Here is a 107,621-nt window from a genome sequence, read left to right on the forward strand (position 1 = left end):
TAAAAATCAAAAGAATAAGTGCTGAAGTTGAAATCTTAATAAATAAAAGGATAACTCTAAAAACTTGAGTGATGAGTGTGATTTTCGAGGGAGGAGAGAGGAAAAAAGAAAGAAAGCATCCCCGATGACAAACTACCATACTACCAACACCATGTGTCGCCCTAAGAGGAAAAAGACGTCATGACGATTCCAATGACATGAAGGAAGAAATTTTTTTGCCATCGAAAGACGCTGCATGCGCTGCCTAAAGACTACAGGCGCTTCCAACACGCTAGCGCGTGTGTTGCACTCACCAACATATTTTGGTTTTTTATTATATTTTTTATTTATTAAAATATTAAATTACCCTTTAGCCAACAAAATTATAACTAAAAGTTGAAAATACAAAAAAACCCCAGAATTTTAAAAATATTACTTTAAAAGGTACTTTAGTCATTTTACTACGCTTTAGAAATAAAAAAAGGACCAAGTTATCCCTAATCAATATAATAATAACTAATAAGTTTATTGAAAAGGCTAAACTACACCTACTAGCTAGTTTAATGTTTTATGTGATAAGGAAAAAAATTGTCATTACACTATTCCAGTAAACAACAATTTTCTTAAGTTAACGGGGGTAGATGACCAATTCTATGAAAAACAAATAGACTAAATTGCAGTTTATATATTTTCTTTTCATAAGTTAATAGGGGTAGACAACCAATTTTATGGAAAAAAAATTAGACAACGCGCGATCCACCTTAATAGATGACATGTCGTCTAGAACTCCTCAGATTTTGACAACTATGGCAGCCAAAAAAATAGGGTTCCTGTTTTTTTACCAAAAAATCTATTTTCAACTAGTTTTGACTAAAAACACCTAGAAAACACCATAGAAACCTTGTCAAGCTAGTCCATGACTTCCCAAAAATACAAAACCCGCCAAAACTCAAAATCAACCTGAAACCAAAACTATTTTCGAGCACAAATTTGTTTTTTTATGTGATTCCAAGGGGGGAAAAAACAACACATAATTTGAACCCTTCCTCTTCATATAAACCATTTGACATAAAAATCGATCTTTTTGGTGGTCGAAATCATTGTCAATAGCAACTTTTTATCTCTATGTTGGAATTCAGTGAGCTCTTCTCTCTCTTCCATAAAAAAAACTGAATAGAAGAATCGGTTACCTAATAGCTAAAAAAGATGAAGGATTAAAATAAACTTTGCAAACAAATGTCAAAGATACCACCTATTTTACTTATTCTTTTCACTTCAATTCTCTATCTTTCAATTCAACTCTCACAAAAAAAAAAAAAAAAATACAATTGATGCTAACTTGGATTAAAAAATAGTCAATTGTGCAAAAAAAAAAAAACTTTCCCTCCTCCCATTGAAACAAAAAAACATTGTTAGTGCATCGACGTTGTGTTCTTGCATAGCTAGGCTTTGTGTTTCGTTTTTATTGCACCAAAAAAAGTACTTAAAACAAGAGCACCATCTACCATACTTTTTTTCAAATGGTGGAAAAATAAAAGCACTGAGTGATGCCTTGAAAATTACAGTAGGAAGGTTTTACAAAAAAATAATAATTTAAATTATGGTAAATACAAAGAAAAGATTTAAAAGTACATTCAATGGCTTGTTGATTAGAAGAATTTCCATTGAAATGGAGGGTTATTTAATTTTTTGTAATAAATTCTATATTAAAAATAGAAAGTGAAAGTTGATCAGGAAATTTAATTAATTCTTATAATGCGCTAAAGGCACTCGGTAACTAAAAGGAAATCATTATTGTTGTTTTTTTTTTTTTCCCGCACAATCAATGGTATTAAACGCACTCTGCCACTCTCAATATATTTCCCAATAGTGGATGAGTTTAGTAAGGCTTGGAGAATTTTTGCTCCAATTATTTTATGATAATTCATTTGAACAAGTGCATTTATTTACATGAGAATTATAGTTCATATTTGAACAAGTGCATTTATATATATATAATCAAATCCCTTTCACTTTTGAGAAGAAAAGGAAGAAACTACAATAAAAAAGAAAAAAGAAAAACCTTCATAATTATTATTGAATAAAATAAAAACTCAACTTACTTATTTTCAAGAAGTAATCATTTTTGGTTCAGTTTACTTTTTTTTAAAAAAAACCAATCAAACCGAATTAAAAAAAAAAAACTAAAACTAGTTCAAATCGACCGGTTTTGATTTGGTTTTTTAAAACAAAACCGGTTCAAACCGGTTTGACTCGGTTTTTTTGGTCTGGCTCAGTTTTTTAGCACAATCATTATTGTTTTTCAGGCTTATAAAACTGATATCAAACCGAATTAGTTGATTTTTTTAAAATTTTAATCGATTTAATCAGTTTTTTTCACAGTTCAATTTTTTCAATTATTTTTATTTTAATTTTCTTGATTTAATATTTTTTTAATTTTTTTCTCAACCCCTAGTATTTCCTTTCCATTGCTGGATAAGTTCGGAAGCGGGTGTGAGGCACCATTGTGGCTGCTCTGTTTCCATGAGCGGAGAGAAACGGTGAACAAATAAACAAAAAGCATTTACCAGCTAATGGAAAAATCACCACCTTGCCCATTATTCATTAAAATATATAAAAAATAAAGGCTCACCATCACTAACACTCGAGCAAATGGACCACTTGTCCACAATTCTCGAGGGGCAATTAGCGCATAAAACAAGTAATGATGATGATAGACTGAATTAGCGCATATATATCGGTGGAGTTGTATCTTTATATCTCTCTTGAATTATATATTTAATTAGATTTTGCATGAGAATGCTTCATCAATTAGACTGAATTATTATATGTCCCCTCCATATCTTTATAGATTGCATTAATTTCTCAGAAGGTGAAGAAAAAAAATAAAAATGAGAGTGACTTGCACATAAATGTTAAGATGTAAGAGCTTGATTGAAATGTTACTTGTATATTTTTAATAATATATCTTTTCATTTACAAAAAAAAAAACAATTTTTGATTAAGTGTGCTTAGAACGTGGTTTTTTCAAAAGTTTGATTTGTTTTTGCTAATTTCTTTTTTAATATTCTTTAGATTATTTTAATGCATCGCTGTTAAAATAATTTTTAAAAAATAAAAAAATTATTATTTTAAAATAAAAAATATTTTAAACAACAATCACTCCTATATTTTTAAATAATAATTAAGTAGAAGAGGTACTATACTCAAAATAAATCATTTTCTTATACCTGCCGCCCTAGTAATTGAATCATAAATAATTCATAATAGCATGCAGAGCATACCTACTTATTTTTTTAATCTGATTTATGAAAGTATAAGGACCTGATTTCTCCAAGGCTTTAGGCACCACAAGTGCAGAACCCCTGTAGTATACTTCCAGAAGCAAATGAACCCTCCCTAGGGCAAAACCTGGCCAATATAGTTGAAGCTTAAAACAGAGAATTTGATTAATTCCCCCTTTAAAATGCACAGTTTCTAGTAAACTGTATCACATTTCCGAATTTGTTAAATTTTACATTTCCTAAATATTCTTGCTGCATGGCTGCCTGCTTTGGTTTGTGAGCTTTTTGACTGGGTTTATGGTAACAAGAGCACCTTAATTAGGGTTGTAATAACCTTAATTAGGGTTATCTGGAGCATATGCTGCCAAAGTAGCAGAAAGTAGATCAAGTAAGTACTCCATGATTGAAGAAGATGTGGTTCCATGCAATCTGTTTTGACGCGTTGACGGAGGTTGGTGGGGATATTTCCTACTGAAACTTGTAATACTTGACAGCTTTGCAGCAAGATCCATCGGCAAAGGTAGTGATTTTATTTGGTATTCTTGTGCAGTTCCTCCTTTTATCCTCAGCCCTCCCTACGATTTTCAACGGAAAGATTGCCCTCCAATCCCCTCCGTCGAAGCCACTCCGACGAGGAAAGTAGCACTGAGGGCCAGGTTCAACCAGTGCCCTCTCGTCAAACTAAAGTGGGGTTGGTACAAAAAGGAAGAAGAAGGAATTCCAGAGTGGGTTTGGTACAGAAAGGCAATTGAACCAGTGAGAAGATTCGGGCCGCCAGCCCCTTCGTCAAACCCTTAAAGCACCATTGCATAGAGCTTGTTCTCAATTTCCGGGAAGAATTGTTTTTCAATTGAGGTGGGCCTCAGTTCAATTCTCTCAAGAATAGATGGGTTCAATATATAAACTCCAGCGTTGATTTTGTTATCCTTGAAAAAAAATAAAGAAAACACAGCACTTGTGAGCAGGGGATCAGTGAATTCTCCTTCTCAGGTAGATAATAACTAGTTAGATGATCCGCGTGATACTAAGTATGAATTTGTTTTGCAAAAAAATTATCAACAAAAATTAAGATTTAAAAGTGTTAGGTTTTTCTGCAAAGTTATATTTAAGAGTCTTGAGTTTTTCTGTAAAGTTTTACTCTCTGACCTAAGAGTAATATTTATAATATTAATAATAATATTAAACTTGCATGACCCAAGTTTAAGTAGGTTTGACTGCAATACCAGACCCAATAGCATTTGATGTAGGTCTGGCCGCAAGGTCGTGTCATAAAAGTATAATAATTAAATATATTAATTAAAAAGAAAAAAACAAAGAAAAAAAAATAATAAGAAAAAAGAAAAAAAATCTGAATCAATTGGGTTAATTTGCCAAATCAGGTTAACCCATCAAACCTAAGATTCATGTCATGAAAGTGTGATAACTAAATAGAAAAAAAATTTAATATTAATGAACTAATTTTTTTTAAAAAAAAGATTAATTAAAAAGAAAAAAGTAAAGAGAAAAATACCTATAGAAAGGAAAAAAATAATGAAGAAAAAAAAAAATATGAATCAATTGGGTTAAACTATCAAATCTGGGATTTGTGTCATGAAAGCCTGATAATTAAACAAAAAAAATTTAATATTAAAAAACTATAGCAAAAAAATAAAAATAAAGGTATAAGCTTTTTTATTGTAGATTGCACTATGTTATTCAAAGCAAAAGGCTTAAAAAGAAAAGGAAAAAGGAAAAAAAAAAAAAACAAAGGCATACGCCATGAGTTATTTTTTTTTCATGCATAAAAAATATCAAAAAATGCTAAGATCTAAGAATATTAGGTCTTTCTGCAAAGATATGCCCAAAAGTCTTGGATCTAGCTATAACGCTTGATCCAAGAATACTATTTATAATATTAATAATAACATTAAACTTACACTACTTAAGTTTAAGTGAGTCTGGCTGCAACATTGGACCTTAGAGCATTGAATGTGGGTCTGGCTATAAGTTCGTGTCATAAAAGTGTGATAATTGAATAAATTAATTAAAAAAATAATAATAAAGAAAAAGAAAAAAATCTGAATTAACTGGGTTAACCCTTCAAATCAGGTTAACCCGTCAAACCTGAGATTCGTGTCATGAAAGTTTGATAACTAAAAAGAAAAAAAAAATTGACGGGTTCACCCAAAATAACTGGGTTAACCCATCACACAAAGTTAACCCGTCAAGTCCGGGATACATGTCATGAAAGTCTGATAATTAAATATAAAGAAATTTAACATTAATAAACTAAACTAAATGAAAAAAATTAATTAAAATGAAAAAAAAATCTGGGTTAACTCATCAAATCAGGCTAACCCATCAAACCCAGGATCAAACAAAAAAATTCATTAAAAACAATTTAGCGTTTGATTTAATTATTAGTATATGTTATAATATAATATATTAAAGATGGGGAAAATAAATAGCATGGGAAAGCTAAGTAATTTTCCCATATCTCTTAGAGTATTAATTAATAATTATTGTTAGATCTCGATTCAAGTTGTTTAATTACCACGTAAGTTCTGTTGCCGTACACATTTTAGTCTGCTCTGCCTTTTGACGGTCTGTGAGAATTGAATGACCCATGCAGAAGATGATTTGAATGTTATGAACTTTAGACAGCAAGAGGTTGCATAACAGGAATAAAATGGAGAGCAAAAGACGAAGAAAAATAGCGGGGAAAAAGCTAGTGTATTTGGTGAAGGAAATCTGAAAAACGAGCAGTGTTTTTATGAGTTTGAGATGCCCATTTGAATATCCCGCTCAGGATCAACTTTGAATGCAAGATCAACCAGTTATGTTCTTTAACTAATTGCACATCCATAAAGCTGAAACAGTTGCATCAAATACTTGAAAAAGGAGGCAGATATTATATCATTTTCGGGAAAGAAGTGTAATAAAAGTGTATTTTGAGATGGCTGCAACATAAACAAACTGTCTGCTTGCGAACTCTCTCTGTGTGTTTGTGTGTGTGACTATGATGTCCAAGAAGCCAAAAGTACAGAGGTGATGGTCTGGAAGAGGAGTCCTACGGCGTTCCTATGAGCAAATTGCAAGTAGGGTGTCATAGCAAGGGCTTTGAGATCTCACAGTAATTGGCCTGAGCTATTTATGATTTAGAAGTTTATAAGAATTGCAGGTTTTAGTTATTTTGACATGGTAATTCATCTTTTCTAGTGGTTTCTACATATTTTTTTTAATCTTCCACTTGCCTCTCGTCTTAGCCATCATCATGTCTATGTGGTGTCTAAATCCCTTCGATTTTATCCACAGGAGCCCATTGCTTTTATGTTTGAATTTTTTTATATGATTTTCACTTTGGGAACAGGTAATGTGTGCTTAATTCCGTCAAGAGAAGAAAGAATTAATCCAGGCATTACACAAGGACAGAAAGATGTCTGATCTTCCCAGGATAACTCAGGTACTGTAATAAAAACTTCTTTCTGTTTCCAATATTTTCTGTATATATTTTCCTGTCAGATTTAGCTTTTCTTTATCTCCTTGAGCACCTTCTCAGTGTTAAAAAAACATTTCAATCCAATAACTTAAACTATTAGATGAGATTTTAGAATATGATTTATATTATTTTCTGACACACTTCTTCAAGTAAAAGCTTTTTGAGCTTGAAACTTGCACAAACCTATTTTACCTTGTGCATAATTTTTTTTATTAAATAAATAGGGATAGTGAGATTCGAACTCGTGACCGCTTGATCATCAAAGTTCTGATACCATATCAAAAAACTATCTTAACTTAATAGATTAAGCTATTAGATGAAATTCCAGAATATGATTTATATTAATCTCTAACATCAAGGCATTATTTCTCCTTTATGCAGCCTACACTCATAATCTGGGGAGAACATGACCAGGTTTTCCCACTGGAATTGGCACACAGACTAGAAAGGTAATTCTTAACAACTTATTCTGCCCAGTGTCCTTTTCAAGCTTCGATTTCTATCTAATAGGAAAGAACATAAAAGCATCTACTTTTGAAACAAGCTTTGGAACCTACTGTACCTCCTACCCTTCCTGATATGCTCATCTTTTCAGCAGCCAATTGGGATTTTGGTAATTAGTAATTGCGTGAGTTGATGCAAGAATAAGTTAATGATTCTTCTTCTTCTTCTTCTTCTTCTTCTTCTACCTGCGCAGGCATGTCGGTGATAATAATAAAGAATGTGGGTCATGCACTCAATGCAGAGGGGCCCAAGGAGCTCTACAGGCACCTTAAAGTCTTTCTTCATTGACAATCTTCCTTCATCAAAGCAAGCAAGCCATGCCAACAGCCGTAAGGCAGATTGAATTATCTGCCAAGAATGGTGAGGAGAATTCAGGACTTTCTGATTCTCCATTTAGACTACAACTTGCGTGTGCTATAGACATTTCGAAGCTTAGAAAGGTGCTCATTTGATTATTGAGAGTTGAGAAAGTTAGATCAACGCAAGAAATACGAGCTCTGATCCCCTCATCGCCGTGGAAATTGGTTAGGTTACCCTGGAAATCTGTTTCCTTGTAAGGTGACCCCAACAAAAAGCTTGCATGGCAAGAGCTGGAGAGATTTTTCGGTGGTTCCTTAGTACTTTCGTCTTGGTGGCAGCCTCTTGGAACCTCCTCTGTATCTCTGTTTCTTCTTGTATAGTCAATAAAGAATATTATATAATTAAAGTTAATCCAATGAAAGCTGAAGTGCCCTTTTCCTGCACCACCATAAGTATGGATGTTGAACTCATAGTCCTTTGCTCTGCTTCAAATCAAAACCTTTTGGAAGTTGTTTGAATGGTGAGGAAATTGTGTAAAATTGCAATTTGAGTGAGTTGAAAAAGAGTGAAAGCACATTTTATTAGAAAGAAAACATGGTTGATGAAAACAACTAGAAGAGGAATTTAGAAACCACAACCATCGCTATGAACATACAGGTCTAGCTAATGTACATGGAAAGTGTAATATTCATAAATGAATTAGATTCCAGGCCTTCCCATCTTTATTCCTTTACTATTTCTCTCGAATTTGACAAATACGACCTACTTTTGATCTCTTTTCAACTTTCCATTGCCAAAACAAATGTCTTCGTTAATTAGAATGAGACCTCAGATCACTGCACAAAGAACAGTCTCTCACTTAACTGTAAGCTGTTCTCTTTCTCAAGCTGCTCCAACGAAAACTAGACCACCCAGAAACCCCATCCACAGCTTCCCTGCAAAATCAGTGAGCAATAAATTGAGATTCACACTAAGAATCTACATACAGACAAAAGATGCATTTATAATTAGCACTTTGGCTATTGCCCACTTTCACAGACAAGGGCTTGAATCTGAGTGCTTAACCTGGGATAGAAAAAGTAAAACATATCGAGTCCTTGACCCTGCGTTGCAGGATTACACTGGATTACACATTAGTACACAATCAGTGCTCTAGGCTTCAGCTTTGCATTTTCTTTTTCTGGTTTACAATAAAATTACGTCTTCGAACTTTTACTTTTGCAAATTTGTCCTTTTTTCCTACGAGAAAGGATGCCCCTTTATGCTCCATGACAAATAACATTTGGCATATTCCTCTCCATTAAGTGAAAAAAAGAAGAAAGTCGGTTTGCAAAACCATTGTCTACCAATTTCATGCATGTAAAAGTATCTGATCCTTATCTATCCGTCAGTAGCACTTTAGCAGATTATAGACCCATGATAATTCAGCAAAAGAAAAAAAGGAAAAGATCGAAACTTAACGGCTAATTAAGGTTGATAATATCTCAAATCTTGAAAGGAGAAACGTAGGGATTAAAAATAAAAGAAATTACGACTTACTGGAGGGTAAAGAAACTGAGTTCCATGTCAGTTCAGGTTGATTCTGCAGACTGCGGGTATTGCAATCCATAGTGGTGTTGATTGTATCACTGCACACGCACACAAAGGAATTGACAGGAGGTGCATAACCACACACACCACCACTAATCTCACAAGTGTTGCACTTATTATCTATGTAATAATCATCCAAAGCTCCACCTCTGCTCTTCAATTCCACCCCATATTGCCACTGGGAAGGGTCGGTAGGGTGGTCCTGAAGGGACACTACTGAAGCAAACCCCATGCAATTCAACTTTTGGAGATCAAGCTCACCTTTGCTATTAAAATTAGCGGGAGAATACACACAACACGTGTTTGTAGGTGGAAAAAGAGGCAAGCCGAGGCCAATCACAGATGGACAGGTGTAAATCGACGCACAGAGATAAGAGGAGGTGTCACAAACAGGCGAGCCCTTGATGTTAAGAGATGAAGTTGGGGGTGTGCATGAGAGGAGAAGGAAAGTTGATGAGCCAAGCTGGAATGGACTTGCCCAATCCAGGCCTAAGTTTGGGGATTGTTGCATGGAGTTGCATGTGGACATGTGTGGTGGGGTGATGATAAAGGTGGAGGTGGTGTAGGATATGGAAGTGATAGGATAAGAACCTGTGTGAGTTGTGAGGAGGAGCTGGTCTCCCTCAGGTGAACATGCTATGTAAGGATGGAACCTGGGGGAGCCGCAGCCGTGGCCACTGCCAAAGGGGTACTTGACCTGTATGGAGCCACATGTGGTGCGGCATGGTAGGTCCAGGGCTAATGTTTGCCATAGTATGAATTGGGTGACATAACAGAAGAGAAGGATGATGATGATGTTGAAGGATGGAAGATCTTCCATGGACAATTTGATGTGTCGGTGAGGGGAAAGATCAGACAGGGGAAGGGAAGAGGAAATAAGGCGTTCTTATATAGTTTAGAGGGTTTTTTTTGTATCTTCTGTTATTGACATAAACACTTGTGTCCTTTCATGTGATGTAGATGTGTTCATGGATATTTTAGGGCATTTAAGCCAATTCAATCCCGGTTGGTTGTTTTGAAAGCACTAATTGCCTTTATGCTATGCTTGATTTAAAGGTTTAATTCAGAACATTTTGATTTCCGAGGTGGAAAACAAACTTTTCTTCACAAGTTCTGTTCTTGGTATACATGGATAGGATCCTGATGCCTAAAGCACAAAACAGGTTGCTACATGTAAATCTTAAATATTTAACATATGATTTTTGGGAATATCTAAAATTAAAATGAAAAACAAAAACTAAAATTGCTTAGTGTTTCTTTGTACAATGTGAGAGGATTCACATAGTGTTTCCTATTATTATTATTATTTGGTTTTGATTTATGATTTTTTTTTTCTAATTTTATCCTTAAATGTTGTGCTTACTGGGATAATTTTGTGATAATTTGCTTCAATTAACTTCTTATGTGCTTCTTGCGGTCTCAAAAAGATTTACAATGTTAAGTTGATGCTCAATTTCACATAACTACTTAAAAATAATTAAAGCTTTGGGGGTCAAATCAAAAACTTAAACAAAAATGTCTTGATGAGAATCAACTAATTATATCAAAGAATCCATTAGAAGTGCCAATTAAATCAATTACAAGATTAATCATCAAAAAGCTTAAAAAGACATTTAATAAATTTATTTAGGGTATTTGAGTCAAGTCAAGCCTTTTGACTTTAATAAGGAATGACGAGGCTTTAATTAATGTGATTTATGCAAGAGTTTGACAAACTTTAGTTGATTTTAGGCTTTAATTTTCTCATTGCACAACCTTATACTAAACAAGCATAACTTTCAATCTAATTATTGGATCGAGCTGAATTTTTTTCAAAAGTTTTCAAAGAATTTTTTTATATAGAATTAAAATTTCATAGCAATTAGATATCCTAAAGACTTTGTGATAATGTTCAAAAGCTACTGTATAGTAATTGAATTACTTTCATAATTGGTTTAGGATTATTTTTTTTCTGTTTAGTTTAATACTTTTTAATTTTTTTTCCAATCTTTTTTATGGTTTTTTACCTAGTATAAATATTGTTCTTTAGCTTGTAGTTATGTATTTTTATAGACTTTGATATCATAATAATATTTTATGTGTGAGAGTTTGTTCATACTTTATGTTCTTCATCGAATTTTTCTTGAACTTATCAAAAATCAATTGTTTTTATAGCATTTTTCTTATACTTCCAGTTCATGATTCATTATACTTATAGGGTTGGGGTCTTTTTCATCCAATAACTTAGGTGTCTTATTTCACGTAATCATTAAGTCAATTTTTTTTTATATCATAATTTGATTTTATCTTTCTTAGGTTATTCTTGCTTTTTGGCATATGGGTTTAAGGGTTATTATCTTCTAGATTTACATTAGTTGGTATCAGAGCAAGACTCTAAATTTAGGTTTTATTTATCTATTTATCCTTAAACTTTATGTGTTATTTATTTGTTGTTTTTCACTCTTCATTATCGTATATATTATTGTTTTTTTTATTTCACTCGCGTTCTTGTTTTGTTGTTATTTTTGTTTTTCTTGATTATTTATATCTTGAGAATCTTTGGTTAGACATTAAAAAACCATGATTTTTACTGTTTATGATTAGTTCCTTAAAAAACTAAAAAGAAGAGCACAAGAGGTAAAATGAAAAAATATGAGCATATTAACATGAAAAGTCATAATTGAGTGAAGCACAATAAAAGTGACATCTTATTAAGTGTAAACACATGAAGGAGTGTGTGGTGATATATTTTGTTACTACTAACATGAAATTTTAGATTTCAATGATGTTTTACAAAGACGGACCATCACCTACAAAAATAAAAAAGGAAAACTTGTTCTTCATGCTATGGGTTATGCAACAAAACTTGTTCCTCATGTTACGGGTTATGCAACAGAAAATGTGAGCATAAAAATCACAAAGCTGAAGGGTTAATAATTTACTAACAAGGGATAAAATTGAAAAAAAATTAATTTAAAAAAAAAACGAGTCAATCCATATTAATTCGACTAACTTATGACCCGAGATATGAGACATGAATATATATAAAAAAAAGAAAAGCAAATTAAGAAACTCAAGGCCTAATAAATTAATGTCAAATGATAAAAATGAATAAAAAACAATTTTAAAAAGGATTTAAAAAAAGACCGAACTTAAACTAGGCAAACACAAAAAAATTACAAAGCAAAATTCTCAATTATAAAAAAAATAAAAATTAAACCAATAAAGACCAAATCTTGTACAAAAAATAATTGAAAGAAACTGACTAGTGATTAAATTAAAAAATAAAATAAATGAGGAAAGGGATAAAAAAAGAGCAATAAAAAATAAAAACCAAAATTAGAAACAAAATGAAATTCTAAAGGACAAAATAAAAAATAAATGTAAATGATAAAAAAATAAAAAGCAATCAAAAGAATGAAAACCAGATTGAATACAAAAATTAAATGAAATTAAATGGTGATGGATGAAATTGAAAATATTATTTTAAGAAACATTAATATCAAAACAAATAGAAATCAAAAGAATAAGAATCAGATTCAAAACAAATAATAACCAGAGAACACAGTTGAATTTTCAAAGGCTTGACACGAATACCAAGGCTCAAGAGCGAGAAAAAGAAGGGGACGTGAAAAAAAACCATTACTGTCGAACCACTACCAACCTGACCAAACACGTCACTTTAACAGTTGCGCAGCTACCTTAGATGTTAGATGAGATGAGGATTAACAGTTTTTTGCCGCTAGAATACTTCCCATGCTCCTCTAGAATGGCACAAGGGACGATGAGTTGTAGGCACATGTGTAGCACACACAAACTTTTTTTTTATTATTATTGATTTATTAATATTTTAATAATATAAATTACTAAACAAACCCTAAGAGCATTCGAATATTAGATTAAAAAAAACCATGTTGCAAAGAAAAAATCACCCTCCCAAGCTAGCCTTAGGTTTTTTAAGTTAAAGGTTAAATATATCATTTTACTATACAAAAATGTGTTAAGATAACAAAAACTCTCTTTACAAGGTTAATATCTTTGAGCTTTTAATGATACCAATGCTATTTAATTATATAAATAAATGGGAAAAGATAAAAAAAACCCCTAGATAAAAGACTAATTTTTTTTAGCTTTTAAAGTATCTTAGTATTTTCACTGTTCATTAAAAAAAAACAATAAGCAACTAAATTATTTCAATTGACAAATAACATTTGAATTCCTGAAAAAAAAATGAATTTAACCTGCCTGCTATCAAGACAATTGTTAAGTATACTGAAGTATAAAATGATTTTGAATCCGTTTCTAGGAAAACACAATAATTATTTTTTTGTTGTAATTATTTTGGAAGAGTACAAAATAGGACAAGTGAACAAAAGGAACTTAGACAATATCAAGGAAAAGAATCTAAGGCATAAGATGAACCGAACAGTATTGAACGGCAGATAAGTAGGTTACAAATAGACAACTGTGAGGCAAAATCACCTAATGAGAAACCTCTAGGCTCTAGCCTCATCCTCCTTCCACTTGCTGCCTTCTCCTCTTGCCTGCCACCACCAACACCATCTATCTCTTCCCCTCTCTCTGCGAAAGAGGCAACTAACAGGCAAGCCACTGTTACTTTAAAAGAGAGGAGGAGAAGAAGAAGAATACACAAAGCAGGTTCCTTTTATACAGGTTACTTTGCTTTCTCCTTAACTGCCCTAATTTTGCACCACTTTCAATATATAGTCAGAAAGATAAAGTTTGAATTTTTCATGGTTATGTTTTCTCATCTTGGTGTTTTTGTTATTGAATATAGGCCATTTTTGTTATTGGGTCACTGGAAGCTTTGTTATTTTACATGAATACCAATTGCAAATTGCTTCCTTTTGTTGGGATTGAAACCCTAGTTATAGAAGTGATTTCGTGTTGTTTGGTTGACATTTTGAATGTTTTAACTGTATTTGAAAGCTAAAAGTTGCATTCTTGGTTTTGGGAAGCATAGAGAAGTTCTTCCAAAATGTTGGCAGCCACAAAAGAAGTTACTTTTAGGTATAGAATAGAGCCCCATAAACAATTGTTTTTAAAAGAAGTTACCTTTTCTTTTGCTAATTGGCCATCGTCTTGAAGTCTTACATTGCTAGTGAAATTGTATGACACTCCCTTATGTGGGCCTGTGATGGAACTGTTAAAACATTAAAGTTTTAGCAGGAGTGTCAACTAAAAGTCGTGTGAAACTCATGCTTTTGTTGGCGAAACTTCTCCAGTGATTTTCTAGTGTGTCTTAATGGTTTTCATTCAAATTTTGGTTCAAGCATTGGTCAATAGGTTCTCTGCAAAGTTCTATGCTGATGACATGGAAACCCGTGACTTGGACTTGGTTTCACTTCCAACAATGGGTTTGTGATTATGTGTTTGTTCCTAGTAAATCTGCAAATGACAGCTCTTGCCTTATATATATTAATTGGTTATTTGTGTCCTTCGAAAAAATATGAGCAGAAGCCTTTTGTAACAATTATTTAGTGTGTAGATTTGTATATGGTAAATGGTGCAATTAATTTACTATGGATTATGATGTATATGGAAAAATAAAAGTTTTATAATTTTTTCAGCTTGGAGAGGGGCATTGGTTTTAAACTAGAACTTAAGATCTTTTCTGTTGCTGAAATCTATTTAGATGGCCATCATACCTTGTGGAAGTACATCAATTGCTCAATGGGGTGTTCGCCCTCAGTTTATGATAAGATCCTATATGCCAAATAGGATGTCGACGGCTCGATATGGGTGAGCATATCTATTTAATCTCTCTCTCTCTCTCACACACACACACACAGAAAAAAAGTTAGTTTTTCTTTTCTTTATGTATATTTGTTGGTCCCTTTGGGCCACTGCAACTTATTATTTACTGCCTGGGACAAGTCATGCTTGCTCTCACACATACAAAAACACTAGGTCATGCCGGCTCTTGAATCAATGAGAGAACACCTTGTTTTATAGAGATACATTCAGATTACTGGAAGTAATAGTACTAAATTTGCTAGTTTGGTAGTGGTCAGGCATAATAGTAAGCACCATAGCAGGTCCTTGATTGTAGACAGCAAATTCTGCTGACATGCTCTGTTATGAAATTCTTACCTTTTTGGACTGATAAGATAATGAGATGAAGTTTTTAGCTCTCTTCTTAATTCAAGGGTATTTGAGGAGTCCTGATAATCTAAGATCATGAATGGTCCTTCACACCCATAAGTCTTCCACAAATGCAAAAAAATTCATGTCCAAATAGAGTGAATTTGTCAGTGATGGTTCTTTTGCTAAGTGGACTGTGAAACAATTAAGTTTGGTGCTCCCCGAAGGCACTGGAGGTTAACATTTGATTTATCTAAAGATGAAATTAGATGCTCTTTCACTTGGTATGGGTCCAAGCATCAGGTTCTTTTCTACTTGCTGTGAGCCATATAACTGAAAGTTGTATTAAGTTTTTTTTTTTTTTATCCTTGATCAGTTTCTTTTAAAATTAGTCATTTGGTTGTTGAAGGAGTTCAATATTTTTGGCTTTAAAATTGCATAGCAGCAATTTATTATTATTGCTACCATAATTTTTGTGTCATGTGTTACCTTATATTTTATTAGCATCTTGCAGCACTGCATTTTGATTTGATCATGTCCTAAAAATGTTCTTAAATTGTATAGATAGATAGATAATTGACTGTATTTAAAACCACCATGCAGTATTAACAACAAGATGAGCTACTTGGCGGCACCAAGCTCAAGCTTATTTTCACGGGATTCCTTCCCTGTGTTATCTTATACAGGAACTTCTCAAACTTCAAATGGCCATAGGGGAGCACGGTTTGTAGTCAGAGCGGATAGTGTGAGTGTAAAATATAGTTTTATTTTCTCTCATTGATGATAATGGAGGCAGTATTGACTGCCTTGTTATTTGATTATTTGGTTTTTAAATGTTTGTTTGACTTAGAACTTGTAACATTTTCTCATTTGCAGGATTTCTATTCTGTACTTGGAGTATCAAAGAATGCGAGTAAATCTGAAATTAAAAGTGGTATGTACTCGGTATACCTACTATTCTTTGTTAATTGAAGCCTAATCTCATTCTGGCAATGTCATTTTTGTGTAGAAGGCCTAATGGAACAGAAAAGGTTTTAAGTGGCAAGCAATTTCAATAATATTTTGCATGCCCCATCTTCTGAACTTTATTAATATTGCCTCTGCCATTCAATTTTTAGTTCTCTACTTGTCTCATTTTATGCTCTTGAGTAATATGCTTGTTTGGTTGTACCACATCCTAATTCTTGTGCCTACTGAAGCACGATAGAGGATAAATACCTTCCTCTCTATCTGGCATTTGGCAGAATTACTATTCTTGGAGTAATGTTGGTATGGTTTTTAGTAAGTGTACAAGTGCTAATCTTATATGACAATCTAAGAGTGAGAATACTATAGCCCCATAAATTTTGTAGAACTTTCTACCATTTTACCTATGGATTGTGTAGTGTACACTGAAAAGTAATAATCCTAATACTGCTGCGAGCTTCTTTATGAAGCCTTTCATTACTGTAAAATGTATTTGTGCACATCAATGAAAGTTGTTAAAAGAGAGCATTAGGTACTCTAGCATAAAATTATTGTCTGACATCCAATATGTAGAGCAGCAGGTTTGATGTTGCTGCTTCAAATTGTCAGGTGGTGGGCTAATGCTAGAGCTAGGTTCTGATTTCATGGGTCTTCTAGGATGATGAAGGAATTTAGGTCTTCAAATTGTTGTAAAAAGATCCAGCTCTTGCAACTGATTTGTTGTTGCAAATTGAGAACTTGGGTACAGGAATTTTTGTACAGTGGCTGGAGTTAGAGGTGGTTGTTCCAATAGGGGTTATTAGGTGGTTAACTTTTTAGAAAGAATATAGTGGGAGGTTGTGATAAGGCAAGAAGCACTGCACCATGCACTGAGCTTATCATCTGTGCATGTTGACTGTAGATAACTTGTCTAAATTAGTGCAGCCATAACTGGGACAAGACATGAAATCAGTAGCTAGGCTTTTCAAAGTATATTGGATCTTCATGAGTAATCTTTTTTTTAGGTCATAAGCACGCTTCAAAGATTGTAAATACTTGTTTCTATGTGCTGCAAGCCAATTGCAGGATGGCCAGAATTATTGAAAAGAACAATGTTGAAATTGGCTGGAAATAGTTAAGAAACAAAGATAGAGCGGTTAGGGATGTAAGCCTGAAAATATGAGCAATCACATATAAGGTCCTGGTGATGTAATCCTTAAATAATTTATGCATCAGAGTCTATGTCCTATAAATCTGAACTACCAAAATACTCTTTATTTCTGAAATTGATTTGTTAATCTAAACAAAGATATAAAGAAGGCTCAACATTAACTAAAAAAGATTATGCTGTGAGCATCCAGTTTCAAATTTATGTCATAGTAATGCAGCCATACACTTAATTGTTTTTCAAGCTGAATTTTTTGAGCTTTCCTTGTCGTTTATGATTTGTGCTTTTTGGAGAGTTTTTTGTACAATTGCAATGACTTGATAATCTTAATTGCCTAGCTGTGCACTGGAGGAACAAAAACTGCTTTTTATCTATCTTTGGTACTCTGATTTCTAGGTTACATGTTTCATTTTTTTCTCTCAAAGCCCTTAGGCAGAGAACAATTAAATGCACTGTCCTGTCCATGGTGCCCATGAAATAAGTTTGCATTTGTGTTTTTGTGCACGCTGTGAATTGTTTCTGGTGGATTTTATTGTTATCTTATTTGGAGTTGGTATGCTATAATGCTATTCTGTCATGATTTATGGAACTGCTATACCATCATGTGTAACTGAATAGGTTGAATCTTAGATGATTGTTATCCTAAAAAAAAATCCGGATCTGTATGAAGTAATGAAATTAAGAACTGTAATGGACTGGTTTTGATCTAAAGCTTCTTCACAAATTAAAGATCTTCTCGAGTAGGACCATTTATGGAATTTCTGCAAGGGCTGGGTTTATCTACATTAATTGATAAGGTTGCCGTGTTGTCTTGAAAGAGCAATTCTAGGTGATCCAATTTGTTTCAAGATTGAACTTGTATGCTTGCCACAAATCAAACTGTATTCAGTTATTAATGTTTGGCATAGCTATATTCATCTTCTATTAAAAAAGTTCTGACTTTTTTTTTGTTTCAATTCCCGATGCTTTCCAGCTTATCGAAAACTTGCTAGGAGTTACCATCCAGATGTGAACAAGTAAGTTTATCTTTTATGTGAGCATGACTGCTCCCCTCCTTCTGCTCAATCATCTTGTTTTCTTTGTCTTGTGACTTTGTTTATGGGAACTATGTACCATTTGGACTAGATTTAGGTGCTTGCCTTTTCCTTCTTTTAGAGACTGCCTCATATGGGCAAGCCTTCAGAGAAGGCATGGACAGACTTCCTAGGATGTGTGAGTTAAGATGTGCTCAATTGTTGGGCCATGCATGCCAATTGATTAGGGGAAGAACCCTGCATTGGAATCATGGACCAAATCAAGGACCGCATGGATCTGCTATTATTGAAATTGGCTATTTAAATGATGATGGCAATTTGGAATCTAATTGTTTATGGATTTTAAGAATTGTCTATACAGTAATTTAATGTACAAGTGTCTTACTGCTCAAGCCACGTTTTAGAATTGGCTCAAACACATTTGAAAACTGGAGAAATCATGTGTGCTCTTAAGTGAAAAGTCGAGCATCCCCACCAGTATGAAGGGAACAAATGAAATTTACTTTATATCCTCCTTACATCATTTGTAAAACCAGCAATCAGTGTGACAACTGTATTTTGTAGGCTACTAAAATAGGAAGCCTCTCACCCATTTGAACCTTGAGCACCATTTCAAGGCAGCAGCTCTCTCTTTTTTCCTATTAAATGCTGCCTTTTAAGCTCTCTCTCCTTATATGATGAAGTCAATATGAACAATTCTCAATGTGTGTGGATCTAGAATTGTATGAATTTTGGTGATTGGTGTTTCATATTGAATATGCTCTAGAACTCGGAAGGATTTTGATTTCTTTAGTTGCAAGGCTGGCTCCAAATCCCAATAGTCTATTAATCCTGCTTAGAGGATTTTAATATCAAAGATGGAAGTTAATTTCAAATTCATAACAATCTATAAATTCTGAATAGAGGATCTTTACTGACTATGATCCTCGTTCCATGTTGTTAGCAAAGAATAGATGCATTATAGTGTTCTGTTCCATCCTTATATAGCGCAAAGGCAACCAATTTTGGGGTCTTACAATTATTTATTCTAAGTTTTGTCTTAACCTGAACAAATTTAATTCCCAGACCTGTTTGATAATATTGCATTTTTGTGCTGCAGAGAACCTGATGCAGAACAGAAGTTTAAGGAAATTAGCAATGCGTATGAGGTGAAAGCTCAGTTTTATTGTCTATGATTTGAATTGTGATGATTTTGTATTCCATGGTCTGTAGTAATTGATCTGAGAATAAACTTGACTTGCAGGTATTATCAGATGATGAGAAGCGATCTTTATATGACAAGTATGGAGAGGCTGGACTTAAAGGTGCTGGCATGGGCATGGGGGTAAGTTACTAATGTCAATGATGAAAAAATCATTTGTTTTAAAGTTGAGAACTTGTCCATATACTTGCCTCACCCTCCACTTTATCATACCAGGATTTCAGCAATCCTTTTGATTTGTTTGAGTCACTATTTGAGGGCATGGGCGGCATGGGAGGCATGGGAGGCAGAGCTTCCCGGAATAGAGCAGTTGATGGCCAGGATGAATATTACAATCTAGTCTTAACTTTTAAGGAAGCAGTTTTTGGGGTTGAAAAAGAAATTGAGATAACCCGACTAGAGAGCTGTGGAACTTGTGATGGTTCAGGTGCCAAGGCTGGGACGAAGCCATCTAAATGTAGTACATGTGGTGGGCAAGGCCAGGTTGTTTCATCAGCGAGGACTCCCTTAGGTGTTTTCCAGCAGGTGATGACATGCTCTTTATGTAGTGGGAGTGGGGAAACATTTAGCCCATGCAACACTTGTTCTGGGGATGGACGGGTAAGGAGGACGAAACGTATCAGTCTGAAAGTTCCTGCTGGTGTGGACTATGGTAGCCGTTTGAGGGTGCGATCCGAAGGTAATGCTGGAAGGAGAGGTGGATCTCCTGGTGACCTCTTTGTTATTATTGAAGTCATGCCAGACCCTGTGCTAAAACGTGATGACACCAACATCTTATACACATGCAAGGTGTCATACATAGATGCCATTTTGGGCACCACAATTAAGGTGCCGACAGTGGATGGCATGGTGGATTTAAAGATCCCAGCTGGAGCTCAGCCAAACACCACACTTGTAATGGCCAAGAAAGGAGTCCCTGTGCTAAACAAAAGCAACATGAGGGGTGATCAGTTGGTTCGCGTACAAGTTGAAATTCCAAAAAGATTGAGCAGTGAAGAGAGAAAGCTTATCGAGGAGCTTGCAGATCTAAGCAAGGGCAAAGCAGCAACCAGTAGAAGATAGTTGCCAAGACACCGCGTTCCGTTTACAATATGTAGCTGGCCCCGTCACACCTGATTCTCCTTTTTGTTGGTGTAAAATCTTGAGAACCATGTTAGATGTTTGAAAGGGAGTTGAGCAGTTCTTCACTATTTGAACTGCGGGAGGGGTAAACAAGTGTTTGGAGTGGTAGATATGAACTGTATCTTCAAACGAAGGAGCAGATGAAAAATTGGAGGCTTACTGCTTCGATTTTATTCTCTCATTATGTTTTATTTTTGAACATGTAGTTTACTTGCATAGTAATTATTCTTTGGGATGATGGCTAAAATACGTGCAACCTTTTGTATTTGTATTTCGACTTGTAAGGGCAAAAACTACCTCAGGATAAGTTCATCAGTTCAGCACTTCAGCTTCTGTTTAAGTACTTCAATTCCTCTGTGCCCTTTTTGTTTCTCACATTAAATGAAGATAGGTAAACTATCCTAAACTTTGGACAAGTCTTCATAGATTTGGAGAGATTCACGTCTCAAATCTTGAGATGTCTTTGCACACATAGACTTTGCTTCTGGTAGGGCTTGAACTGATGACCTTGAAAGATGGAGCGAGGAGATGGGTTTTTTTTTTTTCCTAGTTTGAGTAGAAATATGTATAGTATTTCAAGAGTACTTGTCATTTTGTATTCCATTCATTTATAATAAGCCAATATATAGATTGATAATTATTTGTTAACTTTTATATGATTTTCATTTCTATTTTTATGTATTATTTTTATTATTTAAATGAAATCAATTTTGATGTAAATTGCCAATCATTACATATATCTCAATTTCAATTGATAAAATAATGGAGATATGTCCTTAACTTAGAGATTTTGTTAATTAAAAAAATAAATCTTATGAGATGAAATCACATCTCTATGTCAAATATTCATAGGCTCTTAAACGAAGACATAATTTTGGAGAAATTCTTCCATAACCATGTACATCAATCTCACGGTTCTTGAACCATTACAAGAGGCATGGCTCGACCTCAAGATAACTCGGATGTCATGACTCTTGAGACCTTTTTTCTCCATTATCAGGAGTTGTCAAGTTTTTATCAAGCTTCTCTTCGAGTGATTGTACTTCTATGGTTCTTCTAAATTTTTGCAGTCCAAAGTTTCCCTTATATTCGTCATTTATTGTGTCTTAAATTTACTTATAGTAATTGATCAATCCATATAATATGCATCTAAACAAAAATCCTTCAAAAACACACTTCATAGGCTTGGTAGCCCGAGCCTAATATATAGTAAGGACCCAGGAAAAATAGGCTCAAACATGGTAGCCCGAGTTTAATACTCGCAAGATAATTTTTTAGGGACCCCACATAAATCATTCAGTATTTTATACTAATATAAAACATATTATTTTAAATATAATACAACTCAAAGTATTATAAAGGTGAAATTACACTTCAACTTCTTATCTTCACAAAAGACAAGATTCATGAGTTATAAATATATTTATAAATATTTCAAGTCAAAGGTTTACAATCTTTTTTTAAAAATATTTTCAGTATATATATTTTTAGATTTTATCTCTCTAAAATATCATTGCATTCTCTCTCTATAAAGTTATTGACTTTATTATCGAAGAGTCCTCAAGTTTATAAAAGGAAACATTTTATAGATATTAACCACCAACCACACGACTTACTAGACACCATCTGCTACTAGCTACAATAATTATCAGTCACTTGACTTAATAGACACTACTTGCTATTACCACAAGTACCGATCACTTAACTTATCAAGCATTACTTGCTCCCAGTTATCAAAAAGACTTTTTATATTAAGTCACCAAATACCTTGACTATAGAGAATGTATCATATTATTTAAATTAAATGATTAACCAATTATCCAACAGATTAACATTATTTCTGAGCAACTTAGATTTTAAGACTCATCAGTAATACATATAAAATTATTCCTATCATCTTAATATTTATATGTTAGATAAATCAAATATTTAGATTTCATAAACACAATTCTTTTTTTTTTTTGTTAACCGTGGATGTTCGAATCAGTTTACACTCATCTCGATTAATCTCCTAAAACCCTGAAATTAACAACCATAAAAACTTCCAGTAATCTTAAGATTTGTAGTACTCGACTTTTGAGGAGCAAATTTCAGGACCTAACTAATTAAGCTACATCTCTCAAGATTCATAAACACAATTCTTTACCAAAAAAAAAAAAAAAGGAGGAGCATAATGTGTATATTATAAGCTATAAAGTACATGTTTTAATGCACAATAAAAAATACATACAAATTACGTTGCATTTGTAGATATATTCACAAATAACTTCAATTTATTACATCAAATAAGTTTATGAATTATTTATTTAATTCTTGATAGATTACAAATATATCTAAGTGTAGTGGTTTTTAGACAATAAAAAAGTAGAAATCATTTTTTTTTTAATTTCAATCCAACATTTATAATCTGGAGTTGGCCATTATAAAGGAAAATAAAGGAAAAGGTGTTGAATTTGGATCGAGGTTGAACCGTCCATGATGGATAAGCTAAGTCCACAACCAATATACAAAGAATAACATAAAATATTTTTTCATTTTTTTGGTATTTTTTATTTGTTGAAAATAAAAATAAACTTTTCATAAAAAGGAAAAAGAAATACATCAAGATTACAAGAAAATCAAAAGTAATCTTAGTATTATATACTTGGAATAATCTAAGACAGAATATTAATTTTACTTTATTTAAAATAAAAATTATCATAAATTAACAAAAGAAATTTATATTATATTATTAATAAAAATGAAATTTAAGATACTAACGAAATATGAGAATATATATAAAAAAAGTGTATGTATGTATATATATATATATATATATATATATTGTTCATGTTTTTTTGTTTCATTTGAAAAAACAGAGAAAAATTGTATAAAAAAACTGTAGAGAATCTCTAAAATATATTTTTTAAACTTGGTATATAGTTAAAAAAACTAATTTATTAGTTCTTTAATGAGATAAATATTATATTCGAAGAGTAATTAGTTGAGTTTTTCTCTTTCTAAGTATTGCTCTGTATGAAAAATGTCTAAAAAGTTTTGCACGTTGGTTTTGGAAAAGAAACTAATTGTAAGAATTGATGGCGAGTGATTATTTTTTATTTGATTTGATTTTTATAAAAAATAAATAATTAAATTGAAATATATTTTTTTAAGAAGCTGAATCAACTGGTTTTGGTTTGGTTTGTTTTGTTTTATAAAAAAAAAACCTGGTTCAAATCGGTTAGACTTGGTTTTTTTATTTTAGCTCGATTTTTTTTTTCTGGTTTGACTTGGTTTTTTTTCTGGTTTTTTCAGTTTGATTTCGGTTTTTTTCGATTTTAAATTTATAAAACCAAACCGGTCAATTTTTTTAAAATTTTAATCAATTTTTTTCATAATATTTTTTTAATTTTCTTAATTTAATTAATTTTTGGATTTTTTTTTTTCACCACTGTAATTTACAGACAGAAAATGAGAAGCTCTGTCAGCTCCCTGAAAAATTCTTTACACGTGTTCAAGGCATCTACGTGTCTTTCCTTTGTGATTGCTCATGGACCCCTATGCACGTGAAAGAGCAAAATCCTGAGGTTTTCCACAAACTCTACGGTTTGGAGTAACGTAAATTTCTTGTTAGTGTATTTTTTTTAAAAAAATATATTAAAATAATATTAATTTTATTTTTAAAAAATTAATTTTAATATTAACACATCAAAATAATTTAAAAATATAAAAAATAATTATTTTTCATGCAAAAGCAAATTATCAACAAGTAAAGGTCATTCACAAATCTTCAGATGTTTCTCAACACATGCCTCAAAAGACCTGACCGTTATCATTAACAGACTCAAAACTAAAAACACAAATCAAAAGCTGTTGTTCTGGTTCCTATACAATGCCATAATGGTGGCGTGTGAATAACACGCGCCCAATAAGAATAGGGTGTGAAAAAGCCATCGTTCCCGTCAGTTCTACATTTGTGTCTTAAGCATATCATGCAGATGCAAAGGAATAGAGGAATATTAAGTAATACTCTAAAAGTAGCTTTTCCACGCTTTTCACTTTCTTTATTTTTAATATATTTACTTATTAATATATTGTATTATTATAATTATAATTATAATTATAATTATAATTATAATTATTATTATTATTATTATTATATTATATAACTGTTTTTTTCTTCTTTTTTTGTTTTTTAATGAATTTTTTTTATTTGATTTAATTTGTTAATGTTAAATTTTTTTTATTTAGTTATCAAATTTTCATGATATGAATCCTAGGTTTGATGGGTTAACCTGATTTGACGAGTTAACCTGAATTTTTTTTTAATTAATTTTTTTCATTTAGTATAGTTTGTTAAAGTTAAATTTCTTTCTATTTAATTATCAGACTTTCATGACATGTATCCTAGGCTATACGGGTTAACTTGGTTTGATGGGTTAACCCAGTTAGTTCTGGGTAAACCCGTTAATTTTTTTTTATTTAGTTATCAAATTTTCATAACGCGAATCCTAGGTTTTACAGGATAACCTGGTTTAAAGGGTTAACCCAATTAATTCAAATTTCTTTTTCTTTTTCTTCATTAGTTTTTTTCTTCTTGTTGATTTTTTTTCTTTGTTTTTTTAGTTAATCTATTTAATTATCACATTTTTATAACACGATCTTATAATCAAACTCACATCCAATATTCTTGGGTCCAGTGTTGTAGTCAGACTCACTTAAACTTGAGTGATGCAAGTTTAATGTTATTATTAATATTATAAATATTACTCTTAGATCAGGCGTTGTAGCCAAACCCAAGTTTCTTGAGAATAGCTTTGCAGAAAAACTCAAGATTTTTAAATCTTAGTTTTTTATATGTAAAAAAAATAACCCCCGGCATCGCGCGGGTCATATAACTAGTATATATATAACCATCGTTATAAGAATATAATTTAAATTCTTTTAATGACTTGGAAAAACTTTTTGAATAATTACAGGTACCAAAGCAAAAGAAACTAAAAGAGTTGTTTTTTTTGTTAACAAGTTGTCCAGTCAAAATAATTGGGTCACAGCACGATTTCAAGATAGAACAACAAGTTATGTGGTCAAAACAATTAGGCCGTAACTCAACTCAAGATAAGACAATAATATCCATCCTTAACCGATTAGGACACAACTTGATTTTAAAAATAAATAATTTGTTGTCCCATCAAACTTATTGGGCCGAAGCCTAACCCCAAGTTCAGACAACTTCTTATCCGGTTAAATCAATTAGGTTGTAGCCCAACTCCAAAACTGGATTGTTTGTTGTTCTCTCACGACTGTCTATTAGATAGATATTTTGGGTCTGACTCAACCGAGCATGTGATCTGATAACTCATTGGCTCAAAACAATCAATATAGATTATTGATAAAACACTTAGATAAAAGGCAAGAAAGAAGGAAAGCTATCACACCAATAGATGTTTATGTTCACTGCTATGACTATGGGTATATTTGAGATTATAATAATGATGTAGTTTAAAATATTTTTTATTTAAAAAATATATTAAAATATATATATTTTTTATTTTTTTAAAATTATTTTTAAAATCAGCATATCAAAACGATCTTAAAACATTTTTTAAAAAATATTTTAATAAAAAAATCAAAATTTTTGAAAACACGGTTCTCAAATACACCCTTGTGGTGTCACCTAACATCGTTAAGCTACCCATTTTAGAAGTAACTAAATACATTGTATGAGTGTTTCCATGAGCTAAATAAATGTTTTTAATATAAAAGAAGTGATAGGTTTAAAAAAATCAATCTCCAAGTTATTAGTTAAATTGATAATTTAAATATTTATAAAAAAACCAAAAGCAACAAATAAATCGACTAAAAGAAATAATGAAAAAAAAAGAACCACATCTGAGCCTATTTCGATTATCAATCAACTCAATGCTAACCTATTAAAAAAAAAAAAATCAAGAAAAAATAGAGAGTCAAACTTCAAAAAACACTAGCTTAAAAAAAAAAAAGGAAAAAAACAAGGCATACCTCCTGAATCTAGTCTAGTCAAAAACATTTTACAACTTATTAAATTATAGACCCGAGTTCAATAAAAAAAAAGTTTAAATATCAAGAAGTTTAATTTTGAAGGATGAAATTATTGAAAAAATTATTAATAAAAAAAAATTTAAAAGAAAAAATATGATAGGAAAAACCAAAAAATTATGAAGAAAAAATTATTTAAAAGAAATAAAATTACAATTGAAAAATTTACGACCAAACTTGAAAGATTAAGAAAATCACAAAATTAAAATTAAAAATTATTTATAATAAGATGAATTCATATTTATCAATTAAACATTTTAAATAACCATACATTCATTACGTTTTAAACATCTATTCAGATATTTATTATTTAAATATTATCTATTACTTAATATAAAATAAAAAGGCAAATACATGTATACATATTTTAAATCATCAAATTATAAATATTATATTCATATATACAGACACACGTGTGTGTGTATTAGATTTCGGATTTAATTAGATAATATTTATACTTCATTAATTATTTGTTAAATGAAATAGTTTTTAAAAAGAATTATCCATTTTATTTATATAATATTCACCCCGCTTGTATTAAATTGTGAATTGTACTATATACTGGCATCATCCACCCTTAGCAGTTAGCTCTATTCAATCTGATAAACGGGAAACAACAACTACCTGTCTTTTCACCCTCACACAAGTCTCTAGCACGCGATTTAAATTTCATTTCAACCCCTCTTTAACTGTATCCCTTCATTCCAATTTCTTTTTTTTTTTTTTGGAAAAAGCACATAGAAAAATTTAACTATTTATTTATTTTAAATTTCTTATCTTTTAGATTTTTTTTGATGCACACACATATAATTTTTTTTTTTTTAAAAATTAATATATTTTTAAATAAAAAATATTTTAAAAAATAATTATTATTAATATAATATCAAATAAACCCTAACTCTGATGTTAGTACAGGTGTAGCAAATAAGAAAACAAATTTGCTTACTTTTAAATAAGTTAAATATCCTTTGGATAACACTATAGTTACACACCTAAAAAACATTATACTAACAATTTTGTTCCTTTAACTAGAAAAAATTAACACCAGTATTTAAAAGTATTGAAGTCTTTTTACATGATTAATTAACCATTATCAAATTAATCATGAACAAATAAGATTTTTTTTCATTTCAATTATACAGTGAAACAACTAAAATATCATTAGAAGCCAAAAAAAAAAATTAAACTAGCATCGAATGGTATTTTTGTATTTGCACAAAGGCTTTTTTTACTTTTTTTCTCTCTCCTCCTCAAAAGTTATAGTTGGACCTTATTTGTTGTTGGTATTTTAACTTCCTTCCTTATTCTTTTTTTTTTTAAAAAATTATTTTGTTCTTGGTCTTTTTATAGAAGTTTTATTTATTTTCAATTTCATCATTCCATTTCAATCTGCTATATATTATCTTTTTCAATTTGATCCTCATTATTTTGATTTCTAATTTTTTTTGGTCCTTTTATAAAAGTTTTATTGGTTTTTAATCTCATCATTTAACCTAAATTGATGGTATCATGTTTTTCAATTTGATCGTCATTATTTTTATTTATATATTTTTTTGGTCTTTTTATAAAAAAGTTATTATTATTTTCAATTTAACCCTTCAATCAAAAATCTGTTTTTATTTTTATATCAATCTTGAACATTCTTTTTATTTTTTGGGTGCTTTTACTATATTGACTTTTCTTTTCAATTATGATCCTCATTCTTTAATTGCTATTTAAAAAAAATTCTTTTGTATAATAATAATTATTTTTTTCAATTTCATCCTTTAATATTTGATTGATTTGGGATTGAACATCATGGTCTTTCTAGATAGAGTTAAAAATAAGTCAACTATATAAACAATTTATATCTAAAGTTAAAAATAAGTCAACTATATAAACAATTAAGATTTACTCATGATATTTTTTTTTTCAAACTCTAGATTCCAAAAGCATTCTAAGTAACTTGGTATATATATATATATATATATATATATATATATATATATATATATATATATATTAACAACATATGATAGACACATCATGAATGAGGCAGCCCACCCCTAAACAAACAAGAAAATAACAACTTAGAAAGTCACGAGAACATTAATTATGCCATTATACCCCTTTAATCAGAGATTTCTTGTCATGGCTGACAAAATTTGCGTAATGCATTCTATCTTTAAACTATATATTTACGAATCAATTCAATTTTTCCAAAATTTTTTTTCTAGAGATTGAAAAGACATCTAATAGTCAGATTAAAAAAAATGGCTTTTTGATATTGGTTTTGTTAATGAGCACATTGGTTTTTACTTTTTAAAATATCTTTTAAAAGAAATTAATTTTTTTATATTTTAAATTAATTTATTTGATATTTTCAGATTATTTTGATATATTGATGCTAAAAATAAATTTTAAAAAATAATAATAAAATATTATTTTAATACACTTTAAAATAAAAAATATTATAAAAACTAAACACAACTACAATATTACACATGCACTTGAAAAAAACTTGTTCACATTTGAAATCTCAGTTGTTAAACTGGGTTTAGAGTTGAGTTTGAAGAGAGGTTTCAAGTTTATATTTTATATATTGAAATAATATTTTTCTATTTTCTTAAAATTTATATTTTATATCATTACATTAAAATGATTTAAAAATTTAAGATATAGTGGAAGGTGATAGCTTTACTTCAAGCAAAAAATAGAAAAGAAATCCCAAAATATTATTTTCAAAAATCGAAAAATATACTGAACAATGCTCTCGTTTAATGCAGTTGAATACGCTTTTGCCCCTTGTTATCACCATGCAGACACAGAGAGAAAAAAAAGGAAAAATGCATGAAGTGTTGGCCGGCAAAGGAATCTTAAAATGACGAAGGACAAACTATTATCAGATTAATTTAAGCTAACCCCTCTATATAAATAGCACAAAAACCATCTTCATTTCTACAAAAACCATAGTTATACAAGCATGGGTTCTTTCAACAACAAACCCCATGCAGTCCTCCTTCCCTACCCATCACAGGGCCATGTTAATCCCTTGATGCAGTTAGCCAGACTTCTGCATTCAAAAGGTTTCCACGTAACTTTTGTCAACACTGAGTTCAATCATAGACGCTTAGTCCGGTCTAATGGGCCAGAGTTTTTTAAGGGCTTGCTGGATTTTACGTTCGAAACCATACCTGACGGATTGCCCCCTTCCGACCGGGATGCTACCCAAGATATTTGGGCCCTGAGTGATTCTGTCAGGAAAAAATTGCTTGGATCCGTTCAGAGAGCTATTAGCTAAGTTGAATTCATCACCTGAGTTGCCTTCTGTTACTTGCGTGATCTCTGACGGGCTAATGAGCTTCGCAATTGAAGCTGCGGAAGAATTGGGCATCCCTGAGATTCAGCTCTGGACTGCCTCAGCTATTGGTCTGATGGGATTTTTGCAGTTTGAAGAACTTGTGGAGAGAGGCATTGTTCCGTTTAAAGGTTCACTTTACTCCTTCAAAGCACTGTTCTTGCGTCTTCTTTTTCTCTTCTCTTGTTTTCTAGTGGACTTTATGTTTGTTATCAGAAAACAACGTATGGCATTGTCTTGACTGGCCAAAATCTGCTGAAATATTTGGGAAGGATCTTGATACCAGTATCATATTGTTCTTAGGTTTACCAGGATTCCAATGCTGTCGAAGTATGGTTTTTTTTGTTTTTTTTCCCTTTTTTTATTAGTTGCGTCATGGAGTGCACTCCCTTTTTCTAACCTCTTTTGCGCAAGCAAAATCCCAACAACTATTCACATTTTGTTCTGTTCGACGTAAAGTATTATATGGCTCAGCATCCTTGACTTCCCCTCGTGTGACAGGATTTCTTTGTTAATGTCTTTCAGGTGAAAACTTCATTAATGATGGAACCCTTGACATGCCTCTTGGTTGGATCCCTGGTGTAAAAAACATTCGCCTCAAGGACATGCCAACCTTGATCCGAACCACTGACCCAGACGACGTAATGTTGAATTTCATGAGTGATGAAGCACAAAATTGCTTGAAAGCTTCTGCTATTATCTTCAACACATTTGATGAGATCGAACACGTGGTGCTAGAAGCAATTGCCACCAAGTTTCCTCGCATTTATACTATAGGCCCGCTTTCTTTGCTCGAAAGGAACATGCCTACAACAGAAGCAAAGTCACTTAGGTCTAACTTATGGAAGGAAGACTTGAAATGCTTTGAATGGCTTGATAAACAAGAGCCAAAATCAGTGCTGTATGTGAATTATGGTAGCATAACAGTCATGACAGACCAGCAGTTCGAAGAATTTGCGTGGGGGCTGGCAAACAGCAATCATCCATTTTTATGGATAGTTAGGCCTGACGTGGTGATGGGAAATCCTGGATTCTTACCGAAAGAATATCACGAGGAGATCAAGAATAGAGGGTTCCTAGCACCCTGGTGTCCTCAGGATGAAGTACTTTCTCATCCATCAATTGGAGCTTTCTTGACACACGGTGGATGGAATTCTACCTTAGAGAGTATATCTAGTGGTGTACCTATGCTTTGCTGGCCTTTCTTCGACGAACAGCCGATGAATTGCCGGTACTTGTGCACCGTTTGGGGCATTGGTATGGAGATTAACCATCATGTAAAGCGCGAGGAAGTTGAAGCCATTGTTAAGCAAATGATGGAAGGGGAGAAAGGGAAGCGGATGAAAAACAATGCTTTGCAGTGGAAGAAGAAAGCTGAAGCTGCAGCCAGTATTGGAGGCTCATCATACAATAATTTCAATAAATTCATAAGTGAGGTGCTGCATTTTAAAGGAAATATTCCCTGATCTTAAGGAATTAAATCTATCTCACATCTCTGTGGAATCCATCCCGTTGATTTATTCCACAAGAACGAGAGAGAGAAGTCGTTGTACTATAATTAGCTATATCTGTGCGTTATGGGAATTAATAAAACCAGCCGTGGATTGTATTGTATTGGTTTTCGTTCTTTTGGTAGCAAGTACTATTCTATTCTTGTATTAATTATTTTGGGTGAAAAAAATAGAATATGTGACCTGTTATTCAAATTCAGAAGCAAGGCACCTCTAGCCAAATCATACAGGTCCACAAAGCCCATAATGTCAACCATTTTCGACGGTTCTAAAATCATATTTGTCAGCACAAAATCAATCTCTAATCACTTCTCTCAATGTCTTCACACTATAGGTTATCCGTCTCTTTCCATTATATAGACAAATACTATAAAGAGTTAAAAGCTTCTCTCTCTAAGTTCACATTTTGTCTTATTCCAAGAAAAGAAATCCATCATCACAAGCTTTATATGATAAATTCATGCAAAAGTCCTTAGGAAAACAATTAGGGGCAAACTAGAATTTATCCTTAAATTACCATGTATTGTGACGCATTAACATAGTCAATTTAATTTAGAGGACATGACATCACGCCAATTGGAATCAGTGAGTGCTTCAATGACACCCGTAGGTTTCAATTAAGGAGGATAGAAGAGGGTGTCTAGTGACTACGAAAGATTTTTTTAGCTTATAGATCTTGTCATAACCCAATTCTGGGTTATTTCCCAAAAATCAATTTCTTTCTTCAAAATAAAAATCAAAAAATAAAATAAAGGCTAGCAACGTGGAGAGAGCAGACTGGGAAATAAAGCTGCAATTTTTAGAGGAATTTCAAGGCCTAATTGTACCCTATTATGCCCAAGAATAGAAAAATGCAAATTCGAAGGTAAAATTAAACGATTATTGGACGAATTTGCATAAAAATTAAGTCCAATGACATAATTAAATTTTTAATGGGCCAATTTGATTTAATCATGGGCCAAATTAAATTTTAATTATGTTTAAGAATTAATTTAGGTCTAATTGAAGGATTTAATTAAGTGCAAGGACTTAATTATACTTTAAGTGGGTCAAATTAATTTTATTTGGGGCTTAATTGGTGAAAAATTAAATTTGGGAGCCTGATTTAGGCTTAATTAAGAAGATTGGAATTTTAAGAGACCAAATTTAATTTTTACCAAGTGAATTGATTGAAATTAGGGGCCAAAATTGCATTAAATCAAAGGTTTAGGGTCAATTAGGGGTTCCATTGAACTAATTTGAAAGAACGCGGACTAAATTGAAAAACGAAAAAAAAAAAAACAACAAAAAAAAAAAAAAAAAAAAAAAAAAAACAACTCGGCTGGTTACTGTTCACCTTCTTCCCCGCAAAGCTGCCCGAGTGGCAGACTTCCAGGCGCATTTTCTACCTCGTTTGTTCCCCAAATCCGACAAAGCGTGCACCACCATGTCCACCTGCAATCCCTCTATCTCGTAGAGTGGTCCGGTCGGGTCTAACAACTCGAAAACGGCTCCGTTTATTGGCCCAAAGTGGCACCCTCGGGCAGTCTGCAGCCTTGGATGGCCAAATTTGACAGTTCGAGGTGCACTCTTTGGACCAACGGCTTGGATTCCTCGAGTCGAATCAAGGGCTGAGACTTTTTCCCCGTTGAAGAGAAGATTACCCTCTCTCCAGCCCTATAAATAGGAGCCAATTTCGTGCTCAGGGGGAGGAGAAAATTGAACGCAAAGTTGGCCGAAAACCAGTATTTCCTGCCCAGTTCCTGCAACCAGCCCTTTCTCTTCTTTCTCTCTCCACCGTGGCTTCAGCCACTACCACCATCATCACCTCTTCTCTTCTGTCATCTCCACCGTGAGCAGACCACCCCTTCATTCTTCTCCCAGCTGGTCTTTTCCATCAGCAGCAGCATCCCTCCTCAGCCACAGCAACAGCTCCAGCCGTGAGCTTTTCCTTCTCCTCTCTAGGACCCGTTTTCTCCTTCTTGCAGCGGCGACCAGAACCAGCAACCGGCAGCAGCAGCACCAAGCTCTCCACCAACGCTGCCACCAGCTTCAGGAAGACTACCTAGACCACCTCCAACCTCACGCCAGGCCAGTGACAGCAGCTTCTTTTTCTCCGCAAGGTTGCCTCCTGCTTTTGCTCTGCCACTGCAACGGTGAAGTTGCATGCAGAACGTGAACCTACTGTTCACGTTCTGCAATTAATATATAATATTATATTATATACTTTTTAAAAAACAAAAAAAAAAAAAAAAAAAAAATCAAAAATCATTTTTAAAAAAAAAATTGTAATTTTCTCAAATATTTTTCTACCAAGTTTTGTTTAATATTGGGTTGTATACTTACATTGTAAGATACAAGTCCGGTATTAAAATACCCGGTTTTCTCCGAAAGAAAAAAATATATAAAAAAGAAGAAAAAAAATATTTCATTGTATACGGCAAAAATCCTAAAATTTTTCAAAGCATATTCTTTGTAAAAACAAAAAATTGCATCTTTTTCATGTTTTTTTAAATGGATATCGTAACCAGATTATGATTGCCCATTAGGATTTGGCCAAAATGTCAAAAACCTTTTTTCAACCTTTTTTCTTGGGATCCAGATGTAGACTTTAATATTTGTGGGGTGTAAAATTACGCGATAATGTACATCCTCGGGTATTAAAGATACAAGGTGTAAATAAAAGCAATTTTAAAATTAAGACTTTAGAATGGTTAGGATTTAACCGAATAAGGTAGAGACTTCCTCACGAGGGGAGATCTGCCTTGAACCTTAGAAAAGACCAGCGAATAGAAACCCGACCTAGAAAAACAATCAAACAATAATGCAGCTTGCCTTAGGTAGGGTGCACTGGGGGTGATGCGTCTTCCCCTTGCACAACCAGTCCCTTACTCAGACTCCCGCAGACCTTAGGTTCCTAGTGACCATAACACTAGGTGGCGACTCCCAACAAAACAAATCAACGCAACAACAATGAGAGACAAATCGCCAGCCGATGCGCGCGCGTATTTTTCGACGTGCGACAGATCTCATTCATGGATTACGTAGTCATTCTGTGGGTTCGCACTTCTATATGTTCAGAAATAGCAGGTTCATGCTCTTCTAATGGATAAATTTGGCCTAAAATCAAGGTAGAAGAAAAGGAAGTACTTTCTTGGCAGGAAAGCGGTTCAGGAGATGACCCGTTCATGGATGATGGCGAGATGAAAGCACCCAATTCTAGAGATTCTGTAGGTCTAAGAGGAGGCAAGAGGACGCGTGGCAATTAGATTAGTATAGCCGAGAGTTAAACATCTTTTGGGTATTGAGCTCAAGAAAGAGATATACGTTTTGGGAGAGTGAGTAACCCATGGATATGCATGATTAGGCCCTAGGCTTAAGTTTATGTTTATTATAAGGCCTAGTTACTGGATAGCATAGGCAACCAAATTGCTTGAGTTTAAGGTAATTTCGAATTTGTTTGAATAATTTTTCAAACAAAGATTTATTATTCAAAGTCGAAGTGGGCATTCGATTTATAAGGTAGGTAGCGATTTAAAACACATATGGCCAGTATGAGAGAGGCATGTGAGCATCCGTGAGTAAGGTGAGGTCAATCTTAACAAGATAGCGATGTCGTCTTTTAGACATATCATTTTGTTAGGAAGTATGGGGAGCAACTGTGTAATGACTAATCCCATGAACTGAAAGGTAGGATCTGAGGCTAATATATTCCCCACCATTGTCGAAATAAAGACTTTTTATTTTTATGCTAAACTTATTTTCCATAAGATTTCAAAATTGCAGAATTTTTTTTTTTAACATTTAATTTTTTAGTCATAGGATAGAGCCAAATGTATTTGGTATAGTGGTCACCAAAATAATATAATATTTTGAGTCATTAATACCATTTTCATGAGATGGGCCCCAAACATTCATGTAAATCAATCCCATGAAAGCAGTGCTAATGAGACTATGAGTATTAAAAGGTTGACAATGAGCTTTGTTTTGAGAACATGAATAACAAAGAGATAAATGTTCATTTTTATTGGTAGGTAAAGAAAAAAAATGAATTAAATGATGGACCAATTTTGACAATGGATGACCAAGTCTTTTGTGCTATCCATTAGTGGTAGTACATTCATTAACATAAAAAACGATATTTTTGGAGTTTGGTGGTAGATGCTCTAGAAATAAGTACATTCTTTCTTCACATTCACCTTTGAGTGGTGTCATCCCTGTGATCCAATTCTTCACTAAAAAATAAATAGCATGAAATTCAAGGTAAACATTATTATGCTTGGTAAAATGATTAATGAAAATAAGAATTGTTTTGAATTATGAGAACACAAGGGGTATTATGTAAATGAAAGACATGTTTAGATGATTCAAAAGATAATAAATCGATATGAGACACAGGCAAACCTGATCCATCACCAATGACCACCTCATCAGTACCAGCATATTTAGAATTAATCAACATATTAGAAAGATTAGTGTTTATATTATGAGATGTCGTTAAGTCAACTAGCCACTTTTGATTTTTTTTCCTTTGAAGGATGCTAATGAATTCAACTGAAGATATTTTTGGTTGTACGGCCACTAGATCACACAATTAGCACTCGGGCTTATATTTCCTGTTGCAGGGTCAATTTTTGTTGTGCCCATTATTGCTGCAAATCTTGTGAATGAAGACTTAGGGCTTTGGTTTATGTTGTACAGGGTCACCTCCTTGCTGATAGGAGTAATTAGCAGTGGGAACAAATGTTGCCGCCGATTGATTATCCATGCTTTATTTTTCCACTCCGAAGCCTTTTGCCTAATTGGCTTCCACCCGCAATGTGTTAGGAAAACGCTGACAACTGATTAACGTGCAAGAACTTGATAACAATCCTCTGCAATCAGATTGCAGAATCACCCATCACTACACCAGGAATGATTATCCATGAAAACGGCTGTTTTCTATTTGCCAAGCCCCAAGCAAATTCTTTCAAGTGTATGCATGTCATCATTGTCACACTTCCATAATTTATGTGCACGACAGAATTAATCTCTCTTTTATCAAGCCAATCAAGACAGTTCGAATCTTCTTTCTATAAACTTGAACCAAGTGACTTGGATTTACTTTCAGCTGGGATATGCTTTGCAAGCAAGGGAAGAGGACCTATTGCATAAATGTTAGGGGACTTGGTAGCAATTACAGCCTCTAAAGTTCAATTAATTTTCTGCTTCTGATCCCATAAAATCAAACATTATTTCATTGTTTCAGGTTCTGATAAAGGTTAGCATGTCGATTAGTCGGTGTTACTCCGACCAGGGATCCGATCAACAGGTGTATCGCCATCTTGGATAGCAGAAAATAGCTGAAGCAAGAAAAGTAGAGAACTACACACGTTTGAATGAAATGATCCCTCTTCTCGCGAGTTCACCGAGATGTAAATATCCCACGAAGCTACAAGCTGAGGCTGACCAAAACTGAACTTGGGGAGTGTTAAAACTCTTCTGCAGCTTTTATGCAAAAGCTCACGATTCCAGCAGAGATTATGGAAGTGCAGGAAGCACTTTAGATGATGAATTCAACTTCATAAGTAGCTCTTTAAATGGGGCCAAACAATTTTTCCTTGTTGAATCACACAAGGATGGAACATCTTGTGCTGCATCAAAATCAGATGGTGGCAAAGGCAAACCATCTGGTATGGTGTCAACCAGAAAACAGGCAGGCCTTTAGTAGAATCTGGTCCTCTGGACCTGATTAATCGCCAATGGTTGAACTCAGTGTTAACAAAGGTTATGTGAAAGCCTCTCGAGTGTAAAAGCTTTGCTAAGTGCATCAGAGGGGTAACAAGGCCTTCCCAAATTTTGAAAAAGAAGGGAAAGATTCACAATCAAATTAGCACCACATGCATAGACATTATCTATGGATGGATAATGTAAAATTCAATGATGTCGTGTCGTAGAAAATAATTTGAGTATTCTTGAGTATGATAATTTGTTTGTTCTTGAGTTTTTTGCACAACCAGATGCTATAGACTTGTTGAGAAGAAAATGATCCCCCCAGCAATAGAGTTCTTGTGCAGCTGTGTGCGCGAGAGAGAGTTTGACCTGTATCACATCTTGCAATCAAATTTCCTTTCATCTTTACAATTAACGTGAATGAGTAATTAAATACTCGACTATTTGTTGATGTTTCGATTATTTCCTACCATCATACATTGTTTTGTTTTTGGAATAGACCAAAGGGTTGATTTGAACAAAAATACAATACAATGGTTGATAGGAACCTTTTGAATAGTGATTTGCGGTATACAACCAACGCTTTGTGTAAACTCTACGGGTTCTGAATATTTCAATCAAGCAAAATGCTGAATTTCCTAGCTAGCTGGCAGCAACAACATTTTGAAACAACAACTCCAAGTCTTTTAATCTGCACAGTTGATGAGAACCAAATACTGGATTCGATATCAACGAGAAGAAATGAGCAAAAAGGTCCACTGTATGCCATAACAATTAAATACGCATCATACCTCACATTACTCAAATCAGGGTAAATTGCTATTGCATCTTTGAAATCCTGAAATGAATGAGAAGTTGACGTATTTGTTGTAACCCATTTTTGGGTCCCCGCAAAAAAACAAATAATAATAAAAAAAACAAACAAATAAATAGCCAAAGGAGGTTAGAAAAATAACAAAGGGGGGAAGCGCTCAGAAAATGGTCAGAAAATTGGTCCAGGAGGTTAAAAATACAAAGATTGGATTTTTGGCAGTATATTCTTGAAGGATGAGAGCCCTATTTAGAAGGAAAATTTGAATTTTGAGGAAAAAGCCTAAATTTGGAGGTTTATGGACATGATTGGATTTTTAATGGGATTTTTAGGGGTTTGGATTGCGAGAAAAATTGATTTTTAAATCAATTTGGGCTTTAATTAGAAAAAATTTAAGTTCTGGGGCCAAAATATATTTTTTAGAAATTTATTAGGCCAAATCAGGGGCTTAATTGCATGAATTTTGAAGTTTAAGGGCCAATTAGGGGCTTAATTGCGAAAATCCGAAACCAGGGACCAATTTGGAAAAGGCGCGAATATAGAGGGAGCTGTATTGAATCGATTCAGGGGCCTAATTGAAGAAATTAGAAGTTTATTGATCAATTAGGGGCTGAATTGCATAAATCAAAGGCCAAGGACCAAAGTGAAAAACGCGGCCAACTATGGGGGCAGGGACCGAAATTGGCAGGGACGCAATGGAAAAGAAAAAGATGATTGAGGGCTGATTTGGAATTTGGCGCGTTCTGGCGCCATTTTTAAATGAAACGGCGCGTTTTATCCAAAACGACGCTGTTTCATACTTTAAAAAAAAAGAAAAAAAAGAAAGGCTAAACGGTGCCGTTTTGAACAACACTGTTCCCCTTTCTTCCCCGCCTAACATACAACAGTAAAGAAGGAAAAAGAATGTATAATTAATGGTGTTGGTCCCTCCAGCCCACCGACCGAAGACATTGGCCGACCACCTACCGCACCGCCGAAACTGAGGGAGGCACGCCTGGACAGCCGCGCCCGACCAGCCGCCGCATGACCCCACGATGAAAAAAAAAAAAAAAAACACATGCTCACGGGCTATAAATGGAGGAAGAACAGCAGCACGCATCATGGAGGGAGGACAGAAAAGAGAAAAAAAACAGAGGGGAGGGCTGGCAGTATTGTTGAAAGAAAACCGTGAGGGAGAGAGAGAACTAAGCTTTTTGAAGAGGGACCGAAAGGGAGAAGAAAAAGCTGAGAACAACGTGAGAGAGGGGTTGTAGAAAAGAGGAGGGAAACTGAAGAAGAAGACAGAGGAAGAAAGGGAAAACCAGCCACTGAAACAGAGAAGAGAAAGGGAAGGGACAAGAAAGGAGTACTGGAGAAGAAGAGCAACAGCAGCTGCCACCGCCATCCTGCACCATCGACACTGCCACCGCCACAGCAGAACCGAAGAGGAAGAAGAGGAGCAGAACAGAGAGAGGGAATAACGGAGAAAAAACTGACCCAAGGTGACGGTGAACAGAAACAAAGGAGAGAAAGAAAGAGGACAGCAGCCGACTACTACACCGCCTCTGCCGCCTCCGCTGCCGCCAGCGTCGCCACCGTTCCAAGTAACTTTCTCCACTGCCATTTTTTTTTTGCTTCGGCTTCGGCTTCATCTGCATGCAGAATGTTTACGTTCTGCACCAGATGAAGATTAATTAGCTAGACAGCACAGTAACTGGCTAATTAATTCACGGTTACTGTGTGCACAGTAACCCCGGTTACTATACACGCTAATTAATTTTCTGGTTACTGTGCGCACAGTAACCCCGGTTACTATGTGCACAGTAACCAGCCCATGCATTTTGGGCCAGGTTCGGCCCAACCCATGTATTTGGGCCTGACCCGGCCCATTTCAAAAAAAAAAATCAAAAATATTTGTTTCAGCATTTTATAATTTTTCCGCGTAATTTTATGTCATTTTGATTAATATTGGGTGATATTTGTTTTTATGTTGTTAAAAAATACAAAAATCTGATTTTCAAATACCCGGTTTTCGTCAAAAACTTCCACAAAAATACAATAAAAATAAAAAGAGAAAAAATGTTTTTGTGCATACGGCCAAGTGTCTCAAAGCTAAAAAATTCATATTGTATTTTTCATACACAAAAAAAAAAAATGTATTTTATCATGCATTTTGGCTTTAATAACCAGTTTATTAAAGTCAAGAGAATATTGGCCAATATTTCAAAAACAACAAAAATTTTATTTTTTGGACAATAAAACCTGGGGTATGACATTACACGTAATGCATATTCCGGATATTTAATTTTTATTTTTTAGACAATAAAACCTGGGGTATGACATTACACGTAATGCATATTCCGGATATTTAATTCTTTTTTTTTTAGACAATAAAACCTGGGGTATGACATTACACGTAATGCGTATTCCGTATATTTAATTCTTTTTTTGTTTGGGACAATAGAACCCGGGGTATGACATTACATGTAATGCATATCCTGGACAATAGGAAACCACCACGTGACTTAGATTTTATTAGACAAAACAATGCAGCCTACCTTAGGTAGGGCGTAGTTGGGGTGCTAACACCTTCCCTTTACGCAACCAGTCTCCGTACCTCATCTCTGAGACCAGTTAAGGTTCCTAGTAACCAGAATACTAGGTGGCGACTCCCAGTCCATTTTTTAGCTTAGAGACAAAGAACTCCTTGTCTCACCATTTTTTCCACGCCAAATAGACACACCACACCATCATGAAGGGTTGGTAGTGGACGATCGCCGCGCCGCCGCACACGTGCGACAGAATGGCGACTCCACTGGGGACCTTGTGGACTAAGCATTGTTTTGTCTAGTTTTTTTTTTTTTGTTGGATTTATGTGTTTTATTTTTTTATTTGCTCATATGCTTTAAATTTGTACATATTTGTTCATGCATTATAGATTGTGTCATGCATCATTTATATGAGAGTTTGTACTGAAAAACTTTAAGTTAAGTGGGGGACTAGCAGCTTACCTTACGACTTTTAGTCAAGGTTTAAGTTTGTGTAAACCCCAACTCTTCGTTGAGTGCTTAGACTGGTAATGGTTGGTACACGTGCCATCTCGTTGCCTACAAGCCCCCATATTGCCTCCACGAGGGCGATCACTGGGACAGCAAGAGACCCTTTTTTAGAGACTGAATAGCCAACCTACCCTTGTCAAGCATAAACGTGTTTTGCATAAAACATAATCCTAACCATAAAGCATCCGATTTTCAGATCTTTTAACAAAAAAAAAAACGATAAGATGGCTATCATTACCAAATTTACTACTGTGGAATATGGGCAGAACTCTGAATTGTCACAATTATCAGAGGGAGATTGCTCTAGAGTTGATGCAAGGAAGCTTCCAGTAGTTAAAGACCTGAATTACGTAGCATGTGAGAAGAGAATATTGGTCCATAGCCAGAACATCGATGAGACGGCATTTTCCGGAAAATATGGGCGATTGCTAGAAATTGCAAAGATAGAAGTATTGAACCCAGCAATCAAAGCCTTGATAAACTTTTGGGATCCCGATTACAGATGTTTTTCCTTTGGAAATGTGGATTTGTGTCCCACTATAGAGGAGTATGGAATGTTGACAGAGTTTCCCAAACATCTGCACAGGGTTTATTTTCCTTTGAGAAATGACAAGGTGATTCCTGAGTTGTCAAAGTTGCTGAAGATTCCACATTTGAGCAGATTTTTAGAAAAGAATGGCAGCGGCTTAAAATGGAAATCTCTAGAGGTTGAACTAGAAAAGAAGAAGGAACAATATGGGTCCATGCTAGAAAGAGACAGGTTAATCGCTTTGGGAATATATGGTCTCGTGTTATTTCCAAGCTTAAAAGGGGTTATAAGTCTAGAAGCTGCTGCTGCATTTGTGGAATATGAAAATACTCATATCAACCCTACAACCGCCATATTGGCTGAGACCTTTTTGACCCTCAACCATTTTAGGAAGACGGGGAAAGGCGTAGCGAGATGTTGTATTCAGTTTATTATACATCTGGATGGTAAGCCATGTTGAAACAAAGAAGCCGATCTTTAATAATTTTTGGTGGTTTAACCAAAAACCCTTGAAGATAGTGGAGAAAGAAGAATGGGGAAACCTAGGTGATCAAGGTTGGATGAAAAAACTGCAAGAGTTACCTAATAGCAACTTTAATTGGAAGGCCCCTTGGGTTAAGTCGGTTGATGTCATAGTAAGTTGTGGACAAAAATGTTGGGTACCTTTAATTGGGATTACAGGTTATGTCAGCTATGCTCCGGCTCTGGTGATAAGACAATTGGGCGGCATACAACACATCCCAAGAACTGTGGGACTTGCTGAATTTTTCGGGTTTTTTAAGGATCAATCCGTGCGAGAAGTGCTCGAGACTATTAAACAAGATTGGAGCCATTTGACTGTAATTCAAAAGGAGTCTGAAAGGATGAGAGACCCTAGCTCAAGTGAAGGATATGAAAAGTGGAGGAATGTGACCCCAGCTGCCGCTCCTAAAAAGCCATGTTCTGAAGATAGGCCTTCGCAAATTATAGATGGGTCGTTGAAAAGGAAAAAGGTCAGCAATGAGGAAGACCTTATGAAGCAATTAGAAAGGCTCCAAATAGAATTGAAAAAAAGTAAGGGAGATAGGAAGGAGACAAAATAAGAGTGGGTCTAAATGAACAACTTGAATCTAGAGATGCGAAGATAGTGATGTTGGAGCTGCAGTTGAGCAAAGCAAAGGATGTAATAGAAGAGTCCGAGAAAGAAAGAGGAAGACTAATTTTGGATTCGATGCAAAACAGCTCTGAATTGGAAGCATTGAAAGCCGACTTCAACGACTATCAAGAGAATGTTGGGTTCAATCAGGACAGATTCTTGCATGTTCAAGCAGAGTTGTTAGACCAAAATGAGAGGTATGATGAGTTAAACAAGAAATATGTGATGATGGAAAGTAGGCTAGTTGAGCTGCAAGAGTTTGAAAGAAAGGGGAAAGAAGAGGAGCTTGATAAGGCAGATTTGGTAGCTAAGAAAAATGAAATTAGGATGTTGAAGGTGAAGTTTGACAAAGAACGAGAACTGGTAAAGCAGTTGACTGAAAGGTTGAAAGCTTCAGAAAAACATAAAGAACAGATCGACACCAACAACAATACATTGAATCGGAACAACATGTTGCTTATGGAGAAGATGGCCAAAGTAGACGAGCAAATGGATGAAGCTGCTATTCATGCACGGATCATTAGAGCCAATGCTCGAAGGGTGGGGAGAGACATCTTTCGTTATCGATAAAGCTTGGCTGAGACAGATGCATTCTTAGAAAAAATTGAGAATCGAGGCCTTGCTTTCCTACCAGTGGCTAGAGATATGGATGAAGATGAAGATTGATGTATTTTGTTCCTTTTTGTTTATCCTCTTTCAAGAGATTGTATTAGCCAATATTATGAATGAAAAAGGGGCCTTGACCTATCTTTTTATGGAAGAAAATCTCCTATAGAGTAAGGATAAGCCTACCAAAGCAGCAACATGAGCAAAACTACTCCTGATAATAAATGTGACAAAAAGAGTCCATGCCCATTACACAAGAAGAAATGCCGGCCATCCATCGATTTTTTTTGAAAAAAGCAAACTCATTACATATGCATCATGCATTGTTCTTTACCATACATTCATTACATTTTTCCAGTTCTAGATCGTGAAACATAGGTCCCCCTTCCAAAGTCCACCACACTAGGCTAAGATCAAGAATGGAGAATGAAGAGAGGGCCATCCTAGAATCCCGCTACCAAAGTGAATTGGAATCCGTAAGGAATGAAGTTGCTCGAATGACCAGTCTGCTTGAACAGCTTTTAAGAGCCAAGAACGGGGAGGGAACGTCTACCCAACCACTTATAGGAGCACCACCAGCTCATGCCCCGGGGTTATCTCAGAACTTGGGGGCAGATTCAGTAACGGGGCAGCACTTTGCACCTGCCATTCCCATTCAGCCCCCTCAAGCTCACATCATTGTAGATTTAACCGCAGATGGGCCTTCCGATAATAGGTCCACTGGTTTTATGAACGATGACAAGATATCAGCTTTGGAAGAAAGGTTGAGAGCAGTCGAAGGAAATGACTGGTTTGACCCCATGCGAGCATCTGAAGTATGCTTGGTACCAAACATCACGGTACCAAAAGACTTTAGGATACCGGAGTTCATAAGGTACACTGGGTTGGAATGCCCAAACACTCACCTTCGATCGTATTGCAATAAGATGGCTGGGGTAATTCATGACGATAAGCTGCTGATCTACTTTTTCCAAGACAGCCTCTCAGGCTCCGCACTAAGTTGGTACATGAGGCTGGATAATGCCAGGATTAAGAAATGGAAAGATTTAGTGGAGGCTTTCCTTAAGCAATACAAGTTCAATTTGGAAATTGCTCCAGATCAAACAAGCCTTATGTCAATGGAAAAGAGAAGCCAGGAGTCAGTAAGGGCTTATGCGCAAAGATGAAGAGACGAGGCCACACATGTGCAACCCCCTTTGATAGAAACGGAGATGGTGACTTTGTTCGCCAATACATTTAAGGCACCCTACTATGAGCATTTAATGGGTAGCTCATCTCAACATTTCTATGATGCTGTACGTGTGGCAGAAAGAATAGAGCAAGGAATTAAGGCTGGGCGCATAGCGGAGCCTTTAGAGAAGAAAGGTTTTATGGGAAGGAAAAGAGAAGGTGACGTCAACAATTTGGAAGGCGGGTACAAAGGCAAAAAAGTGAATCACCAAAACCCACAAATGCCTACCCATCACATAAACCTTACCAAACCTTTTAACCCCAATCATCAATCAAACAACCAAAACAACCACCAAAGGCCATTTATAAGATACACTTCAGAACAGTTACCTCCATTACCCATGCCATTAAAAGACTTGTATGCTAAATTGTTGAGCATTGGACAGATAGCTCCGGTCCTTCTACCGCCAATCCAACCACCCTTTCCTATATGGTATAAACCCGAACTAACTTGCGAATACCATGCCGGCAATCCAGGGCATGGAATTGAAACCTGCTACGCCTTTAAAAGGAGATTGTTAGAGCTTATTAAAAGGGGGTGGGTATCCTTCGAAGACATGCCCAGCATCAATTCAAATCCATTACCTAATCATGCCGCAAGTAATAGTGGAGTGGGTATGATAGAGGTTGGGAATCAAAGCAAGGTGTTAAAGGTATCCATGAAGGGGTTATATGATATGTTGTTAAAGTCAGGATTTCTCGAGATAAATGTTGAGGGCCATTTGGAGGGATGTGACTATTGTGGTTTCCATGGGACAGAGGGACATCATATTGAAGACTGTACCGAGTTTCGCGAGAAGGTTGCGAAAATGATGACGTTGGGAGAATTGAGGATCGAACCCATGGAAGACAGTCGTGGGGTGAGTATGTTGGAGGGTCAAGATAAGCTGTCCAGAGTATGTAGGGTCCAACCAACGGCTAATGGACCACCAAAATTAATCTTGGCTAAACCTTCCTACACCAAAGGAAACCATAATGCCATGCCTTATAATTATGGTTTTGCTGCCAACATTCAAGCCCCTCTTCCTTTGTTCCAAACTGAAATCAGTGGGTTAACTCGGAGTGGCCGGTGCTTCACTCCCGAAGAGTTGAGGAAGGCAAAAGGCAAGGAAGTGGTAGATCTTGACAAAGCAACAGAAGTTAATAAGCCAGTAACCGAAGAGGAGTCAAATGAATTTTTGAAGTTGATAAAACATAGTGAATACTGCATAGTGGATCAACTAAAAAAGACTCCGGCTAGGATCTCCCTTATGTCTTTGATACTCAGCTCTGAGCCACATCGGAACGCTTTGCAAAAAGTTTTGAATGAGGCGTATGTACCCCAAGACATTGCACAGAAAACCATGGAGCATTTGGTGGGGAGAATCCACGCAACTAATTACCTCTACTTCACGTCTGATGAGCTTGATGCTGAAGGTACCAGACACAACAAGCCTTTATACATTACTGTTAGGTGCAAAGACTGCCTAATAGGGAAGGTGCTCGTCGATAATGGCTCGGCTCTTAATGTGTTGCCAAAGCATATTTTGAAGGAAATGCCGATCGATGCATCTCATATAAAGCCAAGTACCATGGTGGTCAGAGCATATGACGGCTCACCTCGACCAGTAATGGGGATTTTAGAAGTGGAGCTATATGTGGGGCCGCAAATGTTCTTAATAACATTTCAAGTTATGGATATCCACCCTTCCTATAGTATGTTGTTAGGGAGACCTTGGATCCATGCGGCTGGGGCGGTAACTTCATCATTACACCAATGCTTGAAGTATATCATGAACGGGATGCTGGTGACTGTCAAAGTTGAGGAAACAATCTCCATGATAAAGAATGTAGCCATACCTTTCATTGAAGTGGAAGATTGTAAGGATGATAATATCCATACTTTTGAGATTGTAAATATTGACTGGGTACCTGAAAATACAGTACTAAAAAAGCCAAAGATCTCAGAAGCAGCAAGGATGGCAGCTCATTGTTTCTTGGAACGTGGGATCCCCTTTCTGTGTAATCTTATAACTAAGGTACCAAAATGGGCTAACCTGACAAAGATGAATTGTGCTGATCAAAGATTTGGGCTAGGATATAAACCTACAAAAGAGGATCATCGATGGGCTGCTAGTCGGAGAAGGGAAAGAAGAATGGCTAGGATTGAAGGGAGAGAGCCTAAAGAAGAAAAGCTTGAAATCCCTCCCCTTAGAGTGACATTCCCAAAAGTTGCATATATAATGCAACCCGATAAAGGAGCAGAAAGCCTTGGTCAACAACTATCAAATATGAACATAAACACTTTGGAGGAGGATGAAGGGGAAGGAGATGACATGAAGACGGTAGCGGGAGGAAAGGATGAGGCACTGCCACAACTGACTATCCACACCCTGGAAGAAGTCTCTGCTAAAACCTTCATTCGAAAGCTAGCCGATGGCGAGAAGTTTCAAAACTGGGTGACTCAAGAAGCCCCAGTGGTGTTTAAAATGTAAACCAACTTTGTCTGCTTTAACATGCTTTTGTCATTGCTTTTGTTTGCTTTATTTTCCCTAGTTGACAATCAAGGCTCATGATGTCAATTAGATTTTGCCGTTGTCTTTGAGCCCATCTTTTGTTTGAAGTAATGAGATCATGCATTTTCCAAATTTGTCCCTTTATCTGTGCATTTACACCAAACACTTTCCGCTTTCAGGAACCCTGAAAGCGGATCTTCCCCAACATCACATACACTTAGCATCGAGAATGAATGGCCAAACTTTAACGAACATGTTATCACCATGGAAGGAGAAGAATGGGATGAAAGCAATGTTAAAGAATTTACAAAGTTAGTAGAGCAACATGAACAAACCTGGGAACCAGCTGCGGAAGAACTAGAAACCATAAACGTGGGTAATGATCAGATTAAAAAAGAATTGAAAATAAGGACCTTAATCACTCCTGAGGAAAGAATAAAAATAAAGGCCCTCTTACAAGAATATGTAGATGTTTTCGCTTGGTCCTACGAGGATATGCCTGGTTTGGATAGAAATATCGTCGTGCATAAGATACCGCTGGAGGAAGGTTGCAAGCCAGTCAAGCAGAAGTTGAGGAGAGCTCACCCGGATGTTTGGATCAAAGTTAAGACAGAACTCGAGAAACAATGGAATGCAGGCTTTCTGGAAGTAGTCAAGTATCCACAATGGGTATCCAACATTGTTGTCGTACCAAAGAAGGAGGGAAAGATTAGAGTATGTGTGGATTTCCAAAATTTGAATAAAGCTAGCCCCAAGGATGATTTTCCGTTGCCACATATAGATGTTTTGGTGGACAATGCTGCACGTAGTTCCACATATTCCTTTATGGATGGTTTCTCGGGATACAACCAGATAAAGATGGCTCTAGAAGATAAGGCAAAAACGACTTTTGTTACACCATGGGGAACCTTTTGCTACAAGGTTATGCCGTTTGGTTTGAAGAATGCAGGAGCCACTTATCAGAGAGCCATGGTGACTTTATTCCATGATATGATACATAAGGAAATTGGGGTGTATGTAGATGATATGATTGCCAAATCCAAGAGGGAAGACGACCATGTAAAGGTTTTGAGGAAGTTATTCGAGCGTTTGAGAAAATATGAACTGAAGCTCAACCCTGCCAAATGTTCGTTTGGAGTTAAGTCAGGGAAGTTGCTCGGATTCGTAGTAAGTGATAAAGGTATAGAGGTGGATCCTGATAAGGTGAAAGCCATCCAATCCATGCCATCCCCAAAGACGGAGAAGGAGGTGAGAGGATTCTTGGGAAGATTGAACTATATTGCCAGATTTATAGCTCAGCTAACCACAACGTGTGAACCTGTCTTTCGGCTATTGAGGAAAAAGAATCCTGGGATTTGGAATGAGGAGTGCGAGGAGGCATTCAATAAAATCAAGCAATACTTACAAAATCCGCCTTTGCTTGTTCCTCCTGTATCAGGAAGGCCTTTAATACTGTATTTGACAGTAACTGAAACAGCTATGGGGTGTGTATTGGGTCAGCATGATGAAACTGGAAGGAAAGAGAGGGCCATTTATTACCTTAGTAAGAAGTTCACCGAATGTGAGTCTAGATACACGGTGATAGAGAAACTCTGTTGTGCATTGGTATGGGCGACAAAAAGATTGCGACATTACATGTTGTACCACACCACTTTGTTGATTTCAAAGGTGGATCCACTAAGGTACATCTGTGACAAGCCCTATCTCTCAAGTTGAATTGCCAGGTGGCAAGTTCTGTTGTCAGAATATGACATAGTTTATACAACAAGGAAAGCCGTGAAAGGAAGCGCCATTGCAGACCACTTGGCTGATAATGCGGTGGAAGATTATGAGCCATTAGATTTTGATTTCCCTGATGAAAATGTATTATCAGTAGTGGGAGAAGAGAAGACAGATTGGTGGACCATGTTTTTTGACGGAGCAGTAAATGTTTATGGTAATGGGGCCGGTGCGGTGATCATCTCTCCTGACCAGAAACAATATCCAGTTTCAGTTAAATTGTGTTTTGAATGTACCAATAATACTGCAGAATATGAGGCTTGTATCTTGGGTTTAGAAGCTGCATTAGAGTTGAAGATCAGAAAGATAGATGTATATGGGGACTCAATGTTGATTATCTGTCAGGTGAAAGGAGAGTGGCAAACAAAGGAAGAAAAGTTGAGGCCATACCAGGAATATTTATCCACACTGTCAGAAGAATTCGAAGAGATAAGGTTCACCCATCTAGGAAGAGAAGGGAACCATTTTGCGGATGCTTTGGCCACGTTAGCTGCTATGGCAACAATGGATCTCGGGCATAAGGTACATCCCGTACACATAGACATCAGAAATAACCCAGCTCATTGCTACTCAGTTGAAGGAGAGGTAGATGGAAAGCCTTGGTACTACGATATCAAGAATTTGTTGCAAAATCAGGAATATCCAGTAGGAGCTTCGAAGATGGATAAGAAAACCCTAAGAAGGCTGGCCATGGATTTCTACCTGGACGGAGAGATTCTGTATAAAAGATCATTTGATGGAACTTTGCTAAGGTGTTTGAATGAGACAGATGCTAAAAATGCTTTACGGGAGGTGCATGAAGGGATTTGTTCAACTCATGCTAACGGGCATATGGTAGCAAGGAAGATACAAAGGGCCGGTTACTTCTGGATGACATTAGAAAAAGACTGCATCGACTATGTCAGGAAATGTCACAAGTGTCAGGTACATAGTGATAAGGTCAATGCACCTCCAACCCCTCTGATTAACCTAACATCTCCTTGGCCATTTGCGATGTGGGGAATTGATGTGATTGGACCAGTTAACCCAAAAGCCAGCAATGGGCATAGATTCATCCTCGTAGCTATTGACTACTTCACGAAATGGGTAGAAGCCAGTTCGTATGCTCATGTAACACAGAAAATGGTGAAGAAGTTTATAGAAAAAGATTTGATTTGTCGTTATGGTCCACCAGAAAAGATAGTGACCGATAATGCACAGAATTTCAATAGCAAAATGATCGTGGAGCTTTGCACCAAGTGGAAAATCAAGCATTCAAATTCCTCACCATATAGGCCCAAGATGAATGGTGCCGTGGAAGCAGCCAACAAGAACATCAAGAAAATTATTCAGAAGATGGTAATCACTTACAAGGATTGGCATGAGATGTTGCCGTTCGCTCTCCATGCATATCGCACTGCCGTAAGGACCTCGACAGGAACTACTCTGTATGCTCTGGTATATGGAATGGAGGCGGTGATGCCTTTGGAAGTAGAAATACCTTCGTTGAGGGTTTTAATGGATTCAGGATTAGAAGAAGCTGAATGGGCCAAAGTAAGATATGAACAGTTAAACCTGATCAGTGAAAAGAGGTTGGCTGCAATCTGTCATCACCAACTTTACCAGAAGAGGATGGCCAAGGCATATGACAAGAAGGTCCGACCTCGCATATTCCAGGAAGGAGATCTAGTGCTAAAGAAACTATTAGCTTTACCAGGAGAAGATCGAAGCAAATGGGCCCCAAATTATGAAGGTCCCTATATAGTGAAGAAGGCTTTCTCAGGAGGAGCTTTGAAGTTGTCTAGAATGGATGGAGAAGATCTAGCCAGACCTGTGAATTCTGATTCTGTAAAGAGATATTATGTCTAATGTGTTCAGCTTTCTCCTAAAATTAATAAAGCAAGTTTGGCCATGATTTCTTTGTGTAAAGAACCCTTTTTTTCATTGCATGGATCTCACAATGCGTAATTTGTTTCTCTCCAAAAAAATCTCTCGAAAGAATCGGTTTTGTGCATGATTACAAGGAATATATCATAAAACGCTCAAAAATGAAATTTAAGCTCTTCCTAGTAAAAAGGTGACTGAACCAAGCAAACCCTAAAGCTAACCATATGATGAAACCCTGCCCCTGATAGCATGTTTCCTTCCAAGATAAGAACAAGGTTTATCAATCCTAATAATGTGCGTTTTGAAATGAGGAAAGGCCATCTTTGTCATCCTTTCACTTTCTAAAAATTTTATCCTTTGTAGTCCCCATTTGAGCCGGATTGAGTTTCTTCTTTATAAAAACCCGACTTAGACCACACCCTACACTGGGGGCAATAAGAGATCTTTTGTTAAGGATGAAAACAATGGTGAGAAAAAAAAAAGAGAAAAAGAAAGGGGTTGACAAAACACAAAAAAAGGAGAGAAAGAAACGAGGACTTAGATATTTGAAAGTTAGAACCCCACAATTAGGGGCAATCCCATGAAAAGAAAAAGAAAAAAGATGGTGGTTTGATAATGCTTGAAGACCAAGAGGAGGATCCTTAAGCAGGCTTCTCCAAATGCAACCTATGAGTCAGTTTCAAAAAAAGAGTGGTCTTAAGTCCTTAAACCCTCAAACACTGTTGAGCCTTAAAGCGTCCTTTTCTTTCATATCCCATAGACATAACCTACATCACAAGCATTCAGAAGTCCTTTCTAATCAAGTGCACATAATTTGGGTTAATAAACGTTGGTCTCATATCTCACAGGATTTGACAAATGAGTGATAATCCGTTTTTAGGAAACATTTCCCTTTTCTACACGATTTCTTCACATAGATACAGATACTTAAAGCTTAAACAGAAGGCCACTTTGGATAAAAGCCTTGGCTTAAAGACAAACCGCAGTCCAGAAACCAAAATAGGATTTGCTTAAAAGAGTTTTTGATGCATATTTTAAAGGTTCCGGTTGTCATGTACAAATTCAAGTCTTTTGAAGGATTTTTTGGAAAAGATTTTGTTGCGTGTTGGAACGAAAACCAAAAAGCCTTTAATTCGAGAAAAACAAATTAAAGCACTGATAAGAGCATGTAAGAAGCAGCGACAAAGCATGCATTTTAGAAAAAGGGTCACCTAATGACAAGGTTGGGGATCTTCTTCCCTGGGATGAGATGGAAAGAAGAGACTTGATGAGAAAGGAATCCAGCATGCCATTGCGAGCACATGAACAAGGTCGTATCAAGAGAGAGTGTCAGAAATTGAAGGAAGTGAGGGGACCTATGTTTCCAAAACAGGTAAGGATGCATGCATGGCATCCAACCACAAAGCATTGCATCAAACATTTTTGTTGACTTGGTAAAAAAAAAAAAATCCTCAATAATCCAGCAAGATTAGGGTCAAAGAAAGAATTGTTGATTTGGAGAAACAACAAAGATTCATGGTTTTGACCCTGGAATGGGAAGAAGATGAGATAAACTCTAACATTAGGGAAATCTCAAAGGAATAGGAAGATCAATCAAGAAGAATTTTCAATTCAAACCTTATCATCTTGAAGAAGGAACATATTTATGGTTAAAGGAGATTGCCAGAAGGAATCGCAGGATTAACCACAACAGGATTTTGGTTCTGGTTGAAGGGGATCAGCGAAGGGATCTCAGTTCAGCCCAACCACACACACCTTGGTTATGGTTAAAGGGGATCGACGAAGAGATCTCAGTTTAATCTAATTGGAAAGGATTTGATTTTGGTTCCGGTTGAAGGGGATCGGCGAAGGGATCTCAGTTCAGCCCCACCCTACACACACCTTGGTTATGGTTAAAGGGGATCGACGAAGAGATCTCAGTTTAACCTAATTGGAAAGGATTTGATTTTGGTTCTGGTTGAAGGGGATCAACGAAAGGATCTCAGTTCAGCCCAACCACACACACCTTGGTTATGGTTAAAGGGGATCGGCGAAGAGATCTCAGTTTAACCTAATTGGAAAGGATTTGATTTTGGTTCCGGTTGAAGGGGATCGGCGAAGGGATCTCAGTTCAGCCCAACCCTACACACACCTTGGTTATGGTTAAAGGGGATCGACAAAGAGATCTCAGTTTAACCTAATTGGAAAGGATTTGATTTTGGTTCTGGTTGAAGGGGATCGGCGAAGGGATCTCGGTTCAGCCCAACCACACAGGATTTTGGTTCTGGTTGAAGGGGATCAGCGAAAGGATCTCAGTTCAGCCCAACCACACAGACCTTGGTTATGGTTAAAGGGGATCGGCGAAGGGATCTCAGTTTAACCTAATTGGAAAGGATTTTGGTTCTGGTTGAAGGGGATCAGCGAAAGGATCTCAGTTCAGCCCAACCACACAGACCTTGGTTATGGTTAAAGGGGATCGGCGAAGAGATCTCAGTTTAACCTAATTGGAAAGGATTTGATTTTGGTTCCGGTTGAAGGGGATCGGCGAAGGGATCTCAGTTCAGCCCAACCCTACACACACCTTGGTTATGGTTAAAGAGGATCGACAAAGAGATCTCAGTTTAACCTAATTGGAAAGGATTTGATTTTGGTTCTGGTTGAAAGGGATCGGCGAAAGGATCTCAGTTCAGCCCAACCACACAAGATTTTGGTTCTGGTTGAAGGGGATCAGCGAAAGGATCTCAGTTCAGCCCAACCACACAGACCTTGGTTATGGTTAAAGGGGATCAGCGAAGGGATCTCAGTTTAACCTAATTGGAAAGGATTTTGGTTCTGGTTGAAGGGGATCAGCGAAAGGATCTCAGTTCAGCCCAACCACACAGACCTTGGTTATGGTTAAAGGGGATCGACGAAGAGATCTCAGTTTAACCTAATTGGAAAGGATTTGATTTTGGTTCTGGTTAAAGGGGATCAGCGAAAGGATCTCAGTTCAGCCCAACCACACAGACCTTGGTTATGGTTAAAAGGGATCGGCGAAGAGCTCTCAGTTTAACCTGATTGGAAAGGATTTTTTCGGTTCTGGTTGAAGGGGACGGCGAAGGGATCTCAGTTTAGCCTAGCCACACAAAGATTTTAGTTCTGGTTGGAGAGAATTGCTATAAATGAAGGGTTTCGGATCAACCAAGTTATGAGAAGATCAGTTTCGGAAGTTTACTTTTGTTTATCTTTACAAAACTTACTTTGCAAAGTCCTTGCTTCGTAAGCATTGTAAAGAGGGGGCATATGTTGTAACCTATTTTTGGGTCCCCGCAAAAAAACAAATAATAAAAAAAAAACAAATAAATAAATAGCCAAAGGAGGTTAGAAAAATAACAAAGGGGGGAAGCGCTCAGAAAATGGTCAGAAAATTGGTCCAGGAGGTTAAAAATACAAAGATTGGATTTTTGGCAGTATATTCTTGAAGGATGAGAGCCCTATTTAGAAGGAAAATTTGAATTTTGAGGAAAAAGCCTAAATTTGGAGGTTTATGGACATGATTGGATTTTTAATGGGATTTTTAGGGGTTTGGATTGCGAGAAAAATTGATTTTTAAATCAATTTGGGCTTTAATTAGAAAAAATTTAAGTTCTGGGGCCAAAATATATTTTTTAGAAATTTATTAGGCCAAATCAGGGGCTTAATTGCATGAATTTTGAAGTTTAAGGGCCAATTAGGGGCTTAATTGCGAAAATCCGAAACCAGGGACCAATTTGGAAAAGGCGCGAATATAGAGGGAGCTGTATTGAATCGATTCAGGGGCCTAATTGAAGAAATTAGAAGTTTATTGATCAATTAAGGGCTGAATTGCATAAATCAAAGGCCAAGGACCAAAGTGAAAAACGCGGCCAACTATGGGGGCAGGGACCGAAATTGGCAGGGACGCAATGGAAAAGAAAAAGATGATTGAGGGCTGATTTGGAATTTGGCGCGTTCTGGCGCCATTTTTAAATGAAACGGCACGTTTTATCCAAAACGACGCTGTTTCATACTTTAAAAAAAAAGAAAAAAAAGAAAGGCTAAACGGTGCCGTTTTGAACAACACTGTTCCCCTTTCTTCCCCGCCTAACATACAGCAGTAAAGAAGGAAAAAGAATGTATAATTAATGGTGTTGGTCCCTCCAGCCCACCGACCGAAGACATTGGCCGACCACCTACCGCACCGCCGAAACTGAGGGAGGCACGCCTGGACAGCCGCGCCCGACCAGCCGCCGCATGACCCCACGATGAAAAAAAAAAAAAAAAAACACATGCTCACGGGCTATAAATGGAGGAAGAACAGCAGCACGCATCATGGAGGGAGGACAGAAAAGAGAAAAAAACAAAGGGGAGGGCTGGCAGTATTGTTGAAAGAAAACCGTGAGGGAGAGAGAGAACTAAGCTTTTTGAAGAGGGACCGAAAGGGAGAAGAAAAAGCTGAGAACAACGTGAGAGAGGGGTTGTAGAAAAGAGGAGGGAAACTGAAGAAGAAGACAGAGGAAGAAAGGGAAAACCAGCCACTGAAACAGAGAAGAGAAAGGGAAGGGACAAGAAAGGAGTACTGGAGAAGAAGAGCAACAGCAGCTGCCACCGCCATCCTGCACCATCGACACTGCCACCGCCACAGCAGAACCGAAGAGGAAGAAGAGGAGCAGAACAGAGAGAGGGAATAACGGAGAAAAAACTGACCCAAGGTGACGGTGAACAGAAACAAAGGAGAGAAAGAAAGAGGACAGCAGCCGACTACTACACCGCCTCCGCTGCCGCCAGCGTCGCCACCGTTCCAGGTAACTTTCTCCACTGCCATTTTTTTTTTTTGCTTCGGCTTCGGCTTCATCTGCATGCAGAATGTTTACGTTCTGCACCAGATGAAGATTAATTAGCTAGTTACTGTGCTGTGCACAGTAACTGGCTAATTAATTCACGGTTACTGTGTGCACAGTAACCCTGGTTACTATACACGCTAATTAATTTTCTGGTTACTGTGCGCACAGTAACCCGGTTACTATGGGCACAGTAACCAGCCCATGCATTTTGGGCCAGGTTCGGCCCAACCCATGTATTTGGGCCTGACCCGGCCCATTTCAAAAAAAAAATCAAAAATATTTGTTTCAGCATTTTATAATTTTTCCGCGTAATTTTTATGTCATTTTGATTAATATTGGGTGATATTTGTTTTTATGTTGTTAAAAAATACAAAAATCTGATTTTCAAATACCCGGTTTTCGTCAAAAACTTCCACAAAAATACAAAAAAAATAAAAATAAAAAGAGAAAATGTTTTTGTGCATACGGCCAAGTGTCTCAAAGCTAAAAAATTCATATTGTATTTTTCATACACAAAAAAAAAAAAAAATATTTTATCATGCATTTTGGCTTTAATAACCAGTTTATTAAAGTCAAGAGAATATTGGCCAATATTTCAAAAACAACAAAAATTTTATTTTTTGGACAATAAAACCTGGGGTATGACATTACACGTAATGCATATTCCGGATATTTAATTTTTATTTTTTAGACAATAAAACCTGGGGTATGACATTACACGTAATGCATATTCCGGATATTTAATTCTTTTTTTTTTTTTTTGGACAATAAAACTTGGGGTATGACATTACACGTAATGCATATTCCGGATATTTAATTCTTTTTTTTTTTTGGACAATAAAACCTGGGGTATGACATTACACGTAATGCGTATTCCGTATATTTAATTCTTTTTTTGTTTGGACAATAGAACCCGGGGTATGACATTACATGTAATGCATATCCTGGACAATAGGAAACCACCACGTGACTTAGATTTTATTAGACAAAACAATGCAGCCTACCTTAGGTAGGGCGTAGTTGGGGTGCTAACACCTTCCCTTTACGCAACCAGTCTCCGTACCCCATCTCTGAGACCAGTTAGGGTTCCTAGTAACCAGAATACTAGGTGGCGACTCCCAGTCCATTTTTTAGCTTAGAGACAAAGAACTCCTTGTCTCACCATTTTTTCCACGCCAAATAGACACACCACACCATCATGAAGGGTTGGTAGTGGACGATCGCCGCGCCGCCGCACACGTGCGACAGTATTAATTATCAATTGCAAGCAAGTAGGAATGTACCTGACAGTATTTCTCCTTTTCCTTTTCAGGATAGCTACAGAGGAGGGAAACAACTAACCTGATCAGCTGTTGAAGGAGTGTAGGTGATAACACATGACATTCCAGCTGTTGTTGCGACCTGAACGTGAAAATTTTAGTTTCTTTCAGCGTTTGATTTTTCTATATTTAATTTTCTCAATTATTTCTTTCAACGGGAGTGTTGCATGCTAATGTCAGAATGTCAGAACACAATTGTCATGTGTATAAACTAGTGATAAAGCAGTCTATCATTTGCATGACTAACTCAGTAATATTTTATTATTTTTGTGAAACAATATGATTTTCCACCAAAGAAAAAAAATGTGTAGCTATCTTTGACTCGAATCAAAATATCTTGGTTTGAAGTCAATCAAATCTTAGAATTTAGATATCTACCTGTAGACCAATGACACTATCCTCCACCACCAAACAATCCCTCTCTGACACACCAAGCCTCTGCAAGAAATAAAGTTTCAGAATAAATCCTGATAGAGTCCAAGTAGATTAAAAGACGACATGGCTACAAGGATAAGCTAAATTTCTCAGTACACCTGATTTATGATTCATGTCATGTTAACTACCTTGGAAGCTGTCACATAAATTGATGGATCTGGCTTCTTTTCCTTGACATCATCACCTGCATGTAAAAAAAACAAAAGAACACTATACGGATCATAATATATATATAAACAGAAAGTGAAAATGGTAAACACTTGAAAAAACAGAAACAACCTAATAAGTGACTTATTTAACTGAAACCAGACAAGGCAGAATGAAAGCAACATGTTCACTTAAATAAAAAAATATCCCTCATGCACCAATTCACCATATCTCATAAAAAAATGAAGAGTTTAATTTAACGGAAAGTTTCCAAACACAAAAAAATAATAATAATAATTCACTTGCAAGAAATAACAGTAAATTAAACCAAAGTGATACCATCTAATGTTCAATAAGCCTTGCACATCCCATGACTAAGGACATTAGACATGCCAAATTTTAAAGTTGTCGATTATTGACGTACCTGCAAGAAATCAATCAAGGCCTTGAAACCGCTCCTATAACAAGGAAGAAACAAGAAATGAAAGAATAGAAGTGGTTGAAGCATGAAAACAAGGACACTTTTTAATTGTATGGTGGTGGAAAATGATAGTGGATCTACCATTCCGATAAGCTTCTCAAGATAGAGTATAACTGAACTTTTAGTTGCTGCAGAGCAAACAACCAGCTTTTTTCCCAATAATTTTGGAGAAATTCTTCCATAACCATGTACATCAATCTCACGGTTCTTGAACCATTACAAGAGGCATGGCTCGACCTCAAGATAACTCGGATGTCATGGCTCTTGAGACCTTTTTTCTCCATTATCAGGAGTTGTCAAGTTTTTATCAAGCTTCTCTTCGAGTGATTGTACTTCTATGGTTCTTCTAAATTTTTGCAGTCCAAAGTTTCCCTTATATTCGTCATTTATTGTGTCTTAAATTTACTTAGAGTAATTGATCAATCCATATAAAATGCATCTAAAAACAAAATTCTTCAAAAAAACACTCCATAGGTTGGTAGCCCAAGCCTAATATATAAAAGGGTCCAAGAAAAATAGGCTCAAACATGATAGCCCAAATTCAATACTAACAAGATAATTTTTTAAGGACCCCACATGAATCGTTTAGTATTATATACAAATATAAAATATGTTATTTTACATATAATACAACTCAAAGTGTTATAAAGATGAAATTACACTTCAACCTCTTATTTCCACAAAAGACAAGATTCATGAGTTATAAATATATTATAAATATTCAAGTCAAAGGTTTATAATCTTTTTTTAAAAATATTTTTTAATATATATATTTTCAGATTTTACCTCTCTAAAATATTATTGCATTCTCTCTCTTTGCAGAGTTATTAACTTTATTATTGGAGAGTCCCCAAGTTTATAAAAGGAAACCTTTTAAAGATATTAACCACCAATCAAATGACTTACTAGACACCATCTGCTACTAGATACAACAGTTATTAGTCACCTAACTTAATATATATTATTTTCTATTACCACAATTACCGATCACCTAACTTATCAAGCATTACTTGCTCCTAGTTATCAAAATGACTTTTCATATTAAGTCATCAAATATCTTGACTATAGAGAATATATCATATTATTTAAATTAAAAAATTAACCAATTATCCAACAGATTAACATTATTTCTGAGCAACTTAGATTTTGAGACTCATCAGTAATACATATAAAGTTATTCCTATCATCTTAATATTTATATGTTAGATAAATCAAATATTTAGATTTCATAAACACAATTTTTTTTATTTTTTTTGTTAGCCGTGGGTGTTCAAGTCAGCTTACACTCACCTCGACTAATCCCCTGTGACCTTGAAGTTAACAACCATAAAAGCCTTTAGTGGCCTTGAGGTTTGTAAGACTCAAACTGGTGACTTTTGGGGAGCAAACTCCATGACTTAATTAATTGAGCTACATCCTTCAAGATTCATAAACACAATTCTTAACCCAAAAAAAAAAAAAGGAGGAGCATAATGTGTATATTATAAGCTATAAAGTACATGTTTTAATACACAATAAAAAATACATACAAATTACATTGCATTTCTAGATATATTCACAAATAACTTCAATTTATTACATCAAATAAGTTTATGAATTATTTTTTTAATTCTTGATTGATTACAAATATATCCAAGTGTAGTGGTTTTTAGACAAGAAAAAATTAGAAATCATTTTTTTTTAATTTCAATCCAATATTTATAATCTGGAGTTGGCCATTATAAAGGAAAATAAAGGAAAAGGTGTTGAATTTGGATCGAGGTTGAACCGTCCATGATGGATAAGATAAGTCCACAACCAATATACAAAGAATATGCGTTCAATAACATAAAATATTTTTTCTTTTTTTTGGTATTTTTTATTTGTTGAAAATAAAAATAAACTTTTCATAAAAAAGAAAAAGAAATACATCAAGATTACAAGAAAATCAAAAGTAATCTTAGTATTTTATACTTGGAATAATCTAAGACAGAATATTAATTTTACTTTATTTAATATAAAAATTATCATAAATTAACAAAAGAAATTTATATTATATTATTAATAAAAATGAAATTTAAGATACTAACTAAATATGAGAATATATGTAAAAAAGTGTATGTATGTAAAATAAAAAAAAATATTGTTCATGTTTTTTTGTTTCATTTGAAAAACAGAGAAAAATTGTATAAAAAAACTGTAGAGAATCTCTAAAATATATTTTTTAAACTTGGTATATAGTTAAAAAAACTAATTTATTAGTTCTTTAATGAGATAAATATTATATTCGAAGAGTAATTAGTTGAGTTTTTCTCTTTCTAAGTATTGCTCTGTATGAAAAATGTCTCCGAAAGTTTTGCACGTTGATTTTGATTTTGGAAAAGAAACTAATTGTGAGAATTGATTATGGGTGATTGTTTTTTTTTGTTCAGTTTAGTTTTTATAAAAAAATAAATAATTAAATTAAAATATTATTTTAAAAAAAATTAAAATTGGTTTAAATCGACTGGTTTTGGTTCAGTTATGTTTGTTTTTAGGATAAAAACTGGTTCAAACTGGTTTGACTTGGTTTTTTCCCGGTTTGACTCGATTTTTTTCGGTTTGAGTTTGGTTTTTTCAGTTTTAAATTTATAAAACCGAACTGATTATTTTTTTTTTAAATTTTAATCAATTTAATCGAGTTTTTTCATGATTTATTTTTTTCAGTTATCTTTTCTAATTTTCTTGATTTAATTAATTTTTAAATTTTTTTCAAACCACTATAATTTACGGACAGAAAATGAGAAGCTCTGTCAGCTCCCTGAAAATTTCTTTACACGTGTTCAGGGCATCTACGTGTCTTTCCTCTGTGATTGCTCATTGACCCCTATGCACGTCAAAGAGCAAAATCCTGAGGTTTTCCACAAACTCTACGGTTTGGAGTAAGGTAAATTTCTTGTTAGTGTATTTTTTAAAAATATATATTAAAAAATTAATATTTATTTTATTTTTAAAAAATTAATTTTAATATTAACACATTAAAATGATTTAAAATATAAAAAAATAATTATTTTTCATGCAAAAACAAATTATCAACAAGTAAAGGTCATTCACAAATGTTCAGGTGTTTCTCAACACATGCCTCAGAAGGTCCGACCATTATCATTAATAGACTCAAAACTAATAAAACCACAAATCCGAAGTCGTTGTTCTGGTTCCTATACAACGCCAGAATGTGGTGTGTGAACAACACGCGCCCAATAAGAATGGGGTGTGAAAAAGCCATCGTTCCCGTCAATTATACATTTGTGTCCTAAGCATATCATGCAGATGCAGAGGAATATTAAGTAATATTCTAAAAGGCTTTCCCACCCTTTTCACTTTCTTTATCTTTAATATAATCACTTATTAATATAATATCATTATCGTTATCATTATTATTATATAACTGTTTCTTTCTCTTTTTTTTGTTTTTATTTTTTTTAATGAATTTTTTTTATTTGATTTAATTTGTTAATGTTAAATTTTTTTATTTAGTTATCAGATTTTCATGATACGGATCCTGGATTTAATGGGTTAACCTGATTTGACGAGTTAACCTGGATTTTTTTTAATTAATTTTTTTCATTTAGTATAGTTTGTTAAAGTTAAATTTCTTTCTATTTAATTATCAGACTTTTATGACACGTATCTTAGGCTATACGGGTTAACTTGGTTTGATGGGTTAACCCAGTTAATTCTGGGTAAACCCGTTAATTTTTTTTTTATTTAGTTATCAAATTTTCATGACGCGAATCCTAGGTTTTACGGGATAACCTGGTTTAAAGGGTTAACCCAATTAATTCAAATTTCTTTTTCTTTTTCTTCATTAGTTTTTTTCTTCTTGTTGATTTTTTTTTTGTTTTTTTAATTAATCTATTTAATTATCATACTTTTATTACACGACTTTATGGCTAGATGCACATCCAATATTCTTGGATCCAGTGTTATAGTCAAGCTCACTTAAACATGGGTGATGCAAGTTTAATGTTATTATTAATATTATAAATATTACTCTTAGATCAGGCGTTGCAGCCAAACCAAGATTTTTGGAAATAGCTTTGCAAAAAAACCCAAAACTTTTAAATCTTAGTTTTTTTTTATGCAAAAAAAATGACCCGCAGTATCGCGCGAGTCATATAACTAGTATATATATAACCATCGTTATAAGAATATAATTTAAATTCTTTTAATGACTTGGAAAAACTTTTTGAATAATTACAGGTACCAAAGCAAAAGAAACTAAAAGAGTTTTTTTTTCTTGTTAACAAGTTGTTCGGTCAAAATAATTGGGTCACAGCCCAATTTCAAGACAAAACAACAAGTTATGTGGTCAAAACAATTAGGCCGTAACCCAACTCAAGATAAGATAGTAATATCCATCCTTAACCGATTAGGACACAACTTGATTTTAAAAACAAATAATTTGTTATCCCGTCAAACCTATTGGGCCGAAGCCTAACCCCAAGTTCAAACAACTTCTTAACCGGTCAAATCAATTAGGTTGTAGCCCAACTCCAAAACTAGATTATTTGTTGTTCTCTCACGACTGTCTACTAGATAGATATTTTGGGTCTGACTCAACCGAGCATGTGATCTGATAACTCATTGGCTCAAAACAATCAATATAGATTATTGATAAAACACTTAGATAAAAGGCAAGAAAGAAGGAAAGCTATCACACCAATAGATGTTTATGTTCACTACTACGACTATGGGTATATTTGAGATTATAATAATGATGTAGTTTAAAATATTTTTTATTTAAAAATATATTAAAATAATTTTTTTTTATTTTTTAAAAATTATTTTTAAAATCAGCATATCAAAACGATCTTAAAACATTTTATAAACAATATTTTAATAAAAAAAAATCAAAATTTTTGAAAACACGGTTCTCAAATACACCCTTATGGTATCGCCTAACATCGTTAAGCTACCCATTTTAGAAGTAACTAAATACATTGTATGAGTGTTTCCATGAGCTAAATAAATTTTTGTAATATAAAATAAGTGATAGGTTTAAAAAAATCAATCTCCAAGTTATTAGTTAAATTGATAATTTAAATATTTATAAAAAAAACTGAAAGCAATAAATAAATCGACTAAAAGAAACAATGACAAAAAAAAAAAGAATTACTCCCGAGCCTATTTTGATTATCAATCAACTCAATACTAATCTAATTAAAAAAAATCAAGAAAAAATAGAGAGTCAAACTTCAAAAAAACAAAAGACACCAGCTTAAAACAAATGAAAAAAACAAGGCATATTTCCTAAACCTAGTACAATCAAAAAAAATTTACAACTTGTTAAATTATAGATTCGAGTTCAATAAAAAATTTTTTAAATATCAACAAGTTTAATTTTGAAGGATGAAATTGTTGAAAAAACTATTAATAGAAAAAAGTTTAAAAGAAAAAATATGATAGGAAAAACCAAAAAAATATGAAGAAAAAATTATTTAAAAGAAATAAAATTACAATTGAAAAATTTACGACCAAACTTGAAAGATTAAGAAAATCACAAAATTAAAATTAAAATTTATTTATAATAAGATGAATTCATATTTATCAATTAAACATTTTAAATAACCATACATTCATTACGTTTTAAATATCTATTCAGATATTTATTATTTAAATATTATCTATTACTTAATATAAAATAAAAAGGCATATACATGTATACATATTTTAAATCATCAAATTATAAATATTATATTCATATATACAGACACACGGGTGTGTGTGTATTAGATTTCAGATTTAATTAGATAATATTTATACTTCATTAATTATTTGTTAAATGAAATAATTTTTAAAAAGAATTATCCGTTTTATTTATATAATATTCACCCCGCCCGTACTAAATTGTGAATTGTACTATGTACAGGCATCATCCACCCTTAGCAGTTAGCTCTATTCAAACTGATAAACGGTAAACAACAACTACCTGTCTTTTCACACTCACACAAGTGTCTAGCACGCGATTTAAATTTCATTTCAACCCTTCTTTAACTGTATCCCTTCATTCCAATATCATTTTTTTTTTTTTTTTTGGAAAAGCACATAGAAAAATTTAACTATTTATTTATTTTAAATTTCTTATCTTTTATATTTTTTTTTGATACACACACATATAATTTTAAAAAAAATATAAAAAAAATATTTTAATATATTTTTAAATAAAAAATATTTTAAAAAATAATAATTATTATTATAATATCAAATAAACCCTAACTCTGATGTTAGTACAGGTGTAGCAAATAAGAAAAAAAATTTGCTTACTTTTAAATAAGTTAAATATCCTTTGGATAACACTATAGTTACACACCTAAAAAACATTATACTAACAATTTTGTTCCTTTAACTAGAAAAATTAACACCAGTATTTAAAAGTATTAAAGTCTTTTCACATGATTAATTAACCATTATCAAATTAATCATGGACAAATAAGATTTTTTTTCATTTCAATTATACAGTGAAACAACTAAAATATCATTAAAAGCCAAAAAAATAAAATTAAACTAGCGTCGAATGGTATTTTTGTATTTGCACAAAGGCTTTTTTTTATTTTTTTTCTCTCTCCTCCTCAAAAGTTATAGTTGGACCTTATTTGTTGTTGGTATTTTAACTTCCTTCCTTATTCTTTTTTTTAAAAAAAAATATTTTGTTCTTGGTTTTTTTATAGAAGTTTTATTTATTTTCAATTTCATCATTCCATTTCAATCTGCTATATATTATCTTTTTCAATTTGATCCTCATTATTTTGATTTCTAATTTTTTTTGGTCCTTTTATAAAATTTTTATTGGTTTTTAATCTCATCATTTAACCTAAATTGATGGTATCATATTTTTCAATTTGATCGTCATTATTTTTATTTATATATTTTTTTGGTCTTTTTATAAAAAATTTATTATTATTTTCAATTTAACCCTTCAATCAAAAATCTGTTTTTATTTTTATATCAATCTTGAACATTCTTTTTATTTTTTGGGTGCTTTTACTATATTGACTTTTCTTTTCAATTATGATCCTCATTCTTTAATTGCTATTTTAAAAAAATTCTTTTGTATAATAATAATTATTTTTTTCAATTTCATCCTTTAATATTTGATTGATTTGGGATTGAACATCATGGTCTTTCTAGATAGAGTTAAAAATAAGTCAACTATATAAACAATTTATATCTAAAGTTAAAAATAAGTCAACTATATAAACAATTAAGATTTACTCATGATATTTTTTTTTTTCAAACTCTAGATTCCAAAAGCATTCTAAGTAACTTAGTAATATATATATATATATATTAACACCAGATGATAGACACATCATGAATGAGGCAACCCACCCCTAAACAAACAAGAAAATAACAACTTAGAAAGTCACCGAGAACATTAATTATGCCATTATACCCCTTTAATCAGAGATTTCTTGTCATGGCTGACAAAATCTGCGTAATGCGTTCTATCTTTAAACTATATATTTACGAATCAATTCAATTTTTCCAAAATTTTTTTTCTAGAGATTGAAAAGACATCTAATAGTCAGATTAAAAAAAATGGCTTTTTGATATTGGTTTTGTTAATGAGCACATTGGTTTTTACTTTTTAAAATATCTTTTAAAAGAAATTAATTTTTTTTATTTTTGTATATTTTAAATTAATTTATTTGATATTTTCATATTATTTTGATATATTGATGCTAAAAATAAATTTTAAAAAATAATAATAAAATATTATTTTAATACACTTTAAAATAAAAAATATTATAAAAACTAACCACAACTACAATATTACACATGCACTTGAAAAAAAACTTGATTTCACAGTTGTTAAACTGGGTTTAGAGTTGAGTTTGAAGAGAGGTTTCAAGTTTATATTTTATATATTGAAATAATATTTTTCTATTTTCTTAAAATTTATATTTTATATCATTATTACATTAAAATGATTTAAAAATTTTAAATATAGTGGAAGGTGATAGCTTTACTTCAAGCAAAAAATAGAAAAGAAATCCCAAAATATTATTTTCAAAAATCGAAAAATATACTGAACAATGCTCTCGTTTAATGCAGTTGAATACGCTTTTGCCCCTTGTTATCACCATGCAGACACAGAGAGAAAAAAAAGGAAAAATGCATGAAGTGTTGGCCGGCAAAGGAATCTTAAAATGACGAAGGACAAACTATTATCAGATTAATTTAAGCTAACCCCTCTATATAAATAGCACAAAAACCATCTTCATTTCTACAAAAACCATAGTTATACAAGCATGGGTTCTTTCAACAACAAACCCCATGCAGTCCTCCTTCCCTACCCATCACAGGGCCATGTTAATCCCTTGATGCAGTTAGCCAGACTTCTGCATTCAAAAGGTTTCCACGTAACTTTTGTCAACACTGAGTTCAATCATAGACGCTTAGTCCGGTCTAATGGGCCAGAGTTTTTTAAGGGCTTGCTGGATTTTACGTTCGAAACCATACCTGACGGATTGCCCCCTTCCGACCGGGATGCTACCCAAGATATTTGGGCCCTGAGTGATTCTGTCAGGAAAAATTGCTTGGATCCGTTCAGAGAGCTATTAGCTAAGTTGAATTCATCACCTGAGTTGCCTTCTGTTACTTGCGTGATCTCTGACGGGCTAATGAGCTTCGCAATTGAAGCTGCGGAAGAATTGGGCATCCCTGAGATTCAACTCTGGACTGCCTCAGCTATTGGTCTGATGGGATTTTTGCAGTTTGAAGAACTTGTGGAGAGAGGCATTGTTCCGTTTAAAGGTTCACTTTACTCCTTCAAAGCACTGTTCTTGCGTCTTCTTTTTCTCTTCTCTTGTTTTCTAGTGGACTTTATGTTTGTTATCAGAAAACAACGTATGGCATTGTCTTGACTGGCCAAAATCTGCTGAAATATTTGGGAAGGATCTTGATACCAGTATCATATTGTTCTTAGGTTTACCAGGATTCCAATGCTGTCGAAGTATGGTTTTTTTTGTTTTTTTCCCTTTTTTTATTAGTTGCGTCATGGAGTGCACTCCCTTTTTCTAACCTCTTTTGCGCAAGCAAAATCCCAACAACTATTCACATTTTGTTCTGTTCGACGTAAAGTATTATATGGCTCAGCATCCTTGACTTCCCCTCGTGTGACAGGATTTCTTTGTTAATGTCTTTCAGGTGAAAACTTCATTAATGATGGAACCCTTGACATGCCTCTTGGTTGGATCCCTGGTGTAAAAAACATTCGCCTCAAGGACATGCCAACCTTGATCCGAACCACTGACCCAGACGACGTAATGTTGAATTTCATGAGTGATGAAGCACAGAATTGCTTGAAAGCTTCTGCTATTATCTTCAACACATTTGATGAGATCGAACACGTGGTGCTAGAAGCAATTGCCACCAAGTTTCCTCGCATTTATACTATAGGCCCGCTTTCTTTGCTCGAAAGGAACATGCCTACAACAGAAGCAAAGTCACTTAGGTCTAACTTATGGAAGGAAGACTTGAAATGCTTTGAATGGCTTGATAAACAAGAGCCAAAATCAGTGCTGTATGTGAATTATGGTAGCATAACAGTCATGACAGACCAACAGTTCGAAGAATTTGCGTGGGGGCTGGCAAACAGCAATCATCCATTTTTATGGATAGTTAGGCCTGACGTGGTGATGGGAAATCCTGGATTCTTACCGAAAGAATATCACGAGGAGATCAAGAATAGAGGGTTCCTAGCACCCTGGTGTCCTCAGGATGAAGTACTTTCTCATCCATCAATTGGAGCTTTCTTGACACACGGTGGATGGAATTCTACCTTAGAGAGTATATCTAGTGGTGTACCTATGCTTTGCTGGCCTTTCTTCGACGAACAGCCGATGAATTGCCGGTACTTGTGCACCGTTTGGGGCATTGGTATGGAGATTAACCATCATGTAAAGCGCGAGGAAGTTGAAGCCATTGTTAAGCAAATGATGGAAGGGGAGAAAGGGAAGCGGATGAAAAACAATGCTTTGCAGTGGAAGAAGAAAGCTGAAGCTGCAGCCAGTATTGGAGGCTCATCATACAATAATTTCAATAAATTCATAAGTGAGGTGCTGCATTTTAAAGGAAATATTCCCTGATCTTAAGGAATTAAATCTATCTCACATCTCTGTGGAATCCATCCCGTTGATTTATTCCACAAGAACGAGAGAGAGAAGTCGTTGTACTATAATTAGCTATATCTGTGCGTTATGGGAATTAATAAAACCAGCCGTGGATTGTATTGTATTGGTTTTCGTTCTTTTGGTAGCAAGTACTATTCTATTCTTGTATTAATTATTTTGGGTGAAAAAAATAGAATATGTGACCTGTTATTCAAATTCAGAAGCAAGGCACCTCTAGCCAAATCATACAGGTCCACAAAGCCCATAATGTCAACCATTTTCGACGGTTCTAAAATCATATTTGTCAGCACAAAATCAATCTCTAATCACTTCTCTCAATGTCTTCACACTATAGGTTATCCGTCTCTTTCCATTATATAGACAAATACTATAAAGAGTTAAAAGCTTCTCTCTCTAAGTTCACATTTTGTCTTATTCCAAGAAAAGAAATCCATCATCTCAAGCTTTATATGATAAATTCATGCAAAAGTCCTTAGGAAAACAATTAGGGGCAAACTAGAATTTATCCTTAAATTACCATGTATTGTGACGCATTAACATAGTCAATTTAATTTAGAGGACATGACATCACGCCATTTGGAATCAGTGAGTGCTTCAATGACACTCGTAGGTTTCAATTAAGGAGGATAGAAGAGGGTGTTTAGTGACTACGAATGATTTTTTTAGCTTATAGATCTCATTCATGGATTACGTAGTCATTCTGTGGGTTCGCACTTCTATATGTTCAAAAATAACAGGTTCATGCTCTTCTAATGGATAAATTTGGCCTAAAATCAAGGTAGAAGAAAAGGAAGTACTTTCTTGGCAGGGAAGCGGTTTAGGAGATGACCCGTTCATGGATGATGGCGAGATGAAAGCACCCAATTCTAGAGATTCTGTAGGTCTAAGAGGAGGCAAGAGGACGTGTGGCAATTAGATTAGTATAGCCGAGAGTTAAACATCTTTTGGGTATTGAGCTCAAGAAAGAGATATACGTTTTGGGAGAGTGAGTAACCCATGGATATGCATGATTAGGCCCTAGGCTTAAGTTTATGTTTATTATAAGGCCTAGTTACTGGATAGCACAGGCAACCAAATTGCTTGAGTTTAAGGTAATTTCGAATTTGTTTGAATAATTTTTCAAACAAAGATTTATTATTCAAAGTCGAAGTGGGCATTCGATTTATAAGGTAGGTAGCGATTTAAAACACATATGGCCAGTATGAGAGAGGCATGTGAGCATCCGTGAGTAAGGTGAGGTCAATCTTAACAAGATAGCGATGTCGTCTTTTAGACATATCATTTTGTTAGGAAGTATGGGGAGCAACTGTGTAATGACTAATCCCATGAACTGAAAGGTAGGATCTGAGGCTAATATATTCCCCACCATTGTCGAAATAAAGACTTTTTATTTTTATGCTAAACTTATTTTCCATAAGATTTCAAAATTGCAGAATTTTTTTTTTTTAACATTTAATTTTTTAGTCATAGGATAGAGCCAAATGTATTTGGTATAGTGGTCACCAAAATAATATAATATTTTGAGTCATTAATACCATTTTCATGAGATGGGCCCCAAACATTCATGTAAATCAATCCCATGAAAGCAGTGCTAATGAGACTATGAGTATTAAAAGGTTGACAATGAGCTTTGTTTTGAGAACATGAATAACAAAGAGATAAATGTTCATTTTTATTGGTAGGTAAAGAAAAAAAATGAATTAAATGATGAACCAATTTTGACAATGGATGACCAAGTCTTTTGTGCTATCCATTAGTGGTAGTACATTCATTAACATAAAAAACGATATTTTTGGAGTTTGGTGGTAGATGCTCTAGAAATAGGTACATTCTTTCTTCACATTCACCTTTGAGTGGTGTCGTCCCTGTGATCCAATTCTTCACTAAAAAATAAATAGCATGAAATTCAAGGTAAACATTATTATGCTTGGTAAAATGATTAATGAAAATAAGAATTGTTTTGAATTATGAGAACACAAGGGGTATTATGTAAATGAAAGACATGTTTAGATGATTCAAAAGATAATAAATCGATATGAGACACAGGCAAACCTGATCCATCACCAATGACCACCTCATCAGTACCAGCATATTTAGAATTAATCAACATATTAGAAAGATTAGTGTTTATATTATGAGATGTCGTTAAGTCAACTAGCCACTTTTGATTTTTTTTTTCCTTTGAAGGATGCTAATGAATTCAACTGAAGATATTTTTGGTTGTACGGCCACTAGATCACACAATTAGCACTCGGGCTTATATTTCCTGTTGCAGGGTCAATTTTTGTTGTGCCCATTATTGCTGCAAGTCTTGTGAATGAAGACTTAGGGCTTTGATTTATGTTGTACAGGGTCACCTCCTTGCTGATAGGAGTAATTAGCAGTGGGAACAAATGTTGCCGCCGATTGATTATCCATGCTTTATTTTTCCACTCCGAAGCCTTTTGCCTAATTGGCTTCCACCCGCAATGTGTTAGGAAAACGCTGACAACTGATTGACGTGCAAGAACTTGATAACAATCCTCTGCAATCAGATTGCAGAATCACCCATCACTACACCAGGAATGATTATCCATGAAAACGGATGTTTTCTATTTGCCAAGCCCCAAGCAAATTCTTTCAAGTGTATGCATGTCATCATTGTCACACTTCCATAATTTATGTGCACGACAGAATTAATCTCTCTTTTATCAAGCCAATCAAGACAGTTCGAATCTTCTTTCTATAAACTTGAACCAAGTGACTTGGATTTACTTTCAGCTGGGATATGCTTTGCAAGCAAGGGAAGAGGACCTATTGCATAAATGTTAGGGGACTTGGTAGCAATTACAACCTCTAAAGTTCAATTAATTTTCTGCTTCTGATCCCATAAAATCAAACATTATTTCATTGTTTCAGGTTCTGATAAAGGTCAGCATGTCGATTAGTCGGTGTTACTCCGACCAGGGATCCGATCAACAGGTGTATCGCCATCTTGGATAGCAGAAAATAGCTGAAGCAAGAAAAGTAGAGAACTACACACGTTTGAATGAAATGATCCCTCTTCTCGCGAGTTCACTGATATGTAAATATCCCACGAAGCTACAAGCTGAGGCTGACCAAAACTGAACATGGGGAGTGTTAAAACTCTTCTACAGCTTTTATGCAAAAGCTCACGATTCTAGCAGAGATTATGGAAGTACAGGAAGCACTTTAGATTATGAATTCAACTTCGTAAGTAGCTCTTTAAATGGGGCCAAACAATTTTTCCTTGTTGAATCACACAAGGATGGAACATCTTGTGCTGCATCAAAATCAGATGGTGGCAAAGGCAAACCATCTGGTATGGTGTCAACCAGAAAACAGGCAGGCCTTTAATAGAATCTGGTCCTCCGGACCTGATTAATCGCCTATGGTTGAACTCAATGTTAACAAAGGTTATGTGAAAGCCTCTCGAGTATAAAAGCTTTGCTAAGTGCATCAGAGGGGTAACAAGACCTTCCCAAATTTTGAAAAAGAAGGGAAAGATTCACAATCGATTTAGCACCACATGCATAGACATTATCTATGGATGGATAATGTAAAATTCAATGATGTCATATCGTAGAAAATAATTTGAGTGTTCTTGAGTATGATAATTTGTTTGTTCTTGAGTTTTTTGCACAACCAGATGCTATAGACTTGTTGAGAAGAAAATGATCCCCCCAGCAATAGAGTTCTTGTGAAGCTGTGCGCGCGAGAGAGAGTATGACCTGTATCACATCTTGCAATCAAATTTCCTTTCATCTTTACAATTAACGTGAATGAGTAATTAAATACTCGACTATTTGTTGATGTTTCGATTATTTCCTACCATCATACACTGTTTTGTATTTGGAATAGACCAAAGGGTTGATTTGAACAAAAATACAATACAATGGTTGATAGGAACCTTTTGAATAGTGATTTGCGGTATACAGCCAACGCGTTGTGTAAACTCTACGGGTTCTGAATATTTCAATCAAGCAAAATGCTGAATTTCCTAGCTAGCTGGCAGCAACAACATTTTGAAGCAACAACTCCAAGTCTTTTAATCTGCACAGTTGATGAGAACCAAATACTGGATTCGATATCAACGAGAAGAAAGGGGCAAAAAGGTCCACTGTATGCCATACCAATTAAATACGCATCATACCTCACATTACTCAAATCAGGGTAAATTGCTATTGCATCTTTGAAATCCTGAAATGAATGAGAAGTTGACGTATTAATTATCAATTGCAAGCAAGTAGCAATGTACTTGACAGTATTTCTCCTTTTCCTTTTCAGGACAGCTACAGAGGAGGGAAACAACTAACCTGATCAGCTGTTGAAGGAGTGTAGGTGATAACACATGACATTCCAGCTGTTGTTGCCGCCTGAACGTGAAAATTTTAGTTTCTTTTAGCGTTTGATTTTTCTATATTTAATTTTCTCATTTATTTCTTTCAACGGGAATGTTGCATGCTAATGTACTTATTTAAGCTTCAAATGAGCAATGGTCGAACAGAATGTCAGAACACAATTGTCATGTGTATAAACTAGTGATAAAGCAGTCTATCATTTGCATGACTAACTCAGTAATATTTTATTATTTTTGTGAAACAATATGATTTTCCACCAAAGAAAAAAAATGTGTAGCTATCTTTGACTCGAATCAAAATATCTTGGTTTGAAGTCAATCAAATCTTAGAATTTAGATATCTACCTGTAGACCAATGACACTATCCTCTACCACCAAACAATCCCTCTCTGACACACCAAGCCTCTGCAAGAAATAAAGTTTCAGAATAAATCCTGATAGAGTCCAAGTAGATTAAAAGACGACATGGCTACATGGATAAGCTAAATTTCTCAGTACACCTGATTTATGATTCATGTCATGTTAACTACCTTGGAAGCTGTCACATAAATTGATGGATCTGGCTTCTTTTCCTTGACATCATCGCCTGCATGTAAAAAAACAAAAGAACACTATATGCATCATAATATATATATATATATATATATATAACAGAAAATGAAAGTGGTAAACACTTGAAAAAACAGAAACAACCTAATAAGTGACTTATTTAACTGAAACCAGACAAGGCAGAATGAAAGCAACATGTTCACTTAAATAAAAAAAATATCCCTCATGCACCAATTCACCATATCTCATAAAAAAATGAAGAGTTTAATTTAACGGAAAGTTTCCAAACACAAAAAAATAATAATAATAATTCACTTGCAAGAAATAACAGTAAATTAAACCAAAGTGATACCATCTAATGTTCAATAAGCCTTGCATATCCCATGACTAAGGACATTAGACATGCCAAATTTTAAAGTTGTCGATTATTGACGTACCTGCAAGAAAGCAATCAAGGCCTTGAAACCGCTCCTATAACAAGGAAGAAACAAGAAATGAAAGAATAGAAGTGGTTGAAGCATAAAAACAAGGACACTTTTTAATTGTATGGTGGTGGACAATATTAGAGGACCTACCATTCCGATAAGGTTCTCAAGACAGAGTATAACTGAACTTTTAGTTGCTGCAGAGCAAACAGCTAGCTTTTTTCCCTAAAAAAGAAAGTAGTAAAAGAATTCAATCACAGCATACAACACCAAGGAACATTATAGAATTCCTTAAAACCAGTAAAATCATGATAGAAAGAAAAAAAAAAGCATAAAAGAGAAACAAATAGAACAAACTATAGTTCACAAAACACAACTGAGATGTTCTTATCAGAACCCATTTTCGTTACGAATGAAGAGATACATATCGAATGAGTTAACTCAATGAAGTTTGATAGAAAAAAGCATGTCGCATGACAAGCTATTACATTTCTCAAAATGGTAAAAATGTTAACTTACAGCAGCCTTAGCCTCATCCATCAACCTCAAAACCCCAGGCCTAGGCTCCACCTGATGAAAAGGATAATGTAATCCATAACATCATCATCCCAACAACAAAAGATTAATAAAAAGAAGAAGAAGAAATGGCTCCTTACAGTTCCAGATTTGATTATTTCTTTGTACCTTTCAGTTTTCCAATCCTGTAACGTTTTACAAAATTTCACTTGTAAGAGAAACTTAAAACAAAAGAATCTAAGCATTAATTAAGACCTGAAGAGTATCAATCAGCTTAGCACGGCTCTCATCATCCTCCGGTGGCTTCTCAAATAGGTTGGAAGACGGCCATCCATGCTCCTTAAAATACCTAATCATCAAAACCAAATTATTTATTTATTTTGTTGAATCTGGTAATAATAGTAGTAGTAGTAATGAAAAAACATAAAGAGAAGAATACCATCGCATCTTAGGTTTGCCACCACCGATACGATTCTGGAGCACATCATAGAAATCGGGAGACCAATTGAGAGGGAGAGAAGAAGAGCAGATAACATTGAAGTGAGCGAAAGCGTCATTATAAGCTTGGCGATGGAGGTGTTCAGATTCTAAAATAACTCCATCGCAGTCAAATATTAGAGCTTCAAGAGAAGCTGAAGCGGCAGAAGAAGAGACGATGTTGAGGTGACGAGAAGGAGGAGAGTAATGTTGTCGTTGTCGTTGTCGTTGTTTTATAGCGGTGGTTTTGAGGTGGTAAGGGAAGAGAGTAGGGGATTGAGAGAAAGAGAGGAAGTTGGAGTGAGAGATTAGCAGAGAAGAAGCCATGAGCAGCGAGTGACTGGCTCACTGGTCCGTCTCTGTGTCTGTGTGTGTGTGGAGGAAGGTGTTTGTTTTCTTGGGATGTGAAAGTGGCGGTCTTAGAGGCTTTGGCTTCTTTTTTCTTTTGTTTTTTTCGTGTGGCTGTGCTTTTGAGAACGCTTGCGAACGCGGCTACCGCGCGTTATCAAGATTTTTGAATTTGTTTTTTTTTTAAATAAATTAATTGTTTAACGTAAGGCTGGCCCAAAATTAAAAACCCGGTCTAAAACAATATGTGGAATTATTTTAGCCTTTTTTTACAATTTTATCATCCCAAGATATGTTGGAATTGTTTTATATGTTGGGATTTATTTGTCTTTTGTATGCTCCGACATATGCAAAGCATGTAAGAAAATTTTGACATTGAATAGAGATTAATACTATGAAATGGAATTTTAGCTTGTAGTTTTAAAAAATTAAAATGAAAATGACCAAAAATAAACAAAAAAAAAATAGAGCCTTTTCCATTTTAAATTTTCCAAAGGAGCAAGAAAACCATAATTTAGTCCCTAAAATCTTAATTTATCTATATTTAGTCCCTTTGGTTTTAGAGTTTTATATTTCATTCTAAACTTTTTTTTCTTTTTTTAAAGTCCAGTTTTTAAGTATTGAGAGAGCAAAGAGAAAGTCTTCAAAAAATTTAAAAAAAAAAAAAAAAAAAAAAAAAAGAGAAGAGAGGAAAGTCAATTGAGAATAAAATATTTATTTATTATTATAAATTTTATATATAACTTTCTCAAATTAATTATTCTTTTATTTTTTACTTCAATAATACAAATTATGATAAATTTTTATTTAAAAAACAATATTTATAATTTTAAAAAATGTTTTCATAAAACATGAATAAAGAAAAACACTTTTTGTTGGAAAAGACAATTTTTCCCTTATGAAAATTTATTGTAGTTGCTTTTTATATATGAATAAGAAAGAAAAATTTACTAACAATATATATTTGTTTCTCAAATATCTATTTTAAGTGCCACAATTAAATAAAAATAGATTTAAAAAACTGCCCCAACATCAAGCGGATAACAAGCTAGTATATACAATAACACCACCTCATAACTCATAATCCTGCAAATGAACACAAATAATTACAGTACCCCTAATGTTATTGTAACTAGCTGCTTCAGTTTTTCATCAACCTTGCAAGAGAATTTTCCAACAGAGGAAAAGAAGAATTTTCCAGGACCAAAAACCATGAATCTGTTACATGGTGCGTGGACAGTTTGTGCTGCGTCAGTTCAAAAGAAGCCTTTTGCTCACAGTCATGCAACTCTACAACATTGCTACAAGGTTGTGCCTCCACCATCTGACATAAGAGATGCAGCGGCGGCGGCGGCAGTAGGAACAACCCCTGTTGAAACACCTGGTTTTGACAAGTGCAGAAGCCTGCAAAATAAACACCAAAAGTTTCTGAAGAATTAGAGCTCGTCATCGACAAAATTCAAAAGAAAAATCCTTTCTACACCAACTATGAGGAATGCTAGTCTAGGAAGTTTCCAATTGCACACCGACAACCCTTGCTATGGGGTGAACATATAGGAAACTGTCCAGAAGGGATTGCAACTATTCATGTAAGGGTTCATAAAGCTTACGGTGCAAGATATTCGCAGAAAGACGACACTGCAGCAGCAACTTCGGAATAATTTTCAGACGTTGCAGGAGCTGTTACTTCTACCACCTGTATACCAAGGGTTACTGGCACAGTATCATCAATGGCATGTAGTTTTAGCATCTTATTAATAGAAGACACTGTGACAGTTATCCAAGCACCCCTTTTGAAATGGAAGGCAGATCCGACTCTTAGCAACTCATGGTCTAATTTGTAGCCAAGTGCATAAAACAATCGAAGCACATTCTTGCTTGCTTTGCTTTCAACCATATTCCTAACCAGAACTGAGATTTGCTCAGCACCAGCACCCCTCAGCGCACCCCCAACATGTTTGACCGTCCTATGGCATAAAAGAGACTATAAACACAGAAAGCAAGAAGCACACATACATCTCAAAAAATAATGAAAACAACTACAAATCTCAACCATCTGGAAAAAAATCACTTATCTTACCAGGGTTCAGGATGCTCAAGATTACACAACAGTCGAACCTCTGAAGTCACATGCCCTGAGAAAAAGAGCACAAATTTCCATGTTAGCATGTAAGATTCTGTAGATATCTACTTATAGAAAAAAAACTCCAAGACAAGTCCTGATATTTGATATATATTATGTTTCTGGGTCGACGCTATTGATATGTTTTCAGCTAACTATTAACTATAGAAAGATGATTTAAACTATACAAAGAATTGAATATAGCAAACTTGAGATAATGATGCTGAGGGAAAAGGTTTTAATATCTTTACTCAAGCACTTAAGAATTTGTAAGCACCACCCCTGCCAAAAATGTGAGCTTACCAAGGTTTGGACCACTTTTAAGGAATAATTCATGGACCCGTAGGTGTTCTTTATGAACACCACATAGACCTTGAAGAAGAATCTCAAGGGCCTCTACATGCTGCAACATAAAACAAAACAAAAAAATAATTAAGAACGGGTTCAAATATTTAAATTATAAATCAAACATTATGCATGTGTGCCTTCTATTTATAACAAAAAAACTAATCTTTAAGGAATATATGTAACAACCATCTAAATGGAAAAGCTTAAGAGACAACTTGACAGTGCTGAGATTTTCAAGTAAGAAAGTAAATGTACAAAAATCTCTACCAAGTCTACAATGTAAAAACACCAAAGATAGGTAACATGATAATGCTCAGATTTCAATTGCAAATACAGAAAACAAAATTTTCCAAACAGAGGAACAAAAAATATAAATTGGTGTAGAATGATGGATCAGAGTCCTGGCCTGGAATCTCCAAGAGAGATTGCTCAGTTTATTCAGCGTCAATCATTTGGGGAAATAATCAGAAATTCCATCTCTAACATATGGAACCGACTTCTATTTTTAGGAAGTTAAACGGAGCCTCTTATAACTCAGACAAAGCACGAAAATAAACAATATCAAGTAAATTATCCCAAAAAAGGATTGAGAAAACCAAAGACCGACTAGATAAATTTAAATAAATGTAAAATAATGGATCAGATTTGTGGCTTGCAATCTCCAAAGAGAAGATCGCTTGGTTTATTCAGCATCGATCATTTGGGGAACTAATAATCATCTCCATCTCTCTAACATGTAGAACAGAGTATCTTCTCAGTAAAAAAAAAAAAAAAAGCATGCTGAGTAATCATTGATATTAAAAGAAAGAACATGTAGCAAATACTGAACTAAAACCATTATGCATTAAATAAAATAAAAAACAAAACCCAGCATAGACACTTTATGAACTTAAATAGATGCAAAAAAATGGATCAGATTCATGGCTTGGATTCTCTGAAAAGAGAAAGATCACACAGTTTATTCAGCATTGATCATTTGGGGAAATAATCATTACTTCCATCTCTAGCATTCAGCGTCTACATCTCACCTTGGTAAAGAAAATAAAAATATTTGTACCAATTATTAACAGCAGAAGGATTAATATGCAGCCATTATTGAAATGATTATCTGGTAAAAAACAGACACATAAACATTTACAAATTAAATGGATGTAAGACTCCCTTGTCCTTAAAGAACACATACCTGTGTCTCTATAATTCCCTGTACCACACACTCCATCGTTACTCCCTTTATTTCATGTCAAAAACATTTCCTGCATAGAAATTCTCAACTTTAAACGAGAACCCAATTGCAATATGACAATGTAGAAACAAAAAATATCAAAAACAGGGGGGGGGGGGTTGTCGTCAAGGAGATGAATGGAATGGAATGGATTATTAAATCGGACTCGTCATCTTTTCTTTAATCATCACATGGAAAACCCAGATCACCATACTTGCAAAACAAAACTTTGAAAAAACAAAGATAAAAAGAATAAAGATGGTACAGAAAAGTTTGGAGGCTTGGCCGGTTACCTTGCGGGACGGAGATTAGTTCTGAAAGCTAAAGGGCAGCCTCTTTGAAGGTGGGAGAGAGGGGTGGTTTCGGGTTTTTCTTTCGCAGTCAGAAAACAGACTAACGATGATAACCCGACCCAGTTTTCTACATAAGTGGACTGGGTTCATCGAAGCTAGGCTTTGGCAACCCTGGCTTGTAGACCCACAGGCCCGCAACCTATTTGGCCCAACAAGAAAAGAGCGCCTTGCCGCCTTTACCGATTCTTTTCCTTTTATGGCTCGAAAAGAAAAGTAAAAAGCTCTTACCGTGTGAGATTGTGGCTCAAATAAAGATTAATTAAAATTTAATTTTTTTTATTTTTAAATTGTTTTAGTATACTAATATAAAAAAATATATTTTAATATATTTCTAAATAAAAATACAGACCTTCCTTGCTACTCAAAAGCTGCATATAACACCCACAGTCCTGAGTTGCAGGTCACGGTGTCCGGACTTGCTAGTGGTAAGTTTATATTTCTCTTAAGCTAGCTGAAAAATGACATTAAGGCTACAGAGAGATGTTGACCAGGTTAAATTGATGACCTTGAAGACTTGGAAAAGCCATTGATCTTGGAGGAGAAAACTGTTGTGATCAGTGACAGTGATGAAACTATGCAAGAACAGGAGATTGCTGGATTTGCTGGGATTGTTCTGAATTGATGTGTAAATTGCAGGGCTTTCTTGAGCAAAAACTGGAACAAGAGGCGTTCAGTATTTTTAATGGACAAATCTGAAAGACGAAAGCTTATAATGGTCAATATCTGCTTAAAAAATTCTAATTACCTTTCAAATATTAATTCAGTGGGACAACTTTTACTGGCTAACAAATACGCCTTTTGTTCATGACGACCTCAGCAACCGGGACGCTTCTAGGCTCTTTCTTTGCAGGAGCTTCTTTCTTTCTCGGGGTAAATCACTAATTTTATTTTTCTAGCTCAATGCATATTTTGTTCTTCCTGTTAGCGTTCAAAGGTCTGAATTTGTTTTCATGATCTTTGTGATTCAGGGGCATGGCTTGTTGCTTGAGTGAGTACTGGTATTAGCTGTCTCAGGAGAGTGCTGGTACATTTCCTACTATATTACTGGTAAAATTTAACAGTTTCTTCTCATTTTCCCTACGAAATCAGATTTATGTATCAGCATTTTCAATTGGAACGGTTGCAGTTCCCTCAGTGATCGTGTCATAGGTAGCGAGGAAATTTTTAATCTAGTCTTAGTATATCAATCGGACTAAGAGTTAACTCCAAGCCATGGAAATCCAAGTTTTTTTATATCTTAAGACTTTTTCCTGTGGCAGATTTTCTCAGTTAACATAACGGGGATTGCTGGGAGCTTGATGGTGCTACTGAACTGATGGATGCTTAGGCAGTTTCTTTTACGTTCAACTTTCTCAAGGGCTAGAGTTCCTCTGGTAAGTTAAAAACTTCTCAAGTCAGGCACAAACAGAAGCTGTATATTTTGCATTGCCCTGATGCAGCTAGCTTGATGGATATAGTGATGGTTTTCACTTTTCAGGCATATTCTTTGTGCACTCGGGATTCTCAATGCTGACAGTCCTATACGTAGCAAGATTTGTACGGGAAATTCAGAAAAGCATCTCAATTCATACAGTAGAAAGTTTTGAAGGTTGCAAGGATACTTTCAGGAGATTCTTTGAAATTGCTATGTGATTTCGGCTCAATCGCAATCCCTATTCGGAAGTGAAGAGGCCAGATTCTCAAAGGATTCTTTGAAAAGTATAAATTCATAGTTAAGAAAAACTTCATGGCAAGCCTAATGTCAGCCTGCTAAATGATATGAAAAGGACGAGGCCATGCACAAATTTCTTATCAAGAATGTCTCCTTCCTTCCAAGACGAGAGAGTCTTCGTTAGAAATTCAACCATGCAAGAGACAGAATGGTGTGACAGATCATTATGTGCTCGCCGGGGTCAAACGCAGGTACACTCTAGATAGGCTCAATCTGACATCCCCAAAGCCATTGACGGAAACAAACCCAAATGCAGAAAAAATGGAACAACCAAAGAAACAAAGGCAAACTCAAATGGTTAAACAGAAAGTCTGAGCTTGTCGACAAGTTAATTGCAGTTTTTACACTTGCTAAACGTTAACTCTTCTAGCCGGGACCCCAGATAATAGAGCCAAAAGGACTCGATAATACAAGTCTTTTACACAGTATGGAAGTTTCAATATGTACAATTAATGCTGACAACGTCACGTGTCTAAAGAATCCCAGGAAGCTCCTTTAATCACAATTTCAAAACAGATTAGGGAGAAAAATTACGATTATCATGATCGACATTTTGATTCATCTCTAATTAATTAGTTAGCTTAAAGGATTGTAAAAATGGTCACCACAGCGACATTTCCAACCCAGTGGCTTATAATTTGAGTACCTGTTATTACCTGCAGGATATGGGTCAAAAAAGGGATCGATGATGCTGTTTTTGGTTGAAACCGGCTGCGCTGGTCGGTTTGGATTTGGCAGAGTAGGCACTTGAACTGCCATGCAAGGGTGGCAACCATTGCATTTGTTGTGGCAACTTGGTGGGGTTGACCCTAACCTTGCCTTCTCCTCAAATGCTGCACCCTACTCGTGAAATTAAAACCTCAGTTAACTCGCACCATCAAGACAAACGAAACCATAAACTAGAGAGAGAGGGAGGGAGGGAGAGTTGTGATTTGAGTTGAGTTGAGTTGAGGCTTACCTCATGAGAAGCAATTGGAGTTTGCAGGTCGTGTTGAGCAAAACAAAAGACCGTAGAGAGCAGAAAATGTAACAAAACAGTGGCACTGAACAGAAAACATGGGTGATAAGAACCCATTATAGTCTTGAAATAAGGCTTTTCATGTTTCATGACCAAGAAGCAGTAGCCATGGCAACAAAACCGCTAGCAAAGATGTTAAGACCCAGCTGGCAGTTCGTTTCTTGAAACAGATCTCCCTGCCCACCACAATAATAAGCAGCTAAAGAAACAAAGGAGGGAGCTAATCTGGTTAGTTTTTGTTAATGGACATGAGTAATGAGAGTGGAGGGGGAGGAGTTGATGAATTAAATGGCGGAGTTAAGTGGTGGTTGGAGGAGGTAGAGAAAGATAGAGTACATCGTGATTGCTGCGAGAGTGCTGGCAGGGAGTGAAAGGAACAACACAGGAGAGGAAAACAAATTGGGAGAATCCACATCAGAAGTGAAGGGCCCTTCGCTTAAATTCCACTTTTAAATTAACGTATAGTTTTGGTTTCAGATCTCGGAATTTGGGGTTTGACTGCGATTGATTTGCACCTATGAATAGTAATCCTCGAAGAGAGGAAGATTTTTTCTTCTTTCTTGTGTCTCGGGCATGAAAAATGGAGAGCGTTTATTTGTCTCAAGTTGGTGTTTGCTTGTCCAGAATGAGGGTCCATGGGATCTTTGTGCATGATATGTTCTTTTGTCCTTAATCTGATAAAAATCAACCTCACAGTTTGAGAGAGTGTTTGGCTATGCATTTCAACCTGTGTTTCGTCAAATTTTGAAATGTTTTTTTTTTGCTAAAATTGAGTGTGGTTTATACTTTTTAGATCGTTTTGATGTGCTGATGTTAAAAATAATTTTTTAAAAATAAAAAAAATCATTGGCATGTATTTCGGCACGAAAAGCTATTTGAAAAGCAACCGCTACCACACTGCCAAATACACTCTTAGAATTTTTAGCAAGTGAGCTTGTAGCTCTAATATTAAGTACCGAGTTAATTAGAATAAAAGGATATTTTTTATTCGAACATGCAAACAGTATTAGACTTTCTAGAAGAGAAAATTAGACTTTAAATATGTTTAGTAGTGTGGTAGCGGTTACTTTTCAAATAATTTTTCGTACTAAAATGCATACCAAAGATGTTTTTTTATTTTTTTAAAATTATTTTTGATATCAGCACATCAAAACAATCTTAAGAGTACAAGCCGTATTAAATTTTAACAAAACACAAAGTTTTGAATTTTAACACTACCTTTGTTCTTTAGACCAGCCAAAAAAAACAAAAGAAGAAGAAGAAGAAGAAAACAAGAGAAAGAAAAAGGCATTAACAACTGTGTTTAAGAGTGTGATTATTATTATTTTTTATACTTTGTCCTTTAGACTAGCCAAAAAAACAAAAACAAAACAACAAAATGAGAGACAGAAAAAGGTCGAGTGTGTTTAAAAGTGTAGTTATTGTTATTTTTTAAAATATTTTTTACTCAGAAAAATATATTAATAATATTTTTTTAAAATAATTTTTAAGATTAACACATCAAAATAATTAAAAAATATCAAAAACATATTAATTTAAAATATTTTAAAAAAAATTTAAATTTTTTTAAAAATACTTTTGAAATGTAGTGTTAAATACGCTCATAATAGTAGACATTGGAAATTAATCAAATATAACATAAAGGTAATAAAAATACCTTAAAAAATAACATGAAATAAACTCTCTGCAACATCTGTTGGAGTCATTGGCGTAAAATTGCAGTGAGACAGACACCAAATTTTCCCTGTTTAAGCTTACATGAAGTCCAGAGCTTATAAGTGGCTGGGGAACAGAGATCATTCAAGTCATTATGATCTTTTTCTGCAAGTATATAATTTTTCTTGCCCAACTTATATATATGAAACTCTTATCTTCTTTAAATTGGAACCTACATTGGTTAGAAATGAAGAAAGTGGCTGGACAAATGAAGAAGATCCATGACCAAATAGATTAACCTTCTGCGTCCAGGAGAAGTCAATCCTTGTGTTGATTCTGTTGAACACCCTCAGGCATGCATCTAATGCAGGGCAATAAATAACAAGAATTAAAGTAAAAAAAAAAATTAGAAAAAAAAAAGAAGCTAAAGAAGAGAAGAAAAGAGATTGAAGATATGCAAAATCTGTAAATTTTCATTAATCATCAAAAGTCTCTTAACATTTAGAAAAGTATAGTATTAATACTAAAATCCTAACTAAAATAAGTGATTAGGCTTATGGCTCACTAAATAAAATACCCAACAATAATTAAATCAAGCCCAATAAATAAAGCCAAATTAATAAAACTCATCTAAAAGTTTATATAAATTAAATCCAAAACATAAATTAAAATCTAATTTCTCAATTGTTTGGGCTATTCTTCATTGTCTATAATCATTCACATATATAAATAATATTTCAGGTTCGGTATCCTATCAGTATCGAACTGCAATTGGCTTGAACAAGTGGTTATGAAGATAGAATCATCCATACATTTAGTTAATTGTCGCATGCAGAAGTTGAGAAAATCTGAGGAATTTTGGACTGCAAAAGATCATATAATTCCTCATTAAATGGCGATGCTCAAGTACAATAACTAGCTAGCATCGCTATACATGCTGAAATGTACAAGAATATAGATTATGACAAATCACCATTGCTGTAGTTTTATAATGAGATACGTACAGTAATGAAATATACTGTAACACAACTCACGAGTTAAGATTTTATAAGAAGAGGTGAAGGATGCAAGTATTGCAAAAAAAATGGTGTCTGACCTAATACATGAAACCTAAAAAAGAAAATAAAAGGAGTGAATCATGTCAGTGTTAAGTAGAAGTACAGAGGAGCTAACATGCCATGCAGAAAAAAGGAATCCGTGAAGTAGAAGGGTATTCTGTGCCTTCTTCCATCTTTTTCCTGACTTGTTGCTGTGATTTTACAGATACACAGAAGCAAGAGTCAAGCTGCTGGCGATGGACAGACCTTCATATGGATAGAGATGGAGACAGTGGCAAGTGAGTTGCCCAACGCGGACCGCACACGTTCCAAAAATGGGTAGAGAGAAGAAAGTTAAAAAAGGGTTTCCGGTGAAGATCAAAAGGAGCTTTTTCTTGGACAGTTTTCATTAATTACATAATGCAGTCGAGCAAAAACATGATTCTCACTGATGAAATGAAAAGGCCAAACACCACTTTGTAACTTCCGTATGAGGATCTTGTCTGCTTAATTTCTTAGCATAAAATCTTAATTACATGCTAACAATAAGCCAATAATATGGCAAAAGTCATAGTTGGATTGTACGTTTTTATGATTCAGAAGTAACTATCGGTTTATTACAATCCTAACTTATGATTCGAGAATCGATTACTCCTACGTTAACATAAAAATAGTATATAATCTTGCTGGCACTTAATAAATAACAAGAATCAAGCAATGCCTTGTTGCAAATTGGTTTCTGATTTGTTTGCAACGTAAAAAAATAATACTCAAACGCTACAAGGTATTTTAAAGAATAAAAAAAAATCCATAACATGACATTATAAGAAAAAAAAAAACTATTGATTACAAGTTCTTAGAAATCAAAATATAGAAATATGAAATAAAAAAAAAAATCAATGAAAACAATATTAAAAAAACAAAATACTAACAAAATCAATTGAGGGAGAATTGATTTAGAGTAAAACTATTAAGAACCTAGGTTGGCCATGTTTCAATTAACAAGGGGCAAATTCAGACAAAACTCTTTGATTTTTTTCTTTTTTTTAAAATGGTATTATTTTAACTTTTTTTTATAAAACAAAACGATTTGGTTGATTAAAGTTAACTCAAGGAAATCCACTCGACCCATGACCCGCTAATTATCCTTGATTGACTCCCGAGTAGAGCCTAGAAACTAAAGGAAAAACAATGAGAATTAAAAGAATAAGGACCTCATTTGAAAAAAAAAACAATTGAGAGGATAAACTAAAATTTTTAACTGAAGAGAAAAAATAAAAAATATATATATCAAATTAAAAATTGAATCTGAAAAAAAAAAAACTACAAATCAAGAGAATAGGGATCAAGTTAGAAAAAAAATCAAGATTATGGATTTAAGAATGATATTGAAAACTAATCAAATTTTAATATCATCAAATATTGAATTGAATGACAAAATTAAAAAAATCAATTTCTTTTTCAATTTAGTCCCTAATTATTTTATTTCATTTATTTTTTATATTAGATTTAGTTTTTATTGTTTTGATTTGTTTTTTAATTTTTTCATAACCGTAAATTCTACTTTATGATTTTTTTTAAGTTTGTCTTTCTTGATTTAATTTCGGTCTCATGACCTAAGTCGCTGATTTTGAATATTAGCACATTTTAAGTTCAGTTTTTTTTTTGTGCTTTATTATTTTTTTTCAATTTTATCATTTGATATTGGGTTATTTGGCTTTGAGCTTCATTATTTGTTCCACTTTTTTTTTTAATGAGTTTATCTTGATCTCATATCTCGGGTAGCAAATTAGTTGAGTTAATCTAGGTCGACTTGAGTTTTTTTTCTTTATGTTTTTTATGAAATTGATTTTTTTTTCTAGTTTCAATCTTTAAAATTAAATTATTTTCCCTTGAGCTTTGTGACTTTTTTACTTGTCTTTTTGTGGGGTTATCTCGAGTATGGGTGAGTCAAGTTAACTTGGTTTTTTTTTCAACTTTTTTTTTTATTAAACTTTGGTTTTTGTTGCTGACTCCTTTTAAAAAAATTGATTCTTTTTTTATCATGATCTTATATCACAGGTGGTGGGTAAGTAAATTTAGCAAGTTGACCCAAGTTTTTCTTTTTGACATCACTTTTTTGAAATTGATTTTTTCTTCTAATTCTATCCTTTGACATTGAGTTATTGGACCTTGACTCTTGTGATTTTTTTTTCACTTTCCTTTCTGTGGGGTTATTTTGATTTCATATCTCAGGTTATTTGTTAATCAAGTAAACCTGAGTTAACTTGGATTTTCATCGATTGCACATCTTTTTTTTTCATTATGTAAAATTTGACCTGACTTTGCGGCATAGTGTGAATCACCTATCTAGTAAAAAGTTAAAATGAAAGGATGATTTTTAACGATAGTCCACAATACAAATATTATGCACACATTTATAGTGCACTATGTACTACCGATGAAGAATTATTTTTTTATATATATTTTTGCACTGATCTTGAGAAAAAAAAAAAAAAGGAGAAGAGGGGGAAGAGATGGTGGCTAGAGCCATGTTGAGAGTCCAACGCCAACACACACCATCCAGGAAGGAAAAACTAGACAAGATGATTTTAGCAACACCAAAAAAGTTTACCATCTAGTCATGGAGGAGGTTGCATGCATAACCTCAACCTCGACAGCCTCATCATATGACGGCGCGTGCAATAAAAGTGCTGGACATTTTCTTTTTTATTTTCATCCTTGATTGTTTCATGCTTTCATTTTAGTTACAAATTTAAGAATTTTTTCTTCTAATTTGGTCCTCGATTTTTTAATAACTCTTCAATTTAATCCTAAATTTCATAATTTTTAATTTTTTTTCTTTTTTAACCCTCCCAATTCTTTTATGCCATTTCACTTTAGTAACAGATTTAAGGTTTTTTTTTTCTTTTGATTTGGTCCCTAACTTTTTTATAACATTTTAATTTAATCCTAAATTTCATCTAGCTCATGCCAATTAAGGCTTAATCAAGAAGAAAATAAGGGATAAGAAAAGAAAGAAACATGTTACCCAAATAGGTTACCTAATTGGGATCATGTTCATGACCTGAGTTGTGAATTTCACAAGTTAACCCAAGTTAGCTAGGGTTGATACAATATAGCATTTTAAAAAAAAAAACTCATTCGTAATTGATTTATAACTCTTTAATTTAGTTTCATATTCAATCCAGCCCAAAAGGAATTAAGACCTGGTTAGAAAACAAGGGGTGAGAAAAGAAAGAGACATTGCCTAACTAGGTTGCCTAACCCAGGCCAATTAAGACCCATTCAAGGTCTAATTAACTAGGGAAAAAATAAGAAAAGGAAAAAAAAACAAAAACAAATTGTTCAATCAAGTTAACCCATTGTGGTTATATTCATTATCCGAGTGATAAATTTCACAAATTAACTTAAACCCATATATTATGTCTTTGTTTTTTTTTTCCTTACAATTTAATATTTGAATGGTCTATTATTTAACATTTAACCCTGACAGGATTAGGCAAAGGTAATAACGGTGTGAATTTTCTTTTCTAACCAGATCATTAATCAATTTGCTCTTGACGCAATGATTTATTTATTTATTAATGTACACAACGCGGACCGCACACGTTCCAAAAATGGGTAGAGAGCAGAAAGTTAAAAAAGGGTTTCCGGTGAAGATCAAAAGGAGCTTTTTCTTGGACAGTTTTCATTAATTACATATTGCAGTCGAGCAAAAACATGATTCTCGCTGATGAAATGAAAAGGCCAAACACCACTTTGTAACTTCCGTATGAGGATCTTGTCTGCTTAATTTCTTAGCATATATAAAATCTTAATTACATGCTAACAATAAGCCAATAATATGGCAAAAGTCATAGTTGGATTGTACGTTTTTATGATTCAGAAGTAACTATCGGTTTATTAATTACAATCCTAACTTATGATTCGAGAATCGATTACTCCTACGTTAAACATAAAAATAGTATATAATCTTGCTGGAATTAATAAATAACAAGAATGAAGCAATGCCTTGTTGCAAATTGGTTTCTGATTTGTTTGCAACGTAAAAAAATAATACTCAAACGCTACAAGGTATTTTAAAGAATATAAAAAAATCCATAACATGACATTATAAAAAAATAAAAAATAAAAAATAAAAACTATTGATTACAAGTCCTTAGAAATCAAAATATAGAAATACGAAATAAAAAATAAATAAATGAAAACAATATTAAAAAAACAAAATCAATTGTGATTTTTTTTTTTTACTTTTCTTTTTGTGAGGTTATTTTGATTTCATATCTCAGGTTATCTATTAATCAAGTAAACCTGAGTTAATTTGGATTTTCATCGATTGCACATCTTTGTTTTTTGTTAAGTAAAATTTGACCTGACTCGTGGCATAGTGCAAATCCCCTATCTAGTAAAAAGTTAAAATGAAAGGATGATTTTTAACGGTAGTCCACAATACAAATATTATGCACACATTTACAGTGCACTATGTACTACCGATGAAGAATTATTTATATATATATATTTTTGCACTGATCTTGAGAAAAAAAAGAGAAGAAGAGGGGGAAGAGATGGTGGCTAAAGCCATGTTGAGAGTCCAGCGCCAACACGCACCGCACCATCCAGGAAGGAAAAACTAGACGAGATGATTTTAGCAACACCAAAAAAGTTCACCATCTAGTCATGGAGGAGGTTGCATGCGTAACCTCAACCTCGGCAGCCTCATCATATGACGGCGCATGCAATAAAAGTGCTGGACATTTTCTTTTTTATTTTCACCCTTGATTGTTTCATGCTTTCATTTTAGTTACAAATTTAAGAATTTTTTTTCTTTTGATTTGGTCCTTATTTTTTAATAACTCTTCAATTTAATCCTAAATTTCATAATTTTTAATTTTTTTTCTTTTTTAACCCTCCCAATTCTTTTATGCCATTTCACTTTAGTAACAGATTTAAGGTTTTTTTCTTTTGATTTGGTCCCTAACTTTTTGATAACATTTTAATTTAATCCTAAATTTTATCCAGCTCATGCCAATTAAGGCTTAATCAAGAAGAAAATAAGGGATAATAAAAGAAAGAGACATGTTACCCAAATAGGTTACCTAATTGGGATCATGTCCATGACCTGAGTTGTGAATTTCACAAGTTAACCCAAGTTAGCTAGGGTTGATACAATATAACATTTAAAAAAAAAAAAACTCATTCGTAATTGATTTATAACTCTTTAATTTAGTTTCATATTCAATCCAGCCCAAGGGCAATTAAGACCTAGTTAGAAAACAAGGGGTGAGAAAAGAAAGATACGTTGCCTAACCCAGACCAATTAAGACCCATTCAAGGTCTAATTAACTAGGGAAAAAATAAGAGAAGGAAAAAAAAAACAAATTGTTCAATCAAGTTAACGGATTGTGGTTATATTCATTATCCGAGTGATAAATTTCACAAATTAACTTAAACCCATATATTATGTCTTTGTTTTTATTTTTTTTCCTTACAATTTAATATTTGAATGGTCTATTATTTAACATTTAACCCTGACAGGATTAGGCAGAGGTAATAACGGTGTGAATTTTCTTTTCTAACCAGATCATTAATCAATTTGCTCTTGACGCAATGATTTATTTATTTATTAATGTACACAATAATCAATTGATTTAATCTACTAAACTTGTCAGATTCTTAATCTTTATTTTAAATATTTCATCGGGAAAAACGACACTAACAATTCTTTGTTATAGTAATTGATTTGTGAGATGGAATATTGGGGCTCCCGAGCCTTGTGCACATATAACCCAGGTCCCTCCCTCCTCGATCTGTATGCATTGACGTGAAACATCTCTGGAAGTCCTCCTGAAGATGATAGGATGAGTTATTTATTTTTGTATTTTAAAAATATTTTTTTAATTTTTTATTTTCAATTAATAATTTTTAGTATTTTTAAATTATTTTGATATATTGATATTAAAAATATTTTTTAAAAAATAAAAAATATATTATTTTAATATATTTTTAAATAAAAAATAATTTAAAAAATAATTTCATAAAAATAGTATTTCTTGTCCCTCAAAAAAAGACAAAGAGGATACGAGTTACTCTTGTCTTGTCTGGAAAGCTATGACTGCGCATGAACCAGCTACAGCTTACTCTTGCCTAGCTATTGCTCCACAGCCATAGCCCATGGGCACTTCACCCGTGCCCTACAAACACCCTAGTTCACTTCTTGTTCTTTTTCTTTTTTTTCAAAGTAGAATAGAAAAAAAAGAAGAAAATAACACCTTTGAGAATTTATTTAGAAAAATAATATAGTTTAATATGTTATAAATAACATCTATGATTCTTAAAAAAAAAACGTAGTAAATATAATTTTTATCACAGTTTAATAAATAAATAAATAACTTTTTTTATCACAATTATGTTAAAAATAATATTTACTTTATTTTTAAAAGATAATATTTTCAAAATAAATAATATTAGCCTTAATCTCAAGTTGTGATAAATATAATATTTATTTAAATTTAAAAAAAGATGGTGATTGTGGATAGATGATGAATAGTGCACCTAATAGTGAATATAAAAGATATAATGTTTAAATTCTTGTGCAAGGAGAAATTAGATTAGAAAAAAAAATTTTAATTTTATTTAAAAATTTAATAATTATAATATTAAAAACAAATATTATTTGACATAATAGATACACTTTATTCTGTAATATCTAAATCAAAACATTATTGATAAATAAATATTAATTATATAAAAAAAATTATCATTAAAAGATTAAGTCAAATACTTATAATTTTTTTAATATTTAAGAGATAATGACAAGTTACTAGATATAAATTTCTTAAAAAATATAAATTCATAGAACTTCTAAACAATTTTATATTTATTGTTTTTGTTGTATTTCGTAAACTTAACATTTTATATCCTTAAAAAAAAAAAAAATGACCACCACTTAATTTAAATACAGACTACGAATGAATTGATAAGAAAACAAAGAAATTTAGCATTTATAGATCAACGGATATACTTCCGTTAGAAATCCCGAGATGGATAGAAATTCCATATGCTCATCATTGACCAAGAAAATACATTTACCCTAATTACATACAACTAACCAAACAACAGGCTACATGTTACTCGGTAACTAGCCATCTAATAGAGAACCGGACATAAAGGACTGGCAGAATTGATTAATCAGTGTTTCGCATGAAAATTCGTGACAGAAATTTGTTCATGATCTTGACAATATCTGACGAAAAATGGTTAAATTCTTTTAAGTTGTATCCTGGAAAGAAGATAAGGAATAATATGAAATATATATATAAAAAGTGTAAAATCACGAACAGATATGTACCTTTTCCCCTCTTAACTGCTACAGGAGAAGATTCAGAACTCCATAGCCATGGGATTTCAAATGAATTGCTCTTATTGCATATTCAAGAAAAAAACTTTGATATTTCAATCAGAAAACTCCCCAGCAAAGTACTTAAACATGTAAATGCTCATAGATCCATCCTATAAGTTATAGTGCTACAATGAATGGCCATATTTTTGCAGAAAGGACAGCCATGGATGAACACAAGCCAGTATGGATAGAGTTAATTTAAGCAAAAATGCACCAGATGATAGCAAGTACTGCAGAGTGCAGACTGGTTCATGACTGCAGGACAGAGCTGTCCTTCCAAAGCCCAATACTCTTTCTCCTAAGCTTAACTCTTCGATGATCTTAGTAGAGGAAGCAAAATAGCTCATATTCACATTCAAGGTTCGCCTCATTTCCCCAGACGTAGAAGACAACAACAGTAACTCTCTGTCAAAAGCCATGACGTTGAAGCTGCCGACAGCAACCTAAATGGATCGTTTTTCAACACATTGAAAGAAGTGAAAATCAATAATAATAATAAAAACAGTAACAAGGTTTTAACTTACTGTCTCTTGAAAACTTCAGTTGTTCTTGTTGCCATGCGAAATTCTCCTGTCACAACTCCAACACTAGTTCAATGATTTTAAAAAGTATTTTGAAGATATATTAAAAAATATATATTTTTTATTTTTAATATTAACCTATCAAATTAATTTTTAAAAAATAAACTTTTAAAAATTCAAACAAAACCTTAATACATATTTGATATCTGAATAGCAATTATTTTTTTAAAGTACTTTTCACTCTAAAATATTTTTAAAAGTAATTTTTTATTTTTTAAAATTTATTTAGACACATTAAAATAATTAAAAAAATGTATAAAAAATTAATTTTAAATAAAAAAAATCAAAATTCCTAGAAACACATCAGCAGCGCTCATAAACGCTTCCTTGATAGTTTGCATGCCAATTATCTTTTCGTTCAAGCAATCCATCTACATTGAAAAATCCATTAGTTATCAAGTAAAAACAATTGAGAATAATGGAAAAAAAACCTGAACCGCATAGCTGCAATTCTGAATTTCTAACTTGATAAATGGGACTTCCAATAAATGAAAGCATAGGTAAATACTTTTATTAGCATGGGAAACAAGCAAGATTTGAGATTGTCAAGCCAGAAGAGAAGGTCTAGCAGAAGTGCAGTAGCAAGAGCAGCAGCAGAGATGGCAACTGTCATTGTAACGAGCTTTGCATTCAATCCTTGTATAAAAGAAGATTGTACAGAAGCTTGAGGGAGGCAATAAGAAAATTACAGCTTGATGCATAATTGCATTCTCTCTTTCTCTCTCTAATTCTTCTCTTTCTCTCTTCTTTCTATTCTTCTTATAGTTTCTTTCTTAAACCTGTATCAAAGCTTGAGGTTCACGGCCATTTGAAGATTTGCATCAACTGGAAGTAAACAGTGTTGGAATACAAAGTTGAAGGTTTTGGAAGAACAGATACAAAAACTTCATTGGAAATAGCTCAACCAGGGAATGGAAGCATTAAGGGTTGCTGGGAAGTCTTTCATGGCCAATCAAGCAGCATAGAGGTAGGAAGGCTCAAAAGATTAATCTATGGTGATTCTTTTACCCACAAAAACAGTACAAGCAGAAGCCAATTATCAGGACAATCCAAGTCCAACTTCTTTCAAAGAGGTAAAGTGCTCTTCTTTAACTAAACATGAGATAGGTTTGGGGAGAAACAAGAAATGAGCACAGCGGTTCAAATTCAAAAGAAACAATAAGCATCTAACACTGCATTTAAATTATGCCAGTATTTGTAAGAAGAGTAAAGATTTCGAGCTCCCATTCCCAATGAATGAAATTGTTACTGTCAAGAAACAAAACTTGAACAGCAAGTACAACCTCGAATTACACGGGAATGAGCACAGCGATTGTACAGATTGTGTCTCAGTTATACAAAGATATTTAGTCCTTCATTTTTCTTTACGCTGCAGCAATGACGTATTCAGATCAAGAAACGGGGATCTTCGCTCAGATGGCCTCTGGTGAAGCTACAGTGGCAACCAAAAGAGCACAGCTGCCTTGCTGGAGAAAATGAAAGAAGAGGTCAACCTTGGGTGGCGGAGAAAACAGAAAAATCCGGTAGGTATTTACTGCTGATTTTTATGGTATGTCATTATTGCTTCCCTTGCTTGTAACTAGAGGTTGAGTTTCATGGGTTTGCAACTGGTTCACCCCCTCAGTTGATGTTTTAATCAATTCTTGTTCTTGGACAGGTTCCCGCCTGTTATCCCATAACTTGCCACTCTTCCCAATTGCAAGAATTAGCTCCAGTTGTTTTTGCTGCTGCTCCTGCAAAGATGATGACATATTGAAGTTAGTCTTACTGCATTTGATAACCTCCATTCATCATAAGCCATGGAACTGATCGCTTGTAACATGTTCTCCCATGCATAGAACATCTATGGCATTATTTTACCAACCCTAGTAGTTATTTTACTTACTTTCCAACAACATAAGAAGTAACACATTGCAAAAAATAAATAAGTTGAGAATGAATGCATCAGCTACTTCTTCACTAAACTTAGTGTCAGTAGAGATTCGTATTATGTTTCATTTACATTTTTAATGAGGGTTAATGCTTCCCTACATCCTTGTACTATTTGCTTTGTATTTAAAAGATCCCTCTACTATTTTTTATTTTAATAACCCTGTACCTTACATCCTCACAGCAAGTATTTCACTTATGTATATTTTGGACCCTTAAATAAAATTTTATTTTAGTCCCTATGTTGTATCTTTTTATAAATAAATTCTTCATTAAAAGTTTTTTGGTCCTTGCATTTTGCAGTCATATGTAATTTAGTCCGCGAGTGAATTTCTTTTTCAAAAAAAGTTAAATCCTTACATGTCAAAGCATAACTTTGTCAAATAATTAAAATGGATTGATAGATAAGATAAGGGTATGTGGATTTAAATAGATCTACCTATTTAAATTAATAAAAAAATAAAAGAAGTAAAGAAGATTCTTATATCATATATCTATTATGAGAAATTTTTTCCCCTTCTTTTATTTTAATTTTTTTCTGTCTCGGTTGTTTTAGGTTTATATCAAGAAAGTGAATTAAAAAAATATTGAAAAAAATTATTAGTTTTTTAAATGATATACTTATTTAAATGCATTTAACTATTACCTTACCCATCAACCCCATGTAAATCATTTGACTAATTTTTACTAAGTTTATATTTGACATGTAGAGACTTAATACAAAAAAAAAAAAAAAAAAATCAGCCAAGAACTAAATTATATATGATTGTAAGATATGATGACCAAAAAACTTTCAATAAAAGACTTAGTTGTTAAAAAAATATAATATAGGGACCAAAACTTTTTTTATAAAAAATTATAAGGACCAATACTGCATGCTAGCAAAAAACCCATGTTGTGAGCACGTGTCCCGTGTAGTGACATGAACTGACATAAGGCTGTATAAATGACAAAAAAAGTCATATAAAGGGTTGATATTAAGACAAAAAATAGTAGAGGGACCTTTTAAATACAAAATGAAGATTACAGAGAAGTAGGGGAGCATTAACCCTTTTTAGTGACTATGCACAGCCTTTTTCTTCAATCACGTCTCTATCACGCCTACATTGGTTTCAGACAGGTTTCACTGAACACCACAGAACCAGTTTTACAAATCATATCACCAGTCACTTGATTACCGAGATATAATTACAGGAAAAAACCTTTTTTAACGAAAGTTTGAACATGAACCAGATCATGAAAAGAACAGGGGAACAATTGCAATAAAATAAACTTTATGACCTTTTTCTAATGTCTGTCATACCCCTTTTCTTTACAAATGGTTTGTCATTGGCATAATCAATCTATCAGCTGAACTTACCTGCATTGCCAACAAGACCTTCTGAATTTCACCAAGCTCCTTTTCCAGAATATCTTCTTGCACAGCTAATGCTCGAGTAGCATCAGAATTCTTTTGAGCCAAAGCTGCAGTCTTCAGACACAGATTGAAAGAAGTTAATAGCTGAGTAATTAACTCAAGCTATTTATAAAAAAAAAACTTGCAAAAATTTCTAAAAGTATCAGCAGATATACATTACTTATGCAATCTATTTGAAGTCAGAGGTATTAGACCCACTGCAAAACTATTAAACAGTATCTTCTTGTTCGAGCTTCAAGCCACATGCCATGTTTATACAGAACCAAATACCATATCAACCAGAGGTTCGAGATTCTAAGAAAACCAAAGAATAGAAAAGGGCAATATTTTCTTCCACAAGGGCAACGCAGCTTAGTTTAGCATGTTGAGCCTTTGAAAGAATAACAAAAGCAATATAAACGATGCACCCATTGAGAGAACACCTAGCCACTCTAAACTATGGTCGATTATCACCATCCATTCTTTGGATGTCAGCACACATACCAGAGTCCTAAGCAATAGAATCAAGGAGACTTTTGCTGAACTTTCCAAAGAATAGAATTTAAGCAGCAAAAGTAACGAACCATTCAGACAATCATCAGTAAACCCATGCCCAAACTCATTATTAATATGCAAATGAGAATGGACAATCATCAGTTTTTCTTCATATCAACTTGTTAGTCAAACCGCAAGAATGACACCAATTTATTAGGATGAAAATCCTCAGAGATGCAGTATATATCAATTTCAAAGGTTTTTCTATAATTAAAAGATAATGCCAAACACAAACTCATTTTTTCTCAGGCATCTCTTCTCTTGCCACCGAGTTCCAGTTTTCAATTTTCCAAACCTTCTTCATTTTCTCAAAATCTTCCACATTTCATGCTAAAACTTCAAACAACAAAACTTGATTACTTATACTAACAATTGCTTTCCATTAAATATGTTAATATTCCAATCCAATCCTCAAATTCATCTATTGTAAAAAACTTCAGGACCCTTGTCTTTTTCAGTAATTAACAACATTAAAAAAGAAAAGAAAAGAAAAGAAAAGAAAATGGGTACCTCAGCAATGGGCTCTTTCAATGCCTTCCTAGTAACCCGAAACCGAATCCCCAACTTCTCAAGCTGCCTAGACAAAACCCTAATAATGGTAGCAGAACTCCTCAAATCCTCTTCCAATTTCTCAATCCTCCCCACCAAATTCAAGCTCTCTCTACTCCCTTCCCTACCCGTCTCCCTACTAACCCGCCACCACTGCCGCCTTCTTATCCACGCACCGATCACCACTCCACTAACCATCACCACCATTCCCCACGCAAACCCTGTATTACTCCCTATAACCCCCAACACTCCCCTTTTCGAGTTCAAAACCGTATAATTCAATGCGTAACTAATTGTGATTATAGACGACGAGAAGATGCAGAGTAACTCAGCAACTGAGAGGAATTGATCGAGGTTGAATTGTTTGGAATCTTGGGTAGGGATTGTGGGGTCCGATTGGTAAGCTTTGAGAGTGAGATTGAAAGAGCTTTTGGGAGTCTGGGGTTTGAAGTGGAAATTATGGGAATGCAAGGATGTGTTGACGTGGCGAGAGAGAGTGAGGTTTCTGAATGAGAGGCTGGTGGAGGTGAAGAGGAGGGTGATGCGATGCGGCGAGTTATTGAAGAGGAGGTGGTGGTGGTGGTGGTGGTGGTAGGTTGTGAGAGACATTATTGTGTCGTATTTTGATTTAGTGACTGTCGTTTTCTGGTTTTATTGGGATTGGTCTGGGTTCTGCTGAGTGCTGAGAAATAAAGAGAGGGAGGAACGGCCTGGCTATGAGTTCAAGAGCTAGCGCGCTAGAGGCAAGGTGTGTTTGGTTTCATGCGGTTATAATTTAAAAAACAATTTATAAAATATATTTTTAGTTAATTTTTTTAATATATATAAAATTCAAACTGATATATGATAGATTTTTTAATACAAAATAAATAAAAAGATCTTTCATAAATAAAAAATAAATTATTTTAACTTTTACACAATTAATATTTAAAATGTAATTATATATAAAGTCCAATGATAAAATAAAAATTAATTAACTAATCAAATAATTTTTTTCTATATATTTAGATAAAAAAACTTAATTATCACAGTACCAAACAGTTAACGTTAGTTTAAACGTTGAAAAATACATTTTCAGTTGAATCATTTTGCCATAATTTTTGTCGCTCGATCAAATTATTAACTCACCAGCCACTTGCCGTTGGTATATCAGCAAAGTTAGTTAATATCAACCACGTACCAAAGAATTTGGCCGCAAAGAAGAGTTGAGCTATGATCCACTGTCTTCAGAATTTTATGTCATATATATCTCAGGGGACCTCATATGATCCTGGTTACTGTAGCATTCACTGCCGGCTCTCTTGCCCTGAGAGCGCCCCGGAAAAATATTCTCTGAATATATAACGTTCAGAATCATCTTCTTTTGCTTCTGTCACCCCCCTTCTCCAAATCTTGGTGATAATATTTTTCAGAAAAATAAATAAAACCATTACAGTAGTGGTCAAAAAATCAAGTTGGGTTTTTTTAACTCAAAATTTTATTTTTCAATTTATTCACAAAAAAAACAAAAACAAAAACAAAACCTTATCAAACATCCTTATAATATTTATAAATCAATTTTTCAACTCAAAATATTCTTAAATTGATTTAAATATACAAAAAATAGAAAAAAAAAAATTCTTCCTCAACGATGAAGGTCTATAAACATGTAAATGAAGCTAAAGTCTTTCAATCTTATCTTTCAAACTCAAAACACTCTTATAAACACTCTATATTGTGGTTTTTTTTTCAAATCTTATTTTTCAATCACAATTTTAAATTTTACTTCATAGAATGCGGTAAAAACAGATACAATAAAAAAATATTAAGGACGGGAATAATAAAGAAAAAGATTTGGAAAAACCAAAAACTAGGTCTTCAAAAAAATCACCGAAAGAAATGGGGAGCCAGTGACAGCCACCGCAGTTTTTTTCGGTTGTGTAAAACTGGATAAAGAAGGTAGTCAAATGCAACAAGAAAAAGGTGCTTTTGAGGGAAGAAATGCCATCTAACTTTCAACTGTATTGATTAAGATAGGTTTCAATTTCATGGAAGAAAACTGAAGGATGTTGGCCCTCAAAGCGCCCATAAAATAGCAGTATGAATCCTGAGAAATTGGAAACCAAACTACCAGTTAAAAGCAAGCACAGTGCACCAATTGGCTATAGCTTGAACTGCAGAGACTTGCAGGCTTGTGCATAACCATGGTGGATTAAAATTACAGGAATCTTTTTGTGTCATACAGATACAAAGTAGTCACAAACATGACACCAATAAAGCATCTACTTGTCCTGTCAAATGAAGATGAAATCTGAAATTCTTAGATAACTATCCACCAGGTATAAACTCCTTTGTCTGACTGAAACATCTTAGTAATAAGGCATGTATCGCATTGACCTTCTGAATCTAGGCACCTTCCTGCCACCGTTTAGGAGGGTAAAATTAAGGAAAAGCGAGTGACAAAAAGCTAACTGCAACAAGCGAGAGCATGAAGAAACATACCCGTATCCATAAGGAGAGTAGAAATATGGGGGTGCATATGGCCTCCTGAACCGGTTACCCATGTAAGGATTGAAAGATCTAGGACGATATTGCTTCATTCCAGGAACATTGGTCCTTTTGGGAGAAACCTGAAATGTAGATCAATTATCAAACCATAGAAACAAAATGATCTAAACAGCAGCTGTCACGAGTTTAATCTACCGTAGCAAATTCATGTCCAGCTCCATAACAATAAATCAAGCTTTTATATTTTCAAAAGGTGAATGATGACCTACCTTCAATTGACGGCCATGTAGTTCAGATTCGTTGAGAGCCAGAGCCTCTTGAATAGCTTCTACTTCAACGAACTCCACATAAGCAAAGCCCTTTGGCTGGCCAAACTTATCTGTCAAAATAGTAACCCTATTTACCGTACCACAGGACTGAAAATGCTGCTGCACTTCTTCAGGCGTGCATGCATAATCAACCTGCAAATAAAGTTCAACATGAGGTTTCATTGTTGAGTTCAGTCAGCTAGAAACAATAACTACAGGTTATGAATTTTCCAGAAGAGATTATTTCAATTCCAACAGTTTTATATAATAATGAACCATGCATTTCAGAGGGTTCTTTATGCACCATACATAATCAATCAAGTCATAAAGAGCAGGGAAAATTGTGCGCCTAATAAAAATAATGATGTTAGATGGCAAATGCTAAATCTGCATTCAATAAAAGAAATGGTCTCTCTTTTTACTTTTATTTTTTCTTTGCTTCAAAAGCATTCATTAACTATAATTTACCAATTCTATCAATGGAACATCAATTTCACCAAATAACAAATTGCCTCCTAAAAATATATTTTTTTCTTGACAAGATCGTTTTGAGTCAAACTATCATTTTCCCAAGTGCATGCTAGCATCATAACAATTTCCAAATCACCAAGTATTGGCATAACAATAGTCCAAGTTTGTGGAAAATGCTAACGTCCAGCAGTTGAGCCACCTCTTCACAGTTATTAATATTCCAATCCCTTCTCATCACTGCATCCATAAAATCAAATTTCTCTATCACAAAATCAACCTTCAACTGACAAAATAAAACCACCATGTTTTTCCAAGAAGAGCTTGACATGGTGTCTTTCAGATGCTTGCTTCTAATTTAGCTTTTTCCTAGCACCATCAACAATATTGATCTTTTCTTGTTTTTTTTTCTTCAATCAATACAGCAAGATAATTGTCATTTCATATGCCTCTTCTACATATCAAGAGAGAACAGCAACCAAACATTCTGGTATTTCCTACAAACATATAATCTCAGCTCTATTAGAATAAAGCCCTAATCCCAAATTATTTGGCACTCAGCCTTCTTCCATATATTTGATCCTCTGAGAGGGTTTTATACACAGTTTCTTTCCTCGTGTTCTTTCACATGACTTTCAAGTGTTACATTGCTACATGTTCCTTGTCCAACTAATAGCACAACAGCAAACAAAGAGTTCAGTTAAAAGTTCTTTGAAATTTCAAGAGTAGAAAACCCTGAATGTTTGTTAGGGTAACAAGCAAGACCATAAGACCACAAGGCTGTGCAAAGAGTTAGGCCAAGTACATCGATAAACCAAAGCTAAGAAAAAGGGTCTTAATTCCAAGATGGCAAGAAATATGTGTTTCTGTGTGTATAGAGCAAATGATAGTTTCATGTAAACTAAGATGGTTTAAGTGTGTAGCATCTTGAAATTCAAATCAATGAAAAAGACTGACAGATATGTGTTCCAGAACAGTATAATATGGCTTTAGTCAGACTGCAAAAAATAGAAAATGTAAGGTTTTAGATAAATGCATGTACAGAAATAACATATCCAATATTTTTAGTGCTTAAAATCCTGATAATGCTTCTAAATTACTGATTAATACATTTTAAAATCCTGCAATCACTAATGAAATGAGTTAATCTTCATTCAAAAAGAACACCATATCTAAGATGTGTTTTAAAATATACTACCAAATAACCAAATAAAAATGTGCTAATAACTTTCTTGAAAATAAGAAAGAAAGAAAAATGATAAATGAGCTAGCAGTCTTCAAAGAGCTCATAGCAAGATCACTTAAAGGAAAGAATGCATATTTGTCAAACATTTCCAACACTTTAGATAAACCAACGGGAAGAAAAGAAGTTAGTAATTCTGACCACAAAAGGCAGCAATCTACACCTTCCTCCCCATGTGTCCCATGATCACACGTTTTGGAAGCACCAAAGACCATCACCAGCAGGGTTGAGACTCTGCAACTTAGATTGCATATCCCAACTTGCCCATGCTCCTCGAAAGCAACAGCTTTCTTCTCAAATATCATGTTTGAAGCATCATTATTCACATCCTACTTGCATCCATTCCAGCAACCTCCAATAAGCCTTTTGCTGAGTTCCTTCACTCCATTTTTCTCTTTCAAATAGATTTTATTCAGACACCAATCTTTTTTTCTTTTTCTTGAGTTTCATACTTGACTTCACTTTTTTCCCCATCTTCCTTTCTTCATTTCTCTCTCTCTCACTTTTACCTTTTTTCTTTTTCTTTTTGGCTAGCATTCCCCCCTCCATTTTTTTCTTTCAAATAGATTTTATTCAGACACCAATCTTTTTTTCTTTTTCTTGAGTTTCATACTTGACTTTACTTTTTTCCCCATCTTTCTTTCTTCATTTCTCTTCTCTTTTCTTTCTCTTTTTTTTTCCTTTTTTCTGTTTCTTTTTGGCTAGCATTCCCCCCTCAAATGTTTCTTTGATTCCTTTTCTTTTTCTCTTTTTTTTTCAAGTAAAATCGGACATACTTTCTTGTCATTTTCAGAGTATTTTGTTTTTTCTCTGTTTTCTTTCAAATTCAATATTGATTTTGTATCTCTCATATAACAACCCTGTTTGACATAAAAATGACTCTGGCCCCCCCTCAAAATATAGTGTTACTATTCCAGCAATACATACAGAGAACTTGAAGAATAAGAGGACCCTGCGATCATAGTGAGACATAAAGTCAAACCATGATTCTGAATTACAATTATCCAAGTGCACCAAAAGCAATGAAATTAATTAAAACAACATTTTTTAAGTATTAAAATTGACCTCACTTGGCAGAGTCTGAAGCCCAGAACTGTTAGTGCACTAGTGGTTCCAAAAGGGCTATTTAATTACAAGGGTATTCATATATGTCGTTTATTCCTATCTTATGGAAGTAATTAAACACTTAGTGGGACGTTTCGGACAGCAATTGGAAATTGTGCCGTGTCATCATTATATATTAAAGTAATTAAACACTTAGTGAGCATTTGTTGATGAGGTGCGCCGTGCAAACACAGCCTTAGTGGGATGTTTTGGACAGCTATTGGAAATTGTGCCATGTCAACATTATATCTCCACATAATACCTTTTTCCTTTACTATAGGTAAACATATACAAATATAGACAGCATATATAAAATGATTCAAGCATTCTACTAAAAGCAAAAGGACATTATATTTCTCACATTGCCAACAAACACAGAACGAGAATCTGCTTCCTCTTTGTTTGCTTGATTAGCTGCTGCACTAGCTGGATCTGTGGGAACATTATAGCCATGCAGATATATAATATGAGCTCAAATTTAAAGAAAGAAAACAAAAGAACCTTAGAGCGCAGCTAAAGATAGGAAGACACTTCCAATATGAATAGAACCTTTGTCAAGCACTACTTAAACAGTATTCTATAATAACAACAAAATTAAATGATAGAATACTTTTATGCTATAAATTAACCACAACATCGGATTTACAAACTTTAATGTGGTTGAAATCCTTAAATCACACGATACGCTTTGGCCTTTACATAACTGAAACAACAAACATATATCTAAGTGTAAAATACCATGTTGCAAAGGAATGCATAGAGAATTCCCAGTGCATATGAGAGAACGCCAGGACATTTCACAGAACATGGACCTGGAAAAATTTATTATTACTCTATAAACAGAACTTTCCCCATCCCTAAAAGAAAGTTTGAAAGTATTTCCAGAAACAATGTGTAAAACACAACTAAATAGCACCCCAAATTTCAGAGCACCAAAATGATGTCTGCTAAATTTCCAATCCACTCACAAAATGAAGCTTCGCAGAAACAACACAAGTACAGAGTCCTACTTGCTGATTCCATCATTTACATATCCATCAGAATACCCTCTAACAACTTCCACTTAAACATCAGCAAATAAACGAAAAGGTAAATTTCAGCTTTAACATTCCAAACACCATTCCTCAGTAACCCTCTATTCGAAGATAACGAAAGGTTTAAATCATATTCCGAATAATAAAAAATAGTAGCCAATCAAATCCAATCCCAAATCCAGAACACATCATAACAGTTTACATCTCTATTCCTCTTAAAAAAAAGGGGGGGGGGGGGCACCCAGTACCAGAAGTAAATATATATTAAAATAAACCTGGAACAGCGCCCATTTCCTTCTCAACTTTTGCTTGCATCTCACGAAGAGCAGCCGCTTCCTCTTCCATCTCCTTCAATCTCTTCTTCATCTCATCCAACTCCTTCACCATTACAATATCATCCAAAAAACTAAAAATCAGTTACCGATTATTCAAGATTATAAATAATTAAGATCCAATTTAGATTTCTAGGGTTTCGGTTCACTGTACAAGTAAAAAAAATTAAAAAAACTGAAAATTGAATGGAGAAAAGGTTTTAGGACCTTGACGGCATCATCTTCGGCGGCGGACATGTCAACGTCGGCGTTATGAGGATCCATATCGCCTTCCACATCGGGAATCTCTCCACCGTAGACCTCATGCTCTTCTTCCTCCATCTATTCTTGCCTTTTCTTGCTTCTAGATACCGGCAGCTTCTGTTTTTTGGAGCTGTATATTCGGGGTTTTTATATAGGGGTTGAGGTAACGGGGACGTGGAAAATAGATGCCGTGATGCTGCCTCTTATCAGACGAGATGTCGTTTACGCTCATTGTAAGGTTATTTGAGAAACCTCAAATTAGGCCCTAAAGTTTTACCTAATGCAGTTTACTTGGATAATACACTCAATACACTACACACGAGCTTCATCTAAAAGTGAGGAAGAGGGATTCTCTGAGATCTGTCTTGGTTGTCTTGTAGCAGCAGCAATAGCAGCTTTGATGATTGGTTTAACCTTTTCAACAAGTTTTACAATTCCCCAAAACATGAGGCGATAAGAACCACCATTCCTAATTAACATGATACCAAGACCAGTCCCTTTAGCAAAGTATTTTTCAGAATTTCTTCACCGGTAATGGTAGGTGGCCCTCCTGCTACATTGTTAGGGAATGCCAACCCTTCAGAATTTCAAAATGGTTCTTGTAGAACCCTTGGTTTGCATGCTTGTGGAGTGCAATGTAGTGCACTGGATATCTCCGGAGAGGCTTAGGAAGACGATCTGGCGACCCAGAAAAAGCTTCAAGTAACATCATCACGCCTTGAATCCCAGCACCTGTTATAATACCCATCAAGAAATCTGGCACAGTACCTGCAACGATCATCATTAAGCTTTCAACCAGCATCATGCACACGAAGAGTAGCAGAGCAAAGTAGACAAAGTGTTCCAAACTCTTTTGAAGGCCAACGATATAAAAAGCTATCGCGCCAGGGATTAAAGAGATCATGAGCAGGCAAGGAATGGAAGACCGTGTGTTTCCAACGACGAATACACCAGCACCGTATTGCCCGTTTGATCTTTCTCGTCCGATAATCTGGTATGGATAAAGTAAAATCAGTCGCATTAATTACTCTTCATATGTGTAGCAGACATTAGAGATTAAGTAAGAAAATCGACGTTAATATCATCTACGAAAGAGGGGAATCCGCCAATTGCCATGAAATTCAAGAATGCTGCAACGAACATGAGCATTAATTGAGCCTCTTGCCTGAGAATTCACTAGCAATAACTTTTTTGTTTTTTTTTTTCGAGGAAACCCGCTTTCCATAAAGCGTATTTTCTTCATCTAGATAAACGAGTAAAACCTTAATAGTTTCAGACTTTTATAAAAAATACATATTTTAATTTGAACTCGAGACTTATTATATAGATTTTGAACCCTTTATGAACACTGAGTGATGAAGCTTGCCTGGCTTCCTCTCTTCCCTATAATATCTCCTTTCTTAAAAAGTAAGAAGCTTATAACTCACCCGTAGACACCAATCAGGGCAGAGACAATGGGGAGGCTCGCAAAACAAACTTCTAATATAGTAAAAAAAATAGTGTAAAACTTTAATGATTATTAGCTTGTCAATGTACCAATAGAAATCAGCCTTAGCTCAATTTGATTTTTATGCATGGACACCATAATATAATTTATTTATTATTATCTTAGGTTAATTATGAATGGTTAGAATCTTTGCTATGAACAATAAAATCAAGTAGTTATATGGTGGCCTAGTGGTAAAAACTTGGAATCAAGAGATTTGCTCCCTCTGTGGTCTTAGGTTCAAAGTTTAGGTTGCTCATATGATGACCACTAAAGGTTTACATGGTCGTTAACTTCAGGATCCGTGGGATTAATCGAGGTGCACGCAAGCTGGTCCGGACACCCACGTTAATCCAAAAAAAAAAAAAATAGTCATATCATGCATAGATGCTAAGGTTTTCTTTATCGTCCATTTTGCTTAGATAGGTCCCTTGGCAATGATTTTTGGCTTTGAGAGTTTGATGTATTATTTGCATCATCACTCTATGTATAATCGTTGTGAATTTTTTCATAGCAACAAGTACTCGAGTTAAGAGATAGATTTGGTTTGGTTATGACTTATATTAATAGTTAGTACTAGATTAAAAGAAGATGAGAGTAGCATTTGTGTCAAGAGAATTAATTCCTCAATCATTTCAGTAATTAATTGAAAATTACATCGTTTATAATGCCACAATATTTTAATATAAATTCTTCTCCCTTATCGTATATGATGCACATAATATTTATTGTAAAGTATTAAAAATTTATGACGTTTTAATTTCGTGTTGAATCATAATCAATATAAGAAGAATTGATTTTATTTTTAGAAAAAGAAAAAAAATATTAATAACCCACAACTTAGTAAACCAACTCTAGTGTGTAATGCTAGATCAGTAGTTGAGCAGCCCTAATGTATTTCAATTTGTAAAGAACTTGCATTGAATATTAAGTAGCCTCATATTAAAACTATAAGAACTAAACAATAAAATATTGACATTGCTCATTTAATTTGATATCAAGTAAACATCTTCAAATATAGGAATACTCAGTTAATCAAGAAGATTAAATTTGAAGGGCATATATTAATTTGGAGCTATATCAACCTTTGATGTTTGAATATTCATTGATTGATAAAAAACATTCTCGTTTATTTTTGTCTTATTGGTTCAAAGTTTTTCCTGGTTTAAATATGCAAAGAAAAATATTGCATTTTGTTTTCCTTGCTATCTATTTGCAAATAAATCAACTAAAAAGCCAGAATTCTACACATTTACTGTTAAAGGATTTAATTGTTGGAAGAAAGTTAATGATGTAGAACGATGTGAATTTTTACTCATATAGAAAAAGATCCAGATTTAGCTCATAAATTTGTTATCGGATGCTTAGAAAATTTAAAATGTTGATCATATCATATTGAGAAAGTGGTTAAGAGATAAACTTTTCAAGAAATTATAAATAATTGATTGAGTATTAATACCTCAATAGATATTGTTTGTTGACTCACATTTCAAGCATGTGTTTTTAGAGGACATGATGAATGACCAGGATAAAAAAATCAAAATATTTTTTTTGAAATGATGAAACTTTTAGCATCATACAATGAACAAATATGTGCTCTTGTTTTTGGTAAAACTTCATAAAATGCTAAATATATATCACATCAAACTCAAAAAGAGATTTTGTATGTCTTTGCTAAAAATGTTCAATGTTCAATTCTTTGAGAAATTGGTGGTGCAAAATATTGTTTAATTATTGACAAAGCTCGACATGAGTTCAAAAGAGAGCAAATGACCCTTGTTATTATATTATTGATATAAGTGGATTTGTACGAGAACTTTTTTTGATATAGTGCATGTTATAAACATATAGTTGTTTTAACTCTTAAAAAAAAGATTTTCTCTATTTTGTCTCACCATAATCTCGATGTTCAAAATATTATAGGTCAACGATATAATGGTGCTAGTAATATGCATGGGGAGTGAAATGATTTGCAAGCTTTATTCATTAAAAAAACCTTTTATGGATATTATGTACATTTCTTAACCCTTCAATTATAATTGACTCTTATTGTTACAGTTAAAGAAGTATATGATGTTCATATTTTCTTTCAAAATTTGATTTTTATCGTTAACATTGTAAGTGTTTCACAATGATGAATTGCAGGCTTTTCAAATAGCTAAAAGATGTAATTGTTATTGGTGAGATTGAAACAAATAAATGAGCTAATCAAGTAAGTGGTTTGCTATG

At 34.1% G+C, this 107,621-nt stretch overlaps 10 protein-coding genes, 1 long non-coding RNA gene, 3 other non-coding genes and 1 pseudogene across 17 annotated transcripts; 4 read left to right on the forward strand and 11 right to left on the reverse strand.

Moving 5' to 3' along the window:
- Positions 1-8,096: 8,096 nt before the first annotated feature.
- LOC118043587 (wall-associated receptor kinase-like 20) lies at positions 8,097-10,104 on the reverse strand. Its single transcript, XM_035051606.2, has 2 exons — positions 9,085-10,104; positions 8,097-8,480 (listed from the first exon to the last, which is right to left on the reverse strand). The coding sequence occupies exons 1-2, from the start codon at positions 9,953-9,955 to the stop codon at positions 8,428-8,430; spliced, it is 924 nt and encodes a 307-aa protein (XP_034907497.1). The 5' UTR covers positions 9,956-10,104; the 3' UTR covers positions 8,097-8,427.
- A 3,470-nt stretch (positions 10,105-13,574) lies between these two features.
- On the forward strand, positions 13,575-21,022 carry LOC118043500 (chaperone protein dnaJ A6, chloroplastic). 2 transcript variants are annotated; one of them, XM_035051506.2, is made up of 8 exons: positions 13,575-13,788; positions 14,706-14,877; positions 15,823-15,964; positions 16,096-16,153; positions 18,306-18,348; positions 19,466-19,514; positions 19,610-19,690; positions 19,784-21,022. In XM_035051506.2, the coding sequence occupies exons 2-8, from the start codon at positions 14,771-14,773 to the stop codon at positions 20,627-20,629; spliced, it is 1,326 nt and encodes a 441-aa protein (XP_034907397.1). In that variant the 5' UTR covers positions 13,575-13,788; positions 14,706-14,770; the 3' UTR covers positions 20,630-21,022. The 2 variants fall into 2 exon arrangements, with proteins under 2 accessions (XP_034907397.1, XP_034907396.1); XM_035051505.2 differs by having other exon boundaries at positions 13,576-13,788; positions 14,771-14,877.
- An 8,686-nt stretch (positions 21,023-29,708) lies between these two features.
- Positions 29,709-31,672, forward strand: LOC118043586 (linamarin synthase 2-like). The gene is given in 3 exon segments (XM_035051605.1): positions 29,709-29,987; positions 29,989-30,214; positions 30,609-31,672. Coding segments are annotated over 3 exon segments (1,446 nt in total). The 3' UTR covers positions 31,550-31,672.
- Positions 31,673-43,823: 12,151 nt separating this feature from the next.
- LOC118043520 (uncharacterized) lies at positions 43,824-50,776 on the forward strand. The gene is made up of 12 exons (XM_073410341.1): positions 43,824-43,908; positions 44,713-45,817; positions 45,902-45,989; positions 46,167-47,104; positions 47,309-48,377; positions 48,630-48,811; positions 48,854-49,077; positions 49,159-49,342; positions 49,457-49,832; positions 50,028-50,246; positions 50,361-50,640; positions 50,766-50,776. The coding sequence occupies exons 1-12, from the start codon at positions 43,824-43,826 to the stop codon at positions 50,774-50,776; spliced, it is 4,761 nt and encodes a 1,586-aa protein (XP_073266442.1).
- Positions 50,777-57,290: 6,514 nt separating this feature from the next.
- On the reverse strand, positions 57,291-57,978 carry LOC118043425 (uncharacterized). Its single transcript, XR_012170266.1, has 3 exons — positions 57,920-57,978; positions 57,477-57,532; positions 57,291-57,351 (listed from the first exon to the last, which is right to left on the reverse strand). It is a non-coding gene; the product is annotated as an uncharacterized lncRNA (long non-coding RNA).
- An 8,271-nt stretch (positions 57,979-66,249) lies between these two features.
- LOC118043423 (linamarin synthase 2-like) lies at positions 66,250-68,211 on the forward strand. Its single transcript, XM_035051395.1, has 2 exons — positions 66,250-66,754; positions 67,148-68,211. The coding sequence occupies exons 1-2, from the start codon at positions 66,250-66,252 to the stop codon at positions 68,086-68,088; spliced, it is 1,446 nt and encodes a 481-aa protein (XP_034907286.1). The 3' UTR covers positions 68,089-68,211.
- Positions 68,212-70,663: 2,452 nt separating this feature from the next.
- LOC118043521 (linamarin synthase 2-like) lies at positions 70,664-71,863 on the reverse strand (annotated as a pseudogene).
- An 11-nt stretch (positions 71,864-71,874) lies between these two features.
- LOC118043422 (haloacid dehalogenase-like hydrolase domain-containing protein At4g39970) lies at positions 71,875-74,927 on the reverse strand. Its single transcript, XM_073410293.1, is given in 11 exon segments — positions 71,875-72,186; positions 72,287-72,333; positions 72,450-72,509; positions 72,839-72,898; positions 73,024-73,079; positions 73,480-73,513; positions 73,618-73,692; positions 73,987-74,037; positions 74,124-74,222; positions 74,224-74,332; positions 74,423-74,927. Coding segments are annotated over 11 exon segments (1,005 nt in total). The 5' UTR covers positions 74,788-74,927; the 3' UTR covers positions 71,875-72,137.
- A 915-nt stretch (positions 74,928-75,842) lies between these two features.
- On the reverse strand, positions 75,843-78,904 carry LOC118043426 (mediator of RNA polymerase II transcription subunit 18). The gene is made up of 6 exons (XM_035051396.2): positions 78,794-78,904; positions 78,462-78,531; positions 77,234-77,333; positions 76,889-76,943; positions 76,419-76,775; positions 75,843-76,212 (listed from the first exon to the last, which is right to left on the reverse strand). Exons 2-6 carry the CDS (start codon positions 78,495-78,497, stop codon positions 76,110-76,112), a joined length of 651 nt encoding a protein of 216 aa, XP_034907287.1. The 5' UTR covers positions 78,498-78,531; positions 78,794-78,904; the 3' UTR covers positions 75,843-76,109.
- On the reverse strand, positions 77,667-77,755 carry LOC118043629 (small nucleolar RNA Z103). Its single transcript, XR_004686675.1, has one exon. It is a non-coding gene; the product is annotated as a small nucleolar RNA Z103 (small nucleolar RNA).
- LOC118043628 (small nucleolar RNA Z103) lies at positions 77,913-78,003 on the reverse strand. The gene has a single exon (XR_004686674.1). It is a non-coding gene; the product is annotated as a small nucleolar RNA Z103 (small nucleolar RNA).
- LOC118043627 (small nucleolar RNA Z103) lies at positions 78,186-78,279 on the reverse strand. The gene has a single exon (XR_004686673.1). It is a non-coding gene; the product is annotated as a small nucleolar RNA Z103 (small nucleolar RNA).
- Positions 78,905-93,410: 14,506 nt separating the features above from the next.
- LOC118043428 (uncharacterized) lies at positions 93,411-97,526 on the reverse strand. Of its 2 annotated transcripts, none has more exons than XM_035051398.2 (3): positions 96,649-97,510; positions 95,548-95,658; positions 93,411-93,991 (listed from the first exon to the last, which is right to left on the reverse strand). In XM_035051398.2, the coding sequence occupies exons 1-3, from the start codon at positions 97,294-97,296 to the stop codon at positions 93,803-93,805; spliced, it is 948 nt and encodes a 315-aa protein (XP_034907289.1). In that variant the 5' UTR covers positions 97,297-97,510; the 3' UTR covers positions 93,411-93,802. The 2 variants fall into 2 exon arrangements, with proteins under 2 accessions (XP_034907289.1, XP_073266412.1); XM_073410311.1 differs by having other exon boundaries at positions 93,854-93,991; positions 95,469-95,658; positions 96,649-97,526.
- Positions 97,527-98,781: 1,255 nt separating this feature from the next.
- Positions 98,782-104,039, reverse strand: LOC118043429 (polyadenylate-binding protein 2). 2 transcript variants are annotated; one of them, XM_035051399.2, is made up of 6 exons: positions 103,871-104,039; positions 103,607-103,709; positions 102,659-102,729; positions 99,444-99,635; positions 99,169-99,296; positions 98,782-99,084 (listed from the first exon to the last, which is right to left on the reverse strand). In XM_035051399.2, exons 1-6 carry the CDS (start codon positions 103,982-103,984, stop codon positions 99,036-99,038), a joined length of 657 nt encoding a protein of 218 aa, XP_034907290.1. In that variant the 5' UTR covers positions 103,985-104,039; the 3' UTR covers positions 98,782-99,035. The 2 variants fall into 2 exon arrangements, with proteins under 2 accessions (XP_034907290.1, XP_034907291.1); XM_035051400.2 differs by lacking the exons at positions 102,659-102,729; positions 103,607-103,709; positions 103,871-104,039 and adding an exon at positions 101,357-102,086.
- A 179-nt stretch (positions 104,040-104,218) lies between these two features.
- LOC140955774 (ABC transporter G family member 1-like) lies at positions 104,219-104,927 on the reverse strand. The gene is made up of 2 exons (XM_073410342.1): positions 104,464-104,927; positions 104,219-104,375 (listed from the first exon to the last, which is right to left on the reverse strand). The coding sequence occupies exons 1-2, from the start codon at positions 104,925-104,927 to the stop codon at positions 104,219-104,221; spliced, it is 621 nt and encodes a 206-aa protein (XP_073266443.1).
- Between the last annotated feature and the right edge of the window lie 2,694 nt (positions 104,928-107,621).

This window comes from Populus alba, chromosome 7, assembly GCF_005239225.2.
Source record: "Populus alba chromosome 7, ASM523922v2, whole genome shotgun sequence".
Classification (NCBI taxonomy): Eukaryota; Viridiplantae; Streptophyta; class Magnoliopsida; order Malpighiales; family Salicaceae; genus Populus; species Populus alba.

Coding starts and splice junctions, on each gene's coding strand:
- LOC118043587 (XM_035051606.2), bottom strand. CDS start 9,955: ATGGAAGATCTTCCATCCTTCAACATCATCATCATCCTTCTCTTCTGT. Junction 8,481..9,084: donor CTCAGTTTCTTTACCCTCCA/GTAAGTCGTAAT, acceptor CTGATTTTGCAG/GGAAGCTGTGGATGGGGTTT.
- LOC118043500 (XM_035051506.2), top strand. CDS start 14,771: ATGGCCATCATACCTTGTGGAAGTACATCAATTGCTCAATGGGGTGTT. Junction 16,154..18,305: donor TAAATCTGAAATTAAAAGTG/GTATGTACTCGG, acceptor GATGCTTTCCAG/CTTATCGAAAACTTGCTAGG. Junction 18,349..19,465: donor TACCATCCAGATGTGAACAA/GTAAGTTTATCT, acceptor TTTGTGCTGCAG/AGAACCTGATGCAGAACAGA.
- LOC118043520 (XM_073410341.1), top strand. CDS start 43,824: ATGGAGAATGAAGAGAGGGCCATCCTAGAATCCCGCTACCAAAGTGAA. Junction 45,990..46,166: donor AGAAAACCATGGAGCATTTG/GTGGGGAGAATC, acceptor CATATTTTGAAG/GAAATGCCGATCGATGCATC. Junction 49,833..50,027: donor GGAAATGTCACAAGTGTCAG/GTACATAGTGAT, acceptor CATGTAACACAG/AAAATGGTGAAGAAGTTTAT.
- LOC118043423 (XM_035051395.1), top strand. CDS start 66,250: ATGGGTTCTTTCAACAACAAACCCCATGCAGTCCTCCTTCCCTACCCA. Junction 66,755..67,147: donor AGGCATTGTTCCGTTTAAAG/GTTCACTTTACT, acceptor AATGTCTTTCAG/GTGAAAACTTCATTAATGAT.
- LOC118043426 (XM_035051396.2), bottom strand. CDS start 78,497: ATGGAGTGTGTGGTACAGGGAATTATAGAGACACAG. Junction 76,776..76,888: donor CTTGAGCATCCTGAACCCTG/GTAAGATAAGTG, acceptor TTTATGCCATAG/GACGGTCAAACATGTTGGGG. Junction 76,213..76,418: donor TTCTGCGAATATCTTGCACC/GTAAGCTTTATG, acceptor TTTATTTTGCAG/GCTTCTGCACTTGTCAAAAC.
- LOC118043428 (XM_035051398.2), bottom strand. CDS start 97,296: ATGTCTCTCACAACCTACCACCACCACCACCACCACCACCTCCTCTTC. Junction 95,659..96,648: donor TGAAAGAGCCCATTGCTGAG/GTACCCATTTTC, acceptor CTGTGTCTGAAG/ACTGCAGCTTTGGCTCAAAA. Junction 93,992..95,547: donor AGGTCTTGTTGGCAATGCAG/GTAAGTTCAGCT, acceptor TCATCTTTGCAG/GAGCAGCAGCAAAAACAACT.
- LOC118043429 (XM_035051399.2), bottom strand. CDS start 103,984: ATGGAGGAAGAAGAGCATGAGGTCTACGGTGGAGAGATTCCCGATGTG. Junction 103,710..103,870: donor CCGAAGATGATGCCGTCAAG/GTCCTAAAACCT, acceptor GTAATGGTGAAG/GAGTTGGATGAGATGAAGAA. Junction 99,297..99,443: donor TACATGGCCGTCAATTGAAG/GTAGGTCATCAT, acceptor TCTACATTTCAG/GTTTCTCCCAAAAGGACCAA.
- LOC140955774 (XM_073410342.1), bottom strand. CDS start 104,927: ATGCGACTGATTTTACTTTATCCATACCAGATTATCGGACGAGAAAGA. Junction 104,376..104,463: donor GGTTGGCATTCCCTAACAAT/GTAGCAGGAGGG, acceptor CATGTTAATTAG/GAATGGTGGTTCTTATCGCC.